The sequence below is a fragment of the Phocoena phocoena genome, chromosome 17 (assembly GCF_963924675.1).
Source record: "Phocoena phocoena chromosome 17, mPhoPho1.1, whole genome shotgun sequence".
Classification (NCBI taxonomy): domain Eukaryota; kingdom Metazoa; phylum Chordata; class Mammalia; order Artiodactyla; family Phocoenidae; genus Phocoena; species Phocoena phocoena.
In genome coordinates this window covers 3,178,793-3,322,971 of record NC_089235.1, presented here as the reverse complement: position 1 = coordinate 3,322,971, position 144,179 = coordinate 3,178,793, and the positions used below count along the sequence as shown (strand labels likewise).

The 144,179-nt window shown below is 42.4% G+C and overlaps 1 protein-coding gene across 2 annotated transcripts; it reads left to right on the top strand.

Annotated features, from left to right (window-relative positions):
- The first annotated feature begins 73,940 nt into the window (after positions 1 to 73,940).
- Positions 73,941 to 114,124, top strand: RB1CC1 (RB1 inducible coiled-coil 1). 2 transcript variants are annotated; one of them, XM_065895102.1, is made up of 22 exons: positions 73,941 to 74,011; positions 74,999 to 75,125; positions 75,294 to 75,464; positions 80,046 to 80,248; positions 81,896 to 82,322; positions 86,072 to 86,242; positions 88,827 to 89,011; positions 89,176 to 89,362; positions 89,447 to 89,528; positions 89,651 to 89,712; positions 90,978 to 91,081; positions 91,814 to 91,940; positions 92,028 to 93,928; positions 101,952 to 102,117; positions 104,460 to 104,568; positions 104,652 to 104,880; positions 106,000 to 106,054; positions 107,070 to 107,117; positions 109,140 to 109,198; positions 110,826 to 110,953; positions 113,234 to 113,304; positions 114,047 to 114,124. In XM_065895102.1, exons 1-22 carry the CDS (start codon positions 73,941 to 73,943, stop codon positions 114,122 to 114,124), a joined length of 4,761 nt encoding a protein of 1,586 aa, XP_065751174.1. The 2 variants fall into 2 exon arrangements, with proteins under 2 accessions (XP_065751174.1, XP_065751173.1); XM_065895101.1 differs by having other exon boundaries at positions 110,826 to 110,962.
- The last annotated feature ends 30,055 nt before the right edge of the window (positions 114,125 to 144,179 follow it).

The window sequence follows — 144,179 nt, the reverse complement described above, 5'->3', positions numbered from 1 at the left end:
TAGAGCTGCTCTGTAAGACCTTATAATCCATGAGAGAAGATGAGAAATATGTGCATGTCCCCATAAAAATGCAGAGAGCAGTCAGAGAAACACAGCCTCCCTGTACTAGATAACAGAGAGATTCCCTCAAGAAACACGCCCTGGGCACCTGGTGTGAAGCATCTCCTGGTGCTTGGTGACAAGAAGAGTAGGCAGCAGCCCATACATCTGAGGAAATCACAGACTGACGTGGGGTTCAGAAGTTTTCATAGGGAGGAAGCATTTGAGATGGACAGAATTTCCAGAAAGGAGAGTGAGGAAAGGGTGAGCAGTGTGGGCGTCAACAACTGGTGAGTGGTCCGTGGCAGGGGCAGACCAGGCTGGGGTTGCTGCAGGGATTAATTTCCCTGGAAGGGGAAAGGATAGCCAGAGAATTGATGTCTTAAACAAGTAACCAATCTTTTAGGAGAAGGTGTAACCTCAAATTGACTATATTTGTTTGATTCTGTTTGCATTTAAGTTTTCTGAGTCACGAGGGGATAGTCACTATTAATTAAGAGTGTGTGTCCAGGCAACAGCTAGGGATGTCAACTTACCGTGAATCATTCAATAATTTACTAGTTCAATCTGAGTTTCAAAACATTCTTTTTTTCTTCTCTCTGTGTGCCAAGCATGGATTTAATACACAATTACTGATGGATTTATTTTAGTTCTAGTATATAGATCATACGCTTTCTGAGTCATGTAGTTTCATCCTTTTTTAAAATTTTTTTTTTGCGGCACGCGGGCCTCTCACTGCTGTGGCCTCTCCCATTGCGGAGCACAGGCTCCGGACGCGCAGGCTCAGCGGCCATGGCTCACGGGCCCAGCCGCTCCGCGGCGTGTGGGATCTTCCCGGACTGGGGCACGAACCCGTGTCCCCTGCATCGGCAGGCGGACTCTCAACCACTGTGCCACCAGGGAAGCCCATCCTTCTTTTCTTTAATCTTTAAATTTGATTTGTTTAAAAGTTAAAGAGGGGTGGAGTCAAGATGGCGGTGTGGGAAGATGCGGAGTTAGCTTCTCCCCACAGTTAGGGTGCCCGCTGGCCGCTGGGGGGAGACTCTGACCCCCAAGGAGTCGGGAGGAACCCCAAAGTGAACCAGTAGGGTATAAGGGGGACTGAGGGGGGAGGAGGAGTGGAGGCCAGGCAAGATCCGCGTCCCTGAGGTGGGGGAGGTCAGGAGAGGCAGGCGGGAGGGGCCATCCAAGAGGAGCAGGAGAGGGGTATAGCCCCGCCCAGTCAGGCCAGGGGGGCTGCTGAGCTCCCAGGCGGGTCCCCTGCCCTCCAAGCCCCGCCGCCCACCGCATTGGTCCTGGGGGCATAAGAGGGAAGCCAGGGAGATCAGGAGAGGCAGGTGGGAGGGGCCCTCCCAGACCGGAGGAGCAGAAGCGGAGAGGAGGGTATCTGCCTCGAGCACTGGAGACCAGGAAGCCTGCTGGGCTCGCAGGTGAGTCCCCCGCCCTCTGAGACCAGGGTTGGGGGCACCCTGAGCCCCTTCTGCTCCTTGGGCCTAAGCCCCACTGCCCGCAGGCCCCAGGGCCTTTTCCAGCTCTGTGGGTCCTGAGCATTGGCCCCACCCACCCCCCAAACCTCGCCATTGCTTAGGCCCCGCCCTCCACAGCCAAGACCTTCCCCCCACCTTTTTTTTCTTTTCCCTCCTCTTTTTTTTTTTTTACTATTGTGGTACTGATGTACCTTTTGGTGGTTGATTGATTGGTTGGTTGATTCATCTATATTTTTATTTTCACATTCTTACTTACATATCTGTTAGTTTCCTAGTCTAATTTTATTTTTTACTTTGTTATTCTTTTTTTTTTTTTTTTTTTTTGCCACCCCACACAGCTTGTGGGATCTTGGTTCACCACCCAGGTGTCTGGCTGAAGCTCCTGCAGTGGGAGCTCCAAGTCGAAACCACTGGACTAACAGAGAAACTCAGACTCCAGGGAATATTCATCGGAGTGAGATATCACAGAGGTCCTCATCTCAGCACCAAGACCCAGCTCCACCCAACAGCCTACAAACTCCAGTGTTGGAAGCCTCAGGCCAAACAACGAGTAAGACAGGAACACAATACCACACATTAAAAAGAAAAATGAGATGGCAAAAAAATGTCACAGATGAAGGAGCACGGTAAAAACCTACAAGACCAAATAAATGCAGAGGAAATAGGCAGTCTACCTGAAAAACAATTCAGAGTAATGATAGTAAAGGTGATCCAGAATCTCGGAAATAGAATGGAAACACATATTGAGAAAATACAAGAAATGTTTAACAAAGATCTACAAGAACTAAAGAACAAACAAACAGAGATGAACGACACAATAAATGAAATGAAAAATACACTACACGGAATCAATAACAGAATAACTGAGGCAGAGGAACGAATAAGTGAGCTGAAAGACAAAATGGTGGAAATAACTGCCAAGGAACAGAATAAAGAAAAAATAATGAAAAGAATTGAAGGCAATCTCGGAGACCTATGGGAAAACACTAAATGCACCAACATTTGAATTATAGGGGTCTCAGAAGAAGAAGAGTAAAAGAAAGGGTCTGAGAAAAAGTTTGAAGAGATTATAGTTGAAAACTTCCCTAACATCAGAAAGGAAATAGTCACCCAAGTTCAGGAAGCACAGAGAGTCCCATACAGGATAAACCCTAGGAAAAACACACTAAGACACATATTAATCAAACTAACAAAAATTAAATACAAAGAAAAAATATTAAAAGCAGCAAGGGAAAAATAAAAAATAACATACAAAGGAATCCCCATAAGGTTATCAGCTGATTTTTCAGCAGAAACTCTGCAGGCCAGAAGGGAGTGACAGGACATATTGAAAGTGATGAAAGGGGAAAACCTACAACCAAGATTACTCTATCCAGCAAGGATCTCATTCAAATTCGACAGAGAAATTAAAACCTTTATAGAAAAGCAAAAGTTAAGAGAACTCAGCACCACTATACCAGCTTTACAACAAATGCTAAAGGAACTTCTCTGGCAGGAAATACAAAAGAAGGAAAAGACCTACAAAAACAACCCCAAACAATTAAGAAAATGGTAATAGGAACATACATATCAATAATTATCTTAAATGTAAATGTATTAAATGCTACAACCAAAAAACATAGACTGGCTGAATGGATACAAAAACAAGACCCATATACATGCTGTCTACAAGAGACACACTTCAGACCTAGGGACACATACAGACTGAAAGTGAGAGGATGGAAAAAGATATTCCATGCAAGTGGAAATCAAAAGAAAGCTGGAGTAGCAATTCTCATTTCAGAAAAAATAGACTAAAATAAAGACTATTAGAAGAGACAAAGAAGGACACTACATAACAATCAAGGGATCAATCCAAGAAGAAGATATAACAATTGTAAATATTTATGCACCCAACATAGAAGCACCTCAATAAAAGTGGCAAATGCTAACAGCCATAAAAGGAGAAATCAACAGTAACACAATAATAGTAGGGGTCTTTAACACCCCACTTTCACCAATGGATAGATCATCTAAAACGAAAATAAATAAGGAAACAACATTTAAATGACACACTAAACAAAATGGACTTAATTGATATATATAGGACATTCCATCCAAAATCAACAGAATACACATTTTTTTTTACTTTTATGGTAAATTTATTTTTTATTTTTGAATTTTATTTTATTAATTTTTTTATACTGCATGTCCTTATTAGTGATCAATTTTATACACATCAGTGTATACATATCAATCCCAATCGCCCAATTCATCACACCACCACCAGCACCCCCCCCACTTCTTTCCCCCCTTGGTGTCCATACATTTATTCTGTACATCTGTGTCTCAATTTCTGCCCTCCAAACCGGTTCATCTGTACCATTTTTCTAGGTTCCACATATATGTGCTAACATACGATATTTGCTTTTCTCTTTCTGACTTACTTCACTCTGTATGACAGTCTCTAGATCCATCCACGTCTCTACAAATGACCCAATTTTGTTCCGTTTTATGGCTGAGTAATATTCCATTGTATATATGTACCACGTCTTCTTTATCCATTCGTCTGTCAATGGGCATGTAGGTTGCTTCCATGACCTGGCTATTGTAAATAGTGCTGCAGTGCACATTGGGGTGCATGTGACTTTTTGAATTATGGTTTTCTCTGGGTATATGCCCAGTAGTGGGATTGCTGGATCATATGGTAATTCAATTTTTAGTTTTACATGGAACCTCCATACTGTTCTCCATAGTGGCTGTGTCAATCAACATTCCCACCAACAGTGCAAGAGGGTTCCCTTTACTCCACACCACCTCCACCATTTGTTGTTTGTAGATTTTCTGATGATGCCCATTCTAACTGGTGTGAGGTGATACCTCATTGTAGTTTTGATTTGCATTTCTCTAATAATTAGTGATCTTGAGCAGCTTTTCATGTGCTTCTTGGCCATCTGTATGTCTTCTTTGGAGAAATGTCTATTTAGGTCTTCTGCCCATTTTTGGATTGGGTTGTTTGTTTCTTTAATATTGAGCTGCATGGGCTGTTTATATATTTTGGAGATTAATCCTCTGTCCATTGATTCATTTGCAAATATTTTCTCCCATTCTGAGGGTTGTCTTTTCGTCTTGCTTTGCTGTGCAAAAGCTGTTAAGTTTCATTAGGTCCCATATGTTTATTTTCGATTTTATTTCCATTTCCCTAGGAGGTGGGTCAAAAAGGATCTTGCTGTGATTTATGTCAAAGAGTGTTCTTCCTATGTTTTCCTCTAAGAGTTTTGTAGTGTCTGGTCTTACATTTAGGTCTCTAATCCATTTTGGGTTTATTTTTGTGTATGGTGTTAGGGAGTGTTCTAATTTCATTCTTTTACACGTAGCTGTCCAGTTTTCCCAGCACCACTTATTGAAGAGGCTGTCTCTTCTCCATTCCATATCCTTCCCTCCTTTGTCATAGATTAGTTGACCATAGGTACGTGGGTTTATCTCTGAGCTTTCTATCTTGTTCCATTGATCTGTTTCTTTTTTTGTGCCAGTACAATATTGTCTTGATTACTGTAGCTTTGTAATATAGTCTGAGGTAGGGGAACCTGATTCCTCCAGCTCCGTTTTTTTCCCTCAAGACTGCTTTGGCTATTCAGGGTCTTTTGTGTCTCCAAACAAATTTTAAGATTTTTTGTTCTAGTTCCATAAAAAATGCCACTGGTAATTTGATAGGGATTGCATTGGATCTGTAGATTGCTTTGGGTAATATAGTCATTTTCACAATATTGATTCTTCCAATCCAAAAACATGGTATATCTCTCCATCTGTTGGTATCATTTTTAATTATTTCATCAGTGTCTTATAGTTTTCTGCATACATGTCTTTTGTCTCCTTAGGTAGGTTTATTCCTAGGTATTGTATTCTTTTTGTTGCAGTGGTAAATGGGAGTGTTTCCTCAATTTCTCTTTCAGATTTTTCATCATTAGTGTATAGGAATGCAAGAGATTTCTGTGCATTAATTTTGTATCCTGCTACTTTACCGCATTCACTGATTAGCTGTAGTAGTTTTCTGGTGGCATCTTTAGGATTCTCTATGTATAGTATCATGTCATCTGCAAACAGTGACAGTTTTACTTCTTCTTTCCAATTTGTACAGAATACACTTTCTTCTCAAGTGTTCAAGGAACATTATCCAGGATAGATCATACCTTTGGTCACAAATCAAGCCTTGGTAAATGTAAGAAAATTGAAATCATACCAAGTATCTTTTCCGACCACAATGCTATGAGACTAAATATCAATTACAGGGAAAAAACTGTAAAAAATACAAATACATGGCGGCTAAACAATACACTACTAAATAACCAAGAGATCACTGAAGAAATCAAAGAGGAAATAAAAAAATACCTAGAAACAAATGACATAGAAAATACACTGACCCAAAAACTATGGGATGCAGCAAAAGCAGTTCTAAGAGGGAAGTTAATAGCAATACAATCCTACCTCAAGAAACAACAAAAATCTCAAATAAACAACCTAAACTTACACCTAAAGCAATTAGAGGAAGAAAAATAAAAGGAACCCCAAAGTTAGCAGAAGGAAAGAAATCACAAAGATCAGATCAGAAATAAATGAGAAAGAAATGAAGGAAATGATAGTAAAGATCAATAAAGCTAAAAGCTGGTGCTTTGAGAAGATAAACAAAATTGATAAATCATTAGCCAGACTCATCAAGAAAAAAAGGGGGCAGACTCAAATCAACAGAATTAGAAATGAAAACAGAGAAGTAACAACTGACACTGCAGAAATACAAAGGATCATGAGAGACTACTACAAGCAACTACATGCCAATAAAATGGACAACCTGGAAGAAATGGACAAATTCTTAGAAAAACACAATGTTGCGAGACTGAACCAGGAAGAAATAGAAAATATAAAGAGAAAAATCGCAAGCACTGAATTTGAAACTGTGATCAAAAATCTTCCAACAAACAAAAGCCCAGGACCAGATGGCTTCACAGGCGAATTCTATTCAAACATTTAGAGAAGAGCTAACACCCATCCTTCTCAAACTCTTCCAAAATATAGCAGAGGGAGGAACACTCCCAAACTCATTCTGTGAGGCCACCATCACCCTGATACCAAAACAGGACAAGGATGTCACAAAAAAAGAAAACTACAGGCTAATATCACTGGTGAACATAGATGCAAAAATCCTCAACAAATTACTAGCAAACAGAATCCAAGAGCACATTAAAAGGATCATACACTATGAGCAAGTGGGGTTTATCCCAGGAATGCAAGGATTCTTCAATATATGCAAATCAATCAGTGATACACCATATTAACAAACTGAAGGAGAAAATCACAGCAAGATCCTTTTTGACCCACCTCCTAGAGAAATGGAAATAAAAACAAAAAGAAACAAATGGGACCTAATGAACTTCAAAGCTTTTGCACAAGAAAGGAAACCATAAACAAGATGAAAAGACAACCCTTAAGGATTTCCCTGGTGGTGCAGTGGTTAAGAATCTGCCTGTGGATGCAGGGGACATGGGTTCGAGACCTGGCCTGGGAAGATCCCACATGCTGTGCAGCAACTCAGCCCACGTGCCACAACTACTGAAGCCCAAGAGCCTAGAGCCTGTGCTCCGCAACAAGAGAAGCCACTACAATGAGAAGCCCACGCACCACATCGAAGAGTAGCCCTCACTCGCCGCAACCAGAGAAAGCCCACTTGCAGCAATGAAGACCCAACGCAGCCGAAAATAAATAAATAAAACAAATAAATTTTAAAGAGATCTACAAACAATAAATGCTGACGAGGGTGTGGAGAAAAGGGAACCCTCTTGCACTGTTGGTGGGAATGTAAATTGATACAGCCACTATGGAGAGCAGTATGGAGGTTCCTTAAAACACTAAATATAGAACTACCATATGACCCAGCAATCCCACTACTGGGCATATACCCTGAGAAAACCGTAATTCAAAAAGAGTCATGTACCAAAATGTTCATTGCAGCTCTATTTACAATAGCCAGGACATGGAAGCAACCTAAGTGTCCATCAACAGATGAATGGATAAAGAAGATGTGGCACATATATACAATGGAATATTACTCAGCCATAAAAAGAAAGAAAATTGAGTTATTTGTAGTGAGGTGGATGGACCTAGAGTCTGTCGTACAGAGCAAAGTAAGTCAGAAAGAGAGAAACAAATACTGTATACTAACACATACATATGGAATTTTAAAAGAAAATGGTTCTGACGAACCTATGGGCAGGACAGGAATAAAGACGCAGATGTAGAGAATGGACTTGAGGACACGGGGAGGGGAATGGGTAAGCTGGGACGAAGTGAGAGAGTGGCATGGACATATATACACTTCCAAATGTAAGATAGATAGCTAGTGGGAAGCATCTGCATAGCACAGGGAGATCAGCTCGGTGCTTTGTGACCACCTAGAGGGATGGGATAGGGAGGGTGGGAGGGAGACGCAAGAGGGAGGGGGTATGGGGATATATGTATACGTATAGCTGATTCACTTTGTTATAGAGCAGAAACTAACACACCATTGTAAAGCAATTATACTCCAATAAAGATGTTTAAAAAAATAATATGTGGCCTTGATGGACAATAAAGAAAAAAATATATGAACAAAAAGGCAAATATAAAAAGCACCCCTAATACTATTCTTCAGAACAAACTGCTCCTAACTTTTTGGTGTATATTATTTCAATCTTCCTGAACTTCTAATGACTAAAAAGTCAACATTAGTTCCTGGTAAGAACACTATTCACTCCATTAACAGGGCAAAGAAAATGGTCAAATAACCAGAACTCCAATTTTGCACCTTCAGAAGGTATTGGTGGCCATGTTTCCCCAATTCTCATGAGGAACAGGTACCCCTGCTGGTGCTGACAGTAACCCAGAGAAGAAGGAAGGCTGCAGGCCACTCCTGCACGTCTGCCTGGACACACATGGGTACCCAGCTCAGGAAGAGACATGGATGAAGAGAAGGGAGAATCCTTTCTCAAAGGCAGTCAGGAAACACGTGTTCCAGGTCACAGGGGAGCAGACAAAAGTATGACTCTATTAATGAATCCTTCCCACTGAATCCCGCTGAGCTCCTGGCTGCACAATTGTCTTAACTATGAACTTTAGGAACCTGAGAATTAAATTCACTGGAAATTCCAGTGTGCAGAGAACTAAGAAACAGGAACAGGGTCTTGGTGGCGCAGTGGATAGGACTCAGCGCTCCCAATGCAGGAGGCCTGGGTTCGATCCCTGGTCGGGGAACTAGATCCCACGTGCATTCCTCAACTAAGAGTTCACATGCCACAACTAAGGAGCAAGCCTGCTGCAACCAGGACCTGGTGCAACCAAATAAATTAATTTTAAAAATAAATAAAAGGCTCCTATACCTTTTAAAAAAAGAAAAGAAACAGGAACTGAAAAGTCTAAGCCAAATTAGTTTGCATTTCCTGTTTGTGGACTGATTTCTAAAAATATGGAGAATGGTGTGGTGAGAGGTGATGACAGTATAAACAAGAGGGGCTGAGCACAAATGTGGAAGGACAAACCGATGTGAGAGGCATCAGGAGGGAGAGCTGACGAGAGGGAGGAGATGAACAGGCAGCCTGAAGACCAAGAGAAGAATAAACACAATCAACCACAGAGTTTCAAATGCAGTAAAGGCTCAGACGTCAATGTTATGTATCTTCTTTGAAGCATTATATTTTTTATACCTAAGAAGGCAACCTTGACTTATGGGACTTTTCAAGTTAATAGATTTTGGTTAATCCTGGCCAGGTGTCTGTTCCTGATACCATTTGGATTCTGGGCAAACTGACTTAATCTCATTATAATTTAGAGCTTGTTGCTAGGTAACTACGTCCGAGGTTCTTTCTGATCCCTAGATCAAGATATCCTTGCCCAAAAGTCAGTAAGCTAATCTGTTTAGATGTATGCACATGTCATTTATGAAACTAACTCTGCAGTCAGATATTTTCCCGCAGAAGCTGAGCGTTCACCCGCTGGTAACCTTAGTCATCTTTTTAAAAACACGAGGATGCCAAAAAAAAAAAAAAAGATTCCAAATGTAGAAGAAAACATAGCACAAGGAACAGAAAGAAATTCCTCACAGTATGGCATTAGATGGTTTTTGAAGTTATTGTAAATTGTGTATTTTTTGTATTTTTCATTTTATAATTGCTTCTTGCTCCTATGTAACAGTACAGGGTTAAGCGTTAAAAAACTGTTTCTTGGCCTTAAAACAAACCGAACAAAAAACCTGAGGAAATAGAATAGGCCCCTCCCACTGAATGGCCAACAACCCTCTGTCCTTGGCTTCAGGGTTACAAAAGTGTGACGCAGCATCCTGTGAACTGAAAATACAAAATCCTCGCCTGCACCTTCTCGTGGAGGACATAGGAGGTCAGAGAGAGAGGATACAGGGGAGCAGTCTGGCGCCCAGGGGGTGAGCAGCCCAGGAGGGTTAACGTGGAGATGGGCTCTGGACGATGGAGTTGAGCACAGGGACTCTGGTCTATAGGACACAGGAAGGGATGGGGTAACTGAGGGAGAAACACAGCACCTAAAGGACACTTGAAAGACAGCCTATTCATACCATTAGTTGTCAGCCTCGTTCTAGGTCTTGTGTGGGTGATTACTGTCCAGCACCGTGAATGAACTCACGTACTGTGCACGTATTGCTCCAAAGATATCACACAGTGACCACATATGATGCTGTGAATTTATTTGACCAGTAAATAAATAAACGTCACAAAACTGTGGTGTGTCTATAAAGACTATAGAGAAAGGTGTTAAGTGCCGGTGATTCTACTGAACCCATCAAACAGGAACGCTTTGGGGACTTCCCTGGTGGTCCAGTGGTTAAGACTCCGCACTCCCAAAGCAGGCGACCCGGGTTCAATTCCTGGTCAGGGAACTAGATCCCACTTGCTGCAACTAAATAGCCCACACGCAGCAACGAAGATCCCGCGTGCCGCAACTAAGACCCAGAGCAGCCAAATAAATAAAAAAAAAAAAAAAAAAAAAAAAAAGGAACGCTTTGGAAGAAGTCACCCTGCATTGAAACAGACTTCAGTGACTTCCCTGGTGGTGCAGTGGTTAAGAATCCGCCTGCCAGTGTAGGGGACACGGGGTTCTATCGCTGGTCCGGGAAGATCCCACATGCCGCGGAGCAGCTAAGCCCGTGCACACACCTACTGAGCCTGCGCTCTAGAGCCCACGTGCCACAACTACTGAGCCCGCGTGCCACAGTTACTGAAGCCCGCGCACCTAGAGCCCTTGCTCCGCAACAAGAGAAGCCACCGCAGTGAGAAGCCCGTGCACCGCAAGGAAGAGCAGCCCCCGCTCGCCGCAACTAGAGAAAGCCCGCGCGCAGCAACAAAGACCCAATGCAGCCAAAAAAATTTTAATTAAAAAAAAACAGACTTCATAAACCATATCTGAACAAAATGTACTTGAGATGTGGCACATTTGGGGCAATAAACAAAATGAAATGAGAACACGGAAATGTTTCCCATACAATTCTGGTGGTGCATTCAGTCACTCCCTTTCTTCCAATGATATTTTTCTCGTTAAAATCCGATCTATGGCACATTTCAAGTTCTCTCCCATCCAACAGTAACACACGGGAAGCAATAAGCCGCATGTACCCTGTGGGACACCAAGTGAAGACTCTCAGGGTTCCAAGCTCCATGTGACACTGCAGTCAACAAGACTTGTCAGCCGCTGATTGCACAAATCTGACACACTGCCAGGTGGGGCTGGGTGAAATATGTGGATAATACATATAAGAGTGTTGGAACTGAGTCATACAATTTTTGCCTGTTTTATGGGGAAAAAATAAAAACAATTCAAAAATTGGGCTTGAGGGGAACTCACTTCTTCCCTGGATATCTGAAAGCCTGGGTGGCAGCTCAAACTATTCTAATTGTTCAGCTAAACCTGGTTTGCTCCCAGTGAGACAAAGGCTTTTAAATTCAACAATGTTCTTGCCTGAAAGCTCAAAAACTAATCATCTTTTTCATGCTGTTGCCAATAGCTTTAGTGTTTTGTCAGAAGTGCATCCTTCTTCCAACAGAAATCTGCCAACGAACACACACACAACCCTAAATGATTGAAGAGCTTCATTTCATCCTTATTTAAGTACCACAGGAAAAAAGTCTTCAATTTTTAAAATATACTTATGAGAAACTCATCTATCATATGAGTGAAATTAACTTTCTTCCCCTGAAAATTCTTGTCGAAAGTTAGTTAATTCTGGGCTCAGTACTGAACTTTTTGGGGAATTTCCCACGCTTCTCCCTGGCTGTGTTGTCCTTGTGTAGCACTTGCTCGCCTGGGGCAGGAATGGAGAAAGAAGACAGCTGGGGCGCTGGGGCCTCGGCCTTTAGAGGAGCAGAGGGGACTAAAGGGCCCCTGTCGTCTGGAGGGCTCCCTCACCCGTGCCGTGCTCCCAAAACTCAGATCCCGAAACCAGAACCTGCCATGCCTTTCTTCAGTTTGCACGCACACATGTGCACACACACACACACACACGCACACTTTCGCAAATACAAGCACATCCCTTGACTACTCACTAGGTCTACTTAGGTAGCAATGAATGTTGACATTTCTTCCTGTTTCGCAGTTACATGTGCCTATAGCCAAAAAGCCAGTGTGACAATGAAGTAGAGCAGTCTTTCTAAGGTGTATTCTGAGTTCATAATTAATCATTATTTCTATCCCTGGCATTTCCCAGCATCTCTCCCTCTGTTCACTCCCTTCTCAGATATCTTCACCAAAATACCCCTTATAAAGGGCTTAACTTGAACACGATTGTATTTTTTAGAAAATCATCTCTGTAAACTCATCCCAGTTCACAGGTTTTCACCAGTTGAATGATTTTTGACTATTAACAAAACAAAAACAAAGCACAAACAAAACAAAACAAAGCACCTTTAACCACATCAGTAGAAACCCACAGGAATTAAGTCTTACTACACCATGAATCAAAAGCAGATTGGGGGCTTCCCTGGTGGCGCAGTGGTTGAGAGTCCGCCTGCCGATGCAGGGGCCACGGGTTCGTGCCCCGGTCCGGGAAGATCCCACGTGCCGCGGAGCGGCTGGGCCCGCGAGCCATGGCCGCTGAGCCTGCGCGTCTGGAGCCTGTGCTCCGCAACGGGAGAGGCCACAACAGTGAGAGGCCCGCGTACCGCAAAAAAAAAAAAAGCAGATTGGTACAAGCTGATTTGCTCCAAAAAACAAGAGCGTGTGATGCTCTTGAATTATTTCCGTGCACCAATCACCCAGATTCAGTTTCATACCAAATAAACTTTTCTACTACCGCAATATTTATCTAAACATGTTCTAATCCAAACTCTTCTTGTGTTAACAAAAATTCAGCTGAGTAAATTGAAGATTCTAATGGGCTTTATTAAACAATTCATGAATCAGGCAGCATTCCATCCAGCAAGTAGAGAGGAGCTCCAAGGAGCTGCACAAGATGAAAGTCTTTTATAGGCAGAAGGCGGCAAAGAGCGGACTGTTTCAGGCTTAGGGAACCTACCTACAGGGGATAAAAGGGGACTATGAGGCAGATACCTCACTGGTGCTGACCTGAAAATTCAAGACTGACCAGTTGAGACTACAGTCCTGGGGGAGGTTGTAACTGCGGTTAGGTTAGGTGTTAAGTCTTGGTTTGCTGATGTGACACTGAGCACAGGTCACTCTGCTTAGGGCCTGTCATGTCTTTTTTAACAATTATCTTTCATTAAAACAGCTTCCCACCCACTTCTGGTAACCATATTGCTGTTATTCTATTCAACTAAGATAAAAATATTGTAAATATCTTACTTTTCCTTCATATTCAATTTTTTGTCCTAATTTTTTTTGAAAATGCCTTATTTACCTCTATCTTTGTTTCAATCCCTTTTCTCTGTAAGATTATATTACTGTAATAGCTCTCCAGTGGGCTACCCTGATCCCAGATTGCATCCAGTGTGCCAAAAAAAAAAAAAAAAAACTACAACTCTGTGTTCTGTTTTTAATAATTTCATTTATTTATTTATTTATTTTTGGTTGCATTGAGTCTTCGTTACTGCACATGGGGTTTCTCTAGTTGCGGTGAGCAGGGGCTAATCTTCGTTGTGATGCGTGGGCTTCTCATTGCAGTGGCTTCTCTTGTGGTGGAGTGCAGGCTCTAGGCACAAGGGCTTCAGTAGTTGCAGTACACGGTCTCAGTAGGTGCGGCACACGGGCTTAGTTTCTCTGCACCATGTGGGATCTTCCCGGACCAGGGATCGAACCCGTGTCCCCTGCATTGGCAGGTGGATTCTTAACCACTGTGCCACCAGGGAAGTCCCAACTCTATGTTCTGAATGTCACATCTCTAACCCCAAAATGAGTCCCATTATTTATTGGATTAAATCCAAAATACTCAGCTTGACCTTTGGGGAGCTTTCATAATACCCTCCCCCTTCCTTTCTGTCCATTGTTCACACTGGTCTTTAGATTTCATCTGACCTGACAAGAAATGCCAATCAGGGAATTCCCTGACAATCCAGTGGTTAGGACTCTGTGCTTTCACTGCTGAGGGTGTGGGTTCAATCCCTGGTCAGGGAACTAAGAACCCACAAGCCACGCGGTGTGGCCAAAAAAAAAAAAAAAAAAGAGATGCCAGTCATCCTTTTAAGCATATGTCATACTCAATGTCATCTCTGTGCCAACATTCACTGTAACCTATTGTTTAGAGAGTTGCCTCTCCTTAAAGGGCCACGTAGCTCCACCAGTAACTGCGATAAGCTTTCTTGAACCTTTTCGAGCTCTGAAAGTAATTTGTGGAGCAGATCACACAACTGCACCTCTAATTATTCTTACATTCTTACTTAAATATTGACTTCTCCTTGCATTAAATTTGTGAGTTCTTTGGGACAGGTCTGTTTCTTAATGAGAAGTAAGATAAACATGCAAAGAAAACATTAACTTTCCTATATAACAGCCATAACCTACTATAAAATGTAATAGGAAAAGAATCCCATTTATTTAGCAAAACAGGAGTATACCTAGGAATGTAACTAAAAGTAAGCATGCAGGCCATTATAAAGAAAGCTTGATTGAAGTACAGCAAAGAAAACCAGGAAAAATAGCGAGAGACAGGCCATTATTATTGCAGGAGGTTCAATACTCTAAAAAGTCAATGCTTTTTTTTTTTTTTTTTTAGTTGCGCAGCTTGTGAGATTTTAGTTCCCCGACCAGGGATCAAACCTGGGCCCATCAGCAGTGAGAGTGTGGAGTCCTAACCACTGGACCGCCAGGGAATTCCCAAAAAGTCAATGCTTCCAACAAATTAATCTCTCAGCCTAAAGACTCCCAAAAGTCTCCATATTTTGACATGCTGTTTCTAGCTCATTAAGAAAATAAAGCAAATGGCAAGAACAACCTGAATACTTTTTGGGGAAAAAAATCATAATATAAATGAACTTGCTATAGCAGATAAATATTTAATAATTATTCAATAATTAAAACAGCATTGTCTTGGAATAGCTATAGGAAAACAAGAAAAATGAGTCAAGAAGCAGAATTAGGCATAATATTATAAAATATAATAAAGTAGCATTTCAAATTGATAAAGAAAAGATGGGCTGTTTAATGTATGGCTGAGTAAACAACTTATACTAAATATAAAAATAAATATCAGATAGATTAAAATCTAAACATTAAAAAACAAAACTAACACTTCAACCTTCTGAAATTATGGTAGTGACAAAAACAAATTTGAAAAGGACTGCACGTTTGTCATGAAAGAAACAGTTTATAAAGTATAGTGTAACAGTATGCCACAGCCTTCACCACCAGAAGGAGTAAGGTACGTTTATTTGTACTGACATTTAAAGTTTCCAAGAAACTAAAAAGAATAAGGTAGACTTATTTGTACTGACATTTAAAGTTTCTAAGACATACAGCTGCATGGAAAAAGCCAGTGAAATGAACAGACATGAACCTCAATCTCATTTATGATTCTATAATGAGACACAGGGATTGTTTAAATGCACAATTTAATGAGTGAATGTGAATAAGCGAGGATGTTAGGATGCTAGGCAGTAATAGTGAACACTGGTTGCCCAGGGAGGGGAGGAGGGGTGGGTGTGTAGCCAGGAGATGGAAAAGTAGAGGAGACCTTCATGTTTCACTGCAAGTTCCTCTGCAGAGTTTAAAACTATGACATGATAAAGAGGAGAAATATGTGTAATTAATTCATACCAAAGAAATACAGGAAAAGCACCATTGTCTTTTAGTAGAGATGGCATTCCTAAAAACATGCAAACCTTTAAGAGGAAAACACGTTGGATAACCAACAAGGTCCTACTGTATAGCACAGGGAATTATAATTAATATCCTGGGGTAAACCATAATGGAAAAGCCTACAAAAATGAATGTATATATACGTATAACTGAATCACTTTGCTGTACAGCAGAAATTAACACAACATTGGTAATCAACTATACTTCAATTAAAAAAAAAACAAACGAGGGACTTCCCTGGTGGTCCACTGTTAAAGACTCCACGCTTCCACTGCAGGGGGTACAGGTTCAATCCCTGGTTGGGGAACTATTATCCTACATGCCTCATGGTGCGGCCAAAAACTGTAAATAAATAAAAATAAAGGAAAATGCTGTCAGATTTGATCACATAGAAATGTAAAGTCTTTCTAGGTCAAAAAAAAAAACCCACAAAAACAAAGTTAAAACACAAGTTGTACCTGACAGAAGTATTTTAAAATGTATAACAGATGAAGGATAAATAGTCATAATATATGAAGAATTATTATGAACAAGAAAAAGACAAACTATCCCATAGAGAAATGGGCATCTGATAGAAAAGACAATTAACAAGACACAATCACAAAATTACAGGTGGAACATACAAAATGATGTTCAACCTGTCTAGTTATAAGAGAAATGCATGTGTTTTTGTTTGTTTGTTTGTTTGTTTGTTTTGCAGTACGCGGGCCTCTCACTGTTGTGGCCTCTCCCGTTGCGGAGCACAGGCTCCGGACGCGCAGGCTCAGCGGCCATGGCTCACGGGCCCAGCCGCTCCGCGGCATGCGGGATCCTCCCGGACCGGGGCACGAACCCCTGTCCCCTGCATTGGCAGGCGGGCTCTCACTGTGCCATCAGGGAAGCCCGAGAAATGCATATTAAAATGGTAAGTTTGCCTATCAAATATATAAGAATTTTAAAAAATATTGATAATATTCAAACTCAGTGAGAGCTGAGGTTAGCAATCACTCTCAAAAGTGCTTCTTGTGAGTATAAATTAATATTATCGTGTATATGCTGGCAAGTACTTGGAGGCAACCTAAATGTTCACTGGCAATGTGATGGTTAAACAAGTAACTAGGAGATGGTGCAGTCAGTGAAAAGGACAACTATAGGCATTGAAAGATCTTCATGTTACATTGCTAAGTGAAGAACAAATCACAGGAAGATGTGTGTGCTGTACTCCTACCTATGTTGGGAAAAGACACTCAATCTACACAGAGTGTTATGGGCTGAATTGTGTCCCCCAGACTCATATGTTGAAGCGCTACCCCAGAAACATCAGAATGAGACTGTATTTGGAGACAGGGCCTTTAAAGAGGTGATTAAGTTAAAACAAGGCTGCTGGTGTGGGCCCCAATCCAATCTGACCAGTGTCCTTATAAGAAGAGGTAATTTGGACACACAGAGAGATACAGGGGAGAAAAGACCATGTGAGGACATGGCAAGAAGATGGCCGTCTGCAGGCCAAGGAGAGAGGCCTCAAGAGGAACCAAACTTGCTGACACCTTGATTTTGGACGTCCAGCCTCCAGAACTGTGAGAAAATTCAGGTCTGTCGTTTAAGCCCCCCAGTCTGTGGTGGTGTGTTATGGCAGGTGTTGCAGGGTAATACTGATAGTAAAGATTTTAGGCAGGTACATACCCAATGGGAAGTAGAGGTTGCTTCTGAAGCTCTGGAATAAGAAGGGGGAAAGGAGAAAGATTAAAAAGTATATATATATATATATAGAGAGAGAGAGAGAGAGAGAGCGAGAGAGAGAGAGAGAGTTTACATATGCTTTCATGTTGCTAGAAATGTTTAGAGCAGTTATTCCTTTTGTAGTTTTTTTTAAATTGAAGTATAGTTGATTTACCATGTTGTGTTCATTTCTGCTGTACAGCAAAGAGACTCAGTTATACACATACAGACATTCCTTTCCCTTATGGTTTATCACAGGATATTGAACATAGTTCCCCGTGCTCTACAGTAGGACCTTGTTGTTTATCCATTCTATATATAAAAGCTTACATCTACTAACCCCAAGCTCTCACTCTATCCCTCCCGTCTTTCATAATTAAAAAAGAAAAAGAAAAAAAAAGGATCACTCTGGCGAGTTGGGGAACATTTGTTGATGACACACAAAGCAATACTTTAACCCATTACACAATGTTCTAAACAGAATAGATGCAGACAGTATGTTTTGAGTTTAGTTATACAGGAATGTCATAAAGTTTATATATGGAGTATGTATTTTTGAAAAGACTTAAATTATCAGTTCTATTTTCAGAAGGTACATTTTCAGAAAAAGAGACCTCACAGCCAGTGTAATTTTAAGTCCAAAGACTGTTCATTTTCCTCGCGGCATCTCCATTACCGCAACAAGCCACCACCACATTTTGCTAAATCTAAGTTATTCCAAATTAAATAAACAACACACAAACAAAGTCAGAAACATTTCCACCCCAGAGAGGGCAGCAGAATCCACAGCAAAGCTCTCTGGCTCGACCCTCCACGGCCACGGATACTACCTGCCGGACGCAGATTCTGACAGGTTGTCTTACCCAACAGCTGGCTTCAAGAACTTGCTTTACACTCAGGTCACTAAAGGACAAATTCAAGAAAAAGAAGCAAAGGGATGAGGAAGTCACCCCGTCTCCCAATTCTGAAACTTAAAATCGTCGGCTAGAAGCGTAAAAACTCTACCACCGAAGTGCTCACTAGCTGGACCGTGTTTTAACCCGGCTCCACTGTCCACGCTCTGCCATCCGCATCCCGCCCATCCCTGGGATTAGGGTTTGGATCCATATTGTGACATATTTGTTAACCTGAATCTTATTGTGTGATTTTTGCCAGAGAAGAGTCTGCCCTGAGAGGAATGATGTTGGAGGCTCCAAGCAGAGGAACTACGTACCTAGAATTGAGCTGAAAAATGACACTGGTTGCTGTGTTGATGACAGACAAAGGAGGTGGGGGGCAAGCAGGCAGAAGAGTTAAGCATCTATTAAAATAGTCTAATGAAGGAGACGGTGGTGACAGCCCAGAGCATAGGAGGGGAGAGGTGAGAAGCAGTCAGATTCTGGATCTTTTGAAGGTAGAGCCAAGAGAATTTCCTGATGATTGGATTTGAGGGGTGAGAGTAAAAGAAAAGAATCAAGGGTAAGTTGGAGTTTGGTCAAAGACAAATGGAAGATTAAGTTGTTGGATGCAGGGGTCTTGGAGAATCAAGAGTATGTCTGGGGGACTTCCCTGGAGGTCCAGTGGTTAAGACTCTGCTCTTACACTGCAGGGGGCACAGGTTAGATCCCTGGTCTGGGAACTAAGATCCTGCAAGCCACACAGTGTGGCCAAAAAAAAGAAGAGTGTGTTTGGGCATAGTTTGGAGATTTCACATAGAACACTGGATATACGATTAGAGTTTAGAACCAAGGTCTGAGCTGGACGTACAGATTTGGGAGTGGAGGCTGTAGAGTCTGTGTCTGATGCCAATGAGTTGGGTGTGACAGAGGTGAGGTCCAAGGTCAGAGAGACGAGGAGGGACAGCAGGAGAGATGAGAGGAGGGAGAGCGTGACACCCTAGAAACCCAGATGAGGAAGAGGCTTTGAAGAAGGGAGGTGACCAAGCAGCCTTGTCCGCTGTTAGAGCAGGACGGGACAGGGAAGGGCCATTGGTTTCCCGTACTGCAGTCACTGGGCACCGTGATAAGTGCAGTCTCCAGGCCGTGGTGGTGCAAAGCACTTTTGTAGGATGACGAAGCAGATTGCAAAGCGCTATCTGCTATGTTTTTTGTTTACATCACAGGAGGAAGCACATTAATTGATAATACTATCTGGAATCAGATTACTACCAGATTTCTGGTAACATATTGATACGAATCTATGTCGGTGTGATAAAGAAGAGATGCATATACATTGAAATATTTTTAATTAACTTGAGAGGAAACCATGGAGCCGTAGATAAAAATCACAGAATCTTGCCAAAAGTTTATTTTTATCTTAGGAAAAAACCTCCTTCCTATTAAACCTTTACCAAAGCCGCTAAAGAGCGCAAAATCGACTGGCTGATAACCCACCTCTCAGCGATATTAGGTACAATTAGCAAATGCTCTGAAATAGATGCGGGACCTAGGAGGAGAAGCAATGGCCCTGAATAATCTCCAAACTGAATACTCAGCAAGCATTACAAAGCATCTGTAGTCCAGAGAAAGGTGGCCTGTATTTCTGCATCACCTTTGCCACGAGCAAGCTGCCTGAACTCTGACAGGCTACTGGCCCTTCTGGGCCTCCAATTCTTCACGTATAAAATGAGTGGGTCAGAACAGAACCTCCAATTCTAAAACGCCATAAGTCTGTACCAGCATAAAAACAGTGGTGTCTTTCAGAGCAATCTTTGAGGGTATATAGGAGTGAACTCCATTCTTCTCTACGTATTTTTAAACTCAGAAGATCATTCTCGGATTCAAACTTGACACTACTGATAGCTTTCTTTCCCAGTACCCTATTCTCTATGCAAATGGACTGACTCAAGGACGCATTGAACTGCGATGATGCTGTTGAGTTGCAACGTGCAGGGAAGACACAAATATTTACACCTTTCTCTTCCTCCCCAGAACCAGTCAATTCAGAAGGTTTAGTAATAATGAAGGATTACTGCACCCAACAGTCGTGAGCATGGAAATGGTGACGCTGTCCCCGTGGGGCCTTCAGGGGCTATACCACCAAATGAAATGTTTAGTTTGCTTTTCCAGCAAAGAGATCCTGAACATAATATTTCAAGCTTTGCCTATTGATGTAGCAGAACTGAAAGAAAAATCAAATCAAAATGAAACAAAAAACTCATTATGGTGAAAGGCAAGGGTTAGACGAAGGTATCTTTGCCTTCCAGAAGTAAGTTACAAAATGCAGATGCATGGTTTATAAACATTTACTTTTCTCATGACATAGAATCAAGAAAATCATACATAACAGAAATGCAAATCAGCACTCTAGGACAATAAAAATCTGAAGAAAGAACACTGTTGGCTTTCAAGTCTCATTAGATGTCAGAAGATATTTATTAGCAAAAATAACAAACCAGGGCTTCCCTGATGGCACAGTGGTTGAGAGTCCGCCTGCCGACGCAGGGGACACAGGTTTGTGCCCCGGTCCGGGAGGATCCCACATGCCACGGAGCGGCTGGGCCCGCGAGCCATGGCCGCTGAGCCTGCGCGTCCGGAGCCTGTGCTCCGCAGCGGGAGAGGCCACGGCAGTGACAGGCCCGCGTACCGCAAAAAAAAAAGAAAAAAGAAAACCACTACTTTGCCTAGCATTTTAAAAATATAGCTTAACGAGACTGAAAGGCAGGTCACCTTGCCCACTCCCTGCTGGGCACCCATAAAGTGTTCAGATTCCATGGTGAACAAAATAGGAAGGGGTGGGTGTGCTTCAATCGGGATAGGACATGACTATCATCAACAACACACGTATCCTCTGGTTACAGATGACTAGTTAAAACTCCTAACATTTCCGCGCCCTTTTTTAAAACAATTTATTTTTGGCTGCGTTGGGCGTCCTTTGCTGCATGTGGACTTTCTCTAGTTGCGGCGAGCGGGGTCTACACTTGGTTGCAGTGCACGGGCTTCTCATTGCAGTGGCTTCTCTTGTTGCAGAGCACAGGCTCTGGGCATGCACGCTTCAGTAGTTGTGGCATGCAGGCTCAGTAGTTGTGGTGCATGGGCTTAGCTGCTCTGCGGCATGTGGGATCTTCCCAGACCAGGGCTCGAACCTGTGTCCCCTGCGTTGGCAGGCGGATTTTTAACCCCTGAGCCCCCAGGGAAGCCCTCTGTGCCATTTTTAATTAGAGTAAACTTCATAGACTTACCTTGCTTAAACATTCATGCACAGCAACCACGTTTGTTGAGAGTTTGCTGTGTTCTAGCCCCTCATAAGGCACTGGTGTGTATATATACAGTGGAATATTACTCAGCCGTAAAAAAGAAATTCTGCCGTTTGTGACAACATGGATGGACCCAGAGAGCATCACGCTAAATGAAATAAGTCAGACAGAGAAGACAAACACCATATGATCTCACTTATATGTGGAACGTAAGACAACGACAACAATAAAATGAACTCACAGATACAGAAAACAGATTGCTGGTTGCCAGAGGCGGGGTGGGGAGCTGAAATGGGCGAGGGTGGTCAAGAGGTACAACGTTTCAGTTATAAAATAGATAAGGCCTGGGAATGTAATGTACAGCTTGGCGACGATAGTTAGCAATACTATATTGTATATTTGAAAGTTGCTAAGGGAATAGACCTTGAAAGTCCTCATCACAAGAGAAAAAAATTGTACCTGTGTAGTGTTGGATGTTAACTAGAAATACTGTGGTGATAATTCATAATATATACAAATATTTTATCACTACGTCATTTACCTGAAACTCATATGTTATATATCAACTGGATATCAATTTAAAAATTAAAAAGACAGTTTAAAAGAAAAAAAAAAGATTGGAAGGAAAATCAGAGAAGGGGATGAGAGCTGGCAGTCTCGGGGGAAGGAATGAACTCCCACCTGTACTGATTCCTAGACTAGTGGGATGGTCCAGAGGGAGTTTGCAAGGTAAATTATAAATGATACAGCAAGTGTGGGAGAGTGTAAATATTTTATTCTCTACTAGCACAACCCTGAAAAACAAATTTTCTCTAGATTTGATTACAGAAACTTTTCTTCGCTCAAAAATCGCTATATACAAATAACCAGAGGGAATGGAAAGAAACTAATTTTTTAAGAGCAATCAATCATTCGTTGTATTACTTCTTTCATTCATAACCACACAATGAGCACTGAGCACAGCTCTATTCTCTGTGCTCGGATGCTAAAGTGGATAAACACGAATTCTACAGTCCAGTGGAAACGAGGGGTGTGAATCACTCAGGGCAGGAGGGCAGTGGCCTGAGACGGGCATGCACCTTCCTGGGGTGCAGGTCACCTGGAGGACTAGAAGAGGGCCCAGGGGGTCGAGCCCAGGACCTCGGGGCAGAGACTGCGGCTGGAGAGACCCTGCACTTAGGGCGGGGTGCCGCCCAGCAGAAGGCACAGCATCCACCCGGGCTGGACTTAGGGAAATCAAGCTGACACAAGCGTCAGGAGGACAGAGGAAGACCGGCACAAATACACTGTGGTGGTTCAAGCTGCGAACCTCAGGAAGACAGAGCCCCTGCCCACCTCCAGAGGGGTCTGAGCTGACACAGAGGAAGCTCCGAGCTGGATCTCACTGAGCCCAGCGGAGAAGCACCTGCTGTCCAGACACAGCGGCGAAGGCTTATAGCTCTTATATTTGGTGTTCTCCAGACACTAGTGAATTTATATATTTGTGTATAAAGAAATACATATATCTTTTTATCCTTTTTTTCTACAAAACTTGAACCATTCTCTGCATACCATATTTTTAAAATTAATTAATTCATTTACTTTTGGCTGTGTTGGGTATTCGCTGCTGTGCACGGGCTTTTCTCTATTTGCGGCGGGTGGGGGCTACTCTTCATTGCAGTGCGCGGGTTTCTCACTGCAGTGGCTTCTCTTGTTGCTGAACATGGACTCTAGGCGTGTGAGGTTCAGTAGCTGTGGCATGTGGGCTCAGTAGTTGTGGCTCGCGGGTTCTAGAGTGCAGGCTCAGTAGTTGTGGCACACAGGCTTAGTTGCTCCATGGCATGTGGGATCTTCCTGGACCAGGGCTCTAACCTGTGTCCCCTGCATTGGCAGACAGATCCTTAACCACTGCACCACCAGGGAAGTCCCTGCATACCATCCTATAATTTTGGTTTTTTTTTAACTTAACGTGTCTTAAAATTTTTTCCATCTCAAAAATATAAATTTATGCCATAATATAACAGCTGTATAATATTACATGATATACCTGGATCAAAATTTTCCTGATTATTCATCTATTGTGAGGAATATGAGTTGTCGTTTTCTATTTTCACTCTCATAAACAAAGACATGATGGAAAACCTTGCAGTTTTCCCATTATTTCCTAGGATTAAATTCCTAGGATTGAATTTACCCTGGAACAAAGGATGGTTACTTTTGAAATTTTGATACATGTTCATATTGCTCCCTGGAAAGGTCGATCCAATCTTCACTCTCACCAATAGCATGAGATTTCCCATAAAACCATCTTGGATGCTTAATGAAACACTCCCACCTTGAGATACTAACACCTGCTATGTCACACATACACAAGTGTATCAGTTTTCTTCTCAGATCATTCATTTATCATTTTTTTGATATGGTCTAAACATATACATAACGTTTTGATTAAAAGCAATTTTCCAGTGTAAAAATCTATACACAGACCAGAGGGCAGACAGCAGAAGCAAGAAATACAATTCTGCAGCCTGTGGAAGGAAAACCACATTCACAGAAAGATAGACAAAATGAAAAGGCAGAGGACTTTGTACCAGATGAAGAAACAAGAAAAAACCCCAGAAAAACAACTAAATGAAGTGGAGATAGGCAACCTTCCAGAAAAAGAATTCGGAATAATGATAGTGTAGATGATCCAGGACCTCGGAAAAAGAATGGAGGCAAAGATCGAGCAGATGCAAGAAATGTTTAACAAAGACCTAGAGGAATTAAAGCACAAACAAACAGAGATGAACAATACAATAACTGAAATGAAAACTACACTAGAAGGAATCAATAGCAGAATAACTGAGGCAGAAGAACGGATAAGTGACCTGGAAGACAGAATGGTGGAATTCACTGCTGCGGAACAGAATAAAGAATAAAGAAAAAAGAATGAAAATAAATGAAGACAGCCTAAGAGACCCCTGGGACTACGTTAAACGCACCAACATTCGCATTATAGGGGTCCCAGAAGGAGGAGAGAGAGAAGGGACCCGAGAAAATATTTGAAGAGATTATAGTTGAAAACTTCCCTAACATGGGAAAGGAAATAGCCACCGAAGTCCAGGAAATGCAGAGAGTCCCAGGCAGGATAAACCCAAGGAGAAACATGCCGAGACACATAGTAATCAAATTGACAAAAAACTAAAGACAAAGAGAAATTATTGAAAGCAACAAGGGAAAACTGACAAATAACACACAAGGGAATCCCCATAAGGTTAACAGCTGATTCCTCAGCAGAAACTCTACAAGCCAGAAGGGAGTGGCATGATATACTTAAAGTGATGAAAGGGAAGAACCTACAACCAAGATTACTCTAACTGGCAAGGATCCCATTCAGTTTTGATGGAGAAATCCAAAGCTTTATAGACAAGCAGAAGCTAAGAGAATTCAGCACTACCAAACCAGCTCTACAACAAATGCTAAAAAGCTTCTAAGTGGGAAGCACAAGAGAAGAAAAGGACCTACAAAAGCAAACCCATAACAATTCAGAAAATGGTCATAGGAACATACATATCAATAATTACCTTAAACATGAATGGACTAAATGCTCCAACTAAAAGACACAGGCTCACTGAATGGATACAAAAACAAGACCCATATATATGCTGTCCACAAGAGACCCACTTCAGACCTAGGGACACATACACACTGAAAGTGAGGGGATGGAAAGAGATATTCCATGCAAATAGAAATCAAAAGAAAGCTGGAGTAGCAATACTCGTATCAGATAAAATAGACTTTAAAATAAAGACTATTACAAGAGACAAGGAAGGACCCTACATAATGATCAAGGGATCAATCCAAGAAGAAGACATAACAATTATAAATATATATGCACCCAACATAGGAGCACCTCAATACATAAGGCAACTGCTAACAGCTACAAAAGAGGAAATCAACAGTAACACAATAATAGTGGGGGACATTAACACCTCACTTACACCAATGGACAGGTCATCCAGACAGAAAATTAATAAGGAAACACAAGCTTTGAATGACACAATAGAGCAAATAGATTTAACTGATGTTTACAGGACATTCCATCCAGAAACAGCAGATTACACATTCTTCTCAAGTACACACGGAACGTTTCCGAATTTTTAAGAATTCCTCTTTAGGAAAGCTTATTATATCAAAGTAGTGCACAGTATTAAGCGAATTACTACAGTGATAAAATATCCCATTGCAAAAATTCTATTCTTTAAACCCTCTGTGTTAGTTCAATCTGGGGAATCATATCCGGATGCATGAAGGTGCTGGTGGGCCCCTGAGGCTGTAGGCAGGCCTCCCTTCGCATGGTTGGGCTGTAAAAATGACTGTGCCCACTGAAACCATGCTCAGTCCCATAACATCAAAGGGGAAAGTATGATTGTTCTGTGGCTTTTTAAAGTTTTTGTCAAAATATTTAAAACTCTTGGATTTCCCTGGTGGTGCGGTGGTTAAGAATCCGCCTGCCAATGCAGGGGACACGGGTTCAAGCCCGGGTCTGGGAAGATCCCACATGCCGCGGAGCAACTAAGCCTGTGCACCACAACTACTGAGCCTGCGCGCCACAAGTACTGAGCCCGTGAGCCACAACTACTGAGCCCGTGAGCCACAACTACTGAAGCCCACGCACCTAGAGCCCATGCTCCGCAACCAGAGAAGCCACCGCAGTGAGAAGCCCGTGCACTACTTCGAAGAGTAGCCCCTGCTTGCCACAACTAGAGAAAGCCAGGGTGCAGCAACAAAGACCCAACACAGCCAAAAATAAATAATAAAAATAAATTTATTTTTAAAAATAAATAAATAAAGCTGTTACTGTTATAAAGGAAAATGAAAAAAATTTAAACATTGTTAATGCTAACATTCAAATATGAATTTATATTAATTATACTAATATTCATTTAAATCCTAATTTTAAATATTAGGAACACTGAGAATAGAAATATTTTATTTCTCGAAAAACTTAAGAGCAGCTTGCACACTGTATAACTTACAGAACAAAGGGAGCATATTTTCCTTGCTTTGGTCAATTATACTCCTTTCTAAATGGATCAGCTTCCGATATTTTCTAGTTTGTGCCTTTGATGTCATGAAATATCGTCAAGAATTCCCTTAACGTGAAGCTTTCTGCCAGCGCCACGGTCTCTGAGACATTGTCGTCCTTTTCTCACAACCATGGTCCTCGTTTACGTTGATAAGCTCCTCTAGCCTGCACGACTAGGAGCTCTTGGGGCAGCGGGGTCAGCATTGCCGTGGCCCGGTCTCACTTCCAGAACTCCACTGATGTCTCATTCAGATTTCACTTCCAGCAGGTCAGTGTTTGCTTCCTCGCTGCACTGTTGTCGTCGGCGGCCAGTTTCCTTTTCTGTGTCTATTTTCCGGAAATGTCACAGGGGTTTACAAGTGGGAGACGAGGAGGCAACAGAGCTACATGCTTTGCTGCCTGTGTGTGACCGCTCAGGGACTCCTCACCAAAGGACTTTGAAAGATGTGATGACACACACCTGCTGTTTATGTAATGACTTACACGCTGAAGACCTAGCAGTTAAGTTTGTACTTTATCCACTTACAGTTCATGTATGGTGGACACTGACATTTCAACTGAGTTGTTGGGGGACTGCGTTATTGAGCGGAACGGGGGGTAAATGAAAATTCATGCATATCGGGACCAAAACCAACACAGGGGCTGCCTGTATTGTTCTTCCTTGCACATGCCAATAACTTGGAGGAAACTTAGGGAGAGAACAGGACCTAAGACCCGCCTCCTATTCCCTACATTATTTCTATGCAAGATCTTTCCTTTACCTATTTGCTACAGTAGCTAAAATCCCACTGATGGTCAGCCACCCTTTGGTGTTAATACCCTGCCCTCCTTTGATAAATATTTACTGAGTACGTCCTGTTCCACACACAAGGAACGTAGTGGGAGACGAGCAGAGAGGGATCTAAACGGAGCTTCCATTCCAAAGGGGAGAGTCAGAAAACAAAATGAGCAAATAAACCTGAAGCATGACTTCTGCCTGTGAAACTTGCTTTGGAGAAAGCAGGGAGGGCGATGTGATAGAGCTGAAGCCAGAGTGTGTGGGAGGAGGCTGTGTACGCGTGAAGGAGAGCAAAGGCCCGCTGAGATTTCAGATGAGCTGCGCCCTGCTGATGGGAAGAAGCCAGGTTTCAGAAAATGAAAATGCATTTGGAGTGTTTGGAAAAAAAGCGAGGAGTGCGGCTGGGGCCCCCGAGTGAGGTGGGGGGAGAAAGGGGACGTGGGATGGCAGAGCTGGGCCAGATCTCGGAAGGCCTGCAGGGCCCCAGAACGGAATGGGGTTTTATTCCACTTACAATGGGAAAAGGTTGGAAAGTGTTAGGCAAAGGACTGGCGTGATAAGAGCTTTGTTAAGATGGAAATATGTCTGGGAAGGGTGACAAGCTGCCGCCAGTTGGAAATAGAAATGGTAATTCTGTAGCTGAGCCGAGAGGAATAATTTGGGATGAGGGGTGCCGGCCACACCGAGTAAGATGAACTGGAACTCCTCCGTGCAGGGATGTGGATGCTCCAGGGCACCCAGGACCATCAGGAGGACAATGGGCACCCCTGGGCAGGAGGCCGACCCACGCTGCCAGGTGCTCTCCGGGCCCGGTGATCCGGCCTACAGCAGCCAGTGTGCTAGAGGTATAGACGCTGCCTGCTAAAAACGGCAATTTTCTACCCGGAAGTTTGTCATTGCCCGGCGTCCTTTTTCATTTCTTCTCTATTGTCGCTAACCCAGATCCCCTAAACCCCGCAGAGAGAAGTAGCTAAGAAAGAAAGAAGATGCATCGTGAGAGGCAGGAGGAATTGTTACTTCGCTGTGTTTCCAAGATCTCGGAAGGCAGTTGAATCTTTCCTCAACGCCTGGGGTCCTGGAAGTAAACCTGGAGTTCTGAAAACTGAAAGAAATCAGATTAAGAGCCCTTCCTATGATATTGTGAAATAAGGATCTTTTGTTAACAGAGCCTCTTTGGGTTGGGGGATGGAATAGACAGGCTTTAAAGTCAAACGGGCTTAGATTTAAATTCCAGGGGTAAATCGTTTTACGTCTGAACCTCAGTTTCCTATTTGTATGGAAAACGGGTTTTATAATCATACTGACCCACCATGCTCCTGGGCAGGTGAGATGAGGCAAATATATAATATGTCAAAATCCCTGGCCCACAATGAGTGTGAAATAAATGTCTGGTATGTGAAATACGGAATCCATGGAAGTTCCCGGCTCCGATACGAGCTCAGATAGATTAGTCATCTTCCTCCCACTCCGGCCGTTCCCCTCCCCGCCTCCCTCCCTTGAATGGGATGCATGGCAGGCCCAGACCATCTGAATTTTCTTCAGTATTAAAATATTATTATAAGGTGCCAGGATAGGAAAAAGAGGAAAAGGAAAACAGTCAGTCAACAGGAACATGCAGCGCGGAGCCGTTCTGGGGGAGCCGGAGGGCAGATCCGGGCGGCGCCGTCTTCCAGCGCTGGTTGGTGCCGCTGAGCCGGAGCCGTTTGCTAAAATGATGGGATCGCACCCCACCCCGGCCCTGAAGCATCAGCCATCAGTTCCCTGTGCACAGCACACTCGGGCGCAGCTGTTCCATGAACGGGGAAGAGGGTCCTCCAGGCAGGCTCGCAAACAGTCTTAACTTTTTAAAACATCAAGTGACTGTGAAATGGTATTGAATGCTAAACAGAACATATATCTGTATAATATATAAAATATATATATTATATGTCCTTAGTATAATATTTTTATATTATATTATATTATATATAATATATGTCCTTAATACCAGAACATATATCTGGTATTAAGGATAAGCAAAGACTCCTTACAACTTAGTAATAAAAACAAATAACCCAATGAAAAAATGGACACAAGATTTGAACAGATACTTCACAAAGAAGATATACAATTGGTCAGTAATCTCATTAAAAGCTACCCAGTGTCATTATTCATTAACGATATGCAAATTAAAATTGCGTAAGATGTCACTGCATACCCGCAGTAGCAAGTGCTAGCAAGCATATGAGGAGTAACTGAAGCCTCAGACTTTACTGGTGGGAATGTGAAAATGGAACAACTACTTTGTAAAATGACCCCGCGCTTTCTTCAAAAGGGAACCATACACCTACCCTAGCAATTCTCCTCCTGCATATACGCCAAGTATCCATCAATAGGAGAATGGAAAAACATACTGTGGTGTATACATAAAATGGAACACTAATTAACAATAAAAAAAGGAACAAGCTCTGAATACACACAATTACTGGAGGGGAACCTCAAAAGCATTATGCTGAATGGAAGCCTAACAGAAAAGAGTACAAAGCGTATGATTCCATTTACATGAAGCTCTGGAACAGGAGGAACTAACCTGGAATGTAGGAATAAACATAGCGACTGCCTCTGGGTGGGCAGGGACAAAGATTGGCTGGAGATGAGAAGGGGGGGCGAGTGTCTCAGGTGAAGAAGCTCTAAATCTTGATAGGGGTTTGGAATGCATAGATGTATGCATTCATCAAAACTCACAGAATAGTAGACAAGATTTGTCTATTTCATTGTGTTTAAGTTTTACCTTAAAAAAAAAAAAAGAAATGTAAACAATATAGAGTTTAGGGGAATTCCCTGGTTGTCCAGTGGTTAGGACTCTGCACTTCCATTGCCGAGGGCATGGGTTCAGTCCCTGGTCAGGGAACTAAGACCCCACAAGCCATGCGGTGTGGCCATGTGTGTGTGTGTGTGTGTGTGTATATACATATATATATATCTTAGGGAAAGTGTACTGATTTCTGCAACTTACTTTGAAATGCATCAGAAAATAAGATGGGTTGATGGATAACAGAGGGATGGACAGATTGATAATAGGCAATAAAGCAAATAAAATAAAATGTTAATGGTAAAATCTAGGTTGTGGGTAAACAGGTTTATAGTGTAAAATTCTTTCAACTTTTATGTGTATTTAAAACTTTTCATAAGTAAATGATGAAAGAAATGCACTTGAAAGCTTTTCTTATACTTCTTGTAAGTTTAGAGTTAATTCGGCACTATATTATTAACGTCCATCTGGAACTGTCTGCGTCTTCCAGATCTGGGCCATATTTGGCATTGCCAATCGTGTTCTCACCCAGGCACCCCTCTTTCTATTTGCACGGTTCATCGTGCCCCCGCAAGCCCCCGTGCTCTACACCCTATTCAAGTCTGTCAAGAGGCATCATAGTGATTATCCATCACGCCTCCATCTTTGTGGTCATTTTGAAACGATATACCTGTCGATCCTCTACCCCCAAACCAGGGCTGTGGTTTTCCAGGGCTTTTTACTCCATCTGATCTCTGTGCAGAGGGTGGGAGAATAGCAGTCTCCTGGGCTGGTCACTAGGCAGCATGTTTGCCCAGGTGCCTAATTTCAAGAGTCGTCATATTGAGATTATTTTTAGCCACATAAATTTTTCAGCCAGCCACCTTACACACCAGATGGCTCCCTGCTCCTTCTTTTCTCAATAGGACCTTCTAATGAGACTATGATATAGTGTGCTTAGGGTACCACAATTAGAGGTAAAATGAAGAGAGAAATCCAGGCTTTCTGATTTCACAAAGGTCCTTCCAGTGAATCCCCACCGACCTCAGTTCTGTTAAGCTCATTTTAGAAAGAGAAAGAGTAGAGATAAGGGAAAAGTTCTCCTTATTTGTGGAAATGTTTTATAGGAATACATTTACTCTTATAAAGCACAGTAGGATTTCTGTGTGCTTAGAAGGCTGGGTGTCTGCTGGCCCACGAAAGCTATCATTAGAAGGAATTAAATGGTCTGAATGCCAACAGCCAGGTGCCATCAGGATTGTCAGATAAACAGATATGGATGAGGGAGAAGATCAGATAGGAGAGGAGGAGGGAGCAGGATAATGAAAATGAAGGTTAAATCTTGATTGTAAACTTTTCAATTCTGTAAGGCCATTTTCTAAAATTCTGTCATGTTGAAATGTTACCTAATTAATGACCATGAGCACGTCTCAAAAGATTCCAAACTTCTCCGTACTCTGGTCTTTCAAAGATATTTTTTAATGCAGATCCAGACATTCTCTGTGATACTGGAGAGAGCCCTCTTGGGCAGCAGGACCCACGACCATTACCAATGCCCCAGGGAACCTCCAGTTGGGCTGCAGCAACTGGAATAATAACACCGAGCGTTCTGATCTAGCCTGCATCCTCCCTTTGGAGCCTATGGACCACCTGCCCACCTGTTCCTGTGCTTTCTATCAAGGCTACTTTCTACAGTAAGTGCACTTACCTCCACCTTTGGTCTCTTTCCTCTTGACTCGTCACCTTAGTGTAAACATGATTTTCAACAACAGGTTAATTCTTTGTATTATACCTTACTTGTCAATTTTTGACCTTAGACCACTGTTTCCCTGTGATATTCCCATGACTTTACCTATTCATATTCACACATCTACCAATGTAGATGTTCTTGTCTACGAGATTGGATCTCATAGACAAGAACACACCTTGATAGAGGGATTCAATATAGGGATTCAAGGTATAAGGGAAATAACATAGAATCTGAAATCAGGAGACGAGTTCATCTCTCAACTCAGAATCTTACTAGATGGGTGGCTTTGAAAAGTGCACAACCTCTGTTTCCTTTTCAAAAGTGAAATAATATTATTCTACCATCCTCTAAAGGTTAAGCCGATGTGGCCAAATGACAAAGTGTTTGTAAATTAGTTTGGGTCCCCCTCCCCCGTCCCATGCAGATGAGACAAGGATTTAAATGCAAAGAGTGTATTTGGAAGGTTCTGGAAACACTGGTAGAGAAGGGAAGAAGTGACACCGGGAGGAGAGAAGTGACACAGGAGAAGAAGTGACACCAGGAAGAGAAGAAGTGACACCAGGAGGAGAAGAAGTGACACCAGGCAAGAAAATTCTGGGGAAAAGTACAAAACGCAAGTCTCAGAGTCATCCAACCCAAGACGCAAGGAAGCTGAATTGTTGGGTATGGAATGTTTCTGAGGGACTTATCCTCCAGCAATATAAAAACAATTGTTTCTATCCCACCTGAGAGTTCCTTTGTAGATGACCAATAAATGGAAATCAAAGCCACACTGAGCAGCAGTGGTTTTTAATCAACTGTAAGAACTGTTTACATTAAGCACTGGTTTAGAGGATTTACTCTGGGTCTTTCAGGGTAAACACTATAACATTCTTTCAGTACATGTGCCACTAACCATGTACTAAAAAAGTTCTGCCCTGGGATAAGTGAGGGTTAGACAGGTAGATGTGTAATTTATTGTAATTTTCTGTCTGAACTGGTACACTTTTGAGAGTGAGAGGGGGTGATATTAATGGGTTATTTGTTTTATTAAGTCCATCTGTTGATGGACACTGGGTTGTTTCTAGTTTTTGGTTGTTGTGAGTAAAGCTTCTTTAAAGATCTGCTATACTAGTATTTGTGTGGACATAGGGATTTATTTCTCTTGGCTAAATACAAGAGTGGGACTACTGAATTGTATGGTAAGCATTTAATATTTAAAAAAATTTTTTTAATGTATTTATGGCTATGTTGGGTCTTCGCTTTTGAGCGCGGGCTTTGTCTAGTTGTGGCGCGCAGGGATTACTCCTCGTTGCAGTGCGTGGGCTTCTCATTGCGGTGGCTTCTCTTGTTGCAGAGCATGGGCTCTAGGCACATGGGCTTCAGTAGTTGTGGCGCACGGGCTTAGCTGCTCCGCGGCATGTGGGATCTTCCCGGAATAGGGCTGGAACCCATGTCCCCTGCATTGGCAGGCGGATTCTTAACCACTGCACCACCAGGGAAGTCCTAAGCATTTAATTTGTAAAGACTTAAACTTTTCCCAAAGTTGCTCTACCAATTTACATTCCCACCAGAAATGTATGAGAGTCACATTTGCTTTGTGTCTTTGCCAACATTTGGTATTGGAAGCCTTTTTAAATTTTGCATTCAGTAGGTATGGAGTGGCTTCTCATTTTGATTTTATTTTCCTAATAACCATGAGCAGATTTTCATGTACTAATTTGCCATTTACTTCTCAGTGAGATGTACTTTGTTATGTTTAATCTTTCTGTTTCTTTTACTTGGGCTTTGACCTGTTCGTTTTATGGTTTTCATCATATGACAAATATTCAGCCATTATCTCTTCAAACATTTTTTGTCTGAACCCCTTCTCCCTCCTTTCTAAGACTGATTATATGTATGATGTATATTAAGCTGTATTATGTTGCTCTATTCATTTTTGTAAAATCTTTTCGCTCTGAGTTTCATTTCGGTTATTTTCAACTGCTTTGTCTTCAATTTCACAAGCCTTTTTTTCAGCGTCTTATGGTGTCTTACATGCTGTTAATCTCATCCATTGTTTTTTTTCATCTCAGATGTGATATTTTTCACATCTGGAAATTTAACTTGGATCTTTTTACAATGTGCATTTCTTTTCTCTAATCCCCTTGAGCATAAGAAGTATATTTTTAATAGCTGTTTTAATATCTTGTCTGCTGACTATATTAGTTACATCATTTCTGTATCTGCATCCTGGTTTTTTCCTCTTGGTGTTGGGACATGTTTTACTGCTTAATTGTATGTCTGGAAATACATGATTAGATGCCAATGCTGTCAATTATATGCTATTGGATGTTGGGTTTAAAAAACCATTCCTTTAAATATGTTAGGGTTTCAGTTCTAAAATGCAGTTAAATTACTTGAAATCCATGTGATCCTTTTGAGGCTTATTTGTCTAGCTCTATTAATGCACACTATGAATGTATGATACCTAGCTAAATAGTCTGTTTAATCTGATTTCAATTATAACCAAATAGCTGGGGGGGCGGGGAAAGGTGGTCCTGAGAGCTAATCCAATTCCCTTTATTCCATCATGGCCAGAAGTAGAAATCTATCCAGAATCTTTTTTGATAGCAGTTCCATGAGAATATTTAAGTTCTCTTATCAACCTTCAAGTACATACTACAGTACTGTTAACTGTAGTCACCATGCTATGTACTAGGTTTCCAGAAATTATTCATCTTATAACTAGAAGTTTGTACCCTCTGAACAACCTCTCCCCATTTCCCCCACTTACTGCTACTGCTACCACCACTGTTTCTGTGAGTTCAGCTTTTTTAGATCCCACATATAGGTGAGATCATCCAGTATTTGTCTTTCTCTGATTTACTTTGCTTAGCATAATGTCTTCAGGGTTCATCCACGTGACCATAAATGTCAGGCTTTCCTTTTTTATGGCTGGGCTATATTTCGCTGTGTATTATTACCACATCATCTTTATCCGTTCATCCATCAGCGGACACTAAGGTTGTTTGCATATATTGCCTCTTATGAATAAGGCTGCTATGAACATGGGAGTGCTGATATCTCTCAGAGATTCCGTCTTCATTTCCTTCGGATATATAGCCAGAGGTTGAATTGATGAATTATGTGATGGGTTTTAGTCACTTGTATTTCTTTAGTTACCTGTTAGTGTCATTTTGTCTTATTTCCTCCTTTTGAGTTCTTCATGCTTTTCTTAGAGATTTGTATGAGCTGTTTAGCTAATAAGCATCCAATCATTTTTTATGAATATTATTTCCTACTTTATGCTCTCATTTTATTCACAGTCAATTCACAACCATTGTGATGTGTAGACATTTAGATCTTTTATAGTCAGATCTCCCTACCCTTTCCTTTCAGAGGCCTGCCATCCCTTTGATGCTTAGAAAGACTTATTTACCTACCTCAGTGAATGGCTCAACAGCCAAACCAGAAACCTGAAACATACGTTATGATGTAAAGGCCCCCTCGTTTGTTAAAAATTATTATAAGTTTATCGTTAATGCCTGAACTAGTAGTAGGCGCGGTTGGCACCAGGACACCACGGAGACAAAAGGAAAGAACATCCAGCCAGTCGTCCTGCCTCTCCCAGTGTTTCCCTCTTCACTCCCACGTCCACCATCCTAGTTCCCATCTGCACCTCCTGCCTCCGTTCATCTATGCGTTGCTCCCTGATTGCCAGAGTGATTTTCCAAAAAGCCAAAACCGTTTCTGCCACTCCTGTGTTTAAACCCCTTCAATACCTCCTTGAGGATGACGTCTCAGCAGGGTAGCTTGACTTTATTCATAGCTCATCTCTCCCCTTTGATTTAGTCACGCCCTAAATCCCACCGATTTTGCACACAAATTATTCCCTGTGGTGTTGGGAAAGTTTTAAATATCTTTTCTATTTAAACAATTTTTCTTCATTTAATACTACTGTCCTCTCTAATACACTCTACCCTTTTATGGTCATAGCCGCAAACCTCCTTGGTTCCCCAAACAAGTGGAAATCTAACAAGTCCTTTCCACATTCTGATTTGCTTTCCCTTGAAGGAAGGGTGGATGTGCAAAGGCAGTAATAAATGTATTCCCTGTCTACGTTATAATGAAATACACAAGCGTCTACAGTGCCTTTTTTTTTTTGCCGCATGACTTGCGGGATCTTAGTTCCCCCACCAGGGGTCGAACCCACGACCCCTGCCGTGGAAGCGTGGAGTCCTAACCCCTGGACTGCCAGGGAAGTCCCCACAGTGTCTTTTTAAATTTGCCTTCTCAGGGGTGAGGAAATATGCATGATGGCAACCACATAGCAAGTCAAATGAAGTAGTCGCATTCTTAAGACGAACTTCACGGTAATGATTATTTGTGACTGAAAACTGCACGCATTTTCGTTCATAATTTTTTGTGCCCTAACTTATAGCCTCTGGAGGGGCAATTCAGAAATAATCCAAAGGATGAGGGCAAGCATTCAGCCTCAGTGTCACTGGCTCTTCTGGGTGAAGGTACTGATTCATGTATAGGTTAGGCTGCTAAGAAGCAGGATTGCACTTATCATGCCTGGCCAGTGGCTTCTGTGGGGCAAGTTTGCTGGGTGCTGAATTACCCCAGCACAGATCTAACTGTAGCTAAAAGCAAACCTACAACACAGCCCATCCTTGCTTATCCTTTACAAATAAGAGAAATCAGACTGAAATTCCTGTGGTAGAGTTTCTCAACCTAAGATCCTTGCTTCTTTATTGGTAAACCCGGAATTTTGTGCATCTTTCTGGGTCAGAATGTCTGTAGCTATAAGCAAATTCCAGAAGGGGTTAATGATCCCCTAAAATGCTAAAATCTATAGTTTGGTAACCGGAACTCTATTTCCTGTATAAACCCTATCCCACCTGACCCCCAAATTGAAAAGTATTCTATCTAATCTTCAACCTGAATTTACTCTTCCTGTTGTCCTTATCCTTCATTTGCCTGTTTATTTTGAATAATAAATACTGAATTTATTTTGTTGTGGCTTAATATTCAAATAAAAATCATGTGATTGACATGAACTCAACATTTTAAAACATTTGAAGGTTTCTAGCTAATAGTGACCTCTGGTGTTACTTTGAAAAATATGCAGTATGCTATTCATATCTTTAAGATCATCCTTAAGATCTTTAAGATCATCTACTGATGGTCTACTGGCCGGAGTGGGCAAACTGTATAGAAAGCTCCTCCGTCCTGGTGACCCATGGGGTAAATAGCAAATTTATCCACGTGAAATTAGATTCTGTGCACTAAACATACAAAAGAGCAACATTGTATTAGGTAATACCTGCACATGCTATTTTAAAATTTTACAATAAAACCATTTGGGAAATAAATTCATTTTATCAACTCAAAACTATTAAAGCAATAGGAAAAATAAAAAAGTGATTATAGGAATTCAGACTTATCTAATCTAGTGGAAGGCAATATCTAAAAGGAGAAACATAGATATTTTTCAAGTGCCTTAAAATCCACAATTATGCAGAATTAGGTGTTCCCCCAAGAAGAGCAAATTTAAGAAATCAGTTGTCTATGTAATAATATGAGATAAATCTAAGTAACTCATACTGAACACTAGAACATTTATCTCTGGATATGCTATTGTAATGAAAACAAAATGTTCACCTCAAATCCTTCATGGATGTATAAACATAATTTGTTTAACTTGTCTTCTATTAATGAACAGTCCATATTTTACTACTACAAATAATATTTCAATAATTATTCTTGTTCATGTGTTCTTGTTCAGTTCCCATACGTGCAGTTATGTCTATAGAATAAATTAGAATTGACACTTTTATGGTAATATTAATCACAATGGATTGTCAAATTGCCCTCCTTTGAGGTTGTAATACACTTACACTCCCAGAAATAAATATGTGCCCACTTTCTCACCTCCGTTCCAACACTATTTTTTCCTTAAATACTACATTTTGGAGATATATATAGCTCTAGTTCATGCATTGAATAGTATTCAATCGTATAACTTAAACATACTGCTATTTATTTATCCACATCTCCACTAGTGGACAATGATGTTTTTCCCACGTCACTTTATCCTTGTCAGAGTGCCTCGTCCATGATAAATGTTTGTTGAGTGAGTGAATAAACTAATGAATCAATGAGTAACAAAGAAACTGATTGCAAAGTATGCTAGACATCTGGTATGGACTGTAGTTGAGAATCCCTACTACAAATTGCAGTGTCAAAGGGATGCCCAAGAAACTCCAAGCCCAGCTACCTGCTGTCTTTTCAAGACCTTAGAGGTGGATGGGTAGGGTTGGGGAAGAGAATAGCCTTTCATTGCTTTTAAGCTCTGTATAATTTTTCAGTTTTCATAATTGGCATTAATATCCTCAATTATCACTTAATCAAAGTGTATATTAAGGATAATTTTTCTACTTTTAAATGTAAACAGTACATTATTAGTGATCTTTTGAATTGTAGGGACACACCCAGCTAGCTACAGGCCACCACAACCTGAGTGTGGCTTAGGTTGCTTTTTGTTAAAACGAGACCAGTTATTTGAAGCTCAAGTTCGAGTTCATATATTCTGATTCACCAGCTGGTTTTTATATCATGACAAAGGGACAGCTTCCACATAAGAACTTTACAACACTGACCATCCAGTGATGGCAAGTTTTGGCATAGGACATTATTTAATATGTGGGAACGATGCATTTTGTGCTGGGGCAAAGGAACACTGAAATGTGGTCGACTGAGGCCAAGCTTAGAAATTTCTGATTCCATGGCAAAATGCCACACATCTTTCTTGCTGGTATCTAGCTTTCTACTATGGGAATAGAATTCACTCCAAAAGTTTTACAATTGTAGGTAGGAGAGAACATTTTAGGAGCATGTTAAAAGACACTAGTTTTGTTTCTCTCCTGTCCTGTATTTTAGAATTGTACTTTATCTTAATGATTCTACATCCTCTTATTATTTACCTGTCTTTCAAAATAAAATTGTGCACCAAGACTTTCCTGAAATAGCCATTTCCGGACAATTTTTCTTTGAGCTGAGTTCGTGTTGACTAGGCAAGCTACAAACTTAATACATTATTCATTTGGCAAGGGTTAATTAAATGCAAGACTAAGCATCTAGGACTTCCCTTGTGGCGCCGTGGTTAAGAATCCGCCTGCCAGTGCAGGGGACACGGATTCGAGCCCTGGTCCAGGAAGATCCCACATGCCAAGGAACAACTAAGCCCGTGCGCCACAGTTACTGAGCCTGCGCTCTAGAGCCTGCGAGCCACGACTACTGAACCCGCGTGCCACAACTACTGAAGCCCACGCGCCTAGAGCCTGTGCTCCGCAACGAGAGAAGCCACCGCAACGAGAAGCCCATGCACCGCAACGAAGACCCAACGCAGCCAAAAATAAATAAATAAAGTATGTTATATTATTAAAAATAAATAAATAAAATAAAATACATGTATGTACTAATATTTCCATAATCTTGAGACAGTTGTCTTGCCATGAAGTATACTAATGTCCTGGAAAGGTGTCCTTATTAAGAACTAAGAAAGTGCAGAAGTTTAAAAGTTACTAATTATATAAATAGTGTGCTACTATATTGTTTGGTTTTGAGAGAGCAATAATCAGCCCAAGACTGAGATAGCAACAAATCTGCCAATACAAATTATTCATGCTATTTAGAATTTTAAATAGAATTTGAGGAAAAACGGCCACTTAAGTCAGCCTGAGCTTGTATATAAAGCACCTACAATGATACCTCACACATGGTCATTCCATTTTATTAGTTCCCTCTCCTTCTCTGAAATCAGTGGTGTACCCATTAAAAAAATTTTTTTTATTGAAGTATAATGGATGTACAATATAAGTTACAGGTGTACAATATTGTAATTCACAATATACTTCATGCATAGTTATTATAAAATATATGCTATATTCCTTGTGTTGTACAATATACCCTTGTAGCTTTTTTTTTTTTTGAGGTACGCGGGCCTCTCACTGTTGTGGCCTCTCCTGTTGTGGAGCACAGGATCCGGATGCGAAGGCTCAGTGGCCATGGCTCACTGGCCCAGCCGCTCCGTGGCATGTGGGATCTTCCCGGACCGGGGCACGAACCCGTGTCCCCTGCATCGGCAGGCGGACTCTCAACCACTGCGCCACCAGGTAAGCCCCTTGTAGCTTATTTTATATGTAATAGTTTGTACATCTTAATCCCCTACCCCTGTATGACCCCTCCCCCTTCCGTCTCCCCAGTGGTGACCACTAGTTTGTTCTCTATATCTGTGAGTCTGCTTCTGTTTTGTTATATTCACTGGTTTGTTGTGTTTTAGATTCCACATATAAGTGAGATCATACAGTATTTGTCTTTCTTTGACTTATTTCACTTAGCATAATACCCTCCAAGTCCATCCATGTCACTGCAAATGGCAAAATTTCATTCTTCTTAATGGCTTGGTAGTATTCCACTGTACATATACCACATCTTCTTTATCCATTCATCTGTTGATGGACATTTAGATTGTTTCCATAACTTGACAATTGTAAATAATAGTGCTATGAACATGGGGGTGCATGTATCTTTTCAAATTAGTGTTTTGTTTTTTGGGAGTATATACTCAGGAGTGGAATTGCTGGGTCATATAATGATTCTATTTTTAGTTCCTCCATACTGTTTTCCATAGCGGCTGCACCAATTTACATTCCTACCAACAGTGTACATCCTCACCAGCATTTGTTATTTGTACACTTTTTGATGGTAGCCATTCTGACAGGTGTGCAGTGATATCTCATTGTGGTTTTGATTTGCGTTTCCTTGATGATGAACGACGTTGAGCATCTTTTCATGTGCCTGTTGGCCCTCTGCATTTCCTCTTTGGAAAAATGTTTATTCAGGTCTTCTGCCCATTTTTTAAAAGTGGGTTTTTTTTTTGATGTTGAGTTGTATGAGCTGTTTATATATTTTGTATATTAACCCCTTATTGGTCATATCATTTGCAAGTAATTCCCTTATTCAGTAGGTTGTCTTTTTATTTTATGGTTTCCTTCGCAGTGCAAAAGCTTTTATGTCTAATGAGGTCCCATTTATTTATTTTTGCTTTTATTTCCCTTGCTTTAGGAGACAGGTTAAAAAAATATTGCTATGATTTATGTCAAAGAGTATTCTGCCTATATTTTCCTCTAGTAGTTTTATGGTTTCCACTCTTATGTTTAGGTTTTTTAGCCTCCTACAGTAAAGAATTATCTGGCCAAAAATAACAACAGATTGAGAAAACCTGACTTGGATTAACAAAAGGTTTTTTGGGGGAGAAGTGTTTTATTGGAGGATTGTTTAAGATTGATGGCACATAGTGATAATAAAAGCAGACTGATTATATTTATTATTGTTAAATAATTAACATCGACAGTGCTCTACCTTATTGCCTGCACCCAGGGCCAGTCATTAGATTTCCATTAGATTTCTCCTTCTAAAGGACTGCCACTTCAAGTGAGGGCTAAATCATATTTCTGCTTTCAAAGTACTTTTAAAGCACTTCAGTGATAGTTAAGTGAACTAGAGCTTAGCAACAGGTGATTCACGTGGCTATGTTTTTCTGTTTACTACTTATCTCATTTGACTTTTAAAAATATAATTTTAAAATGTTGTGAACTTTTTATTGAAATATAATTCACATACCAAAAATTCACCATTTTGGAACTTCCCTGGTGGCCCAGTGAGTAAGATTCCACACTCCCAATGCAGGGGGCCCGGGTTCGATCCCTGGTCAGGGAACTAGATCCCGCATGCCAAAACTAAGGCCTGGTGCGGCCAAAGTAAATAAATATTTTTAAAAAACAAAGCAAAAAGTCACCATTTTGAAGTGTAATTCAGTGGTTTTTAGTATAGTCATAAAGTTTTGTAACAATCACCACTATTTAGCTTCAGAATATTTTCATCATTCCCCAAAGAAACACGCACATAATCTTTTTTAAAAAATATTTATTTATTTATTTGGCTGTGCCAGGTCTTAGTTGTGGCACACGGGATCTGTTTTATTTGTGCCACGTGGGATCTAGGGATTGAACCCAGGCCCCCTGCATCTGGAGCGTGGAGTCTCAGCCACTGGACCACCAGGGAAGTCCCAAAACATGCACATAAGTATTCATATCTCATTCTTCCCTTTCCCTAGCCCCTAGCAACCACTAATCTACTCTCTGTCTAGGAAAGTGCCTATTTGGCACATTTTATATAAATGGAATTATAGAGTATGTGACTTTTTCTGAGTAGCTTCTTTCACTTAGTATGTTTCCATGGTTCATCCACGTTGTAGCAAGTATCAGTACATTCCTCTTTATTGCCAGATAATATTCCATTGTATGAATAAGCCACATGTGGTATATCCATTCATCAGTTGATATTTGGGTTGCTTTCACTTTGTGGCTACTAAGGATCCTATGAACATTTGTGTCCCCATCTTTGTGTGGACATAGGTTTTTAATTACCTTGGGTATATACCTAGGAGTGGAATTTCTGGGTCACGTGAGGAACTGAATTTCTTGCATCACATGTATTCTACTGTGTGGATGTGCCACATTTTGTTTATCCATTGATCGGCTGGTGGATGTTAGGATTGTTTCCACTTTTTAACTGTTACGAATAATGTGGTACGAACATTTGTGTACAAGTTTTTGGTGGAGACGTGCTTTTGTTTCTCTAAGAATGGAATTGTGGGGCTATATGATAACTCTATGTTTAACCTTTTGAGGAACTGCCGATCTGTTTTCCGAAGTGGCTGCACCATTTTACAATCCCACCAGCAACATATAGAGTTCCAGTTTCTCCACAGCCTTGTTATCGCCTGTCTTTGATTTTAGGCACCCTAGCTGATATGAAGTGGTATCTTCTTGTAATTTTGATTTGCATTTCCCTAATAACTAACAAAACTGAGGATGTCTTCATGTGCTTATTGGCTATCTGTATATCTTTGTTGAAATGTACATTCAAATCTTCAGCCCATTTGAAAAACTGGGTTGTCTTTTTATTATTGAGTTGTAAGAGTTCATTAGAGAGTCTGGGTACTTGTTCTTTATATGATATGTAATTTGAAAATATGTTCTCACCTTCTGTGTAGTCTTTTCACTTTTTTTTTTTTCTTTTTTTTTGCGGTATGTGGGCCTCTCACTGTTGTGCCCTCTCCCGTTGCGAGGCACAGGCTCCAGACGTGCAGGTTCAGCGGCCGTGGCTCACGGGCCCAGCCGCTCCGTGGCATGTGGGATCTTCCCAGACCGGGGCACGAACCCATGTCCCCTGCATCGGCAGGCGGACTCTCAACCACTGCACCACCAGGGAAGCCCTCTTTTCACTTTTTGATGGTATCCTCTGAAGTATAAGTTTTTAATTTTGATGAGGTCCAGTTTATCTAATTTGTGTGTGTATGTGTATTGCCTGCATTTTTGGTGTTATATCTAAGAAACCATTGCCTAATGCAAGGTCATAAAGATTTACTCCTACGCTTTCTCATAAGAGTTTTATAATTCTAGCTATTACGTTTAAGTCTTTGATCCAGTTTGAGTTAATTTTTGTAAGTGGTATGAGGTAGGAGCCCCACTTCATCTTTTGCATATAGATATCCAGTTGTTCCAACACCGTTTATTAAGAAGCCTATTCTTCCTCCATTGAAATGTCCTGGTGCTCTTTTTGAAAATCAATTAACTTTAACAGTTCATTTCTGGACTCTCAATTCTTTTCCTTTAATCTGTCTAACCTTATGGCAGTACCACACTGTCTTGATTATCATAGCCTTGTCGTAAGTTTTCAAACTGGGAAGTATGAATGTTCCACATTTGTTCTTTTTCAAGATTCTTTTGGCTATTCTGGTCCCTTGCACTTCCATCTGAATTTTATGGAGAGCTTTTGCCAGTTTCTGCAAAAAAACCTACCTGGGATCTTGGTAGGGCCTATGTTGAATCTCTAGATCAATGTGGAAAGCATTGCCATCTTAGTAAGTCTTCTAATTCATGCACAGGGGATGTCTTTAATTTCTTTCAACATCTTGTAATTTTCAGTGTACAAGTCCTACATTTCTTTGGTTAAACTTATTCCTATTATATGCTTTTAAAATGGAATTGATTTCTCTATTTCCTTTTTTAAATTTATTGCTACATTACAGAAATCTAATAAAAATGTTTTTAAGTAAACAGTACCACTGAGGCAGACACATGAAATAGGAAAAGGATGTTTCTTAATCACTTAGTGTGGACTTTTGCTTTTTTTGAATGTGTACTATCTGCTCTGTTGAAGACATCCATTCCATAACTTCTTTAAAAAGGCTGGGTGAACTTTCAGGAAACCTGTGATTCTCAGCTTATTTCTTGGTGTTGTTGGACATTTTTCAAAATGATAATCTTTTTTTTTTTGACAGGTAAGAAGTGATTTAGAGAGAAACACACTCCACAGAGTGTGGGCCACCTCAGAAGGTGACAGCGGCAACAAAACAATAATCCTCTTGAAACAGGAGTAAAAAGTATTCTCGGGAGCCTTGTATAGAAAGGAAAAGACAAGCATTTCACACAAAGATCTCTCTTGGGTCAGCTTCTAGGAATTTAGAGGTATAAAGGAAGGAAGGGAAAAAGGGGAAGAGGTAAAAAGCCTATAATATGAATGTGACATGATGTAAAATAAAGAAATTTGGGAAATTCTTTTACGTTTTAAATGTACCTAGATGTGTGTACTGACAAACACTTTATTAATTTCAAGAACTGATGGAGTTGCATTTTTCAAAATGTATCGAGTGGCCATTATATAATTATCGTTCTGGGCCAACACAAAATGTCTTGAGTTACGGTATATTTTACATGCCCTTTTTTTTTTTTTTTGGTTCACTGCATGGCTTGTGGGATCTTAATTGCTCTGACCAGGGATTGAACTGGGGCTCTCAGCAGTGAAAATGTGGATTCCTAGCCACTGGACTGCTAGGGAATTCCCTACATGATATTTTTTTTTATTTTAACCTAGAGAGTTAATGTGGTGTAGCTACAATAGGTATTGCCAACACCATTTTAACAGGAGGAACTTCAGATCATAGATTTTCCAAATCCAAATGAGACCTCAGGTTTTCCACCTCCTAAATGCCAACAACTTTATGAACTAGTTATGTAGAAATATACACATATTTAAAAAAATTAGGGCAGGGACACATGCTTTCAGAGGGCAGGAGCTCTCTGTGCTCCCCTTTGCCTGGCAAAACAATGAAGCTATTCTTGACCAGGGGGCAGACAGAAGAAGCTAGATGAACTACAATTCTGCAGCCTGTGGAAGGAAAACCACATTCACAGAAAGACAGACAAAATGAAAAGGCAGAGGACTCTGTACCAGATGAAGGAACAAGATAAAACCTCATAAAAACAACTAAATGAAGTGGAGATGATAGGCAACCTTCCAGAAAAGAATTCAGAATAATGATAGTGAAGGTGATCCAGGACCTCAGAAAAAGAATGGAGGCAAAGATCGAGAAGATGCAAGACGTGTTTAACAAAGACCTAGAAGAATTAAAGCACAAACAAACAGAGATGAAGAATACAATAACTGAAAGGAAAAATACACTAGAAGGAACCAATAGCAGAATAACAAGGCAGAAGAACTGATAAGTGACCTGGAAGACAGAATGGTGGAATTCACTGCCGCAGAACAGAATAAAGAAACAAGAATGAAAAGAAATGAAGACAGCCTAAGAGACCTCTGGGACAACATTAAACGCAACAACATTTGCATTATAGGGGTCCCAGAAGGAGAAGAGAGAGAGAAAGGACTTGAGAAAATATTTGAAGAGATTATAATCGAAAACTTCCCTAACATGGGAAAGGAAATAGCCACCCAACTCCAGGAAGCGCAGAGAGTCTCATACAGGAAAAACCCAAGAAGAAACACACCCAGACACATAGTAATCAAATTGGCAAAAATTAAAGACAAAGAAAAATTATTGAAAGCAACAAGGAAAAATTGACAAATAACATACGAGGAAACTCCCATAAGGTTAACAGCTGATTTCTCAGCAGAAACTCTACAAGGCAGAAGGGAGTGGCACGATATATTTAAAGTGATGAAAGGGAAGAAACTGCAACCAAGATTACTCTACCCAGCAAGGATCTCATTCAGATTCAACAGAGAAATCCAAAGCTTTACAGACAAGCAAAAGCTAAGAGAATTCGGCACTACCAAACCAGCTCTACAACAAATGCTGAAGAACTTCTTTAAGTGGGAAACACAAGAGAAGAAAAGGACCTACAAAAACAAACCCATAACAATTCAGAAAACGGTAATAGGAACATACATATCTATAATTACCTTAAACATGAATGGACAACCAAAAGACACAGGCTCGCTGAATAGATACAAAAACAAGACCCATATATATGCTGTCTACAGGAGACACACTTCAGAACTAGGGACACATACACACTGAAAGTGAGGGGATGGAAAAGGATATTCCATGCAAATGGAAATCAAGACAGCTGGAGTAGCAATACTCATATCAGATAAAATAGACTTTAAAATAAAGACTGTTATAAGAGACAAGGAAGGACACTACATAATGATCAAGGGATCAAAACAAGAAGAAGATATAACAATTATAAACATATATACACCCAACATAGGAGCACCTCAATACATAAGGCAACTGCTAACAGCTATAAAGGAGGAAATCAACAGTAACACAGTAACAGTGGGGGACTTTAACACCTCACTTACACCAATGGACAGATCATCCAGTCAGAAAATTAATAAGGAAACACAAGCTTTAAATGACACAACAGACCAGATAGATTTAATTGATATTTATAGGACATTCCATCCAAAAACAGCAGATTACACTTTCTTTTCAAGTGCACATGGAACGTTCTCCAGGATACATCACATCTTCGGTCACAAATCAAGCCTTGGTAAATTTAAGAAAATTGAAATCATATCAAGCATCTTTTCTTACCACAACGCTATGAGATTAGAAATCAATCACAGGGAGGAAAAACATAAAAAACACAAACACTTGGAGGCTAAACAATACATTACTAAATAACCAAGAGATCACTGAAGAAATCAAAGAGGAAATCAAAAAATACCTAGAGACAAATGACAACAAAAACATGATGATCCAAAACCTATGGGATGCAGCAAAAGCAGTTCTAAGAGGGAAGTTTATAGCTATACAAGCCTACCTCAAGAAACAAGAAACATCTCAAATAAACAATCTAACCTTACACCTAAAGGAACAAGAGAAAGAAGAACAAACAAAACCTGAAGTTAGTAGAAGGAAAGAAATCATAAAGATCAGAGCAGAAATAAATGAAATAGAAACAAAGAAAACAATAGCAAAGATCAATAAAACTAAAAGCTGGTTCTTTGAGAAGATAAACAAAATGGATAAACCTTTAGGCAGACTCATCAAGAAAAAGAGGGAGAGAACTCAAATCAATGAAATTAGAAATGAAAAAGGAGAAGTTACAATGGACACTGCAGAAATACTAGGCATCATAAGAGACTACTACAAGCAACTCTATGCCAATAAAATAGACAACCTGGAAGGAATGGACAAATTCTTAGAAAGGTATAAACTTCCAAGACTGAACCAGGAAGAAATAGAAAATATGAACAGATCAATCACAAGTAATGAAATTGAAACTGTGATTAAAAATCTTTCAACAAACAAAAGTCCAGGACCAGATGGCTTCAAAGGTGGATTCTATCAAACATTTAGAGAAGAGCTAACACCCACCCTTCTCAAACTCTTCCAAAAAATTGCAGAGGAAGGAACACTCCGAAACTCATTCTATGAGGCCACCATCACCCTGATACCAAAACCAGACAAAGATACTACAAAAAAAGAAAATTACAGACCAATGTCACTGATGAATATAGATGCAAACATCCTCAACAATATCCTAGCAAACAGAATCCAACAGCACATTAAAAGGATCATACACCATGATCAAATGGGATTTATCTCAGGGATGCAGGGATTCTTCAATATACGCAAATCAATCAATGTGATACATCATATTAACAAACTGAAGAATAAAAACCATATGATCATCTCAGTAGATGCAGAAAAAGCTTTTGACAAAATGCAACACCCATTTATGATAAAAAATATCTCCAGGCATAGTGGGAACCTACCTCAACATAATAAAGGCTTAGATGAAAAACCCACAGTAAATATCATTCTCAATGGTGAAAAGCTGAAAGCATTTCCTCTAAGATCAGGAACAAGACAAGGTTGTCCACTCTTGCCACTATTATTCAACATAGTTTTGGAAGTCCTAGCCACGGCAATCAGAGAAGAAAAAGAAATAAAAGGAATACAAATCGGAAAAGAAGAAGTAAAACTGTCACTGTTTGCAGATGACATGATACTATACATAGAGAATCCTCAAGGTGCCACCAGAAAAACACTAGAGCTAATCAATGAATTTGGTAAAGTTGCAGGATACAGAATTAATGCATAGAAATCTGCTGCATTCCTATACACTAATAACGAAAGATCAGAAAGAGAAATTAAGGCAATAATCCCATTCACCATTGCAACAAAAAGAATAAAATACTTAGGAATAATCCTACCTAAGGAGACAAAAGACCTGTATGCAGAAAACTATGACACTGATGAAAGAAATCAAAGATGACACAAACAGATGGAGAGATATACCATGTTGTTGGACTGGAAGAATCAATATTGTGAAAATGACTATACTACCCAAAGCAATCTACAAATTCAATGCAATCCCTATCAAATTACCAGTGGCATTTTTTACAGAACTAGAACAAAAAAATCGTAAAATCTCTATGGAGACACAAAAGACCGTGAATAGCCACAGGAGTCTTGAGGGAAAGAAATGGAGCTGGAGGAATCAGACTCCCTGACTTAAGACTATACTACAAAGCTACAGTAATCAAGACAATATGATACTGGCACAAAAACAGAAATATAGATCAATGGAACAGGACAGAAAGCCCAGAGGTAAACCCACGCACCTATGGTCAACTAATCTATGACAAAGGAGGCAAGGATATACAATGGAGAAAAGAAAGTCTCTTCAATAGTGGTGCTGGGAAAACTGGACAGCTACATGTAGAAGAATGAAACTAGAATACTCCCTAACACCATGCACAAAAATAAACTCAAAATGAATTAAAGACCTAAATGTAATACCAGACAATGGGCATCATCAGAAAATCTACAAATGACAAATACTGCAGAGGGTGTGGAGAAAAGGGAACCCTCTTGCATTGTTGGTGGGAATGTAAATTGATACAGCCACTATGGAGAACAGTAGGGAGGTTCCTTAAAAAACTAAAAGTAGAGTTACCATATGAGCCAGCAATCCCACTACTGGGCATATACCCAGAGAAAACCATAATTCAAAAAGACACATGCACCCTAATGTTCATTGCAGCACTATTTACAATAGCCAGGACATGGAATCCACCTAAATGCCCACTGACAGAGAAATGGATAAAGAGATGTGGTACATATATACAATGGATTACTCGGCCATAAAAAGGAACAAAATTGGGTCATTTGTAGAGATGTGGATGGATCCAGAGACTGTCATACAGAGTAAAGTAAGTCAGAAAGAGCAAAACAAATATCGTATATTAATTCATATATGTGGAACCTAGAAAAATGGTACAGATGAACCGGTTTGCAGGGTAGAAATAGACACAGATGTAGAGAACAAACGTATGGACACCAAGGGGGGAAAGTGGTGCGGTGGTGGTGGTGGTGTGATGAATAGGGAGATTGGGATTGACATATGTACACCAATATGTATAAAATGGATAACTAATAAGAACCTACTGTATAAAAAATAAATAAAGTAAAATTCAAAAAACAATTAGGGCACATTTGAAAATGACAAGTGATTTCAAATGAATCCCTTCAACAGCACAGAGATACAGAAAGTTGTGAATGAATTAGTATTTATCTGATGAATTCATTTTGAGAGAGAGGGTAGCACTATGGATTAAAAGGAGACGGAATATTTTGTAGTACTGCAAGGGGCTGTAGAGATTTAGTCCTTTGTTTCTCAAGGCCATCATCTGCATTAGAATTCCCTTTAGACAATGTTAAAAAAGTCTTGGACCCTGTCACTGGTATATATCTAGTGTATTAAAGAGTGGATAAATTTCTAATACTCCATTTTTCCATATAATGAAATTAATTTAAGTAACAATCATGAAATAATAATAATGGCCAAAAAAGAAAGAAACATTGAAAAATTTTTTTAAGACTGAAAGTTTTTATTGAAAATTCATATAATCAAAGCAGTCAAAACTAAAGTTAGAAAATAAATATTACAGAAACAAAAAGGAAAACAATTTTTCTATAGTTTTTATATCTGCCTAAGAGTTTTTTTCTTTTTTTGCATTATGCGGGCCTGTCACTGTTGTGGCCTCTCCCGTTGCAGAGCACAGGCTCCAGACGCGCAGGCCCAGCGGCCATGGCTCACGGGCCCAGCCGCTCTGTGGCACGTGGGATCTTCCCGGACCGGGGCACGAACCCATGTCCCCTACATCGGCAGGCGGACTCTCAACCACTGCGCCACCAGGGAAGCCCAGCCTAAGAGTTTTAACATTAATCTTTTGTTAAGAGATCAACATGACATTTCGTGTAAATAACTGTCTAGCAAGTAATAAGTGAATTTTAATAAAACTGAGAGATCAAAAGATATCTTACGTAACTACTAAATCATACTGCTGATGTAATGCTTTCTTACTTGATTTTCGTTTTAAGTGGGACAACAGGCAATTAAGGACGAATTCCAATTTCAGAAGATGTTACTTCAATTCTGTAAAACATTTGCCATGTACACGAAATTTGGCACTTACCAAGGGGTCCCATGGAATGACTGAATGAGATGGTGGGATGGAGTCCAGAGCTCACCACTCCCTTCAGTAGAAGGGACAGAAGAGTGACTGTAGGGGGTACCAACAGTAGGCATCGATAGGTTTGCAGATTACTTGGCAGGAGAGCGGAGTTCTTTCTCACAGCTTCCACTTCTTCGTGATGTAGGAGGTGAGATTACTGACCAAGAGAGAGAAATTGCAAAGGAGTGGGGATTAGGGCTTTAAGAGCAGTGCAGTTTGATGGCGAGCAGAGTTCAATACTAGGGAAACAAACATAGCACAGATGGCTGAGGCAGGAATGGACACCAGGTTTCCAGACATCCAGTTTAGTGCTCTCTTTAATAAACCATATTAAAAAGGATGCCTACTGGGAAGAGTTTTACATGTATGGGCAGCAGGTAGGGTTCACTAAAACAAATGGATGATTTGAGGAAGCAGTAGTTTCTGCTTTTTTTTTTTTTTAATAGATCTAAGACAACCCAGTTCTACTTTTTGACATTTTAAGTTCTTTGTCAAAATAATGAAAGACAGGAACTCGATGTGAAAAAATGACTGTTTTGTCTCAATCTATTGGTTTAAATCTGTTGGAAAATGAAGGATGCTGTATTTTCTTGTGGGTGTCGCATTAGAAACAGCTCACAAAGCTCCTCACTAGCTTTGAAGATCCTCACTTGTAAATTAACTATCATCATCATTAATAACATGTGAGTACCAGCAGAGCAGCTGACTAGGGCAGCTTTAAGGTCTGTAAATAGCACTGGACAGATTAACTTAATAATGCCAGAAGCCTCCAAGTATTGTACGTGACCATATCTTACACACCAAATAGCTATGGTCTTCAAAACAAAGTCCGAGACTTTTTAAAGGGGCTAACTTTTGAAAATGGAAAATTATGATTCATACTTTAAGTCATGTCTGTCGTGGTTACTGCTGTTTGAACATAATCTAAAAAATCAGCCTAATGACACGAAATTGTCTGAGAAAAATCTGACACAAATGGAGAATGAAATCCCTGATCAGGCAGAGTGAACAAAATTAAGCTGTGTACCGTGATCTTCCCAATATCCTGATGTATTTTTGGTTAAAAGATTAATGTCATAAACTTGCCACTACAATGATTTTTGAATGATGCCCTGAGTTTTTGAGATACTTGAGGGCAGAAATTTTCCACAGTACCTTACCTACTCAACCTTCAACTTGAACATCTGCATAATTTATTACATTCAATATTTTATTAATTGCTAAGTGCCCAGCTCTCTATAAAGTTCTAGGAACTTAAAAATGAGTAATTCATAGTTCCTTGTCTTAAAGGTTTCAGATTTAGATGGGGAGCCAACAATTTACAGTTGTGTGATACGAAGCAGAGGTGGTAGAAGGGGGAGTGATCGCTATGTTGTCTAGAAGCTGGCAGCTGGCTGAGGTCCAAGCTCTGTTTTAAAGGATGCCTCTGAAAGATGAACAAGAGTGGAAGAACATCCCTGGATGATGAAACTCATACCAGGCATGTGTAAACGTGACAAGTGCCAGGAGATACCCTAGAGGTGGGTTGGGACCTCAGAGGTTCTTATGCTAAGAAGCTTAAATTGTATGTAAAACACGAAACAGAATCAGTGAAGGCTGCAGGTGGTTAGACAGGATGAGGTTGCTCTTAGATTGAGTAAATAACGAAAGATGAGTTGGGTGGTGAGCTGAGCTATCAACTAAAAAAAACTGTAGGGCACTGTCAACAAATGTGTGAGTGCTCACCACTGTACAGCATGCATTTGGGGAAACAGCTCCATTAAAGGACTTACATTTCAGCAGGTCAGATAGATGCTGAAAGGTACAAGGATCTAGGGGAACTATGGGCATGTCAGGGAAGACTCCCTGAGAAAGTGACAGTGAAGTTGAGACTTAGAGGAAAAAGCGGTGTTAAAGACTGGATCTGATGTGAAGTATTTAGGGTGTTTAATAGACTTTTCCTACTCCTCTTACAGACTCAGAAAGAGAACCACTGTCTTTTGCCCTCATGGGAAATCTATCAAAGGACCTAAAATGTTTATCAAATTAACGAAGTAGTGTGATGAGAACAAGAGCAAGTCTCTTATCTCTGCGCCCACAGCACCTTATATTTTCATCATTTGCATCCGTATTATAATTACTTGAGAATTTGGAAGAGGTCCAAGTAAAAGAACAGATTTAAGAGCCAAGTGGGAGACACTACAAAGGGAAGGGGGAGAAAAAAAGATTTAAAAATGTAACAGGGCAAATGGTTTAGAAGGTTCAAATTAAGTCTCAGCGTCGCCCATTTAATACAATAATTTGGGGGTCCTTATTAACCTGCAATTTCAGCAAGAAAAGTACAGTTGGCAGAAATGAGACTGTGGATCGAGGACTTCCTATCAAGAAGCTTGGGTGAGAAGGAATGCTGCATGAGGATCGTTTGTTCTTGTTTTCATTTATTAAGGGAGAGTGCAGAGGGTTTTCAATATCCTTGGTTTGAAGGAAAATGTGACTTACTGAGAACTATTATGGACACACACAGCATCAGGAAACTGTAACAGTGTTTTCTCCAGATAGCTAGATATATGTCAAAAAACGAATGTTGATACATTTTCACTTATCGCTAGGAAAGGACATGAGGCATATCAACTCTTACTATTTACACTCTGGAGAAGAGGAAGATGAGGATTGAATTAGGTTTTGTTTTGTTTTTTCCCCCAAATAAAGAAGTCGGGCAAGTAACATTTAAAACATTTTATTTAATAGATTATCATTGGCATATTCCAGTCATGATTTGACACTCTACGGTGTATTTAAGTTGTACTGCCGGACGTCACTGATAACTAAGAGGAAAGTCAAACACCAATATATTCTTTAGAGGCCTAATCCTGTGCTCCGCTTGCCAATTTTCTGGCTGAATCCCTTCTGACCACTTACTTTCTTTATGCTGGTTACGATGCTGTACCTGATAAAATCAGCTCCTTTCTTCATCTTGCCAGTTCACACCTTCCCCCAAGGCATAACAACGGTTTAGCCTCTTAATTTTCGGTTTCCTGCAGTAGTACCTTGTTGGGGTGGTGTAATGAAACTCCATCCTTAAAAAAAAAAAAAAAAAAAAAAAAAAAAGTAAAAATCACTCGCCAAAAACAAGACCTCTCCAGGATCGGCAGGAGTGTAAACTTAAGAATCAAGTGGTAACACGTCTTAGCCCGTCTCAGCCATAACTTTCAGATACCGGGTCAGCGCGATGGAAACTGAAAATCCGTAATGCTTACCAGCTGTCCGACGTTTTCTTTCAGTTCCTACCATTACAAACGACGGAGCGCAGATTTCGCTTGCCCATAGCGTGAGTTCTGCTTGGGCGCCCTCGAAAAGGGTGCTGACACGCCTCTTTACGCAATCGCAACTCAAAAGCCCTCTAGTGACTCAGCGGTAGCACCTCCAAGCTGTTACTCATACCAGAGATTCCTGGACCCAACAGGAAGCCTAGAAGTCTTACGTATTTACTCTACCTGCAACTCCCGCTCCTCAGACTTGAATACTTGCGCGCTGCGGCTCCATTGCCCGTGACTCACCGTCCTCACAGCATCAGGACCCCCGACACTGCTTTCCTTAGGGGGCTCGTGCTAACCTACTAGAGAGCTCAGGCTCGAGCTGAAAAATGCGGTGGTCGCGGCGCTTTCGACCTCCTCCCCACCGACCCAGCCTTAACTGCCTTCTTTCCCTTCCCTCATCTGAGCCTGTGCCGCCAGCGCCTTCAGGCTTGCCAGGCCCCTGGCCGGCGGCCTGCAGGCCCCCCGCCCCGGCGCCCCGTCCCCTCACGGGCCCTGGGCCGGTGGCGGGAGCCCAGGGCCCGCGACAGGCCGAGGGGGCCGAGCTCTTCCGCCCGGGTAACCCAGGATTCGTTGGGTCGGAGAGCGCAGGCCCACTCGCTGGAGCGAGAAGGTCAGGCTCACCTTGGGGCAGTCGCGCCCGGACAGCGGCCAGCACCGCCCCGAGCCGCCCAGCGGATTCTCCCGGGTCACGCGAGGACGCCAGGGCCCCGAGCCGGGAAGCACCAATACCAGCACCGGCACCAGGCGGAGCCCGGTCCAACCCTTCCCGGCGGCCCGCCGACTTCCGGACCTGCGCAGAGCTGCCCTGCGCCCGCCGCGCCGCCCCTCCCCCGCCCGCTTCCCGGCGTGCCCCGCGCAGGAAGGGCCGGAGTCGACAATAACAAACCCGCGGCGGCCGTGTCCGCGGCCCTGCTGAGCCCGGCGCTGCCTCGGCTCCCCGTCGCCCGGCCCCTCGGCTCTGACCGGCCGCGGCCCGCCCTACCCCGGCCCCCGACCCAGAGCCGAGGGGCCTGCCCGTCCCCGCCGCCCAGAGGCGGCGGCCCCGGCCGCGGCGGTTGTATCGGTTGGCGGCGCCGATGGATGGTTGGTAGCAGCCGCCGAAGACAAGGCGGCGGCGGAAGATGGTGCCGGGAGCCGCGGGCCCTGCTGCTGCCGCCGGCGGAGGAGGAGGCGCTTCCCGGTGAGTGCGGCGTCCTGCCCCTCGGGCGCGGCCCAGGGAGCGGGTCCCCGGGCGGGGGAGGCGGGGGCGGGCGGCTCCGCGGGGGCCTGTGCAGCCCCGGCCTCCCGGTGCCTCCCGCCGGCGTCGGGAGCGCCGGGGCCCAGGGACGCACCCTCGCCGCCGCCGCCGCCGGGCTGGTCCCCGAGGTGTCAGGCTCGGAGGCCGGACGGGGCGAGGGTCCCAGACGCGGCTCCGTCCCGCCGCGGAGCGCGAGGCTTCCCCGAGGGCACGATGCGGATAAAGTTACTCCCGGGAATGACTCAGCCTCCGCCGCCCCGCGGGCGGGTGCGGGTTTCACAGCTTCCGCGGCCGGAGCCGGACGGCCCTCGTGGGGAGTCATCGCCGCCGTGCCTCCCACCGCCTGCCGCGTGCGCTGCGTTCGTTGTAGATGGTTTCGTGCCCGCGTCCCCTCCGTCTGAAGTGTAGTCGCCCCGCGGGGCCCTGGGTAGGCGCAGGTGCCCGCTATTGATAAAGAGGCGCGTTGCTGCGAGACCCGAAGCCGGAGAAGAGCGTCCGCCAGGCAGGGAGCAATGATTTGGGCCGCAGGAGCAGGGCCTAACCGCCGTTTTGTATAGTTTCTAGGTTTTCGTGTGTGGGTGGTGCTTGTGTGGTTTCTCCCGAGGGTGGGAAGGTGAGCCGCTTAGAAGCAGGGTACTAAGCTTAAGCAGACAGACAGCCTGTTTGATGAAGAATCTCGCCGTTGTATGTCCGTATTTGATATAAGCAGCGCGCTTCCGATCCTGACGTTACTATGAGGGGTAGCCAGGGACCACTGAGGAAGGTGGCTGACTCGATCCGTAAGGAGACCCTTGCTGGCGAGGTGAAGATCTCTTTTTCCTTTCTGTTTTTAATGTTGCAACAATAGAATATGGTCTGGGTGAACACATTTTCTCAGCAACATTTTTGTGTTTAATATTGTGTTTAAAACCTAGAGTTTTAGAAAAGAGATGCTTCCTGTTGATAAACGTTTGTGTTGGCAAATGCCTGTTGATGGACCTCGGACATGGACTCAGACCACGGTTTTAAAAAGTAATTTTATTTCGTCTGTTTGGAACCTTTTATGTTAGTCACAGGATTAGTTTGGGGCCTGATTCTTATATGGTAATGTTGGATGACAGGGAAGGCGAGGAGGCGAAACTCGTCTCTGAGGACAGTGTTTTTCTGGCCCTTGCCAACAAGCACAAGGTCAGAACACATGGCAGATTTGACTCCTAGCAGATGAAATTCATTAAGTCAGAAGGGGCAGAGGGCCCAAGACCTTTGTTTTTGAAAAGCCACACTTTTGAACTTAAAATTTTTATTTTGTAAGCTTGAGGAGCTTTTATTTAGCCTCTGATTTTGAGACTATCTTTAATTGTCATGCATTCAAGCAAATGTTTGAACACCTGCCCTATGCTTTACTTTTCAGCTGTATATAACTCTTCAAAAAAAGTAGTGGGTAGTGAAATTTTCTCATTCAGGTAATGCTGTTCTGTAACCCCAGTTAAGCTTTCTGTGTTCAGAAAATACTGGTTCAGGCAACTCAGGTAAAAATCTAGCAGTCCCTTTCCACGCACACTCATTTAGATGGTTAGTATTTCCTTACCAAGGCAGACCGTTGAACCAGTTACTGCAAGGAATACAGGAATGTGTTCGATATTGTTTTTGCCTTTTATAACGAAAGAAAATTGAAGTCCTGTATACAGTTAATTACTATTTAAGCATTAATTGGAAATCTGAAGGAAAGACCCAAGAGAAGTGAGGAAGCTGACTGTGTGACTGTCTGGGGAAAGAAGGAATTGTAAATGCAAAGGCTCTGAGGACCTTGGCATATACAAGGGAAGGGGAGAAGGTTGCTGAGGTGGGCGGGGCGAGCGAGGGGAGCCCAGTGGGAGCGTGTGGTGGTAGCAGAGGCTCCACAGATACTCAGGTTTCGGGGCTCTGAGTAAGGAAGGTAGCGTACTCTAAGCCCCACGTGCAAAGGCACAGAGGTTTGTTCAGTAAACCTGGCAGAGCTGGGAAGCAGCTTGGGCTGAGAGTCATTCCTTTGCTCGTGAAATGTTAAACCCCAGCAGGACCCAGTTTTAGCTCCAGCAACACGAGCAGTGAACAAAAGGAACTTTATATGTAAGCTTTGTATACAAGGTTGTAGGAAATGGTGAAACACCGGAAGTTTTCAGGAAGATAAATTGCAAACGCAGACTGCTCCGAGATGCTGAAGCAGACACTGTGCTGGGGGAGCAGACTGTGGAGTACTTGCTGTCTCTATGTAGTGATGAAAAGGATGCATATTCTCATTATTACATGACTCTGATTCTTCCATATTGGGGACCTAGTAAAGCTAATTTGTCTGTAACCTGGACCCCTTGTGCAGGGCCCTGGGAGGGGGGGGCCTTTCTTCCATGGCTCGGTGAAGTTGCTGTTCGGTTAAATCTCTCTGCAGGTACGGGGCTGGAGCGCTGCAAGGGTCCCTTCCTCCGTCGGTTAGCGTCTGCTTTCACAGCCGTCCAGTGGGGACCCAGAGGGTTACGCAGTGTGTCCCCGCAACTGCCCCCCTCCCCCAATTTTGCTCTCTGTCGAAATCTCATATTTTATTGGCTTGTAATTACGCCAAGAGACGAAATAATGGTGACTCCCCCTCCTTTGGTTGCTGGTTCAGGACTACTTGCATCATGATTTCCTTCACGTGCCTCACGTAACTGGTTAGTAACCAGCAGAAATCGAAATGTTAGTCGCATCAGTACAGTACCTGTTCATGTTTCCATGGCTGTTTTAGCCGTTACACTGCAAATTCCAGATGTGCACATCCTTTTCTGATATTGCTGTATATTTACATACAGTCCTGGTTTAATAGAATGAAACTGATTCAACATTCGCTGTAAAAGATAGTTTTGGTTCCATTTTTTTACTCTTAGGATCTATTATAAATTGAAGCATAGAAGTGGAAAATTTTGCTGTAGATACTATTGTGTGAGACTTTAGAGTTAAAAAAACAATTCATATTTAAAGAAGGTGTCATAAGTCGATATTGATATTTCAAAATTGTACCACGCACAGCCCTGGATTTAGCATCATCACGATGACATTAATACTGAAAAAATGGTTGTGGCTTCCATGGTTGATATTTGGAGGCCGCAGAGCTATTTTGTAGCAGACTGACTTAAATTCATTTTAATGGTTATTCTGAGAATCTATCAAATGACACATGAAAATTTTTTAAATGTATTAAGGATGAAATCGAATGATACTCTCTTGGGACTAATTTTTTAGACTGTGTATTTAGTAATATTTCCAATCCCAAATTATCTTTAAGTCATGTGTTCTATGCAGTTTTTATGAGTGTCAGGACATCACGGTTGTAATACATTTATATGTACTGATACGGAAGGATTCCTGTGATTTATATTATTCAACTCAAACAAGTTGCACGTATGCACGATGTTATCTCATTTTTGAGAAACCAGACTGTCCACACATAGACATGTACTTCCTGCACACGTAGGAAAAACCCGACGCACCCACTCCACACTGCTGAGAGTATTCCTCTTGCCTCCATTCTTGTCTGTCGTGCTGCCCTTCAGTCAGGTGGCCCGTCTAGTTGCAGGCAAGGCATTCATTTAGGACGCCCTGGGCCTTTATGGAAAGGTTCTCTTTCGGGGAGTGTAAGGAAGATGGCTGACCTACTCTTCTTTCCTTCTTTTTCTCCTTTTCTTCTTGGCAGAGAAAGAGGAGGATCAGATGGGAATAAATCTGATCTGGAGAGGTTGAAGCCCGGTTTGCAGTCCCTGGGTAACCCGGACAACTCCATTTGTGGTGAACGTTACTAGTTTCATTGGTGTAGCACCCGTGGCCCTCACTGAGGTCCACCTGCTGAATTACAATTTGCAGAATTGCAAATCAGTTTTCCTAATCCTTGTTCTTTATGAAGCTTTTGGTCCACCTTGTCCAGCGTCATCCACATTTCCTGTGTTCTGCTAGACTTGAAAGCAACTTGAGGGTCTTTGTACTCCCAGCACCTGGCATAGTGTCTGGCTTATGTCGGGTGTTCAATAAAAGTAGGGTGAATAATGACTGGCTTTGTTCAGTTTGGGGGGGCAGAGTTGTTGTCTGGGGCTTTCCCCTTGGTCTCCCCAAGTAGGGAAGCTGATTCTGAGTTTTGAATGGATTAGACCGGTTGACAGTAAGCTGGAGTGACTGACCTGATCATGGTGGTGGTAATCTCTCAAACAGGAAATTACAAATTAATCTCCAATGATAAATGATAGACACTGTTTTTGTGAGTATGAGAGATGCTTTCTTGTTTTTATGGGCATGAAAGTACAATTGTAACACCTGTATGTCTGGGAATAAATGCAGCAGAATCAGTATTTTTAAAAATATGTCTCTCCTTTCCCCCTCATTTATAGCTGACTTTATCCCAGGAGGATCCAGAAGAAACAGATGTCCTTTCATGATGTGAGATTATCCCCCCCACCAATAAGATAATTCACACCACTTGATAGTGAAGAGCTCTGTTAGTTCAAGGCAGGGAAGGGAAGACTGTGGGCCACCTGTGACTAGGGAAGACTTCCCAGAAGGGCTTTTTTTAAAAAATTATTTATTTTATTTATTTTTGGCTGCCTCAGGTCTTAGTTGCAGTGCACGGACTTCTCTCTAGTTGCGGCCTGCAGATTTTCTCTCGCTGGTTGTGGCACGCGGGCTCAGTAGTTGTGACACAGTGGGCTTAGTTGCCCTGCGGCATGTGGGATCTTTGTTACCAAGGATCAAACCTGCGTCCTCTGCATTGCAAGGTGGATTTTTTTTTTTTTACCACGGGACCACCAGGGAAGTACCCAGAAGGGCTTTTGATCACAGTTGGATGAGTAAAGTTCAGATGAGACGAAATGGGGGCGAGTATTTTATCTGGTAAGACTATGTATAGATAAAGTGAGAGTGTGGGTTTCGTGTAGGAGAGTAGCTGGAGATACTTTTAAGAAAGACAGACTGGGGTTGATTATGAAGTCCTAGAATGTTGAAGATTACTTAAAATTACAATTGGCACCATTTTAGAAGCTTTTATTATATTCCTTACACCATAATCTGAAATGCATTATTGCTATCCCTCTCATACACTCTGCAGAAGGTATGATTTCAGTTCATAAACTGATGTGAAGAGGTGCACTGAGCGTGGGAGAGCTGGCACTCAGATACATGCATGTGGCTCTTGCTGTTTTCCTGCGAATCTAGCTTTAGGCCAGAGCTGTGGCTTCACACGTTTGACGGGGCAGGCAGAAGATGAAGTTCAGGGAGACTGTCTGTGTACACAACCGGGTCCTGCACCCAGGTCACAGACGGCGGGGCACGGTGGGCCGCTGGTGTGCCAGCTGCTCTGGCAACAGTGAGGCTCCGGGGTGGAGGGGCGAGGTGGCGTTGCCCGCAGTGTTGTAAGTGGAGGGCGTGTTCAGGAAGGGCTGGAGCCGGATGAGGAGAGCTTCCAGGCTCTGAAAGAAGGGTTATGTCGTTGGAGAATGAGGGGTTCGATTATAAAGGGGAAGAGGGATAGGATTTAGGCAGAAATAACTGAAGTCTTGGTAGCAGGAGAACCATCGTTTTGTTCGCAAAAGAACTTAGGGAATAGCTTTAAAGGAAAAGCACTGAGTTGAAATGTAGACGTGTTGAGTTTGAGGAACAGTGTGGTTTCTGACTGGAGACAGCAGCGGCCAGGCGCTGGTCCTGAGCTGAGGACAGAGGTCTGGGAGAGTTAACTGTCTTGCACTCGGTTTGCATAACCCTCCTGTGTATATTCTTCTCTGCATTCTCACAGCCTGTGAGTTGGGGAGTCTCCTTCCTTTTTGTATCAGAACAATTCAGGTTAGTTGAGGTCCATCTGCATCGCACAGTCGGTAGTGGGGGCGGGACTTGCATGTAGGTCTTCTGACTCGTGATCTCACGTTCTTTTCACAGTTCTTTTCACAGTTCTTTTCTCCCTCTTATGTGCACATCAAGACAGTGAATGAAACTTGAATGGCCATCTAGGGAAGTGTGCAAAGTAAGCGGGGTGGGTCCCCCTGGGGCCCCGATTGGGGGCCAGCCTGGGACCAGCAGGTGGGGAGGGTTGTCTTGTCTCTTAGCTGGACCAGCTCTTATAGGGCAGTATCTTCAGGTCCTTTATTTCTTTGGAACGTGTAGAGTGTTGTCTTTTTTTCTTTTTCGAAATGGAAGCAAGTATTTTTAACCTCAGATTATAAATGTGATTTTAAAGACACCAGAGAGCGTGAAAGTCCTGCATCCAGAGATAGCCTTTGTTAAAAACGTTGATGTTAAGTTGTTCCAAACTTTTTTAATGCTTGTGTCTGCGTATATATCCCTCAGTATTAGTTAATAAAATAAAAATAAAATCCACAAACAGAATCACATGATATATTCTGTAACTTGCCTTCTGTAACTAAATGATAAATATATCACTAATCGATGGGTCTAGATCTAATGAACATTTTAAAATGTCTGAGTAATATCACATTATATAGTTGAACTGTAGTTTATTTGACCGGCACCTATGATAGTCATTGTTCTGATGTTTCATTGTTAATAACGGTGTAATGGAAATCATTGAATATATACCTTTGTACACTTGCCTGGTTATCTGCTTCCGATACCTTTCAAGAAGTGGAATTTCTGGTTTGCACATTTTAAATTTTGGTGCATATCGCCAGATTAAATCTCCTTAAAAGGTATACCAATTTATATTCTTGTCAGAACTGTGCCAGTGTGCTCACTGTTACCTTGTCAGCAGTTTTATTCATTAATCATTAATAGTAATCTGAAGTGTAAAAATGGTATTTAAATAGACTTTGTTTTTCTGCATGCTGTGGATAGCCATTTAGTATAATACTTTGTTTGAACAGTTTTTACTTTCTCTCAGTTTGGATTTCTCCTATTGTGTATGTGTGTGTATGTGTTTAAAGATATGTTTGAATCTCTTCTGTTCCATGTGATATCTATTAATGGGCCAGAATCCTAGTTTTAATTGCCGTTATAGTATGTCTGATGTGTTTTGATCAATGTTCTTTCCTACAGTGTCTCAATATATGTACAGCAGGCTGGTAAGTTGTGTTCTCAACCGACAGAAACTAAAGACTGTTTATGCAAAGGGCCACATAATTTTAAGAAAATTTTGTGTCAGTGGTTGAGTTACTAACCATTTGATTTTTTTTTAAATCTAATATTGGCTTATTTTCTTTCTTTTTTTAAAAAATTTATTTTTATTTTTGGCTGCATTGGGTCTTCGTTGCTGCGTGCGGGGCTTTCTCTAGTTGAGGCGAGCGAGGGCTACTCTTCCTTGCGGTGTGCGGGCTTCTACTGCGGTGGCTTCTCGTTGCGGAGCACGGGCTGTAGGTGCGCGGGCTTCAGTAGTTGTGGCACGTGGGCTCAGTAGTTGTGGTACGTGGGTTCAGTAGTTGTGGCTCGCAGGCTATAGCCTGCAGGCTCAGTAGTTGTGGCGCACGGGCTTAGTTGCTCCGCGGCATGTGGGATCTTCCTGGAACAGGGATTGAACCCCTGTCCCCTGCATTGGCAGGCAGATTCTTAGCCACTGCGCCACCAGGGAAGCCCCTGACCCTTTGGTTTTAATTTAGAATTGTGTTGTGTTAACTTGTGTAATACTGAGTATGATTTCATCTTGTAGAAATTAAGAAAAAGTTTATATAAAAAGACATGGCAAATTTTAGAAAATCTTGACAGGTGGAAAGTAATGTTACATTATGAACTAAGCTTATATTTGATATGAGGCACATAAAGTTAGTTTGTAATTCCTTCAGCAGCAGTTGGCTTCTGTGCTGGTACTTTATAATTAATTGCATGTAAGAAGGATGTCTTTGACCTCTTTGCTTAAAAATGGAGGCAATGAAATGATAGGAGCCAGGGCACAAAAGGTGAAGCTCACCCCTCCCTGTTCAGGAGGTCACTCCTCCCTGTTCAGGAGGTCACTCCTCCCTGTTCAGGAGGTCACTCCTCCCTGTTCAGGAGGTCACCCCTCCCTGTTCAGGAGGTCACCCCTCCCTGTTCAGGAGGTCACTCCTCCCTGTTCAGGAGGTCACTCCTCCCTGTTCAGGAGGTCACCCCTCCCTGTTCAGGAGGTCACCCCTCCCTGTTCAGGAGGTCACTCCTCCCTGTTCAGGAGGTCACTCCTCCCTGTTCAGGAGGTCACCCCTCCCTGTTCAGGAGGTCACCCCTCCCTGTTCAGGAGGTCAGCGGGACGGTGTGCAGCCTTATGTAGCGAGCTGTAGAAAGGCGACGCTGGGATGTTAGGCCAAGGAGCTTAGATGATTGCGTAGATGTTATCAGGCGTTTTTAGTTTGGGGAGAAGTACAGTGACATTAAAATGAGACTAAGACTGCGTAGTTGGTGATGTCCTCCAGGATGGCTTTGACATGACTGCTGCGGGTAGAAGGAGCTGAGCTAGGCTGTTGGCCCAGGTGTGCAGTAGCAGTGCTAAGTTAGCTCGCTTCCTGGGAGTAAAATGGACAGAGGGGCGCACAGACTTGGGCTGTTAGGTCTGTGCCGGGGAGTACTTCTTCACATAAGACATGTTAAACCAAACTGATCACCACTGGTAAAAACAAAGAGGTGGGTAGGAGGGGTAGTTATAAAGAGAAGGATATCTTTAAGGTAGAGGTGATTATTACTGTTTTGTTTTTTTATTAAGGAACCTTGGAATATGTTGGCTGCTAAAGAAACTACCAAAAATTAGCTACTTGGATGTGATCTCTCTCAGTTACTATTTGAACTCTGCTTTGCTAGTAGTGGAGTTTTTGTTCGTGAGGACCTATTCATTCAACAGATAATCTTGAGTACTTTGTGTTATGTCACAAGATATTTCCTGTCCCTAGGCAGCATTTTGGAGTATTTACTGTGGAGTTGGCAGTGTGCTGAATATGCTCTTTTGTGGGCATTATTTTACTTGTTTCTACAAAAGCAGTATGAGGCAGGTATTGCTAATATCCCTGCTTTACAGGTTAGGAAATAGAAATTCAGATGGATGTGTACTGATGAGGATGTTGGGTTTTTTTTTGTTTTTAACTCTGTTTGCTTGACAGTGAAGCCATGTGGCTCATGGATTGGCTGGAGAAGATGTAACTCAGTAAAATTTTATAACTTTGATTTAGATTAAACAAAATTGGTCTTTATATAGGTCTTATGACATTTCTTTTAAAATAATTTAAAATATTAGCATGAGTAAATATATTTTGATCATTCTGTTACCCTTTTTAGAACATTTAATTTTATAACCCATACTTTTCAGTTAGAATCTGACCAGAGCTTTTATTTCGCTCCCATACAGATTCCTATTTCCATTCCCTTATTATTGTGTCCAGTCTGCAGATTATGAAAAAAATAAAATTAAATGTAGAAATAAAATCTTTCCTCTACCAAACAAACTTAGCTTGCTGTGAAGCCGTAACATGACCACCTAAAAATTAGTCATACGAGGTTGAAGTTACAGCTCAAGATAGAAATAGATTGTTTTAAAGGACTTTAGTCTTAGAGGAGCTAAGGTAAAGGAGAGAGAACTTGAGATCAGGCAGCTTTATGAGGAAATGCAAGTGGTGGAAAAGCAGGGGTCTCTGTGATACGCCTTGGCTTGGACTGGGACAGAGTGCTTGCCTGAGAGTCACGGCACATCTTTCTCGTTTACTGTTTATTTCACATCTGGCTCTTTGAATTGTTAGTTACATCTCACTTGTTACCCCTGCAAGATGGTACACCCTTCAGGACAGAGACTCAATTTTGTCTGTTTCCATGTACACAAAATTTACCTTATAGAACCTCCCTCTAGTAGGTCGGTACTGTGGGTGTCGTCCAGGGCGTCTTTCCTCTCAGGGCAGTGACAGGTTTGGGGAACTCTTAGCTCAGAAGTAATTTCATTTTTCCTGTCTGTAGTTTGAGAATAAGAAAGCCTGGACTGACCTTCATACTGTATATGGATCAGGTGTTGGTGCACAATGGAAGTTTGGTCTGTGTGTTTCTGTATATTTATGCTCACTTGTAGGAAGTTAGGATTTTCACTTCACTGGCAGTTGTTACTCTTCCTTTTAGGTAGTGAAGCATAATGTTTATGCCTTTCCATGGACACAGTGGCCACAGAGTCCCTCTGTACAGGCATTATTTGTATATTTTGCTCATTTTCATGGATTGGCTGGGAATATGATATGCTGAGAGCTGATAGGAGATGCTGGGTCCAGACTTACTTGAAAGTGGGATGAAGACTGCCTTGGAGAAATTATGGAAAAGAAAATTTCTTAGCTCTGTCTTACCACAGTGAAAGGCTGCTCCAAAAGTGTTTCAGTGACTTGTATCCATCAACATGAGGAAGGATGACCAAAAGGTGTGGGGGGAATTAAGTTTTTGTCCAGCATGAACGGTGGGAGATCAGGTTCATAATTTCTGGTGTGCGTGTAACCCTTGCACAGGCATATGTAAGTGTCATTTTGTTCAGTAGTTATCTCATGGCCAATCTTGCTTCATGTATGTTTCCCCCCCTCACTTCCCCTTGTCTCACTACTTTGATCTTGTAAATTTTGAAGAACAGATATGCCCCCGATAGCTCTGCAAGGAAGATATTATCTCTGTTTTTGAGATGAGAGAGATGTGTGTTTATTAAAGTTTTACTGACCTATCCCAGGAACACCGGTTGCTTTTCAGGAAGGTCATAATTATTTATAGTAGATTCCCACCTATAATATATGAATGCTGAATGTCTTGTGTGCTTTAATGATTACCAGTATTTTGCCAATCTTATCTATCCCCCTGTCTAGCTAAACTCTCCCCTCCCTCCCTCTCTTTCTTCCTTCTAAAATTTGCTTTTGCTAGACTATTTTAGAACATTTCAAATATCGTTTTACACATGAATTTTTTTAGAACTAATTATTTTTTACAACTATTATTTTATAACCAAAATGCTATTATCATCCAAAAAGAGGAATCATATTATGTAGATTTTTTTTTTAGTTAATTAATTAATGTATTTATTTTTTGTCTTCGCTGGGTCTTCGTTGCTGCCCGCCGGCTTTCTCTAGTCGCGGCGAGCGGGGGCTGCTCTTCCTTGCGGTGCGCGGGCTTCTCACTGCGGTGGCTTCTCTTGTTGCAGAGCACGGGCTCTAGGCGCATTGGCTTGAGTAGCTGTGGCGCATGTGTTTAGCTGCTCCGTGGCATGTGGGATCTTCCTGGACCAGGGCTGGAACCCGTGTCCCCTGCATTGGCAGGCGGATTCTTAACCACTGCACCACCAGGGAAGCCCTGTGCGGTGGTTTGGTCGAATCTGGACTTAGATGGAGGGGTCCTCACAAGACTGCTCTCACTTGGGATACCAGCCACAGGTTTGCTGGTGCCCAGGACCACCCTCACTTCGGACCAGCTGACTGCAAAGTCTGGTGTTCCCCAAGCTCACAGAATTCAGGAAAGTGCTGTGCTTATGATTACGGTTCTATTATAGTGAAAGGATACACATTAAGATGAAAAGCAGACAGAGGCAGATCCGCACGGAGGGGGGTCTGGAAGGGTTCCAGGAGCTGAGCTGTGGTGGTGCCCACCACAGGGTCGAGGGAGGCTCCGTGCTGCCCTTCCCTGCCGCAGCACAGAGTATGGCGCCCTGGGGCTTACCCGAGTCGTTGGGCAGAGTTGTAACTGAGGCTTCCTCACCTAGCGTCCCGTGGCTGGCCTGTAGTCTCTGGCTGCTCCTGGAGGCCAGACACACATCTTCATTCCCCATGTCCTCTGGGGACTGGGACTGATGCCGTGTTTCCCAGCTGTACACACAGTTGAAGGAATAAAACAGAAAAGAGCTAGCATAGATGTTGGAATTGCTTTTACTTAAAAATAATGTGCTTTTTCTTCTTCTTCTTTCGCTGTTCTTTCTGAAAGTAGATATCATGGAGTTTGTGTTTAGATATAAAATTTTCATGTTGCCCACTAAGATGTAAGCTTTATGAGAGAAGGCAATTTTATCATATTGTTTTCTCTTTATTCCCAAAGCCAAGAAAATGCCTAGGATGTACTAGAGTCTCAGGTGAATTTTTATTGAATGAATGTTATTCATTGACCTGGGTTCAAGGCCCTGGAACGTTTATTTACTACGTTTCTGCCTTCGGCAGGTTGAGGAAGCTCTGAGTCTTTTTGTTCACCTGCAGAGGGGGACAGTAATACTATAGGTATCCTGCGTGTTGTGTAAAGTGAGTGGAGTGATGCTGAGCCGGATGACCGCATATGGTGCACCCTGTAAGCACCAGCAATGATGATTTCAGGTGCCGTCTCCTCAGGACAGCAGGATAAATAGCATCTGTGGTCCTGGCAGCCAGCAGCCTGACATTTGCACGCAGACCCTCAGTGCTGTGGACCCCGGGAATGATGACTGGCCTCGCCAGCTGGGTTTTCTGCACACTGTTCAGGGGAGGCCCTTGGTGCGGGCTGACGGTGAGAGTGCGGAGTGAAGATTCAGAAGGGGGCTCTGGTTCACGCTGCTGGTTTGATGGCTGTAAACCATAGTCAGGGGATGAAAACATGGGACATCCTGTCGGGGTGGGTGGGCTTCGGAGCTGTTGAAATGAGCGGAACGCGCAGTGATGGGGTCAAGTGTGCCGATACAGTGGAGTGGAGTTCTGCTGAGTTCTAGAGCCACTGACATCAGAACTGTCCTTGAAATAGGTACCTTGTTCATCAGGTGTGCAGACAGACTCAGTCTCAGATAAGTTTTGTTCAGGTTTTTGTCAGTGTTGTGAATGACTGCGGGTCACAGGTTGAGCTGCGGCTTTGGGCGGGCGCCCAAAGAAGACTGGTGTTTGTTTGAAGGACACAGGAGCTGCTGCAGCTTCTCAGTTTCTCTCATTTGCTGCAGGTGTTGTGGAGGAGGGCGGCGACACTGAGGTCGGTCGCTAATCTCTGATGCTCCTGATTGACTGAGAGTGAGGTCGTGAAAAGGAAAAGGAAAGATGGAGTGTTCCAGATTGAAGGAGATTAAATAGAATTTACAGCTAAATGCCACACATGGTCCTGAGTTGGATCCTGTATTGGGAGAAAAAAACTTTAAAGAATATTATTGGGGCAGTAATTTGAATATTGACTGTGGATTAGATGAACAGTAGTGATCAGTGGATTTGATAAAGGTACTTTGATTATGTACAAGAAAATCCTTGCTGTTAGGAAATACACATTCTGAAATATTTATGGATAAAGAGACATTCTATTCTGTCTTCAGATTACTTTCATAGTTTAGAAAAAATATATCTAATATTTATATGTATCTAAAGAGAGAGAGGAAGAAAGAAAGAAAACCGTGCACGTAGCATGAACTGGTCCAAATGGTAAAGCAGTGGAGCACAGTGGGTGAATCTGGGCAAAGGGCAGAAGGGAGTTTTTTGTACTATTTTTGTTACCTTTTTTCTTATGTGTGAAACTATATCAAAACAAAAAAGGTAAATAATATTGAAAAGGAAACAAAAAAAGAAAACTTAGAATAATATAGTGATTATTATAAAGACTTTATGTTTAGTCTCAGAGAAATGCTGTGTCTTCCTGTAGTGCTTTCCCCACCTTCCCAGGACAGGCTTCCTCTCACCCCCTGCGACCCTGTCTAAATGGACCCACACAGAGGCCTGCTGCCATCACCCCAACCTAAAGTAGGTCCTCCTTCCTGCCTACTCTTCGTTCATTGTAATCATCACAACTTACATCATGTTTGCTTTCTTCTTGTTTGATGCCTTCTTCTCCCTCAAGACGGTGGACTCCATCAGGGCAAAGACCATATCTGTTCTGTTCACAAAATTCCCAGTCCTGGCGCCTAAGTTCATAGGCATTGGGTGGATTTGGATGAATGAATGAATGAATGAGTGAATGAATGAGTCATCTCCACCACCAGTGTTCTTATACTTCTGTTTTAGTCACATACTTCAGCTATATAATCTGTCGTGAAACAAGATGGCTCCTCTTCACCTGTAAGATAAAGTTTGTGCATTCACTGACATTTTTTAACTAATTCGCCCTTTTATCCCTGAAATCTTCATTGACTGCAGTCATGTGATCCCCTGCTTATCTCTAGTTTCCTCTCTTGATAACAGCTCAGGTCTGCATCCTTTTCCTAGGGATGCACCCTCTGGCTACTCTTTTCTTGTCAATCTGAGTACCTTTCCTGTTTCCCTATCACTCTCTACATACTTCTTAGATAGTGTTGAGATTATGGTCATTCTGCTTACTTTTCCTGGCGGCAGATGTTACTTTTTTTTTCATTGTTTCTGTATCTTCAATGCTCAGCCCTTGAATGTACAGAATCTACAGAATCTAATGTTGAGTACGTTTCTCGAGTGCTTGTCTTAGGCATTGCATTGGATGTTTATATATATATCGTGTTGCTTAATTTTTAAGCTCACTGGATAAGATGAGTTTCCATTTTTTCTGGTAATTGAGGTTCACAGAAGTTCTGGGACTGTGCTGGTCTTATTTACTGTTACATCCCACGTCTAACATAGTGCATGGTACGTAGTAGGCAACCTATGCGTGAATAAAGTCAGACTCACGAGTAATCAGAGACCGGGTTTACATGTAAACTAATGAAGTACGATCAGCAAGCACTTGAAAATAGGGTGATGGCAAGGTACAGCGACCTTGCTGACTGGGTGCATTGCCTGAGGAGTATAAATTGGTAAGAGAAGCAAGCCTAACAGCCTTGAAATCTTTGGATGCTTTGACCCAGCGGTTTTACTTCTAGGATCTACTTCATGGGAATGATCCTAAGCATAAGAACAAATGTGTACCTGTGAGATTAAAAAACAAACACCTGGAGATAGTAAGCAGACTGTGGTGAATTCACAGGTTGGAATGCTTTTTGGCCATCAATATTGATGTTTATGAAGTATTTGTAATGGTGTGGAAGGATGATTATTAAGGGATGGACAAGTAATTTAGATAAGTCAAGATAGTCTGCATAATGTTCTGGTATGAAATTCTCATTTAAACTTTCAGTGATTTTTCACATGTTTTTCTGTCACACTACAAGCCCCACAGGGGTGGGCAGGGGACCGTGCTTATTACCCAGAGACCCAGCTCTGCTGCTTGGGATGCCCTGATAATCAGCTCTTTATTTATCACTTCAGTCTGTTGGCTTCCTAGTCACTTTCCTTTATTCATTAAAAGATTTGGTTCTACTGTAGTGTAACGGGAGCATATCTCTTCGTGTAAGTTAGGTATCTGTTTAGTCGGGCTGAGCCACTGGGGTTGCATTTGTAGAGTAGTTGCATCACCCATAATCGGTAGTGGGGCGAGTGTGTTGGTGGTGGGTGAAATGCAGCCTTACTTATCCTCGGTGGAGATAAAGAACCTGTGGTCAGTGCCACGCATGTGACTTCTTAGCAGTCTCCATAATGAAATCCTTTACTGGTGTAAGATTAATCATTCATTTTATTGAGAAAGTATTTTAGAGCTAGTTCCCAGGAATACAGGGTCCTTGCTTTAAAGAAGCTTGCCGTTCAGTAGAGGTGAGAACTCTGTAAAGAAACATCACAATGTATGCAGCCTAGAAGCGCATGTGGAGTACATAGTCAGCACAGCTAATGGCAGGATTGTGTGATTAACTCTGTGAAAGACTGTGTGTGCGGCGGGGGGGGGGGGGGGGGGGGGGCAGGGGGAGGGTGATCACAGCAGACCAAGGAAGGAGGCTCTAGGCTGGGGAACAGACCTCACGAAGGCTCAGAGACTTGAAAGGGCTAGTTTTGTTCAGGAAGGTAGGCAGGGTGGTATCTGGGAGTGACAAGCTGGGGAGGGGTGGGAAGCGGTGGGGAGGCTGCGGGTGGAGAGGAAGAAGCCACGCAGCGTCTGCTGTTTTCCTGGGTGTTATCATTGTGGTTAAAGACCCGAGAAGACGGAATTGGACTGTCTGGGTTTGAGTCCTCACTTATTACCCTGTGACATTACTGAAGCCCGTAATTCTTAGTTTCCTTGTCTATAAAGTGAGGATGATGATAGTATCTGCTGTAAAGCATTCTTGTGAGGATCCAATGAAAACGTTTCATTTAGTAAAGCGTTTAGAGCAGTCGCCTGGGACATAGTAAATACTGGTAAACGGTGGCCGCTGCTGTTAAGGTCATCCTGACCCTGGTTGGTGTCCCGGAGCAGAAGCGCCTGACCACCCGGGTTGAGAACGGCCTCCCTGAGGGTGGTGGGAGGGTATATGCGGGGGTGGGGGTGGGGTCAAGGAGGTGGGGAGCCGGTTGAGAAAGTCCAGAGTCAGCGAGGGCTTGGGTACCCACAGGAACAGGGGTAGGTAGCGTAGATGTTGCGTCAGAACCAAACAGACGTGGATCATTACCGACGTTTATGGATCTGTGAGGAAGACGGAAGATCTAGGGCAGCACGTGAGAGTGGGTGAATGTCGGTTCCATCAACAAAGAGAAGCGAAAAATGAACAGTTTCAGGTGGCAGAGCGGATTCGAGAGGGGTTGTGTAGAGAACTTGGGGCCAGGGAGTGGTTCAGGCTGGGTTCGGTGGTCGGCAGTGGTGCCTCTGCAGCCCCGGGGGGGCGGTGAGGTCCCAGCCGAGCGCTAGGGAGGTGGCCTAGGAGGACGAGGGGCCCGGGCAGGCTGGCGGCGGCCCTGCCCAGCGCTGTCCTGTGGGCCTGTGGTGGGCTGCCGCGCTACCTGTCGCTGAGGAACAACTACCACGATCTTCGCTGTTTAAAACAGCACAGACGTATTATTCCACGTTTGTGGGCACGGCTCGGCGGGGTCCTCTGCTTCACGGTCTCTCACAAGACTCCAGTGAAGGTCTCAGCCCGGGCGGGGTCTTGTCTGAGGCTCAGCAGGAATGATCCGCTTCCGAGAGCTCGCTGTGGTTGTCAAGAACCGGTGGTTCCTCGCAGGCTGTCGGACTGATGCCCTTAGCTTCTTGCTGGCTGTTGGCTTCGGTTTCTTGCCACGTGGGCCTCTCCCTATGACAGTGCATTCCATGGAAGCTGGCAGGAGGGAAGTCATGGTCCTGAGTAGCCATCATGTAAGTGACACGCCATCACCTTGGCCGAGTCTCAGTGGTTAAAGCAGATCACAGGCTCCGCCCACATACAAGGGGACTTGGGGAAGCCAAGGGGCTGCCTCAGAGGCCCAGTGCTACGGGCACCATTTTATTCCTGTCTTACAAAAGAAGAAACTGAAACAGTTAAGCATGCAAGTAGTGGGGCCGTTATATTTTAAGGACTGAAAAATGGCTGTACGCTTTGACAGTGTTGGGGAGTTCTTTGGGGACTTTTGTTTGCTGTCTTTTTAATGCAGTGGTGTAGGTCAAGGTCATATGCTTGTGGTTCAGTGAATGTGCAGGTAGGAAGAGAAGCTGAGTAGAGATTACTCTTTCAGAAGGTAATGTTAAAAGGAAGAGCACTTAACCGTTTTTTGTAGTCACATTGAATTATTTCTCTCTATAATCAGAAATTTTTCTTTTCCAGTTCACTGAGTTTAACCAGTAATGCCATTCAGTTGCCAATATCAAGCAAAGCAAACATAAGCCACTTTTAATCTGCTTTTTAAGAAAGTGGTAATCCTTTTCACAGTGCCTGACGGTAAGTCACAGTTCCTGCCTTTATAACGGAGTTTTGATCTAATGCATTTAAAATAGCGATTTTGGAAACATTAATTTTAAAGCCTTATTTGCTTTTTTCTTCCCTCATCTGCTCTAAGTTCATGTGGAGAGAGCATAAAGATAGATAACTACTAGTTTCTGGAAATGTATTTGTCATCTTTCATCACTTACATTGCTATTGGGGATTTTTACCTCCAGTTGTTAAAAATAAAACGCTAGCTCTTGACATCTGTCCCTTTTATTTATAGATGAGGAAACTTTATTTTATATATGGGGTTTTGACTTGGACAACTAGGTGATGGCAGGGTTGTTATAAATATTCTGATTTCCAGACCTGTGCACTTTCTGCTGTTCCACTGTAAGGGCCAGAGTTTCTTACGTGAAGTGTTTCTAACTCAGCGTGGAGGTGGAACTCAGAGTAAGAGGCACCTGGTGGAAGGAATAGGGACTGACTCTTTCCCTCCTACTGCAAGTGGTGGCTCTTCTTGTTTGCTGTTAGTAAGTTTAACCTTAAGAGTTTTTCCTTGTTACAAGGTAGAAGCAGGGGAAGAACTTTTGGAGTTAGGATGATGTTGGACCACATTTTTAATTTTTGTTTTTCTTCTTAATGTAGGGTGGTCCATGAGAACAGTGTGAAATATACACCAAACTGTTCTAACTACTGTCTTCTTTCTTCCTCAGAACAAATTATTTTTCTTTATGATAGAAGTTACGCTTCTCATTAGCCTCATTACTGTTCATTTTTGTTTTTTAAGCAACAAGTTTACTGAATTGTCCAGTTAGCCGTTCTAGACATCAAAACCTATTCCGTATTTTGTTGCTTATGTAGTATAACTGTGCTCTGTCTTACGTGAGCATAATTGTCTTTGTACTTGCGTTTGTAAATTGACCACTTTTCTTGTCTGTTTCTTTCAGTAATCGTATCAGAGTGAGGTATAAGCTCACAGAATCCAGAGAAATCATCATGAAGTTGTACGTATTTCTGGTGAACACTGGAACCACCCTGACATTTGACACTGAACTTACGGTGCAAACGTGAGCTGGGTTTCATTGATTCTCATCAGTTTTGCATTTTGTCCATGTAAAAAGTTAAAGAAAGATTTGGTTTTGAGAATACTATTCCTTTATTAAGTAAGAGTAGCGGTATGGCGAGTCTTCACTCTTTTATCCTCAGCATATTACATATACAATTGTCATCTTCCTCTAAAGCGCTAATGATAAATTTGTTAAGTTGTGCTTTGTTCTGTTTGCGTGACTGTGTTTTTCAGAGTAAACATACTGATTTCAAACCAAAGCAGTCGAATAGAAGCGAGTTTTCATAGCTAGTTGCTCTTCTGAGTCGCACAGGGCGCTGCTGAGGGGGTTATTGCTATAGCTACGTAAACCAGCATGTACCAGCCCTGTGGTTTTTCGTCATTGTTTTTATGTGAATAAAGTCAATAGTGTTTGTTTTGTTTGCTAATGATAGAATAAAATTTCGAATTAATCTTATTTTTTAATGGAATTATGAAATTATTTTTTTGAAAGTTCTAGTTTTTATAAAATCTGATTTGACCTGTAAAGGAATGGTTTTTTGAAAGATTAGGAAAAGGAAGCGATTTCCATATGGTGTAGACTTCATGTGTTTTGTGTAATGTGATGTGGAGATTTTAACACACATTCTTTGTTCTGAGGATTTTAACAGACCTGCTGCTAATTTGAGCATGTTCCTTTGCTACGTTATATAAAGATCACAAAAATAAATGTTTCTACTGCCTGCATTTCACAAGCTCACTTTTAGGTGTGGGACACGGGTGATCGTTGACCTTCTAGTTATTTATGATTGGCTGGTTGATTATGGAATCCAGCTGCAGAAACAAGAAGCTTGTAGTTTTTACTACTGTTTTTGGGGAAATTTTTAGAGTGAAATTCATTTATCTGTCAGGTATTTTTACATAGTGCCACTTGGATAATGAAAAAAGTTGTCACTGGGCAAATGTAAATAGCTGATGTTTTGGCCCCCCGCCCCCCCCTCTTTTAAAGTGTGGCTGACCTGAAGCATGCCATCCACAGCAAGTACAAGATCGCTATTCAGCACCAGGTGTTGGTGGTCAACGGGGGAGAGTGCATGGCTGCAGACCGGAGAGTGTGCACCTACAGTGCCGGGACGGTAGGTGTCCAGGGCCTTTCCTTCCATGCAGACGCACTCCAGCTTCACGGAGGGGCTCGGGGCTCGTGGTTGCAAGGAATGTGTATCTGATTGGTGTATGGAGGGCAGTGTGCACGTTCGGTATTTGTAACATTTTACTTCTTTTTTTTTGAATTTTTACTTCTATAGGACACAAATCCAATTTTTCTTTTTAACAAAGAAATGATCTTATCTGAACGTCTACCTGCTATTCCTAAAACTACCTTTTCAACAGAAAATGACATGGAAATAAAAGTTGAAGAGTCCCTTATGATGCCTGCAGTTTTTCACACTGTTGCTTCAAGGACACAACTTGCAGTGGTAATTGTAATATTTATTTATACCTAGTACAGTTTAAAAGTAAAAATTGGCATTATTTAACAGAATAATGTCTTACTCACATGCTTGGTAATGTTTTTGTGGACTATTAGCTTACTAGGCATTGGCGAATGATCTAAAAAATTGATTGCTTCTAAAAGCATTCAAATCTTGGGCTTCCCTGGTGGTGCAATGGTTAAGAATCCGCCTGCCAACGCCAGGGACACAGGTTCGAGCCCTGGTCCAGGAAGATCCCACATGCCACGGAGCAACTAAGCCCATGCGCCACAACTACTGAGCCTGAGCTCTAGAACCCACGAGCCACAACTACCGAGCCCACGTGCCACAACTACTGAAGCCCACGTGCCTAGAGCCCGTGCTCCGCAACAAGAGAATCCACCGCAGTGAGAAGCCCGCGCACGCAACGAAAAGTAGCCCCTGCTCGCTGCAACTAGAGAAAGCCCGTGCACAGCAACAAAGACGCAATGCAGCCAAAAAATGAATAAATTTATTAAAAAATAAAAGCATTCAAATCTAAATAGCAGAGTAGTCTAAATTATAGAGGAAACATGCCAAAAACATGAAAAATAACAAACTTTGAAAAAATATTTTGTGATTACTTTGGTTTTTAAATTTCAGGCGTGTGCTTTGTTCGTCATCCTACGTTTGCAAACAGTTACAAAATCTTAGGGTGGAACAACTGTCTTAAACATGGTTTGTTTACTCTTTCCTAGATGATGGTGTGCAGTTAATGACTTCAGGACATTGCTTTGATCAGTGCAGTACCTATGTTTGAGTAGACAGACATAGGCACAGAGAGCTTAAAGAACTCTTAAGATTGTGACTTTTCTCTCACATCCATATTTAGGTCCTGGAGGAGCGCCCAGTCTCTTCCTAATACATACACCTCTGTGTTGCTGCTTGCAGCCCCCATGCATTGTCTCCCAGCCATTTGGTTTTTGTTTTTTTGTGTTTGTTTTTGACTTGCTGGTACTTTACTGTAATACTGGCTGTAAGCTATCAGTCGTGGGACACATTTTGCTTTCAGACATAAAAAAAAAATGTTATCTTTTAGAATCAACTGAGAAAGAGTATTTACCTTTTATAAAAATAAATTAATGAAATAAACTATTAAGTAGTAATATTTGCGTTTTTAAAAGAAATTTCAGAGCAGGTTGTTTTAATGTAGTACATACATTTGTGAAACTATACCATTTTTCACACAGGATATAACATAAAAATAGAATAACCTCATCTTTCTGGAATATGCTTAATAAACATTAAAGAGTCTGGAAATGATTTTTAGAAAGCAAAATTATTTTTAAAAAGACAAACTCTGTAAACTGAATTTATGTAATAGAGTCCTTGAGATTTGTTTTCTGATTATTGGTCTATAAATAAATTAATAAAACTAATAACACAGTTGCATGCCACTTAAAAAGCAATAGTTTTGATTTAATTGAAAAATATAGATACTACATGCTAATAGAAAAATGTAATATTAGATATAAAAATTATAGGCTAACCAAATAGGACGTATAATTGTTAAGTGATTAGAGTAAAAAATCAAAAGAACAAATAAAACTTGATAAAAAGATTTAAAAATCAAACAGATGAAATGAGAGAGAGGATTAGTGTAGCAGTAAACAATCTTTGCAGTATCTAGTGATGCCAGGTGACAAGTTAAAGAATTGTAAAGGTTTAATCCAGGCATGGATTAAGTCAAGTAGGAAAGAGAAGGGGGTATAATGAGTAGCAGAGAAGAGCTAGGAATGGATACTATCTTCATTAAACTAGCAAAAATCTAGATAGGATATAATAGAAATAATAAAGTGAATACTAAACATAAAAGAGTGAGATTAATACAGTCCAGTATTTGGTTATTAATTAGCCAACTTTTCTCTTATTAAAAGAAATTTTATGGTATGATCAAAACAGAAAACAACTATGCCATCACAAGAAATACTGCTAAAACAGGTTGCTAAAGTATGAGAAGAAAGATAGGCGCGGCGCTAGTAGATAGTGGTTGTTAAAAGCATTAAACAGAAAAAAGCGAAATTAATAATAAAAGATTTAATTTGTGAAAAAGCCAAGCCACATCTGTATTTGCCTATCAACACAGGCTAAAGATAACAATATTAATCCCAGGAGAACTTTTAATATAATGACGTACGTCAGTGTTCATAGCAGATGGTGGAAACAGCTCAAATGTCCAGCGGATGTATACACAAAATGCGGTATATTCATACAGTGGGATATCATTCAGCCTTCAACAGGAAGGAAATTTGTGATATAAGCTACAGCATGGAGAAACCTTGAAGACAGTATACTAAGTGAAATAAGCCAGACACGAAAGGACAAATAGCGTATCATTCCAATTATATGAGGTCCCTAGAATAGTCAAATTCATAGAGACGGACAGTAGAATAGATGTTACCAGGGACCGAGGAGTGAGGGGAATGTTGAGTTAATTGTTTAATGGATGCCGAGTTCCAGTTTGGGATGATGAAAGAATCCTGGAGATGGGTGGTGGTGATGGTTGCCCAGCAATGTGAATGAGTTCATGGTACTGAGCCATACACTTAAAGATGTGTTAAAACGGTAAAATTTATGTGTGTTTCACCACAAAAAATTTTTTAAGGGAGATTTTAATACATTTCTCTCATAATCAAAAGGATCTTGTGGACTAGATTGAATTCTCTGAATCCTAAAAATATAGAATATACTTTTTTCCTTACAGATAATAACCCAGAAGAGTATCAAAAGACTAATATATTAATAGCAAAAAGCAGATGTTATAGGGATACAAGGATGGTTCAATATTTGGATATGTATTAATATAATTAATTGTCTCAATCACTAATACTTTACAGGAGAAAACATAGAGCATCATATTAATGTTGTCTGGAAGAGGCATGTGTTAAAATTCAGCAGCTGTTCCTAATTAATTAAATAGCCCTAGAAGGGAGCAAAATAAATGTAACACAGACTTGACCAAATATAAAAAGATAATCAGCTTTCAAATAAGTGAAAAGCTAGAGTCACTTGCATAAATCAGAATAAACCTGTTCAGTATTCTTTTGGAACTTCTGGGAAATATACTGAAATAAAAAAAAAATCAAGTAAGTGGTGAAGTTAATGGAAAAGAAGCGAAAAACATCCATTTTAGATGATATGATCGCATATTTGGGAAATTTGAGAGAATTTAATAAAAGCCCACTGGAAGGAATTTTAAGGTTGATTGGGTGTTTGCTAAATATATAAACATCATTCCTCTTTCTCCATATTGGCACTGCTTTAGAATAGAAATGGGAAATAAATTGCATGCTCAATAGCAACAACAACAAAAGTCTATAAAGTTCCAGAACATAAAAACTTATTATTTTTTTAATCTTTAAAAAAAAATTTATTTTATAATGGAGCATAGTTTATTAACAATAAAACATAATCAAATGAAAAGATATATTCTTAATGTTCATGATCATATTCTAATTACTATCTGTTCACTCGCTTAATTAGTTACAGTTAATTGCTATGATGAAGCATTTTTGCTTTGAGGGGGGTGAGGGGAATTTGGTTGTTTTGTTTGTTTTACATTAAATGGATATTAAGTTTGCTTGGAAGGATCACTGTCCAGGAATAGCTAAGAAAGTGATGAGAAAGAAGAATGGGAAGTGGAGGGAAGAATGTACCTCTCAGTTTGTAACATTCACCCAGAGCTACTCTAACCAAGACAGAGACCCACAGTCAAACTGTCCATCATGTCAGCAATTAGAGGCTCGGTCTTTTTTTTTTTCTTGCTGCACCACTGGGTTTGTGGGATCTTAGTTCCCCCACCAGGGATCAAACCTGGGCCCCCAGCAGTGGGAGCGCAGAGTCCTAACCACTGGACGCCAGGGAAGTCCCCAGCCCTCTTGTCTTTTAACCATCCAGAGCGTGGTCTCCAGAGTCACATGTCCCAGTTACTTGTGTGACCTTGGACTGTTGTCTTTACTGCTAGTGAAATTAATAAGTAGAGTGTTGTTTATTGATAAACATATTTGAAAATGGACATATCACAATTACACATTCATAATTTTTAGTGCAGTTTCACAAAGTGAACGCAAATTTTAAAATACGGTGTCACCCCAAAAGCCCCACTTCATGCTTTCTCCCTTTCAGGACCCATTATTTCTTTCATGAAGTTAACCAATATCCTGACTCCTAAAACGGTTTGTTTTCTTTTGTGTCTGGCCTCTTGGACTCAGCATTACGTTCCTGAGACTCGTTCATGCAATCACGTGTATTAGTGGTTTGTATTCATTGCTGTGTAGTATTCCACCATAGAAAGTTCACAGTTTTACTTTTGATGGTTGTTGCTGCGTTGCCCTGTGTGGACCTCTAGCCGCATTTACTCCCAGGAGCAATGAGTTCCTCCTCATTATCACGGCAACAAGCAGGAACCAGAAACGGAAACTTTCCTGTAGCAGTGCTTCCTTTGAAATGAGTTCAGAGCACATTCATGCGTGTACGTAAGTACACATATGCAGACGTGCACACAAACATTACCTTCTTTTACCGATTATTTCTTCTTTTCCAATATAGGAAATGTATGAAGTTGCCAAGAAACTTTGCTCTTTCTGTGAAGGTCTGGTCCATGATGAACATCTTCAACACCAAGGCTGGGCTGCAATCATGGCCAATCTGGAGGATTGTTCAAATTCCTACCAAAAGCTACTTTTCAAATTTGAAAGTATTTATTCGAATTATCTGCAATCCGTAGAGGACATCAAGTTAAAACTTACTCAGTATGTATGCCATTAAAATGGATAATAAGATGTTTGTTTAAAATACCTTTGCAATTTATCAGTAGTTTTAGTAACAGTAATTTCGTTCCTAGTAGGCCATATATTTATTATAATTGAGGTTCATGTTTTTGAGACTTTTATGGACTGTACAATTTTTAAAATTATGGACAGTTTTATCCATATATTTTATGAATCTGCCATGTTTCTTTTTCTTGTATTTTCCTTATGTAAAAGACTCAAAATACTTTTGAAATCATTTAGAAACCAGGAACCTTTGTCTCTTGCCTTGCTACCAGTTTTACCATAAAGTAAAGCAAAATGCAGAAATAACAATCTAATGGGAGTGGAAAAGTTTTCAAACATTAGTCAGTCAAGGAAAATTATATTTTTCTTCTTAAATATTGCCATATGATGAAGGCTTGCTGAGATGGAAAAAAGCCTTTGTGTTCTGGTTCTCATTTAGATGTTTTTCTGGTTCTTTGCATATAAGCCCATCTGATACCCATTGGTTCTTTTTTAAAAGGGCTATAATGAATGTAAAACAATATGGCAGTAATTCCACACAAATGTAGCCCTTTGTTGTGTGTGTGTTTGTGCTTTCAGTGTTTTGTATTCATTTTTTTGGGTTCTTCTTAAACTTTTTATTTAACTAGAGTTGGAGGGAAGTATTTTCTTTTTCTTCTTTTAAGTGAACTTTATTAATTCAAGTTTCTCTATTTTGTGGCATGAATGTTTAGAACTTTTTGGCCTTAAGTGGACAATGGGGTGCATCTTGGGAAAGAAGGAATGATTAATGAAGACTGGAAGGAGCATTTACAATTTTTATAACCTGAGATTTCAAGTAACTGTGTTTTGGGGGGTGGGTAGTTCTCTCAGATGTTAATTTAATGTAGGATCCTGGATCATTTTACATAGTTTTTACAGAAGTCAAATCATCAAGATATCATCTTTTCCCCATGTTTGTTTTTGTTTTTGTTTTTGTTTTGTTTTGTTTTTGCAGTATGCGGGCCTCTCACTGTTGTGGCCTCTCCCGTTGCGGAGCACAGGCTCCGGACGCACAGGCTCAGCGGCCACAGCTCACGGGCCCAGCCGCTCCGCGGCATGTGGGATCTTCCCGAACCAGGGCACGAACCCATGTCCCCTGCATCGGCAGGCGGACTCTCAACCACTGCGCCACCAGGGAAGCCCCCCCATGTTTTTTTGACAGCATACATCTATCTACCTGTTTATTTTCAGGGAGTGATGAATGCAAGAGTTAACCTTAATCTCTAATAAGAGTGTTAATTTTATGCTTTGCTTTCAATATATCAAAAATGTTTTATCTTTAAGCTAGTCGAACATTAAACTTTCTATGGTAAATCTTTTTTATAAGTTCCAATTTTTTATACCTTAAGGTTTGTTAAAAACCAAGTGTCCACATGTCTAGTGTAAACTTGCTATCTTTAGAGGGTGTTTCAGCGTGTGAACGATATCCTCCTTCTCTGTCTTCTTTTAAAGAACACCTCATGGACTACTTAGATGCATGTAGTGTTAACAGAGAGGTGGTGAGATTTCTGTGTGTGATAATAACATATTATTTCTTTCAAAATGCTAACCTCTGACTAGAGCAGTCCCATTATTTTACTGACAGGTCTTTTGTACTTTAAGTTTAGGAACTGCGGTTTCAGTCATGGCCAAGATTCCACTGTTGGAGTGCCTAACCAGACATAGTTACAGGGAATGTTTGGGAAGACTGGATTCCTTGCCTGAATGTGAAGGCTCAGAAAAGGCCGATATGAAAACCTCCACTGAACTGGTGCTCTCTCCCGATATGCCTGCAACAATGAACAAACCCTCCTTGACCTCATTTCACAAGTCCGTGCAGCATGTAGCCCCAGACACCACAGATGCTGAAAGTGGAAAAGAAATGAGGGAACCTTGTCCAAGTCCTGTCCAGCAGGACGAAGCTGCAGTAGATGCTAAAGACAGTGACCTGCCTTTTTTTAATGTTTCTTTGTTAGACTGGATCAATGTGCAGGATAGGCCTAATGATGTGGAATCGCTGGTCAGGAAGTGCTTTGATTCCATGAGCAGGGTAAGAGTCATCTGATTTTTCTTGTCATTTAACCACTTGAAATTATGTTACCTGTACTAAATATTTTCTGTACAGTAATGGGAGAAGGGGCGGGGGTAGTACCATGTTATAGCGGAAATAATGAGCCTTGGAATAAAACTTTATAACCATATCTAAGACTTTGGACAAATCAAATCATTTAATGCATAACCTTATTTATGAACTGATAGTAAATTTGGGAAGATGATTAGAAGTAATATAGGTAAAATCTCTATGCAGTGCCGAGCCTTGAGGTGTCCACTCCAATGGGGATGGTCTTGGTGGTGGTGGTACTTTGAATTTTTTTCCCCTGATTCTGTAATATTGCTTGGACTTTTTCATATCTCCTATCCTCTAATTTGTCCCTACAGTTAGGCTCTTTGATCTGCTGGGTAAAACTTGGACAGTCTTGCTGGTTTTCATTATTGCGCCTTGAGTACTGAGCACTCTCTACAAGTAAATCTACAAGTAAATGGATAAAATGATAACATTGGGCCATCGCTGTTTCTTACATTAACTTAATAATGATTCATATGTTCACATTTACAGATGCCGTAGAACTTTCAAGCTTTTGGGGGGAAAATATTAATGATATAATTTCGTTTTTATCTATAACAGTTTTTTACGCTGAGAATGATTGACGTTCGATGAAATACACAAGTCTTGAGTGGTTAGTTCACGGGAGTAACCAACATCCAAAGGCAGATACATTGAACCTTTCCACCTCCCGGAAAACCCCCATGGGCCTCTTTTGCATCACTCCCCCGCACCCCACCCCCTCCCAGGGAACTCATCTCTGAGGTTTAAAAGAAGTAATTTTAGATACAGTATCTGCCTGAGATATTTTAAAATTCAAAACCTAGACATCGTGTTTTTAGTTTTAGTTTGTAACCATAGTGACTTGTGTTTTGGATTAAGTTCTCCCCCAAGTATACTTATAAAAACTTTTAAACCTGGGGAATAAATCTGGAATAAACCTCTTCAGATATGATCAGTAAGTGGATAGAGAATCTTTGAGGCCTGAGAGGAAGTTGTTGAGGCACATGCGTCAGTGATGCAGACCATATGAAACAATATTTTGAAGGCTGCTGTTGTCTAAGGGTGATGGGCAGAATACTTAAACTTTTCTCAAAGGTAAACTTTGACTTGGAAAAGAGGCTTATAAATCTTTGGTTGGTTATTGGGGGAAAGGCAGCACACTGTCTGGGATGCCCGGAAAATAGCAGCATGTTTTCTCGTTTAAGTTGTTGGACAGTAGAAATGGAATGCATTCCAGAGTTTATTCTTAATTCTCTCAGTACACCCATTTCCTTGATGACATCCTTTAGGCATTTCTTTCATTTTGACCATTTATTATTTGTTGTCAAAGAACGCTTCAATTAAGACATTTGCCAGGGCGGGGAAGCATGGAATATATTGTGCAAAGATTACTGCCAAAAATGAATGAAAACTAGTGTTCCTATTCAAACTGTTGACATTTTAGTAGCCTAAAAATTCCATCTGTGATTGTGGAAAATCAACCACATGATTGTGATAGGGTGATTGAAGCGTCATTTTTTATAATTCCGCATGAATCAGAGAACAGGGCTCTAGGCCACGGGAACCACTTTTTTAAAGGGCTTGCATTTGGCTTTGTGTTTGCATGTTTAAATGAAATCTAGCAAAGCCATAAGTTTTATTCACTTTATATGACAAGAGAGAAGAAACAGTGATCCTTTTCTGGCTTAATAACGAAAATTCACAATAATTTATACCTACAGAATTCAGTGAATCTTAAAATATTCTTCCATGCTTGTCTGTGTAGTTGTGTTGTACTCTGAGTGAATTATGAGATACAGAAGCATTAGAACCAGGAGCCATGGTTTGGAGTTTGTTTTTTCTTCCTTAAATCACTGCTGTGTTTTACGTATAGCTGTAATTTGGCCCAGGTTGAAATTTTGAATTATTTTAGTCATCTTTTTTAGCCTTTTATCACCCTCATAATTTATAACTAGTCAATACTTTGGATTGGAAATGTGTGCACATTGGACTCACCATGGAAATGAGGAAATGTTCACATATGCACAAGTTTTAGTTAATATTGTGTGAAGCAGGTGCTGCCCGTGTTAAATAATGGCTGTGTTAACTTTTTTGTGATGTTAGAAATGCAGCTTCTTATTGACTACACTGAATTCTTGAGAACAGTTCATTTTTAACTGCTTTCGTATGTTGTCTGTGAACCTAACACTGTACCTAAAATGAGTAATTTACAGTCCCTTTGTGGTGATCAGGGAAGACACGAAGGAGGTGGTATAGACTAGGCCCCTCACAGGGAGGCTGAGGTGGGCTTCAGCAGCTGGCAGGACAATCCGTGTGAACAAAAATCAAGCTAGAGAAATAGCATTTGTCTGCAGTTCAGTGTTCTGTGCTTTGGGGACACGTCTGGGGGCCGAGGGAGCCGTTTCGGGATTCCAGCAGAGGACAGCTTAGCAATCACGGCCGATGTCCCCGTGGAGGTGTGAGCGGGCAGGCAGAAACCCGGGCTGAACATTTGTGAGAAGGACGAAGGGTTGGACAGGCGCGGGGAGTTCACCTCCTTCGAAATCCTGTAAGAAACAGTAAGGATGGGCCATAGCACAGAGTCCTGCGGGATCTTGCCTGTTTATGGAGGAGACAGAAGAGGAGCCAGACCCAGCGGAGGGGACGCCCGAAGCTGCGAGGGGTGGTCTCCCTCCCACGGGTAGGTGGGCTACACTGTGAGCCCCACCGGAAGCCAGTGCACGGAAGACGCCAGTGTGCAGTGTTCTTCCGGGGGAAAGTGGAGCAGGGTGGAGAGAATTTTGGGGGTTCCTTGAATTACCTAAATCCCAGAAATCTTGGAGAATTAAAGCCCGGGAACAGGAGAGATTGCAGAGTAAGAGAGTGTAGTTGATCAAGCAGCTTCCTTGAGGAGCTGCAGGCTGAGAATAAAGGTCTCTCCAGGAGGGAGGGAGGTTTGAAGGTGTTGCTTTGTTTTAGGGGGAAGTTGATCGATCAGACAGGTAATGACCGAAGAATGTGTTTTCGTTATTAGTTCTGCTCTACTTCATAAGACCTTGAAAATAACATTTTTGGTGGGATATTGAGAATTGAATGAATTGTGGCTTGAATTGAAAGGTGTAATGCGGCTTCCCTGGTGGCGCGGTGGTTAAGAATCCGCCTGCCAGTGCAGGGGACACGGGTTTGAGCCCTGGTCCAGGAAGATCCCACATGCCTCGGAGCAACTCAACCTGTGCGCCACAACTACTGAGCCTGCGCTCTAGAGCCCGCGAGCCACGACTGCTGAGCCCATGTGCCACAACTACTGAAGCCCGCGCGCCTAAAGCCCGTGCTCCGCAGCAAGAGAAGCCACCGCAATGAGAAGCCCGCGCACCGCAGCAAAGAGTAGCGCCCGTGCGCAGCAGCGAAGACCCAACACAGCCAAAAATAAATTAATTAATTTTTTTAAAAAGTTTAAAAAAAAGTGTAATGCCTAGAACTAGATTCCTACTTATGTATCCCAATATAATCAGTAATAATTGTGTTTTACTAACACCATCGTTACCCTGTTCTTGACCTTCTTGTGGAAATATAACCTTGATTTCTCGTGCTTTTGCTTTTCTGTATTTTTCACTATTACTGTTTTTCATTAAAGCTGTGTATCAAAATAGTGTGAAATACTTTTTAAGCTATTTGCAGAAAATTTCATTCGCACGTGTTTCCTTGTCATTCAGCTTGATCCACGGATCATTCGGCCCTTTATAGCAGAATGCCGTCAGACTATTGCCAATCTGGATAATCAGAACATGAAGGCCATCAAGGGGCTGGAGGACCGGCTGTACGCCCTGGACCAGATGATCGCCAGCTGCGGCCGACTCGTCAACGAGCAGAAAGAACTCGCTCAGGTGCTTGTCGCAGACTTCTCTCAGGAAAAGGAATTCGCGGTTTTCTAGACCCGTCTTTTATGTCAGTTGCTGTGCACCGTGTTTTCACTTCACCCATGAATGCTGTTCACGGTATTACTGGTTCCACGTAGTAAAGGTGGAGGCCAGTTCTTCGCGTTCGGGTTTGAGAGCACCACGTGAGCTGAGGCTGCGGAGGGTGACGGGGAGGCGGCCCGGAGATGCTGTGAGCGGCAGGGGAGACCCGCGCACGCGACAGCCCCCTGCTCCCTCCTGAGGAAGCCGGGAACCTCAGAAAATTTAGGTCTCGTTTAATGCAGTGTTCTAGGAGCCCTGTTGCCAGGTTAGGTTGATGACCTGAAGAAGGTGGTGGACTCGAGGGGAGTTTTCCACGTGGTGACTGGCTGTGACTCCCGACTGCTCTGTGTGCCCCTCCCCTGGCGAGAGCACTCTGTGAGAACAGCCTGGAGCCAAAAGAGGCCACTTTTCTAACCTTGCCGCTCACACACGCTTTGCTGCTTCAACTTTCCCTGCCACCATTTTCCTCTAAATGTCTTCTTTCATTAGAACGTCAGAGTGGTCACTTTAATGGGTACGAATGTTGTACTTCACCTGCGTGGCCGAGGACGTGTAGTATCGGGGAGGTAGCTAAAGCGTGTAGATAGAGCCTTGCTGTGTTCTTTTTAAACATGTTTAAAATATTTATAGCATTTTTATAGTTTACTGACTGAATGCATCTTGTAATTACCAGATTCTCTTTTTCTGTCTCTTGATTTTGGATCCGGCCCCCGTACTGTGAACTGAATTTCTTTATCTTGTGTTTGCACCGAATGGAGCCCTCCCAGTGTAATGCTAAGATAGATGTGATACTGGGTGTCCTTGGTTAATTCCTGATCTGTAAAAATGATCGACATTTCACCATTACAGTGTTCGTAGTAGGTTTTTTTTCCTCCTTGTTTTAATAGAAACCCTTTATCAGATTAAGAAAGGTACGTTCTGCTTCGAATCTTGGACCATCCTTGGATTCTTGGAATAAGCTCAATGTGGTCATAGTATATTGTCTTTTTAACGTATTAGCTGTATTCCTTTTAAGGAATGCATACATCCTTGATGTATTAAAGTCTATCATACGTTAAAATATCCTTTAGTATTTCCTTCCAGGGGCAAATGCAGGTTTTGTCATTTGAAAATCCTTTGTTTCTGAAGGATATTTTCTCTTAATAGAGAATTCTAGGCTGTTACTGATTTACTTGTAGCACTTTGCCTTTGGTTTGGGTTTATGCAGTTGGACTGTGATATGGTGAGGTGTGGCTTTCTTTGTATTTCTCCTGCATTGGGCTTGTACGTCATGAATTGTGGATTGATGCCATATTTTTCTTGGATTCAGTAAAAAGCAATTGAAAACCTATTAAGATTTTATCAAAGGAGAATAAAGCAGTAAGTTACTTTTTAAAAATAGATTAAGTTACAGAAAAAGCACAGCCACGGTTAAGCATGCAGGATATTGAAAGAAAAGTAAGATGTAAAATAATTACTAAAATTATCTTACTTTCATATATTGAATCATCTCGACTTTTTTTTAACACACATCATTTAAACTTAAATATTTTCATGATATTTAGAAAAAACATGAAACAGAAAAGAGAGAGAGAACTACCAGAAAGTAAGAAGACACACTTGCTGTCCTTTGTTGGTTGTGTGGTTGAGCCCTACCAGGATAATTACCTATAGTAGCAAGTGCGACAGCGAGATGGGTGTGCAGATCCTAAAACTTCTGTAACATGGTAACTAGTGAGTAGAGTAGGGAAAAAACCTGTGAATACAGTGATCAGCAAGATGTCTCATCAAGATGTCTTTGGACATTTTTTTTTTAAGTGTTTGCTCTTGGCTTTGGCACATCTGTCTGAATTAATCTATAGCCTAAAAACAATCCCTGCCTAACAAAAAGATGCAAGGTTCACCTGTGAAAATAAATAAGGATAGCTAATAAAAAAGTGTGATAATTACTTTTCCTATGAAACAATAAAATACACTGTAGAAGTCCTTGTTCTAAAGATAATGAGCACAGATCAGTGGAACAAAGTATATAATAGCCCAGAAATACCAGAGGAAGGAATGACTTTTCAGGGAGTAGTGCAAAGTCGATTGATTGATTTTTATTGGGGGAAGTATATAATATGCTATTGAATATCATTGATTAGATTAAATCTGTTAGTTTTCACAGGGCTTCAAGTCAGTGCCCCTGTTTTTATTTACCTGTGCTCTGACTGAACTGTGGTGTAACAGGAGTTTGCAGTCATAGGTTCTAGTTCTGATTTGCCTGCTGTGTCCTTGGATATGTTGCTTTAGCTTCCTGGGTCTCATTTTTTTTTCTAGCACGAAAATGGAACAGAATTAGATGAGCATACATTTCTTAAGAACTCTGAATCTTTGCTATGGACACACCTACTACACTCAGAAAAGTAGGAGATTTTAAAATCTTATTTGAAAGTAGAACAGTTCATGTCTAACGTAAAGCTTTTCCTCTTAAATGAATGCTCATGGTTTTAATGAAAGTTAATATCCTTTAAAATATTTTCTCCCAAAGGGATTTTTAGCTAATCAGATGAGAGCTGAAAACTTGAAAGATGCGTCTGTGTTACCTGATTTGTGCCTGAGTCATGCAAATCAGTTGATGATTATGTTGCAAAATCATAGAAAACTGTTGGATATTAAACAGAAGTGCACCACTGCCAAACAAGAACTAGCAAATAACCTTCATGTCAGACTGAAGTAAGTGATTCTAGGGTATCTAATTTGGGTTGTTGAGAGTTGATTTTTTTTATTTCTCCCACGTGATGGCGTAGTCTTATCACCATGTTGACATACTCCACTGGTTGATTAGCGTGGGCTTGGATGATGCTTACGGAGCTGTGTGTCTCGATTTCATTCTGTAGGTGGTGTTGCTTTGTGATGCTTCATGCTGATCAGGATGGAGAGAAGTTGCAGGCTTTGCTCCGCCTCGTGATAGAGCTCCTAGAGAGAGTCAAGACCGTCGAAGCTCTGAGTACAGTCCCTCAGGTGTACTGCTTAGCTGCTGTTGAGGTTGTCAGGAGAAGAATGTTCGTAAAACACTACAGGGAGGTATGCAGGTTGGACTGTACTTTGATTGTGCCGGAGCCTCAGTGACTTGGTGTGTGACACTAACAGAGGCTTTCCTTTTCTTAGTGGACTGGTGCTTTAGTCAAAGACGGAAAGCGATTATATGAGGCTGAAAAGTCAAAAAGGGAATCCTTTGGGAAGTTATTTAGTAAGTGTTCTTTATTCATAACTTACACTTTTTAAGAAAAATGCTGTTTTTATTTCATAGATATAAATAGCATTATATAGCATGAGTTGTAAAATAACCATATTGTTCATTTCTTTACACAGGGAAGTCCTTTTTAAGAAATCGTCTGTTTAGGGGATTGGACTCCTGGCCCCCATCCTTTTGTGTACGTAATTTATTTTCTAATATGACTAAATCCTGTGTGTGTTCAGACCTTTATTTCAGAAGTAGAGATATTTATCAGAAACAAATTTTTTATCAAAATGGTTTTGGCTTTAAGATGAATTCATAGTTTTTGGTCAGGAGCCTTCACTGCATGGGACGATGGAGTCCTACTACACTGTCGAGCCTACGACAGTGTCGAGATGGGTGGGAACAGATTCTCCCCTTCACCTTATCTGTCTCCACCCCTCCTGTCCCTGCCGCCCTTTCCCTCCCCTCCCCTCCCCTATCATTCGTGTTGCACAAATCAGAATAGGGTGACCCATCAAGTCATCTTCATTGAAACAGTGAAAATTAAGGTTGCTGTATTTCTAAACCAGAGGGGTCTGGGGACCACTAATTTTATTACATGAAACATATGATTCCATGATCAAAGAAGTCTTGGAAATGCTGTAGGTTTGTTGTTTTCTCCTCAGACACACTGCTTAACTGTTAAACATGTGTTTGTACTGCAGGATTCCTTAGGGCTTTAAATGTATGTGCTTTTATGTATCTATGAATGAGTGTTGTAATAGGCAGGATTTCCCACACTCCTTTATCTAGGAACCCTGCTTAATGAAGGGTGTCTTGATGTCTCTAAATCTGCGTTAAGTGATGACTCAGACCATTGGAGTTATCCTAAAAGGTGCATTTCTTGGCAGTATTTATAAAGAAATGGTAGATAATTTTTTTATGAATCTGAAATCGGCTAAGACTTTGTATTCTGGAAAATGTAATGAAAAGGTGAAGAAAAGGGCAAGGAGGAAGTTTTGCGTAAGAAAAAACGATCTTTACTGCATTAAAACAACACAGCACGCTAGTAGGTGACAGGAGTAGATACAGAGGGCTGGGGCTGTCCTCACGACTGTGCTGTTGGTCAGGTAGAAACTTGGGAATAGCCTGTGTAATAGCGAGACAAGTGGGTTCCTTTAATGCTGGCGGGAATACCAGAATTCCCATGAAAAGACGCTGAGAACAGAGAAGTGGGGAGTGAGCACGGCAGTTGATCACCAACAGCTTGCACGTCCCTGTTATTTCAGACTCAGAAAAGTGGTCTCCGCATCCTCACTGAATAGTCCTTCATTTGCATTTTATTATTTTATTCAGTTTCTTAGGTGTGAGTAGATCATTTGAAGCATTTTTATTGGTTATTGAATTTGATTATACTAAGAAATCAGTTACAAAATTATACTGTATATTTTTTTGTAAATTACTATTTTTTTAATATAGACACAGAAGCCTCGAAAGTTTGACTGTGAACTTCCAGATATTTCATTAAAAGATTTACAGTTTCTGCAATCATTTTGTCCTTCCGAAGTCCAGCCGTTCCTCAGGTAAATACAGTTCATATTTTTAGCTTCAGTTACTGTCTTGGGATGATTTCGTTGCTCTGGAGCCGTGGGAAGGGCAGCAGCACCGCGAGGGGTGCCGGAGCAGAGGAGCACGTCGTGAGAGCTGGCTGCTCATGGCTGCTGGGAAGTTTCTGGGGAGTATAAAAGTGATCAGAAAAAAATGAAGAAGATAAACTAGGAGGGAATTAATGCCTTATATGAAGTTAATTCTTTTCTGGTAGTGATCTGACGTTGTTGCATACTGTGAGAGATTTCTGATTTATCACTTTTATTTACTATATTTATTTATTTATTTATTTAATTGGAGTATAATTGCTTTACAATGGTGTGTTAGTTTCTGTTGTACAGTGAAGTGAATCAGCCATATGTATACCTGTATTCCCTCCCTCTTGGACCTCCCACCCATCTAGGTCGTCACAGAGCACTGAGCTGAGCTCCCTGTGCTTTACAGCAGGTTCCCACTAGCTATTTATTTTACACACGGTAGTGTATATATGTCAATCCAGATCTCCCAATTCGTCCCACCCTCTCCTTCCCCCCCCCCCCCCCCCCCGCCGCCCCGTTTAATGATATGTCTTAGTCTGCTTAAACTATTCCTGGTATTGACTGAAAGACGATGGTGAGTTGCTTTTGACATAGATTTTAATATTTGGTTGCGGTTATCCATTTTTCATTGAGAAATTAGAAATCTAATTTGATTGTGCTCTGTTTCAGGGTGCCCTTACTTTGTGACTTTGACCCTCTACACCAGCATGTACTTGCTCTACATAATTTGGTAAAAGCAGCACAAAGTTTGGATGAAATGTCACAGACCATTACAGACCTACTGAGTGAACAAAAGGCAAATCCCGTTCTTTCCAGTGGTTCGCCCGTTAGCGTAAATGCCTGTGTTGCTGCAGCTCTGTAAGCCTGTCCCTCTCTTTTCCAGGCATCCGCGAGTCAGACGTCCCCACAGGCGGCTTCCTCACCCCGGATAGAAAGCACGACAGGAATCACAACTACTACCTCACCCAGAACACCCCCTCCACTCACTTTGCAGGGCCCCTTGTGTCCTGCAGTCTGTCCCTTAGAAGAATTGTCTCCGGATAGCATTGATGCACATACATTTGATTTTGAAACTATCCCCCATCCAAACATAGAACAGACTCTTCACCAGGCTTCGTTAGACTTGGATTCGTTAGCAGAAAGTCCTGAATCAGATTTCATGTCTGCAGTGAATGAGTTTGTAATAGAGGAAAACTTGTCATCTCCCAATCCTATCAGTGATCCACAGAGTCCAGAGATGATGGTGGAATCCCTTTACTCCTCAGTCATCAATGCCATCGACAGCAGGCGAATGCAGGACACGAGTGCCCGAGGTCAGGAGCAATCGGGCCACCACGCGTCTCTCGGCGTCCAGCTGGAGAAGTGCCGTGTCACTGCCCACGACTCGCACCTCAGTGTACAAACCATAAAGGAGGACCTTTGCCACTTCCGAACGTTTGTGCAGAAGGAACAGTGTGACTTCTCAAATTCTTTAAAGTGTACAGCAGTAGAAATAAAAAACATTATTGAAAAAGTAAAATGCTCTTTGGAAATAACACTAAATGAAAGACACCAAAAAGAACTACAGTCTTTAAAAAGTGAATATGAGGGCAAACTTGCTGCACTAGTAAAGGAGAGTGAAGAAAATGAAAACAAAATCACAAAGCTGAAAGGAGACTTGGTGTGCCTTGAGGAGGTTTTACAAAATAAAGATAACGAATTTGCTATGGTTAAACATGAGAAGGAAGCTGTCATCTGCCTGCAGAAGGAAAAGGATCAGAAGTTGTTAGAGATGGAAAGTGTAATGCGTACGCAACACTGCGAGATGGAAGAACTGAAGCAGTCACGGGAGACCGTGCTAGCAGACTTAAAGAGGCTCCGCGAGGAGAACGATGAGAAGCTCCAGCTGTTGAGGGCGGAGCTCCAGTGCCTGGAGCAGAGCCACCTGAAGGACTTAGAGGACACTCTGCAAGCCAGGCACAGTCAGGAGCTCAAGAAGGTCATGACCGGCCACGAGGTCTGTTTGGAGAAATTAGAAAAGGAAAATCAACAGAGAATCGAGCAGATGCAAGATTCTCATGCCACAGCCATCCAGGAAAAAGAACAGCAGCTCCAGGAATTAAAACTCAAGGTTTCTGATTTGTCGGACATGAGATGTAAGTTAGAGGTTGAACTTGCCCTGAAGGAAGCAGAAACGGATGAAATAAAAATTTTGCTGGAAGAAAGCAGAGCCCAGCAGAAGGAGACCTTAAAATCTCTCGTCGAACAAGAGACAGAACATTTGAGAACAGAGATAGGTAAACTAAACCAAAAGATTCAAGATGATAATGAAAATTATCAGGTGGGCTTGGCCGAACTAAGAACGTTAATGACAATTGAAAAAGATCAGTGCATTTCAGAGTTAATTAGTAGACAGGAAGAAGAATCTGATATGCTTAGGGCCGAGGTAAACAAAGTGACATCATTGCATCACCACGCATCTGAAGTAGAAAAAGGCCTGAAAGAAGAATTGGCTGAACTGCAGAGTAAACTGGACTCAGAACTGAGTGCTCTTGAGAAAGAAAAAGATGAGAAAATCACCCGGCAAGAAGAGAAGTACAGGGCTATTATCCAGAACCTTGAAAAAGACAAAGAGGAATGTGTCATGTGGCACGAACGGGACCGAGAACAGCTGATTCAGAGGCTTAATTGTGAAAAAGAGGCAGCTGTTGAGACTGCCCGTAAAGAAATGAGCTTGGAAAGGGAAGCTGTTGAGAAGGAGTTGTTAGAAAAAATTAAACATCTTGAGAGTCAAATAGCAAAAAGGTAAGGATGAACTTTAGTCTATAATCATAAAATTAAAGTCTCAGTGATGGAGATTTTAATTGTGAGTGTAATCACAGTACCTTGATTTACTCATTTACCTTAGGTAATACCTTAGGTAAAGGTAACAGTGGAGATACTTTATGAAGTAAAAACGTACTTCTGAAAGTAGTGTTTCTCACAGACATCTAAAAAAAATTAACAGGCTATGTGAATCCATTAGGAGGGCTTTTAAAAATGGATTCGTATTTTGGATTTTGAGAGGAATAATTTTTGAAAATTTCCTATGTGTTCGGGATCTTCTTATTCCTTTTTTAAGTTATAAATTTCCTTTTGGTTTGTTTGTAGTTCTTTCCCTAAACTCTTCATTTGAAAGTTACTTATTTTCATTCTTTTAAAATACTGTATGTATGTATGTATAAAGAGCAGCAGTTAGTAACTTCTGGGTTGGTGCTGTGTAGCTTTCTGGTGGTTATTTTCTTGATATTACAATTTCAGTTATTTCCTCTGTGATTCAAAAGATAGTGTTAAGTGCTGGGTTTATACAGTGGTGAGGGTTTTCGCGTTGTTATTGTTGCTGCCGGATGTTACTGCCTTGGCTGAGAGAAATTGGGCTTCCGCATTTCCACTCGTTAAAATTATTTGAAGGGGTTTGTGGCCTAATAAACAATTTCTAGAACGTTATCAGTTGGTGCTATCATTAATTTTTCCAAGGGAACATATGTATAGGTATATTTGCATTGGCTATTTTAACCTCTGGCCGGAGGTTAAAGGGACTTTCACACCGCCTCCTGGATCGACTGTCCGCTGTGTGGTGTTCATACCCTGGTGTGCCGTTTCACCCTCCGCGTCTGTTTTGAAGACAGAAAGCCTTTATGTGTTCTGGAAGGATGGCGGGCTCTTAGAGGAACTAGGCCATACTCGAACCTTCTCAGAGCTTGGGGGACGCCGAGGTCCCGGCAGTCACCGCAGAAGGCCGGGAGGGCACCGGTGACACAGCAGGAGGACAGACGCGGGCGCGCCCACCGCGGCTGGCGGCCGGCGGGGCCCCGGGGACGGCGCGGCGGCTCCGGGCGTCCCCGCGGGGCCCAGCGATGGGCTCGGGGTGCGGCTCGGCCCGGGACTGTGTTCCTGGATGACGGGGAGCAGGCCCAGCCGCCCTTCTCCTTCCGGACTCCACGCTCGTCCTCCTCGTTGGCGGATTTCCGGTTGCAGAGGGGGTTCCGGGAATAATCCGGCGCAGGTGAGGCTCTGGCACTGGGGTGGGCACAGCACGGCTGGCCGCCCGGCCCCGAGCACCCTGGCCTCCCGCGGCTCCCGCGTCTCTCTCACCCGCACTGACCTGCCGGAGCCAGGCTCCTGCGACGCGGCCTCTGTCCCCCGTCTCCCCTCCCTGGAGCGCGGCTCTTCGTTCACCTTTCCACACGGACGGCCTCTCTCCCATACTCTGTTGGCCGGTCCTCCCCCGGGGCGGGCGTCCTCGAGTTCACTGCTGATCATGGGCGCCCCTGCCCGCCGGGCTCTCGTCCTGCCCCTGGGCTCTGGAGCCCGGGCTCGCCGTGGCTGTGATGGAGGGAAGGGAAGCACCTCCTGTGCCCGCCTGGCGCCGCTGGGGCTCGTGTGGGCCCGCCTCGCGTCCACCACGTCGTCACCAGAGTGGGCGAGACAGTGTCCTCTTCCTGACAGGCGGCTCGGGTCACGCGGTAACTGGGGAGAGCACGGTCAGGCTCTCGGCCTCTACAGACCCAGGAGCGAGCCCTGAGCCATCTTACGGAAGGGAAACGCTCACCTGCTTCAGGCTCCTGAGGGCCTCAGCCGCGATTCTCCTGTAGGACTTGCCGAGGCTCCGTACACTGCCCGTTTCTGCCGCAGACACGTCTGGCACCCGCTGGGAGACGGGCCCCGCCGCACGGCAGCTGGCGCGGGTTGCAGGGGCTCCCACACAGCAGGAGGCTGGGCAGGTGTCCAGGAGGAGCTGAGCGTACTGGGTGCTGCCCGCAGCCCTCGGGGTCCTCACCCGCACCCTGGACGGGCGTCTCGCAGGCCTGGACCGCTGGGCACTCAGAAATCTCGCTGTGCTGACAGGCTTGTGGGCTTCCACGGCCCTCATTGCTCACCCCACCGGCACTCACGTGTCTTGCCCTGGTCGCTCAGGTAGTGGCTAACTCCTGTTTACCAGGCCTGAGGAGCATGTTGCCAGAAGTGGGTTGCATTAGTGTGATTTCTTGAGGGATAGCAGGAAGATCGGTAATGCCTGCCAACGAGACTTCAGCAGAGGACCGGAGAGTTGATCTAATCCTGGATAAGACAGAGTCGATTGCGGTCCCTATTGGTGAAATCACACTGCTTCCTGTGGTCTCTACCCGGGATTGATAGTCTGTGGCCTGTGGGAATCCAGCCCACAGCCTGGTTTTGTAAACACAGCTGTATTGGCTCACAGAGAGGCCATTTCTGCTTTGTGGCTGCTTTCAGCAGAGTTGAGTAGCTGTGACGGAGATTGTCTGAGTCACATTTATACTATTCAGTATTTGTCTTTACAGAGAAAAGTGTGTTTATCCCTGGTCTGTTCTAATAAGAATAAAGGGGGAAGAAATCACCGAATCAGTAGCTACATGTCAGGTAGTAGTGGTCTTGTTAATTTGCTCCAGTGAAGAGGTTATGTATGAAATAGCAGTTTTATTGGAGTCACTACCTGATTAAATTATGATAACCCGTTGCTTGTTTTTATATGTTTCCGACAGGACGCATACTTAAGTTGAGCGAGATTGTGGTAGAAATCTCCTCTGTGTTTCAGGGATTTTATGGCTCTTTCTGCCGTAATGGTCCTCGTTCCATCAGTAGGGGGACCAGCAGTGATTCGCCAACAGTTGCTTTTACATCTGTTGCATTTCAGATCCTGGATGGAAGGACGCGTCTCTCGTGTATGGTTGTCAGTGGTGTCCTGGGGGACCACAGCGGCATTAGAGTCACGTGAGAGCCAGTGCTCAGGATTCCCTCAAAAGTTGATTAGTTACCTTCCTTGAATACACGCTCAGCCTGGAAAATGGCCGTGGGTCTCTTTGAAGGTTAGAAAGAAAACTCTGTATAAAATTTTGGCATTGTAGTTGGTGACTGACTCAGGTCTTGGAATTGGGTGAAAGATGGCGATTCTCTGGAAGTTAGATCTCTGAACGCCAGCTACTGGGTTTTTTAAAAGTCAGTTTAAAAGCCTTTATCGGCCCATTCTGTTAGAGCCCTAGTGACAGCCACTGCCGGAGGTTCTTCTGGGTCAGACTTTCGGTTGCTCTGGCTCTGCTGCCTGTGAGGGCACCACGTCCCGCATCTGGTTAAGTGGTGCTGGTCGGCCTCTCCCCTCCAGAACCTGTCCTGCCTGTGAAGCTCGTTGAATTTTACTGGCTTGTCCCGCCACTCTCCCCGTCCTGCAGGCGCCCTGCAGAGCCTTTGGGGTGGTGTTTCTGAAAGCCTTGGTGAAGGGGCATTCTCTGGGCCCTACCAGGGGGCATATAATAAAGCCCAAGATTTTAGTTTCTTTTTAAAGTGTCACATGTTGTCAGTGGTAACAAATTATGTCACTTATTCATTGAAGTCATGTTGATCATTTTTGAGTAAACATCTATCAAAAACGCAAGTCTAAATAACCAAAGCTTGTCATTTTTCAAATAGAAGTAGCGCACCGTGAAAGAAGGTGCTCCTTCGGCGCACGCAGAACAGCTGTGCAGGTGCTTTGCCGTGAGACAGACGCACCTCGGGATGCAGAAGGGCTTCGTAGGTGCTTCTCGTTTTGTCACACAGAGGAGTAAAAGACGTAGGCTCAGTGGTCAGGATCCAGTAATATTAATAATGTTACTGCATCAAGGATATTCCAAAGTAAACCTGCCTTCACTTGGAGCGCCTTGAAGTGCAGGATACACTGATTGAGAGTATAGTGGGTGCTACTGTCTCTCCATTAAGGGGTCAGCAGTTTTATCATCTGTGCGATGCCAGCAGGGAGTAAAAGACAGCATCTTGGCGTCATCGTGTGCGTAGTTCTGACCTTAGTGATCCCTTGACAGTGTTTTAGTTACCTCCAGGTTCTGTGGATCACCCTTTGAGAGTCACTGGTACAGAGAACCAGTTGGCAGTTTCTGTGAAGGCTTCCTTTTCAGTATTTTAGGCTTTGTGGGCTAAGTGGTCTCTGAGCTGTTTAGCTTCGCTGTTGTATCAAGAGGAGTGAGAGAGGTGAACGAACAGGCGCGGCTGTGCTCCGGTGAAGCTCAACAGGCCACAGGCCGGATCTGGCCCGCAGGCCGTGGTTTACCCGTTAGGTCCACGTCTCAGGCAATCACCATAGCAAACAGATAATAGCTAATATTGAATCTAGAATCTCTGGTCTTTACATGCACGCAAATTTTGGCCTGATTCTTCCTGTTCTAACTCTCATTGGATCCATCCGTGTACGTACTTCCTGTGATTCTGCCAACATAAATGAAGAAAATCTTGCAATTGTATTTTCTCCTTGGTTAGATTTTTAGCTCCCCTGGGATCTGGGGATTTGAAAGCCGTGCTGGGTCTGGTAGTAGTGAAATGGTGGGAGAGGTTGTCGAGAAGGAAGGTCAGCTTAACTGAGAAGGGACCTCAGGAAGGTGATCCTGATCTCTCCAGGGAAGGGGGCAGGGGAGTTTGGTGGGCACTGGGGGCTCCGCTGGATGTCTCCAGACTCTCGCTCCCGGAAGACACAGCTGTCCGGTTCTGCAGTGGGGGCCTGTCTCCACTGGAGCGCCCATTGCCCTGGCGCCAAGGTGGTTGCTGCCTTCCGGTTGGAGCCGGTCAGAGAATCAGTTCCAGGTCCCTGTCTTGATGGTTTTCTCCCCTAGGGTCGTATTTGTATCTGTCTGGTATGAGCTTAGAAAAATAGAACCTCTTTTAAGTATTCCAAGAATAAAGGGTTTAATACTAGGTTTAGAACTTGTATGAATTTGGGGAGGGCTGGTGGAGCGAAGGGTAAAGCGTTGCTGCTGAAGGGCTGGGAACTGGTAGGTTCACAGTCACCTTAAGTACAAAGCTGGTGGCTCGTCAGGAAACCGTTACAGATTCTTTGGTGATTGCTGCCAGGTGTCTACTGCGACGTCGACCCAGGAAACCCCTTGTGACCCTCACTGCCCTCCTGTCTGGTCACAGCCCCCTCTGGAGTCATAGACTCTTTAGCACTCCTTCATGCAGGTAACTTTTTGTTGCCAAACTTGAAACCAGAGCTTCCTGGGAAGGGGATTCTGGATAGTGTCGTTCTCGGCTGCCGTCGCACAGAGGAAACCCTCGAAAAGGAGTGAGGAGACTTGAAGGGAGTGGTGCTGATGTGACGGCACCCGGGCCAGCTCCTCTCCCAGCCGTCCCCACTCGGCCGGTTGTCCATCTGCCAGCAGCAGCGTTGAGAGGCCACCTGCCTGGGAGAAACGTTGGCGAGATATAAATGGGAGTATTAATTATGTCTGTAATGTTAGAGAGGTCCCGCAGATCGGAGAGAAAAGGGCAAACAATCCATGAGAAAAATGGGCAGAGGATGTGAATCGACAGATAGAGAAGACGGGAGACACACAGCCAGGATGCGAATGGCTGCTCCGTCTCCTTGGGATTAAGGAGATGCAGAATTAAAAGTGGGTGCCTTTTCTCCATATCACTGGGAAAAATGAAGTCAGTAGTATGTATTATTTTGAGAGTTGAGGGCAAGGGCTTTCTCACACCCCGTGTACACGGAACACGCATGCAGGACACGTGTGTGTGGTTTGCACGTGTCGGGAAGCCTGCCTCCCGTGCCGCTCGTAGGCGTGTGTCCAGGAGCAGTTGCTGTGGGTCTGCCTGGGGACGGGAACACTGGAATAGGGTGTCGTTTCGAATCTCTTATTCTGTGATCTCAGAAGGGTTTTTAAAAACCCACGATCAACTACTCGGTTACTAGGCCCAAATCTAATACAGTCACTGATGGGGGAGAGGCCACTCTGGCGTGTGTTCAGTGCGGGTTTCCTAGTTACTAGGAGCACTGGGTGTAATAGCTTTGCTCGCACACACTGGTTCATGGACGTGGGGGAACCAGAGTTGCTCTGTTTCAAGTTCTGTGTGATGGGATGACGTTCCCAGCTGGTAACAGATATACCTTGCTTCCTTCAGTTTTAAGTTCAGGGCCTTTTTAAGGTTTTAAATTAATATATGGAAAGATAGGGTTGTGTAAGTTTCTCTTTTGGGGGGAGGGCAACCTTTATTGATAAATTTCTTAGATTTCCATGGTAGTACCGCTGGATCAGAAACAGCTTTAACTAAATTGTGAGATACTGGAACCCTTTTTTATGTCTTCTCCCCACACAACACAAACATGGCTCCTAATTCCCCAGAGGAAGCCAGCCAGTGATGCTGTTTAAAAAACTACTTAAACTATTCAGCTCTTACTTACCGCTCAGTTTGCTAGGGTTAATGCCCCCTGAGGTCAGAGCCGTTTGGGGCCTTAGAGTCGTGCAAACTGAAGCTGAATGATGGGGCTGGTGGTAATCTGGAGCGTTTTCTATGGGAGCCTCCGGCAATGTGACACAGTGTGTACTTTGGGTCAGACTAATAATAACAGTCCCTCGATGCCATGGGGATTGGTTCCAGGACCTCCCCCAAATACCAGAACCCGCTGAAGCCCAAGTCAGCTTGTATAGAGTGGTGCGGTGTTTGCATATAGCCTCCTGAGCACGTCAGAGCATCTCTAGATCACCTGTAATACCTAACAATGCAGGTGCTGGGTAAATAGTTGCCAGCCCTCAGGCAAATTCCAGGTTTGCTTCCTGGGACTCTCTGGGATATTTTCAACTCGTGGTTGGTTGAATCCGTGGATGCGGAACCCAAGGATAAGGAGGGCCGCCCATAAAGCCACGAGAAGCCCTGCCCCAGCACAGCATGGTTCTTGATCATTCTTTGTGTTAAAAGCTCCCTTTTTTTGTTGTTTTTTTTTTTGGCTGCGTTGGGTCTTCGTTGCTGCGCGCGGGCTTTCTCTAGTTGCGGCGAGCGGGGGCTGCTCTTCCTTGTGGTGCGTGGGCTTCTCATTGCGGTGGCTTCTCTTGTTGCGGAGCACAGGTTCTAGGCGCACGGGCTTCAGTAGTTGTGGCACTCAGGCTCAGTAGTTGTGGTGCACAGGCTTAGTTGCACCGCGGCATGTGGGATCTTCCTGGACCAGGAATCGACCCCGTGTCCCCTGCACTGGCAGGCAGATTCTTAGCCACTGCGCCACCAGGGAAGCCCCGTAAGCTCTCCTTTCTTTGTTTTTACTGCCAAAGTGTTCACCTTGTGGGTCAGCATATACCCTGTGCTGATGTCACGGGTGCTCATCCTGGGTGTTGGGGATGACCGTGTGTTTACAGAGTCAGTAGTGTCTGAACGTCCTTGTGCCTGAACTGTCCTTCCTGCCTCATCCTTGCATAGCACTGACCCTGAAATAGAAACAGCACTCCCCTCGGTGCACTGGGCAGCGCACAGGTGCAGGGCACCTAGGAAGGAAGGTCCTTCCCGCCTGTGCACGCACACGTGATGTGAGCGCACAATTGCACTCCTACAGGATTCTTATTACTTAGCGTCCTGTGTCAGCTGAAACCTCTCATGCAGACATGCCCCAGTGTTCTGACCAGGATCTTTACAACAAGTCTTTTAAAAATCTAAATTCACTATATGACATTCTTTCTAGACAAAATTCTTCAGTGACTTTACATTGTACTTAAAATACATTTGGTTACTTTTTTAAAAAAATTTTATGGTTGAGAGTCTGCCTGCCGATGCAGGGGACACAGGTTCGTGTCCCGGTCCGGGAAGATCCCGCATGCCGCAGAGCGGCTGGGCCCGTGAGCCATGGCCGCTGAGCCTGCGCATCCGGAGCCTGTGCTCCGCAACGGGAGAGGCCACAGCAGTGAGAGGCCCGCGTACCGCAAAAAAAAAAAAAAAATGTTATTGAAGTATAGTTGATTTACAATGTTGTGTTAGTTCTGTGTAATTTTGAAAAAATTAATGCTGTATTTAATTTTTAAAGTCATACCATTGAATCTACCAAAGAAGATTCTTCAAGCCTAGTCGCTGAACTTCAAGAAAAGCTCCAGGAAGAAAAAGCTAAGTTTCTAGAACAACTTGAAGAGCAGGAGAAAAGAAAAAACGAAGAAATGCAGAATGTGCGAACATCTTTGATTGCTGAGCAACAGGTTTGTAGGTCTCCCACCTTACTGCGTTCACTTTAGGTCTAGAGGAGATGAACATACATTGACGAGTAAAATTTCTTTGTGTAGCTGAGGTTTCTTGTATCTTAAATGTGATTTTCCTACATTGATCCTGACGGTATTTATTATTATATATCTTCTTCGTGATAGAAGCATTTTCTTTTTAACGGTCATTATGTCACATAGGTGCTTCAGAATGAAGCAGTGCTAGATTAGAAATGAGGAAGTGTAAATTCTGTTCCTTAGCTACCTATGCGATCTCATAAACATCATTTAACCTCTTCACATCAGTTTGTTTTTTTTGCAAACGAAAGTGTTTGTACTGCTGCATAGATGATATTTGAATTTTTTTTCTAAGCTCTAAAATTTTATTCTAAATTACATGCTGATAATTCTTATCCATGTGATAGGCTGGCGGTAGGTTATGGTGGAATACTGTTGAACTTTGGTGATTCCCTTATTAATATGGATCAGTGGTGAGAGCTGACGCTTGTGAGGTCAGCAGCGGCCAGTCCACTGAGGGTCAAGATGCCCTGCGAGGGAGCATTACATCAGCTAAGGTGCCGGGCGGCAGTGGGAGAGGAAATAAAGGAGCGACACGGTTGGATTTCTACGTAATCAGGATCGCTGGCTGGGGCGCGGGGCAGAGCGAGGGCTGCCAGACCAGACCGGTGTGAGAGCAGGTGTCAGTCAGGCCAGGGGCAGCACGACATCCTTTTTTGTCCCGAGGAATACGTTTCTGAGACTGGTAGGCGTGTTACAGTCAACGTGCACGTTTAATGTGGTGTGCTGCAGTTTTCCTTTTCTCACTGTCTTTTTAGAGTTAAAAAAAATGTCAACCACAGAACAGAAAGAAAATGTAGAAGTAAAGCTCCAAACACTTAGGAACCTTAAATGTTAAGGCCTGGGGAAAGACAGAGGAGCCTGGAAAAGGGGGGATGAGAACGAGTAACCAGAGACAGAGCGTGCTTCACGGCAACCAGGGAAATGAACTGCCCAGGGCTGGGAGGAGCCACCAGGTTTAAAGTGAAGAGGCCATTCAGCTCTGTTTTTAGAAGTCTGAAGTTGTGCATTCTTTCATGTCTCCTCCTCCGTGAGCTAGGTCTTTCTCTCCCGCTTTCTTGCTGCCTGTCTCTGTGCTCCTGTGAGCCTATGCAACTGCAGACTTCCAGCATTAAGGGGGGATGCAGTAAGATGGAGACCAGCGTGGAAAGCTGCCAGCCATCTGATCCAAATGTAGTTCTTCTTTTAATAGCTGTCAAACGAGAGGGCAGGTGACTCCTAAGGTACCTGCCAATTTTAAGTGGTGTTTGGATGTCAAGTGGTAGTTACTTGAGTTGATTTGTAAATGGCTTTATAAGGGCTCCTTGGGCCTAGTTGGCTCTTACATTAACTAGTCTTGTTTCTAATGTGTGTATTATAAATTGTGTTAACTTTTCTGAGAATCCATTTGATATTGCAGAAACAGCCAGCGGTTATGAAAACAAAGTAACTAATGTACTATTATAAACATTTGTTAATTTTCTACCATAAATGATACAGAGCAATGGTTTAATACAAAGGCATATCATAAATATTCTTTTTGAGGGGATCTTCCTGTCTGCTTTCTGGCTAGAAATGAGTTTAACTCAGTATTTAACAGATTCACTAATTTTGGCCCAAGAATGCCACGTTCTTGTTAAATGTCTCTGTTTCTAGCATCATTGGCATTAATGATTGATTGGAGGATCTTTGACTCTTAATTGTGGAAATTGGCTCATGGGATCTCTGCAGGCAGCTGGTATGTATGAGATCCGCAGTGAGAAGGCTTTCCTAGAAGTCGAGGAGTGGCAGGTCCAGCCATTATAAACCAGCAGATATCCAGATGAGAGGAGGAGATGGGATACGGTCATGTCCAAAATGTGACTGTGGAATCGAGATTTAGCTAAGGACAGAAGGAAGATTCCAGAGGCAGGGAGATCACTAAAAGGAACAGTTAAGTATATAACAGCACTGGTTAAAGTGTTGGTTATTTTATTTCTTTCCCCCACATTTAAGACATATTTACTGATGCTTTTCCTCTGACAATAAACATGTGGACAATAATGTGAGAATAGCATTCCTTTTCAAGATATTAAATTGGAACATATCTTAATACAGAACTAGGAAAATACAATCGAATGTGTTTACCACAGCGTGGCATTTTTATTTCAAAATAAACATCACTTGTGAATTAGCTTTTTCTTCTCCCCATAGAGACGCACCGTGCAAAAATAGACGTATTTTCTTTAGCTCTGGCTGCCCCGTGCATGCAGATAATTTAAGTAGTTATCGTTCTGTTGTTCCAGACCAATTTTAATACTGTTTTAACAAGAGAGAAAATGAGAAAAGAGAACATAATCAGTGATCTCAGTGACAAGCTGAAAAGCACGATGCAGCAGCAAGAGCGGGACAAAGGTCAGTGACGCTTCCTAATGCAGCGTTGTTAGTTCCGTGTCACACTCAATGATTGTAACGCTCACGTCCGCCCGGGGCTGCAGATTTGATCGAGTCCCTGTCCGAGGACCGCGCGCGCTTGCTGGAGGAGAAGAAGAGGCTGGAAGAGGAGGTCAGCCGGCTGCGGGGCGGCGGCCCTGTCCCCTTCCCGGGGGTGGCCGCCGCCCCCGAGCTGTATGGGGCCTGTGCGCCCGAGCCCCCGGCGGAGGCCCCGGATGCCCTCGGCGAAGGCAGGCCGGACTCAGCGCTGGAGACCAGCACGATGTCTGTCCGGTGAGTGCCCGTCCTACTCGCCGGGGGCCGCGGCCCGTGGACCTGAGAGCTGCACGTGTGAATTCTCCGTGCCACGGCCTGTGATAGCGCCACTGATGGTGTGTGGGAATCCACTTCGGCGCGTTTTCATACCGTGCCCAGGTGCCACCGCAGCGTGTAGGCGGCCGGGCGGGGATCCTGCAGTGGGGTCCAGGCCTTGAGGCCATGGCGTCAGGGGCGCAGGGCTTCCTTAGGGTCGCCAGTGCGTTCAGCGTGCTGAGGCCGTACTGTGGGGAGGGAGTCGTCACTTCTGTGTGGAAACTGAAGTAAAATCAGAAGTCAAACTCACGGAAGCAGAGAGAGCAGGAAAGTGGCTGCCAGGGGCTGGGGTGGAGCATGGGCGGTGTTCTCACCGAAGAGGCGGGTAAATGACGTGAGGTGATGGGTGTGTTAGTTAACTTGATGGAGGGACTCCTCCCACAGCGCGCATGTGTATCAGGCCATCACGCCGCGCACTTTAGATGTATTACGGTTTTACTTGTCGGTTCCGGCTCAGCTTAAAAGAATGAAATAAAAGCCTGCGTGCTCTTGCTTGTTTTCTTTTCTGGTTAGTTTCTGACTACCTCAGTGTGATGGGCAGATTCACACGTGACAGTGACTAGCGCTTTGTAGACATGTAGGAATACTTTTGTAGTCTTTATATAGATTTGGTTTGTTCTTTATGAACTGAAGCTTTGAGTTTTATAGCTCACTCAAGGACTTGTGGCATTTTGTTTGTTTCTAGTAATGGTGAAGCCGCCCAAGAATGGCCGTTTTATCTGTAACATGGATAAGAGGAATGGTCCATGGGAGAAAGCTTGAAATTTCAGACATTATCCCTAGAAAAATGCATGCACAAAGTTTTGCTCATAATTTCAAAAGGTTTATCAATCTAGGTTCAGGATCTGTGGTATAAATTTTATACCATCCTACACCATCAAAATGTGTCCTAATTTAAACAGGCTGCTTCTGAAAATTTAGTACAAACTCTTAAATCTGTAAAGTGCTCTGTATTAACAGTTACGTTTCCAGAACCTTATTGGAGACTGTGACGTCCAGAATTTTAAGACCTAAACTGAAATAAGCCCTCTTCTCTCTTAGAGAAAAAGCCCACACGCTCTCTGAAGAGAGGCGGAGGATAATGCTGTTGGAACGCGTAAGTGCATCGTTTCCTTGGAACACAGGGTTTAATAAATACGCTCACTCCGGGATGCAGTGAAGTAAACCTTACGCTGAAAGCAGACTTGATTTGTGTTTTTAGATTAGGGTTTTTTTTTTTCTTTTCTTTTCTTTTTTTAAATTAATTTTTTTGTCTGCACCGCGCGGCTTGTAGGATCTTAGTTCCCCAACCAGGGCTCAAACCGGGCCCTGGCAGTGAAAGTGCTGAGCCCTAACCACTGGACCGCCAGGGACTTCCCCAAATTAGATCTTTTTTAACGGTTATTTTTGTGGTTACTTTCGAGAAGTCCTGTCATCTCTGATCCGAGTGGCCAGGAACAGTTCAGGATTCAGCAATGCAATAGAAGTGTGAATTTCACATACTAATTTCAAAAAACAAAATATTAACTATTTTCCAAAATAGGGCACAAGTAGAATATGTGAATAATGAAGAAAAGTTCGGGTTTTTATAGTGATTAATTGGAGTGAAGAGAAAAAAATGGTAATAAGGGGTTTCTTCTCAGCTGCAGACTTTACACATCTTTGTTCAGAGACCACTTTTCACTGCTTAGGCTTTGAAGATTTTTAACACTTTAGCTCCCTACAAGATAACCGTCTGATAAGGACTCGGAGTCAGAATTGTACAGATTTGTGCTCTCGTGCTGCGCGTGTGCTCTTGTTAGTGAAGCATCTGCTGGCATGAGTAGTATAATTGCAGATTCCTCCTCTGGGGCCCGACCTCCTAACAGAGCCTCTGGGGATGCATCTCAGATAGCTACTGCGTATTTACAAGGTCACAAGTGGTTCTAATGCATATTAAACTTTGAGAATCCTTGGCTTAAGGAAATAAACCTAAAATTGTTCTTATTCTCTTTTAAGCCAGTAAATAAGACAGTTGGAAAGGATTCCTAGAAAAGAATGTCCCCACAAACCTTTTACAGTAGAACCAGACTTGAGCACGCAGACTATATTTTCGAGCATAAACCGGGGGTCTCTCTTTCCCACCCCTGCAGACACTACAGTTGAAAGAAGAAGAAAACAAGCGGTTGAATCAGAGACTGGTAAGGTCTTCTCGCCCAGTTGATCTTGACATTTAAACCGTTTGCATTGCATTTCGTTATAAAGATCAGGAGGCTGTGTGGCGTGGTTAGTTCTTTCCTGGTAGTTTTCGTCGAGCTGCGCTGGTCACTGATGACAGCTGACTCTTAAGCCTGACCACATGCACTGCCTCAGTCTTACGATGTTAAAAGCAGCCGGCAAAATCCAGATTGTCTTTTCCGATTATTAATAAGCTATAATCTCTTCGGATTGCATAATGTGTTTGTAAGGTCAGGTTGGGGCTCTTGGTTAAGTGCGCAGGTAGTCAGAACGGCTCCTCACGAGGCTCTCATCGGCGCGTCCGCCCGGAGGTGTGTGGAATCAGCACGTTCTGTCCGTCACGGATTTTTTTCTTTCTTTTTTTGACTCAGGGTGTTTGAACCTGACACCTTGCCTGAGACCCTGCGTGGCCCTCTGAATTGCCTCGGCGTCCCTCTAGCCTGTGACTCTAGCCGCGTGCTTGATGAGTCAGTCTCACAGTCAGTCTTACCTGCTGAATAAAGCAGTTGCTTCATTTTTCAGATTCTGATGATGACAGTTCACGAGGAAATAGGAACAGTTTAAGGCCTGTGTTCAGGACTTTTGAAACATTTTAAGGTACAGATTAGAATTGAGTTTTTTTTTTTAAATAAAGTGTCTTGTAGGGAGACATCTGTGCTTTCTTTCGTTTGCCTTTCTTAACTTGAACAGCAAAAATGACGTATTAATTCCATGGCTCTGCCAGACTGTCAGTCATGAATTTATCACCCAAACAGTTTTTTGAAGGCTATTTGCTGTTTCCGTGAGTGAAGCAAACCCTTTTCAAGGAGCCTTGGAGGAGTTGCCTGCAGCCACTGGGGACGCTGCACAGAACAGACAGGCTCCACGTGTGCTCCATGCAGCGTCCCCAGTGGGATGGACGCTGTGCTGGGCGAGGGTTTCGGCGCTTTGTTCACAGGTGTGCTCCTGGCACCCGGAATAGTAGGCGGTGCACAGCACACAGTAGATGCTGGGGAAAGGCTTACGAGGGAAAGGGTCTGGTCCTTCAGGTCTAGAGCGCACCCGCTCCCCCGCGAGCGGCACCTTTCCTATCGATTGCCGGCTGTGTTCAGCCAGGGCTCCCTCACGTCTAAGCCCTCGTTTGTAACAAATACGCGGAGAGCTCAAGCTTTTTTAAGAAAATCTAAACAGAGTTGAATACGGTCTGAAAAATGGATCATTAAACTTGTTCTCACTGGCAGCATGTAGACTATTTGGATGATTTTGAAGACAGGTTGGAATATACTTTTAGGTCTTTCTAGTCAGTATTTGTTGTTTTCTTTCTCTTTTGTTTTTAAACATTAATTGCGACCCTTCGTAGTGTTCAAAGGGAAATGGAAGAAATTCTGAGCGTCAGAATTAAACTTAAGAACGAAGAGAAATCCATTTTTTCTGTCCCTGATTTGTGTGGTTATAATTGGGTCCACGCTGCTTGGGAGGGATGCCTTGAGACCCGTGTCCCGTGTATCATGTGACATGGTGAGAAATGTGCTGAAGCCTGACTGAGGAGTGGAGAGTCCTGGCTGAGCTGAGGCAGCCACAGACCAGTTAGCCTGTCCCGTCCCGTCGTGTCCCCTGCGATGCTCACTGTGGGGGGGCAGCCCCTTCCTTGTGTCATGCTTGCTCGGAAGAGTGGGTTTTAAACTCTTCTCGAAAAACATGTCTCCTTCCTAGTGATATTTTTTAGGATTAAATATGTATTTATAAATGAAATTCTATATTCAGTCTTTAATCCAGCCAAACCTGATTAAGAAATAACATAAGTAAAAGTGTAGGTAAATTTGTCCGCTGAAAGTAATTGTTGAAGGAAAGGAATCACATTAATGGAGCAGAGAAGTTTGGACCCTGAAAGCTGGGACACAGACGTGAATGTGTGTCGCGTTGGAAGAAACGTTTGCAGTGTGGACCTAGTAAGTGCATCGAGAGAACGTTACTTGTGTAAGCTTTGTGAACTGTTCTCTTTCTAGATGTCTCAGAGCATGTCGTCCGTGTCCCCAAGGCATTCGGAAAAGATAGCTATTAGAGAGTAAGTATTTGATTTGTATTTTGTGCTTTTTTCTGTGAAAATAATGTACTGAACTGAGTAGTATTGAATTGTCAATGAAAATGTATTTCAATGGCTGTAATCTTTCAACTTCAGGTTCAGTCAGCTGAGTGTTTTGTACTCATTCGTAGTTAACATTTTTTTTTATTGAAAAGCAAGGTTTTTCTAAATTATTTTGGGAACATTAGGATTGTACTCGAAGTCCTTCCTATCATAGCTTTAATTATCACACATACATTCCTGAAGCCTCTTCAGCTGGTGCCACCTCTCTTAAATCCCATTTATCACCTTAGTCTTTTTCATTTTAGATTGGAGAATCTTGGTATTTGAAGTTGGAGTGTTTCTTCATTTTTATTTCTCAGACTTCATTTTATTGATATGCTACAAATCCATAATACGCTGTTAAAATTATCACTTGAATAACTTAATAGACAATATTCCAGGACCAAATTACCCCATAGTAATGTATTGGTTTTTGGCATGGGCTACTGGAAAGGAGGGTGTCTGATAAAGCATTGTTAGCAGCTCGTGAATACTGGTCATTTCTTCTCTACTTGTCAGGACTGACTTAAAAATAAATGAGACCCTCCGTTTTGTCCGTAATAGATCCATCGACCATATGTCCGGTTATCAGGCACTCCCAGTTACTGATCTCTAACTTCTCATTAGACTTTTATCTTTTCTCAGTGATTTGGAAGGGCTGGGTGTATCAGTCTTTAGCTGTACTGTCAAGTCAAATCAATATAAGGTTTTTCAAAGATTAGAGAGAGATGAGCTTAAAAAAAAAAAAACAACTGCCTCAGAGAGGCCCTATCTTCCTTTTTTAAGGTATTATCCTCCAAAACAGTGCCTGTCACATCTTTTTAGGCAGGCAGTTAAGTGTAGAATAAATAATCAGTGGATGATAGACTGTTAACTTTTTAAAGTTTCCCCAGTGATGTTAATGACTTATTAGGTGTAGGACCCACTAAGTTATCTTAGATCTAGGTTAACTTTGAACTGATATTCCAAACGACACTTCCGAAGGACCCTGGAGAGACAGACACCAGCTGAGACACCCTAGGCGGTCACACCTACTCTCTCCTTCTGCTGCCTCCTTGCTGGCTTCACCCCGAGTCGGGCTGTTGACTTGTTTGAGCCTGAGTACATGCAGCTGGTTCAGTTGGGTTTTCTTTCAGATTGAGGAGACTGCTGGGAGACCGGAGAAGTAGTATAAGGTAGTTCTTTCCTTCCCACTGTGACCAAGTTTGCTCCCCAATTTATGTTTTTATTGTCAAATGAAAGATGAGGATGAATGCCTTCTTTCTATAGCTAGATGCACTATAATGGGTATTCTTTGTCTCCCCCTCACCCAAGCCTGTTTTGGGCTGTGCTCTTCTAAACGGTAGATTTATTGGAAATTTTATGTTTAAAAATTTGGGGTCTTTGGCGGTTGCTCGCATTAGCCTTTGAGCGTCTGTGTGTCCAGCATTCCTATGAGGGCCTGGGTAGAGTAAAAAACAAATCATGTAAGTATGAAATTTCCTACTGCATTGTTAATTGAATGTTTCGTTGAACATTGCAGAATCAGGGTGACTCCTCAGATCAATGAAATCATTCCTTTGTTCAGTTTTCAGGTGGGAGATCTGGTCCTCATCATCCTGGACGAGCGCCATGACAATTACGTGCTCTTCACCGTGAGTCCCACCTTGTACTTCCTGCACTCAGAGTCGCTGCCTGCCCTGGACCTCAAACCAGGTGAGGGGGGTAAGTGTCACATCTGTAACCAAAACAATAAACCTAGAGTGGAGAGAATATATGAAAGATTTTTCTCCCACGTTGTCTAATGATGTCAGAATTAAATAGGTGAGCAGGAACTCTGCCTTATCAGGTTTTTGTTTGTTTGTTTTTCTAAAATCTTCATTATCCAGATGATTGTTCCTGGATTCTGCTGATGCAGTTGGGTCAAGTATCTCATACTCTAGCAATAGCAGAGTTACACTGTTAAAATTCTCATACCTATTTAAGCTTCAATATAACATGCTCATTTGTTTATAAGGGCATTACTTGTTTTGGCAAAAATAAATTCTTTTAAATTATAAGATGTCTTTTCTCTCCTATTTATCATCCTGTTTCTACCTTTTTCTTTCATTGAACTTGTCAGTAATTTTTTTTAAAGAGGCAATAAGCTTTTTTAAAGTACACTAAATTACAGTTAGTATATTACTATCATCTATTACATTAATCTTTAAAGAACTCAAAAAGAACAGAATAGGTACCCTGGGATACTCAGGCTAAATAGAATTATTCAGAAACAAGACTGTGTGTCCGCTTGGTTTGATGTTCCTGTTTGAAATGACTTGTGAACATGGTCATATGCCCGTTCTCTGAAGTAGGCCGCACGCGATCACGCCACCATGGCTGTTGGTGGTGGGTTATGTAGAATGTGACCATGAAAAATGAGAAGAGAAGCTTGCAATTTAATTTACTGGTTTTGTACCTTGAAGACAATGAACTTGATTTTTTTTCTTTAATTTTTTTGGTAGGTTTTTTGGTTTTCATTTATTTAGACTAATTTGAAAATGATTTTTAAATTTACCAAAAAAGTTGCATAAATAAGGACAGTATAAAAAAGCCCGATATCCCTTCGCCCAGAGTCACCTGCTGTTAACGTTCTGCCCCATGTGCATTACCTCTGCCTGTGCACGTCTAAATGTTCTGCTCCACAGCTGTACACAAGCAGGACATCCTGCGCCTTTAACTACTTCACTCTGCATTTCCTAAGAACAGGAAGAGTTCAGTGTTTACATCTAGTAACCGCTCACCGTCTACCACACGCATTTGCATTGTGAAGACTCTCACAAGTCCCACAGAAAAGAACTTATTTAATAGTCTTACTTTACCACAGAACTCAGGCCCCCTTTTTTCCTCTTCCTCCGTCCCTCCCTCCGTCCCTCCCTCCCTCCCTCCCTCCCTGCATACGTACATGCATACATACATGCATACATACGTCCGTGCATACATACAGAACAGGATGCCAGTTGGGGTAATGCTGCCTACCGACTCCTTGCCCTGGGGGTGTGTGGGTGACCAGGGCGTTGTTATGCCCATGACGGGGACTCATCACTCCTTGGATATGAGTGTTAGATGATTCTTTTCTGAAATCGTGAATTATCCTTGAGGGGCTCTGTTAGTCCTTAGAGTAGACTTGCCATATCCTGTGGTCCAGGAGCTTTTTTATCTTTGTATCACATGGTAGTATCTGTATGTTCATTTCAGATGGTTTATTCAGGATATCTTTTTTGTATATCGTGCCAAGTAAGGTTTATGGAATAAAAAATCAGTTTTAGCTTCTCAGAGGCTTTACCCTTAACAGATAATTTATTGGTCGAATACTTTTGGAATCAGCTCTTTTATGACAACTTCTCTTCCGATGAATTTTAAAAGAGAATGAGTATTTATCTCTTACATACTTTGCCGTGTGATAACTAGCTTTTTCGTCGTGTCTCCTTCCACATTTTTTTATCTCCCCTCCACACAAGTACTGCCCTTTAGACTTTCTTTCATCCTTAATCCTTATTTGTTATTTATTGTGCACTGACTGGGTTTGCATTGCGGTGCCAAAAAAAAGAGAGAAGACAATGCTTTGCTTTGAACCTAGAATATAAATTCTGTCTGTGTAACGGTCTGCTTTCAGTAGCAGAAAAGGTCATGTATTAGCACTTTCAGTAGGTGGCACTGCTGAGCTAATTTAGAGTTCCTAGATTTATTTGTTCATGATTTGTACTCAGATTGTGTTTTTGTTTCTTGAACTTCGTCAGTTCCGTGGTTTGACTTACCATCTGCACTTAATGAGTAAGTGAAGCCAAAATTAGTGGTTGAAAAGTAAGGCGAATTCCGTTTTGTTTTATAAATCGCTATGCATTTCTGTGATTTCACTCTCAGAACGTCATTAAACTGTTGTGACTCGGGCAGTTACGTTTTCATGAATAATTATCGTTGTACTTTCAAAAAGAATTTAATGGTTTGATTCCATAGCTTCAGGTGCATCTCGAAGACCATGGGTCCTTGGGAAAGTGATGGAGAAGGAGTACTGTCAGGCCAAAAAGGTAAGCCCATCGTGGGACATGGACCTAGGAGTTTAAGAAGATTCTCAGGATGCTTTATGCAGAACAGTGCTCTTCTTGGCCTTCTAATTCACTTGAACTAGGCCTGAATTTAATGAGTGTGAGTTTGCACCAGCAATTCTATGAATATTTATGTGATTTACCTTCCAGTAGTAGAGGTAGATGGCCAACAAGCTATCCACATATCCGGGAAAACTACAACAAGTTTCTGTTCTGAGTATTAAATTACTAGTGTTTTCATGTGCAAAAGAAGGAACACAACATAACTGGTGATTGATCTGTTTGTAGGTAGAGCTGATGTTTCCTTACTTTTATAATGCTACCCCCAGTGAAGAAAGGTAATGTGAGATATCGATGGCTCAGAATGCACCTGACTGATGTCGGCAGTGTCCGTGCTGTAGAGTCAGAGCAGTGAGCGGTCTTCCTAGCTCGTTTGTGGACCCTGTGCGCCAAAACAGCAATAGAACTTGACCTGTGTGTTGTTGAGGTTTCTTTGATGTTTAAAATAATAACATATGGCTCACTTTGTACTGTGTTATTTAGCGGTGCTTACCGAGCCTTCCGTCAGTATTAGCGGCTCTTCTGTTATATGCCCATCGGCTGAGGGGCGGATCTGCGTCCTTTGATAAAGACGCCGCTCTTCCCACAAGGATGGAGCATGGCATAGTGTGGTAGGATGGTACCTCTGTAGTTTGGTTTAATCACCCTTTTCTTTCTGTCTTAGGCACAAAACAGATTTAAAGTTCCTTTGGGGACAAAGTTTTACAGAGTGAAAGCTGTGTCATGGAATAAGAAAGTATAATTTTGGAAGAAATTGAGACATTGTGTGACGTTTTTCTGATTTGTCCCAACAGTGCTCATTCATCACTCCAAAAACAGCAGGCCATCTTTTTATATACAAGTCAACACGACAGCATACTTCTTTCGTGTATATCATTTACTTTCTACCTGGCTACATTTTAGGAACAATAAATTCATCAAAACCCTTGGCTGAGTTAAAATGGTTTTGTTTTTGTTTTTCTACCCAAGTAACTCTAGAAATGCGGACCAAACTAGTTCACTTTCTCAAAGGGCACACCCCGTGCACTGTGGTTTATGATCAGCCATATTCTTTGCCTGTTACATATACCTTAGCTTGAACTTAGATATTCAGTGTTAGTTGTTATTACCAGCATTTGTCCTTTTGTGAAATCAATATCAGAAAACTTGCACTCTTTAACACATTCTTTATAAAATGTATAAATTCTTCAAAACTATTTAAGGAGGAGTGTCACTGCATGCAGATAATCATAATTTCGAGTTTGCCTCTGTAGATTACTAAAACAAATCGTTTCATTTATTTTTTTAATGCCCTTTGATGTTTCCAAACAAGAAGGAACTCTAATTTGATTGACTGACTTTACGATCAGCCATAATCAGCAATCTTCAAAAGCACTTTGAACAGATTGGTCGCCTGGGTTCCACAGGGGGGAGTGTGCTAGTGATGGTTTCTCAAGCAGCACACAGACCTTCCCAACACTTTATTATTCTGTTTAGAATAATCATATTGATGAAGTCGTAATTCATGGTTCAGTTTCAGAAAAAACATATTCATTGTACATTAACCATTTAGAGGTCATTTAAATATAACAAAATGTTGTATTGTAAAAGACATGTAGAATTTTAAAACAATAAAGATTTGAACCTGTAAGTGTGTGTGCCTTTTAAAGAAGGATACATTTTTAATATATTTGAGTGATTGCTGGGAAGTGTGAAAAACTTGTTCTGTATCATATCAAAAGAGAAACGTGTTTATTACAAAAATGTTCTTTAACTATATGCTATGTAACAGGGTAAAACAGTGTTACGTAGAATAGAGTTGTGTGAAGCCGATCTTTAGCTAAGTGGCCATGGAGCGGGGTATTTAAATGAGTAGTTGAGTTGGTTGAGACTTGTTTCAGGTTTGTTGCTAGAGAACAATAATAAAGTGATTCTTTTTTTCAGAAAATATTTAATTTCTTCGTAAAAATAAGTTAAATATTTTTTTAAATATGTATGTCTAATAGTACAGAAAATGGAATAAACACCATAGTGTATAGAAAACTGAATTTGACAACATATCAATGAATAAATGAACAAATGATTTCACATGTTTCTATTCAATCCTTCCATTACATCTTCACGCAGAGAGTGTCAAAGCACTGAAGAACTTTACATGCAGAGCGGTCCTGCTGAGCAGATGCGGTTGGTCTGAATGAATCTGCCGGGGGCCTGTTTGACTTGAGATTTCACGTGGTCATTGTGCCGTGGGGCTGTGGGCTGGCGTGTGACATCTCAGGAGTGTCGCTCTTTAACGGTGGCTTCCGTCGCTTAGAGTTTTTCTTATATCCCATTTCACATCCGTGCTATCAGTGGTCACATAAACCTTCACAAAGCGAACAGAAAGAAAATGCAGTTTCTGTAGTTAAAAGGAAGAAAAATGAAGCCTGGTTGAGTCCTTACCATTGGGTCGTTGAGGTGAGCCTTGGCATCAGAATGTCCACGCTTCAGTCCCAGATCTAACTTTAATTTTGGCCAAGTTGCATAAACTCTGAACCTCAGTTTTCTCATGTATAAAATGGTGTAATAATAAGACCTACCTCGTAGGGTTATTTTGAAAATTAAGTGATGAAAATTATAAAGGGCTTTGAACAGTTTCAGATAAACAGGTCAAGTACTGAATAAACGTTAGCTATTATAAAGATTTCTTTATCAGAATCTGTAAATTCACTATTCAAACTCGAGTAGAAATGTAGCTCTCTTTATTATGAGAATGAAAGTTTAAGTCACATTTAACTGCAAGTAAACTTTAAGCGTACGTGAGTTACGTGGATAGTTTTATTTTTGCAAAAGTACTTGGATATCCTAAGAACAGAATGAGCAAAAATTATACAAACTTTCATTTTTATTTATTTAAAAAAATTATCATGGTATAAAACATGTACGTGCTTTTAAAAAAATTAATATGCCCTTAAACCCCTGTCCTATTTCGCAGTTTTGCCACGTGGAAATAATTTTGCTTGTTTGGCCTTTTTTTTTTTTTTATGTGCCAGACCATACGACTATACTGGTATTTCTCGATAAATCAATTTATATTATCAGTTTACTTTCTCATAGGATACGAAGATTTAGTTACATCACAAGAACCTTTCCTGAACTGTATATTACTTTCTAGTTGGTTCATTAGCATTTACATTATCATGACTTTTTTTTTAGTAGCCATCCTAAGTGGGTGTTTTATGTGCTTGTGGGGCATTTGTATATCTTTGTTGGAGAAGTACCAGTTCAAGCACTTTGCCCATTTTTTTCAGTTGTCTTTCTGTTGTTGAGTCGTAAGAGTTTTTTATATATTCTGGATACTAGGCTCATATGATTTACAAATATTTTCTCCCATTCTGTAAGTCATCTTGTCAGTTTCTTGATAATCTCCTTTGATGTGCAGAAGTTTATCATCTTGATAAAGTCCAATTGAATTTTTTTTTGCCTGTGCTTTTGATGTCATATCTAAGAGCTTTGCGGTATGAACTCATATTTAGACTGTTGATTCATTTTAAATTGACTTGTGTATTTGGTGTGATGTAGGCGTCCAACTTCATTCTTTTGTATGTGGATATCCAGTAATCCCAGTACCACCTGAAGAAACTTTTTTTACTCCAGTTGAATTGTCGAAAATCATTTGACCATTGACGTATGGGCTTATTGCTGGACTCTCAACTCTGACTAAGGTTATGGGGTGTGCGTGTGTGTCCTTAGTACTGCAGTCTTTACTGTATTGAGTTTTATAGTAAATTTTGTAATAAGTTTTAAAATCTGGAATTATGAGTCCTCCAACTTTGATCCTCTTTGAACATTGTTTGACTCTTTAGGGTACATTGAGTTTCCACATGATTTCTTTTTTTTTTTTTTTTGGCCACGCCGTGAGGCATGCAGAATCCTAGTTCCCTGACCAGGGATCGAACCTGTACCCCTTGCAGTAGAAGCATGGAATCCTAACCACTGGACAACCAGGGAATTCCCTCCATATGAATTTTTGAATTGGTTTCTCCATTTTGGAAGAATGACTTGGAATTTTGTTAAGGATTGCATCAAATCTGTAGGTTACTTTATGGCAGTACTGCCAATCATTTTTTTTTAATTAATTAATTTATTTATTTTTGGCTGTGTTGGGTCTTTGTTGCTGTACGCGGGCTTTCTCTAGTTGCGGCGAGCAGGGGCTACTCTTCGTTGCAACGTCCGGGCTTCTCATTGCGGAACACGGGCTCTAGGTGCGTGGACTTCAGTAGTTGTGGCATGTGGGCTCCATAGTTGTGGCTTGCGGGCTCTGGAGCGCAGGCTCAGTAGTTGTGGCACGCGGGCTCAGTAGCTGTGGCACACGGGCTTAGTTGCTCCGCAGCATGTGGGATCTTCCTGGACCAGGGCTTGAACCCACGTCCCCTGCATTGGCAGGCGGATTCTTAACCACTGCGCCACCAGGGAAGTCCCTGTATTGACAATCTTAGTATTGTCTTTCAGTTCATAAACACATGATGTCTTTCCATTTATTTATATCCTCTTTATTTTAGAAACATTTTGTAGCCTTTGGTGTACAGTCCTTTTTTAGTTAAATTTATTTTTAAGTATTTTATTCTTTTGGATTTTGTAAGTGGAAATGCTTCCTTAATTATCAGATTATCTGCAAATAGAAATTGTTCTACTTCTTCCCTTCCAATTTGGATGCCTTTTATTTCTTTTTCTTGCCCGATAGCTCTGGCTAGAACATCCAGTACTGTGTTGAAAAGAAGCAGTGAAAATGAGAATCTTTGTGTTCCTATTTTAGAGGGAAAGCTTTCAGTCTCTCACCATTATGTATGCTACTCACTGTGGTGGGTTTTTCACGTATTGCTTTCATGTTGCGGAAGTTCCCTTCAGTTTCTAGTTTGTTGAATGTTTTTAATCACAAAGCGGTGTTGAAGTTTGTCAAATGCTTATTCTGTATTAACTGAGATGGCCATGTGTTTTTCTTGTCCTTCCTTCTGTTAATGTTGTGTGTTACGTTGATTTTCATATGTTGAGTCATGCTTGCATTCTGGAGTAGACCTCCCCACCCCACCCGGTGGTCATTTTGTGTAATCCCTTTCATCTGTTGAATTCAGTTCCTAGAATTTTGTTGAGGATTTTTGCATCTTCAGTGGAGGGACACATTCTCTGGATACTAATCCACCATCTTTTGTGACGTCACTATTGGATTGATCCTTTTAAAGACAAGAAAACAGGTTTGGAGTGGTTAGTGACTTGGCCAATGTCTCAGAATTAGGAGCTCAGTGAGAATCACGTCATCACTCCTGACTTAGCATAATGTTCTTCCAGTTGAGGGAGAGAGAGGAAAACCCCAAAACCCCGGGTTTATGGCTCAGTTTATTCCGACGGTTGGAGTTGTTTACATGAATTCCATTTCTTTCAGGCATTGGCCTGAGAGAACACACACAGATGGAAAGAGATATATTTGCTAGAAATTAGGACTATACATTTATCATAAGTGCTCTGAAGTGGATCGTTTATATTCTCCTTCCTGCTTACTCAAAGTTGGGGGTCGGGAGGTCTTGTTTATTTTTAAAATGTCTTTGTGCATATATGTTTATCAAAGTACAACCCCCTTAAAAATGCCGTGGGTTTCCTATAAAACTGTTTGGAGTTCCCTAAATGTCCTTTAAAAGCTAAATCGTGATTCACACAGACGTCTCTGGAATAGTGAAGTGCTCTGGGGAAAATCTCTTAAGATGCTTAAGAACTCCTTTGTGGAGCTGACAGGATTTTCTAGGTGCTGGCGTAACCCTGAAGTCTTAATAATGGGCACAGCAGTTACAGTCTTGATTTGATCATATGATCCAGGAACCATTTCATACTTCGAGAATCTTCAGCTCTGGAGAGAGTGGACCCAACCTTACAGGTCCTGCGTATTCTATATTTTTGCTGAACTCTTCTTGCAAATGAAAAGTTTCTTCTCTCTTTCATGTGCCTCTTCCCATGCCTCATACAGAGCTGAAGGAAACCAGTGGACAACTTGAACATTTCTTAGCAAGTTTCTTAGCCAAAAACACACATTTGCTAGTTTTGCCAGTTGTTTTGCTACTTAGAGATGTAACTCACCATCTTTCCAGCTTCCAATAGCAGTTTTGCTTTTCCAACCTTCACGGACAGTTAGTTCCCTGTTCTCCCAGGCTTGTCAGGCAGTGCCAGGTGTTCTGGGTTTGGGGTACCAGTTTCTGTGTCAAATACATTGTAACTGCGCATTCAGTGAGCAGTGGCGTAAAGTATCGTTCATTGGCTTTACGTGGCGTGGCTGCAGTTGTCTGTCAATTCACTTCAGAATGGCTGACATCGCTCAGTTGGCTGGAACTGAGTTAGGGTCACCGGGGATGCCTTGGTTCCTTATGTGTCCTGTCAAAGTGCCCCAGTTTCTAAACAGCGGCTGCAGGGCTGCAGTATTCCTAAAAGAGGGGGCAACAAAGTCGGAGGCTTGGAAGTCAAATTATGTCACTTCTACCGCAGTCTTTTGATCATAGTGAGTGAGCCACAACTCAAAGTATAGGAGTAGCTATTGGCCTTTAATGTTAGGTATAAATGTCCTTGAAGATTTTTCTTTTTAAAGCATGTGATTTAATGATGCCTAAAGCCACAAAACTGAATACTGTTTCGTTTTTTAAGATTTTTTTGATGTGGACCATTTTTAAAGTCCTTACTGAATTTGTTTACAGTATCGCTTCTCTTTTGTGTTTTGGTTTTATGGCCGTGAGGCATGTGGGATCTTAGCTCCCCAACCAGGGATCGAACCTGCACCCCCTGCATTGGAAGGCAAAGTCTTAACCACTGGATCGCCAGGGAAGTCCCCAATACTGTTTGCTTTAAAATCTAATTTTCATAAATGTACCCTTTTACTTAAACACTTACTAGGGATGACTGGGAAGCAGTTTAAAATGTTATTAATGTCCATTAATTGATGGCTTTTATGTTAGTCATACTCTTAGAATATAAACAAGCCATCTTTGGCCAATTCTGAAAAACACTTTGTATAATTTATAATCTTTAAGGGTAAGATGGAAATTCAAACAATTCCTAACATAGTGGTAATGAGACATACTGTCAGCTGTAAGCTATTTGGTTTACATACTTCTTAGGTGTCTCAGACACCACTGAGGTTGAACCCCACCTGATTGTTTCCTTCTCACCTTAAGATAGATGAGGCTTAGTTAGCAGCATCACTTCCAGTGTTAGCGGAAACAAGCCTCCATATAACGAAATGGACTGTCAGTCCTCTACATACCCTTATGGTGAAAGCAGTACACGTGTGTGTGTGTGTGTGTGTGTGTGTGTGTGTGTAGGGACACTTCTGCCCGGGGGTCTCTGCCTCACTAAAATGCTGGGCTGTCAAACCACTTTAACAGATGTTACCCTTTTCCTTCAGAGCAGGGCACTAGGCAGGAATCCTCCGTCATCACTGTCACTAGAGTTTAATGGCAATTTAGGAAATTCCAACACTTTCAGTGGCTTTCAGGGACTATTTTTACAAACGTTATGTGTCGCTTCAGAAGGATCTCTCCAGTTTTGTGGACCCTAATAGCACAGATGCTTCTCTGACAGTCTAATTCTGAATTGATGCTGTAATACTTCTTAGACCGACTTAGGAATGCCACCAACTAATTCCCCCACTGGTCATAGTAGTAATGTTACTCAGTGAATAATTAACATAGGTGTCACTCGTAATCTCTTTGGAATTCTGTTTGGCCAGTGGGTGTCTGCTTAACCAGCTTAGGCTTTTAACATGAACTTGGTTTCTTAAAGAATGAGTTCTTAAATAATTCCTACAGAAGTGTAAGGCCTAACCTTACAAGCATATATGATGCCTGAATTCTTGGCAATTTCAGTCACAATCATACACAAGCTTATCTCTTCATCCTACCTGTTTGAGAAGTATGGTTTCTGGAGATGTCACTGTCTATATAGGTGGTGCTGCTTTTTTTTTTTTCCTTCTGCATTACACGGGCCTCTCACTGTTGTGGCCTCTCCCGTTGCAGAGCACAGGCTCCGGACGCGCAGGCTCAGCGGCCATGGCTCACGGGCCCAGCCGCTCCGCGGCAGGTGGGATCCTCCCGGACCGGGGCACGAACCCGTGTCCCCTGCATCGGCAGACGGACTCTCAAGCACTGCGCCACCAGGGAAGCCCCTAGGTGGTACTACTTTTAAAACAGGTTGTACGTGGTCTAGTCGAAATGCATACTTTTCCCTATGTTTTCATGCCACCATGTACTGAATTAGGTCCTTCTAAAAAAGTAACATTTTCATGAATGTTACTCAGATTTAGGCTGTAGCATTGAAGAATACAAGGGAGCATGAATGGCAACTTTTTCAACTATGACAATGGCCATTTACGCTCTGGAAATCTTCCCAGAGGGCTCTTCTTACCAATTAGCACTAAAATCAATTGTGCATAATTTAAAATATTTTGAGATGCCTTACAAATAATAGTATCATTATGTAATAAGTAAGAGCATTCAAAAATTATACACTCTACAAGAATTCTCTCATCACTCTGGTCCTGATTTTTCCGTGGCGATCCAGAGTGCTAGACAGAGGCCACCTTTCAGCCTAGGTGCCTGACACTTGCCAAGCATTTCTGTATTAACCAGTGATAATATGAACCATTGTGTACTCCTTAAGACACTGGAGAGGCTTTTCAAACCATGACGTTTTGATTTCTTGAAAAACTAACTGGCCATTTACTGTTATCAGTAATCATGGTATTCTCAGCTGAGGTAGCTGAAACCTCACAGCATGAACTAAATGATAATTCCTAGTGGGTAGAGGCTTCTGGATATAACTGGAACGTCAAAACAGTTTCTCCACTTTCGAAGCATAAACGCTGTCTTCTTATTCCCTTTGAATTACTTATCACTTTCCTTCTTTAAGCATGTCAGTGCTGCTGTCTTCTAAATACCTTTATGCAAAACTGTTTCCTAAATAGATATATGTATACACACACACATAGATATATATATTTAAGAATCAGTAGTACCAATTTTTCCATGATTATGTATAAAGGCAGACCATGTCACAGGGGTCGTGGTTCTGGTATAAAGCAAAACCATGCTGATTTGTGGTGAGTAATATAGTTGCCAAGGGAACATAGGATACACAATGGTCCAGCTTAACTTTTCGACTACCATGTGAAAGCGATATGCATTCAGTAGAAACCGTACTTCGACTTTTGGATTTTGATCTTCTGGGCAGCGAGATGCGGTGGATCCCCTCGTAAATGCTGGGCAGGGCAGCAGCAGCTCCTGTCACCAAGAGGTCTCCAGGGTGATCCACTGATGCACTGGCAACCCTTCTGTTTTTCGCTTTCAGTACAGTGTTCAGTAAACCGCATGAGATAGGCAGCGTTTTAGTATAAAACAAGCTCTGTGTGAGATGATTTTGCCCAGCTGTAGGCTAACGTGAGTGTTCTGAGCGCATCTGAGGGAGGTGAGGCTGAGCTACGGTGTCCAGTACGTTAAGTGTATTCAATGCCTTTTCCACTTGAAATACCTTCGACTTAATGCTGGGTTTATCAGGATGTAAACCCCATGTAAGTCAGGGAAGATCTGTACTAATAGATGAAGTCTTTCTCTTGTTGGAAGCCACACATCCACAGCCTCTAAGACTATTTTTCCAGATGACTAATGCATTTTTTCTCTAAACTTTTCTAATTTTACTCAAGTTCTAGGGATGCCTGCATGTGTTCTCTGCAGTGTCCATTAGAATAAGCAAACTCAAATTAGAAATACACAGATTATTCACAGAAATCTTGACAATTCCAACACTTCCGACATACCAAAATACCTGCTCAGTGCTCACTGCCATATTATTTCTATTTCGTTAAAAAATTACAGAGCTTGTCGCTAAAAGTTTATGATTAGAATGAAGTTCAGAAAGTTTCCATTAAATAAATGCCTGACATCAAAATGATTCTGCTCTTCAGGCAACAGCGAAATTCAAAGTTTGATTGGGGTTAGAAGGACCAAAGCCAAATGCCTTCTACTTCACGTGCAGCGTTACTTAGGGGGGTGCAGTTGCTAAATGGGAGATGACTGACATTTAGACTATCAATTTATTACAATTACTTAGCTCAATATTTTCTCGTATATTTTTTTCAGTGTTTGGGGAGCCTCTGTATTCAAGTTTCCCATAATAACAAAGTTGGATGTTACAGAAAGTGATGCGTGGTGGCTGTGATCCTTTCTGGGAGCAAGTTCTGTACGTTAATATAAGATCACAAGCAGACCGTGTAAGGATAACGTTTGTCCGACAAGAAGTGTGTTGACTATTTCCTGCTTCATAATCCTTGTGAACTGCTTTGCTACGGGGAGTCTTCCCGAGTGAATGCAGGGAGAGGAGGAAACAAGAAATCCATAATTTCACCATTAAAGTCACACATACTGCTGAACCTATGTTTATGGGAACCAGGTGCATTCTGAGATGGACTTAGACATTTTCACAAGGTATTAAGTATTCAGTGACCAGGTACTTGTAGAGAATTGAATTTGGTAAACTAGTCCCACTGGGTGCATCAGAGAAACTGTGATCAATACTTACATCAGGAGGTTTTTTTTTTAGTTATCGTATGAAGAATATGTGTAATTTTATTTCTTAAAAATATCACAGCCAAAATAGACACAAATATTTCTTCTTGTAGCTGTTGTTGCCATTCACGATCAAGAGCTAAAAATGTGCTTTTTTAATTAAAAGATAGTTTATAATTGGCAGTGCAAACACAGATAGCATGAATATCTATAATTATAATAAATGCCAAGATTAAAGACAAATGGATGTAATATTTTTTTTTACTCATAAAAGGAAAAGGAAAAGTTAAAATCCCAGGTTATAGCACTAGCTGTTATTTATTTCCCTGAGATCTCATTTGTAGAATATTTCTAGTAGGTATCCATATATACAACCAGGAATATAGAAAATGAATTATGAACAATGCAAAATAAAGGCTCCTTAGGCGTTCATGTAATTTCACTTTGTTTTCTGGATACTGGGTTAAGGGACATATTAAATTTTGTATTATTTTTTCTATTAGAAAAAGTAGATATAATAGAATTTATAGTAAAAAGTGTCTGGATCACCATGGCCATTACATGGCCTGCAGCTCTCTGCCGTCTTTGGCCTTATAAAGAGATGGAAAGTAAGTCAGGGAAAAGAATCAAAAGAACTCTACCAGAGCAAAAGCATTCATGTCTCCACCTAAAAATAGCATCTTGGGAAATGACTGTCTCCGGTCTCACAATCCAGTTACGGTTTCTGCTCACAGGGTAAAATGGAAAAGAAACAGAGTCCAGAAATAGACTCACATATATACAGTCACCTGATTTACTAGAAAGGCACCATTGCAATTCAGTGGGGAAAGGATGGTCTTCTTAATACAAGATACCAGATGCAAAATAAATGCACCTTGGCCTTGACTGCAGGTTATGCACAAAATGTATTTGAAACACACAAAAAATGTATTTTGAAATGGATCATAAAATTAAACATAAAAGGTAAAACAGTGAAGCTTTTAGGAGGAAAAAAATAGAAAAATATCCCTTTTTTTTTCCCTCTGGGGAAGAACCAAAGAAAACATTAAAAGAAAAGATTGAGACATTGGATTTCATTGAAACTAAGAACTACTAGCTATCAAAAGACCCCCTTAATTAGAGTAAAAAGACAAGTCACAGACCGGGAGAAGATATTTGCTCTACATGCGTCTGACAAGGGGCTAGTATCTAGAATATATAAAGAACTACAAATCGATAAAAAAAAAAAAAAGCTGATTTAAAAGTGAACAAAAGACTTGATGGGTTCTTCACAAAAGAGGATAACCAATGGCCAATAAGCTATTAACAAAGTGCTTATATCATTAATCATCAGGAAAATGCAAGTCAAAACCACGATGAGGTGCCACTACACACCCACTCGACTGACTTAAATTCAAAAGACTAACAATACCAAGTGTTGACAAAGAAGTGAGACAATTGGAACTCTCATACACTGCAGGGGGAAGAGATTTGAAAGCACGGCAGTATCTTTTGAAATTACACACTGCACTGACTTGGTAATCCCACTCTTAGGTATTTACCCAAGAATAATAAGTGCATATGTTTATCAAAAGATGCATACAATAATGTATAGAGATAAAACCTGGAAACACCCCAAATGCTTTTCAGTAAGAAATGGATAAAAATTGTGGTATATTCACACAGTGGTATATTATGTAGCAATTTATAAAAGAATGAGCTATTGGTACACATAAAAACATAAAGAAATATCACAGACGTAACAATGAATTAAAAGGACAGATACAGAGATTTCACGCTGAATGATTCCATTTATACGAAGTTCAAGAATGGGCAAATGAACCATGCTGACAGAAGTTAATTTTGTAGAAGGGCCCTGAGGGAGACTTCTTGGGTGCTAGAAATATATATTTTCATTGGGGTGGGGTTATGTGGGTGTATTCACAGACTTTACTAAATGTGTGTTTCACCTCAACTTTTTAAAATAACTGCAATGGTTGATTTATGTATTTCTTCTCACTATTTTGCCATATGTTCTGTGTATTTTTAGACTGTATTATTAGGTAGATCTGTTTTCATAATTGTTACATTTTCTTGATATATTTTCCCATTAACCTTTATACAACATTCTTCTTTGTTTAGTATGATGCTTTTAGTTTAAAAAAGTATATTTTGTCTTATTTAATAGCTACCCTTGCTTTCTTTCAATCCATATTTGCCTGACATCTTTTTTCGATCTCTTCATTTTTATCCTTTCCTGCATTTTGTTTTACATAAGTGTCTCTTGTAGAAAATATATTGATGGATTTTTAGAAAACATTTACTTTAAATATTGTTATTTTAGGACTTAATTCTCTTTCCTGATATTGGCAGAATTTTACTCTGCTTCCTTTTTATTTCTACTTATGTAAAAGTTATACACTTAAAAAAAATCTTTCTGGTGATTGTCTGTAATTTATTAAGACCCACCTATATGCTTCATTTTCCCATAAGTGTCTAAAGCTTTATTTATTTATATTTATTTCTATCTATGCTTTTCCCTAAATAAAACCTTTCCTCTATATAAAGTCTTAGCACGCTCATTAGTCCCTTTTGTTTCTCTTGACACTGCCTGTATTAGTGATGTTCAGAGGTTTTTCCCCAAGTTTTTAAAAAATTTATTTAATTTATCTTGGCTCTGTTGGGTATTCATTGCTGAGTGCAGGCTTTCTCTAGTTGCGGCGAGTGGGGGCTACTCTTCGTTGCGGTGCGCGGGCTTCTCATCATGGTGGCTTCTCTTGCTGCGGAGCACGGGCTCTAGGTGTGTGGGCTTCAGTAATTGTGGCACGTGGGCTTCAGTAGTTGTGGCTCACGGGATCTAGAGCGCAGGCTCGGTAGTTGTGGTGCACGGGCTTAGTTGCTCCGCGGCATGTGGGATCTTCCTGGACAGGGCTCGAACCCATGTCCCCTGCATTGGCAGGTGGCTTCCCAACCACTGCGCCACCAGGGAAGTCCCTTTCCAAATTTTTTGACAACATATTTCTTTCCTAGAAGTTCAAGGATTGAGCTGAATCAGAGAGCCAGGTTTACCACCTTTTCCAACCTCGAAATAAATCTCTTTCTCTGTTTTTACACATAAGGACAGTGATACTCACAGGGGTTAATGGAGTAGCTCAGGGTCAGGACCACAAATTCTGTCAATCACTCACCGGTTCAGCAGTTACAGAGAAATGGAAATACTCGCAATTACCTCCTTTTCCTGGCTTCCCATTTCCTACCGCAGGCAGCCTCACTCCGCCTTCTCCCTCTCACTCCCACTGGGAGGTCCATGTGTCCCTCAGACCCTTGCTCAGTACTTACTATACGCAAGTCATCATGAGGGTGACGGGGTATGCCGGGGAGAGTATGTGTCCCCGGTGGACACGACCTTCCCGTTGGTCCCCAAATTCAAACGTAGTAAGCATCCTATTGGACCACTGCTCTGAGGTGTTCAGTTCTCATGGAGGATGTCTTAGACTTTAAATTGTATTGTCTGCCCTTGTATGTCTTTGTCTCGCATTCATCACCCTGCAGGCTGTGAGCCCCAGAGAGGCAAGAACGGTGCCTGGCAGAGGTGCTCAGAGCAAGTTTGCTCCCTTCTCCTCGGCTTGGGGAAGTCCTTTACCTCAAGTCTAAATCCAGCCTGACGCAATTTTATTTTATTTTGTTTTATTGAAGTCGAGTTGATTTACAATGTTGTGTCAGTTTCTGGTGTATAGAAAAGTGATTCAGTCATACTTTTTTTTTTTCAGATCCTTTTCCATTATAGGTTATTGTAAGACATTGAATATAGTTCCCTGTGGTATACAGTAAATCCTTGTTGCGTATCTATTATATATATAGTAGTGTATATCTGCTAATCCCAGACTCCTTATGTATCCCTACCCAACCTCCTTGGTAACCATAAGTCTGTTTTCTGTGTCTGTGACTCTATTTCTGTTTCGTAAATAAGCTCATGTCATATTTTAGATTCCACATATAAGTGATATCATATTTGTCTTTGGCTTACTTCACTTACTATGATAATCTCTAGGTCCACCCATGTTGCTGCAAATGGCATTATTTCATTCTTTTTTATGGCTGAGTAATACTCCATTGTATATATGTACCACATATTCTGTATCCGTTCACCTGCCGATGGACACTTAGGTTGCTTCCATGTCTTTGCTATTGTAAATAGTGCTGCAGTGAACACTGGGGTGCATGTGTCTTTTTGAATTAGAATTTTCTCTGGATATATGCCCAGGAGTGGGATTGCAGGATCATATGGTAGTTCTATTTGTAGTTTTTTAAGGAACCTCCGTACTGTTCTCCATAGTGGCTGCACCGATTCACATTCCCACCAGCAGTGTAGGAGGGTTCCCTTTTCTCCACACCCTCGCCAGCATTTGTTGTTTGTAGACTGTTTGATGATGGCCATTCTGACTGGTACGGGGTGACCTCATTATAATTTTGATTTGGATTTCTCTGACTGGTACGGGGTGACCTCATTATAATTTTGATTTGGATTTCTCTAATGATTTGCAATGTTGAGCATCTTTGCATGTGCCTGTTGGCCATCTGTATGCAACCTCATGCAATTTTAGACTGCCGAACCCTTGGTCCATGTCTACTCACAGGAGGAACATGGTCAGAGAGGGGAGTTCAAAGGAAGACAATGGGGGAGGGCCGTGAGTTTCCTGTCGCCGGTACTTTATGGAGCATGCAGTGCTCCGTGGCTAGCGTGCCCGGGACACTCGGGGCTCAGGACAGATGATCTTGCCCGATTCTGAGATTCAAGTTAAATCAAATTCAGTGGTGTAGCGTGAGCCTGTAGGAGGTGTGTGCGTGAACAGGGAAGGGCAGATCCACATCCGATGATGGGAAAGGACAAGAGAGCAATGATTTATTTTGCATTTCTAAGCCCCTCCCCACATTGAGGGGCCTCCTTGGTCACTGCTGGGTGCCTGGTAGCACCGGGTGGAACCCCACAGAGTGACCCTCGCCAGCATCTTGCGTCTCAGTCCTTGAACAAGACCTCTAGCAGCTCTCTTTGCCCTCGGCTAAACCCATCACCCAAGGCTGAAACACACCACAAGGGAAGAGCTGAGTCCCACACCCCTTTATAAAGCAGCGGAGGAAAGAGGCCCATTTAGCCAAACCAGCACACTTTATAAATGTAGGCAGCTGGCTCGCTTGCAAAAAAAAAATGAACCTAGTTTCCTGCCCAAAATAACATCCAGAAGAACTGAAGATAGAAAATGTAGATGCCATTTAAAAAGCAGCCCAGGGATGGAGTTAAATACTTGTTACCACCCTGGAAGGGAGAAGACTTTCTAATCTTACGAAGAGAAGAAATCACAAAGGAAAGGAAAAAAGCTAAACTTGTCTGTGCTAATGGAAAAGTATCTTCGGTGAATGGAATAATGGCCAGCAGCTCACAAAGAAATATTATTTCTACAGTCACGATAAAGACTTATTATCTTATGTAACTATAAATAAATACAAATTAATAAGAAAGTTACAGTCCATGAATGGGTGCAGTTACTACAAAAGATGCCAAGAAATTTTCTAAACAAATTGGAACCTGTTTTACTTTTTACCTTTTAAAAAGAGTGTATTGAAAGAGAACGTTGAAACTAAAAACGGTCTCCGTGGCCTAAATCACACACTGTATACCAGCAGCTTCAATAGTTTAATCCCACCTACTTCTTGGTGGGTTTTAATTTCTCTTTCAGGAGAACTTCAACTTTTCAGACACATCAAAATTGTTCTATCAAAATGTTTAGTTTTATTTCTGTTTGTGACTGAAAAGCCTTGGATAATCGTGAGTTGTTATGTATGGATTCAAGCCTGCCCTTCGCCTGCCGTTTTCTTTCTTTCTTCCTCCTGATCTGTGTGTTTCCGCGTCGCGCTTGGCGTGCTTTTGAGCTCCCTGCCTAGTGAGCACTCTCGGTGCATCGGGTATGGATGCTTGTGGGAAATCTCAGAGCTCCCAGCCCGAATTTGGACAGCAAAAAGTATAAGTAGATGTCAGTAAATTCAGCATACGCGGCAATCTCGTGCAACTTGGGTTAATCTGTCCAGTACGAGTTGTTAAGTCATAACCCTTGAAGACGTTCGGGAAACTGCCTTTTTGCAAGAGGGTCGAATTCCCCAAACTTGAAGAGCCAGCAATTACAGGTCTCTCTACTGAGCTCCAATGACGGACCTTCCTGGGGGCCCGGGGCTGCATTAAGTGCACTGGGGGACGGTGCCCAGGCTGTCTCATTTGCTTGCTGTCTTTGGAAATTTCGTCCGAGGCCTCTTCTTTCACACTCGGCTCGTTTCACTGAATTCGCCAGCAGCCCCCTTGCTGACTAAAGAGGCGCGGAGAGCAGAGGCGGCTTGCAGCGCAGCTCTCGACGGCCACCGGCGGCGTCCCCGAAAGGGTGCGGGAGAGTCCGCGTCGCCCTCACGTTAAGGATCAGAGGCGCTGTGCTTATTCCTGCGTGGCTGAAGCGGGCTGCGCGTGCAGGGCTGACACTGAGCGTCTACGCGCCGTCTGTTTTCTACACGTCCCGTGTTGTTCATGAACGGTCTTTAGATTCGTATACTTAAGACTAAAATTCTTAAAAATTGCCTTCAATTAGGAAATCATGCCATAAATAGATGCTACCTCATTAGCAGCTTCGGGGCAGGAACAAGAGGACCATCGGAGGCCGTCCGGGGGGTTGCCGAGGTCCAGGCGAAGGGCTCCGTGTGCCCTGGTGGTGCCGGCCGTGCCCGGGGGACGTGGAGGAGGGCTGCTGCCAGCCGACGCTGCCTCCCAGAGGGCCGCCGTCCTTCCTTCGGCCACTGTCCACGGTGGCCCTTTCGGGGCTGCTGCATCCTCACAGACACCTCTCCGCGTGGGGAAGCGGGAGTGCGTTATCTCAGCAGTTACGTAGAATGCTTGCAGCCAAGCCAAGGACCTAATTGCTGATTTTGTAGAGACGCAGACGTGCTGCCTGGAGAGGGAAGCCAAGCTCAGAGCAAGCTCCGCGCACCTCCCCAGACAGGTCAGAGCCGGAGCCTCCTGACCGGCGAAGCTGGTGACGTCGGATTTGGTTCAGGTGATTCTGTTGGGTGGATGAATTCGTGTAGAAGGAAGAAACAGGAAGGCGATGGCGTCGGCTGGGCACAGAGAGCGTGAAGTCTGGAAGTTCAAGTCCTGACTCTGCCGATCACGAGCTCTGACCCTGGACCAGTGACCTTCTCCAGGATTCAGTCTCTCCATCTATACGATGCAGATGGGGCTGGTCGTAGTATTAACAGCTCATAGGTGGCCGTGAGGACTAAAGCCGTCATCAGATGTAAAGGGCTTGGAACGAAGCTGGCGCGGTCTACACAGTGGATGTGAGCTGTTGTCATTGCGTGGCCTCCGTCCTCCTCGCTAGCAGGTGTTTATCTTCCCTGTAGTGAGCACATTACCCCCGAAGTCAAACATACTAACAAGAGAGGGGATAAATTACGATATATTTCAGTAAAAGTACTTAATCCTCTTAGGGAGTTATTAGTACTTTTTACTGGTGAGTATTGATTATTTCAAGAGTATGATCTATTAGAAATTGTGACCCAGAACCAGTGGCAACAAGCCTTAGCAGCCTTAGCAACTCAGTTTTGTTTCATCAGACTTAATACTGACAACAGTTTGAATCAAACATGATCTAAGCAGCCATTTATTCTTTAAAATGACACCGTTTATGACCCTAAAGATGTTCTAAACCATGTTATAAGGCAGGATTTCTCAAGCTAGTGTTCACAGCCATATTCTCATGATTCCATTAAAGAATTCTTTGAATTTAGAGGTGATACTTAAAATGAAATTATTTTAGCAGTAATAATGACTAAACATCTAGTTGATAGGGCTACATCACAGTTGAAAGATATTTTCATACAAGAAGTTTACATTTAGTGCTTCTAAGACAGCTTTTCTTTTTTCTTTCTTTAATTCTAATTTCTTCTAAAAGGCTGAGGATCAATTTACAAAAAGGCCTTAAATGTACATTCCAAAGTATGTTAGCCTGGAGGTACAATAAAGGCCTCAACACCAATTGCTGACAGCATCAGGAAGAAAAAAGCTCATGTATTAGCAACTGAAACAATATCCTGTAACTTAGAGGTGCCCTCAGTGACGTGATTTCAAACCCTAACCCTAACCCAACCCTGAACCTAACCCTAACCCTAGCCAAGTAGTCTGAACTCCTCTAACAGTACAATAAGGACAAAGATAAGAGAAAGGGCATTTAGGGTTTGAGTGATACACCTAGGAAACACATATTATTACTCACCATCTGCTCCTCTAAAACATGCCTGGACATGATTCCTAGTGACAGAAGGTGAGACCAGGCAAAGTCTCTCAACTGTCGAGGATGGTCCCACTGAAAACAACAATCACCATCTTGCTAAAGTGACTGTGGTGTTTCAGCGACTGGTCAAGTTTATGATGCGCTATTTCCTCTCTTCCACTTGACATCGATGAGTACTGGTTATAAAGGTGGCAACTGCTTTAGTAATTAGGGCACCAAAAGAGCATGTGAAATTAACCGTGTTTCTTTGCAACTGCCTAGTATTTACATGCAGGGTGCAGCAAGGCCTCTATCATACAGCTACGCTCAAGTCTCTGAGCTGAGGAATAATGGATGAAAACATCTAATATAAACCTGGAATTTTTTCAACTATCCAGACCTCATTCATACAATAGGTATTTGATGGAGTCTTCCTGCAATTAATGACTTAAAATCTATTCTCTTCATTAGTTGGCAACTTCTTAGGAAAATCAAAATTTAATAGATGATTCCTTTGAATAGCATATGAGCTTTTCCACCGTGATTTGGATACAAAGCATGAATTCAGTTACCTTGGCTCCAGTATTCTAAAATTCAAACCTATTATAACTCATCGGTAGAGTTGTATAAAATCAGAAAATATCAATATCAGAGACTGCCAAGGCCATCATCACCAAAATCCGAAACGATGCTTCTTGTCTGTAGCATATATGAATTTCCTAGGGCTATCCAACTGAAGGTTGAATTGCTCCAGAGATGCAAAATTTACTACCACCCAGGACAGGGTTGAAAAAGTGTAAACCTTTACTGTAAAAGTAATGTCTGAGCAGATCAGAGGAATGAACGTCTCAAACTAAAGCGCAGGGCTCTCAGCCCTGAGGTTCTGGGCAGAGTGGGAGGTGTAGAAACACCTGTTCAGTGTGATAGAAGGCGGCAAGGCTACTTAGCAGTGACACGGCTCAAGGGACAGAATCATTGTCGTCGCTGCATAAATTTTTAATTTCCCCAAAGAGAACTGGAGCATAGAAGGAAGGTCTTCTCAGGTGAGATGTCCGTGGCATGACCTTGGGATCTAACTGTGAAGGAGGCAAGCCTGGGGCGAAGGCGTCATCTGTGGAGGACACACAGCTCAGGTTCCGGCCCCGGACTGGGAATGCAGGAGCATCCCACGGATGCCCCAGAACGCCGCTGAGCAGCTGGGAGGAAAAAGACCGGCTGTAAAGTAGAAAGTAACTAATACCGTCATAAAACTGTCAAAAACCCTCTTTGGACAGTGGGTTTTAGTAATCATATTAATCGCCCTCACGAGGTTTACAAGGTTACGAGCAGATAAATAAGGTCACTTGTTTCCTTAAAGGGTTTGGATTGGTTTTATAGTTAAGACTGTTTCAGAAGATAGAAGATGGAAATTGAAACAAACTTTACAGTAAGTTTAAGGAGCGCAGCATCCCTGGACAGCTGGAGATTTTCCCTCTCGCTGCCTTCTCAGCCCAACCTTCGACCTCACTCAGAAAACATTCATTGATTTGACTCGTGGCACCGAGCCCATTCATAAGAAATAAACCATCCTGTGAATGGTTTGTTTAAAGCCAATATTTCTATCTGTATACCTCAAATTACATTTTTCAATTTTTTAATAAATGAGCATTCTTTCTGCTGCTAGGAACAGCAAGTAAGTCAATAGTCCTTTGAGTCATAAAAAGCCATTTCCCTCATTCTCGTCATTTGTAAGCATTTTAATCGAAGTAGGAGGTACTACTTTCTTCAGAGGACTCAAGTAACCAGAGTGAATTTCCTTCATTGCTCAGGATGGCAATCAATTAGTTTGTTTATGGCTCGTAGTAACAGAGTATTTACATGAGTTATTGCAGTGGAAGGAAAAGATGCTCCCCGGCAGCCCGATCTCACGGAACCTCTTCCAGTCTTTGTGAAGTTGGCACAAGAGATAAGAGGGCTTCTGCTGACGAGGAGGTCAAGACTCAGCTCGTTAGCGATTTGCCCAAATTCACACGCTCGGAAGTGGAGAAGCTGCTTCTAAACCCTAGTGTGTGTTTTTGGTTTTGGTTTTGGTTTTGGTTTTTGCGGTACGCGGGCCTCTCACTGTCCCGGCCTCTCCCGTAGCGGAGCACAGGCTCCGGACGCACAGGCTCAGCGGCCATGGCTCACGGTCCCAGCCGCTCCGCGGCATGTGGGATCTTCCCGGACCCGGGCACAAACCCGTGTCCCCTGCATCGGCAGGCGGACCCTCAACCACTGCGCCACCAGGGAAGCCCTGTTTTTGTTGTTTTTTAACCAAAACTTCAAATCGACTCTCTTTCCTGACTTCCTGTGTCAGGTCCTTCTTTGGAATGAAGTCAAAGTTACACAAACATACATACCACTGCTGTTGGGTCTACTTAAACATACTAACTTTTTACAGCATCTTGAACTACAATAATGTGTTTTATCAGTTTTTCTACGATGGTTCCTTATACAGCAAGCCTCAGGACATCCAGAGCTCTCCAAAGACTAGGATTAAGAAACAAAAAAGAAAAACAAAACCCCTTTTCCAGTACTGCTAAGAAGTCCTGGTGTTACAATCTTGAATGAAAACCAGTGCTTCTTCGTCCCCCACAAATGCTTTCCTGCAGTGGGCAGAGAAGCTGATGGGTCCTGGGGGAGTGATGACCCTGAATGAAATAATTCCCCTGATGCTTCAGGGGGGAAACCCTTCTGAAGCAGTGAGACCACCTGTCGTGATTAGAACGGTGTCAAAGTGATTGACGGTGTCAAAGTGACTGAGAAGCCCTCGTGCCAGAGCAGCGGTTCCCAGGTGTGGTCCTTGCTCACCTGCATCTCAGTCATCGAGCGGCCACAGTGACAAACGCAGATTCCAGGCTGCTGTCCTGAGCCAGGTTCTCTGGAGCTGGTCTCTATGTGTGTTTCCTAAGCAATTCTATAGGAGCGCCTGGCGGATACCAGAAATTCAGTGATCACCTCAGCCTGATACAGCAGGCTTGGGGAAAATAAGGGATGCTAATCCATCTCACCTGGGTCTGATTAATAAACTAGAATGTTCTCAAGAGCAGGGACTATATCTGACTCACTTATGTGTCTCAGAGCTTAGAGATGGCCTAAGTGATCACAGAAGCTCAGTAACTTGGCTGAACACATGCTAGAACAGAGTTTCTCAAACGTAGACAAGGAATTGAATAAATATAAATAAGTATGGAAATAAATGGGAGAGAAAAAGCATCTAAAAAAAAGAGTGGATATATGTATATGTATAACTGATTCACTTTGCTCTACCGCAGAAACTAACACAACATTGTAAATCAACTATACTCCAAGAAGAATTTTCAAAAAAAAACAAAAACAAAAAGGAAAACCAAAACCAAAAATAAATAAATACATAAATGGGGGAAAAAGGCTGGTTCTACCTTAAATACACTGCCAACTAATAAATGCAGACTATTGATAAAAGTGGAAAATTACCATTAAGCAAACACACAGGAAAAATTGTTGCAATCAAGAATCAGCAATGGGACTTCCCTGGTGGCGCAGCGCTTGAGAGTCCACCTGCCAATGCAGGGGACATGGGTTCGTGCCCCTGTCCGGGAAGATCCCACATGCAGTGGAACGGCTGGGCCCGTGAGCCATGGCCGCTGAGCCTGCGCGTCTGGAGCCTGTGCTCCGCAACGGGAGAGGCCACAACAGTGAGAGGCCCGCGTACCGCAAAAAAAAAAAAAAAAAAAAGAATCAGCAATGGATGCTAAAATTAGATGTTTAAAGTATGATGAGAAACAAGATATTTGGTCAAGAAGTACCTCTCTGCAAGATACCTGTTCATTACAAAGGGAAAACTAGTACATTTACAGTGGGGATGTCTGTCAGACGAATGATCAAAGATGACAGCAGTAATGAGACATAGTCCCCAAAATATAATTTATTCATTGTGAAGTCCCCTGCTTTCATTTTCCTTGTTATTCTTGAAAGTTGCTAAGACAGTAGTATTAAATGTTCTCACCACACACACACACAAATGGTAATTAGGTGATGGCGGTGTTAACTAACCCTGTGGTGGTAGTCATTTTGTAATACATGTGCATCACATCACCACCTTTAAACTTACACAGTGTTATATGCCAACGTATCTCAATGACGCTGGAAAAAAATTATACACAATCTAGGTTTCTGTTTAAATAAACTGTTTAATTTAGAACGATTTTAGATTTACAGAAAAACTGTGAACATAGTACAGAGAGTCCCCGTATACCCCACACCCAGTTTCCCATATTATACCGCCTTGCATTAATATGGTACACGTGTGACAATTAATGAACCTGTATTAAACACTGTTATTCCTAAAACTCCATCCTTCATTCAGAGTTCCTTAGTTTTTAGCTGCTGTCTCTTTCCTGCTCAGGGTCCCATCCAGGAAACATTGTGTTTGGTAATTGTGTCTCCTTTGCCTCCTCTTGGCTGTGACAGTTTCTCAGACTTTCCTTGTGTTTGATGACCTTGGTGGTTTTGTTCAGAATTTTGTAGAATGTCCCTCAGTTGGGGTTTGTCCAAGGTTTGTCTCATGACTGGGTGATGGGTTTATAGGATGAGGACCACAGAGGTGAGGTATTAATACCGTTTGACGGCATCCCATTGGAGGTGGGATATGTACTCTCCTCGTGACATGTCTCTTTCTGTTGACCTCACTCAGCTGTCTGAGGTGGTTTGGTCAGTTTTCAGTAATTATAAATAAAGCCACTGTAAACATTTGCATGCAAATGTGTGGACATAATTTCCGGATCAGTTGGGTAAATACTCAGGAGTGTGATTGCTAGATTGTATCTTAAGACAATGTTCAGCTTTGCGGAAACTATCAAATTGTCTTCCACATGGCCGCACCCTTTTGTATTTCCATCAACAATGGATGAAAGTTCCTGTTGCTCCAGGCATTGATACTGTGTGGGGGGGGAGGGTTTTGTTTGTTTATTTGTTTGTTTTTTGATATTCTGATGTGTACCGATATAGCATTATTGTTGCAGTTTGCAATTCCCTAATTACAAATGATGTTGAGCACCTTTTCGTACGCTTCTTCGCCATCTGATTATTTTCTTTTGTGAGGGATCTGTTCAGATCTTTTGTCCATTTTAAAGTTAGGTTGTTTGTTTTCTCATTGTTGAGGTTCAGTTCTGTTTTCTATCAGTCCAGTTTTCTATCAGATACACGTTTTTTAAAATGTTTTCGCCTGGTCTGTGTCTTCTCTTTTCATTCTCTTACAGTGTCCTCTGCAGAAGTTTTAAATTTTAATAAGGTCCAACTTATCCTTTTTTTTTTTTTCATGGACCATACGTTTAGTGTTGTATCTAAAAGTCGTCTCCAAACCCATGTTCATCTGGATTTTTCTACGAGGCTATAGCTTTGCATTTTACATTTTAGGTCTATAATTCATTTTGCGTTAATATTTGGGAAAGGGGTAAGATCTGTGTCTGCTTTCATTTTTTTTTGCATATGGATGTCCAGTTTCTTCAGCACTAGCTTTTGAAAAGACTGCCTTTCTTCACTGAATGGCCTTTGCTCCTTGGTGATGGTATTGGCAAGAATTTCATAATCAAGAACAGTGATCATTTGTTCAACTTTTCAGCCGACCTTTTGCTCTCTCCCAAGAGCACATACATTTCCCTCCTTCCATCTGGAAGCTCACAGTATTTTGAAAGAGAGCACATGTCTCTCATCTGATCTTGAAAACCACCTAGCGGGGTAGGAAAGCCTTAAAGAAACAAAGTGCTGAGGGAATAGGGAACTGGGAGATCAATCCCAACAGAGCAGGCACCAGGGAGTGAGTGGGAATATAAGGATACATACAGGACACCTGTGCTTGAAGAACAATTGAGGAGACTAGTTTAGCCAGGTAATAAAATAAGAGTAAAAATTACAAAGGCCCCAGACAGTGACCATTTGAGAACCAGGACGATTGTTTGGACTTGGCACTGTCAGCCATGGGGAGCCCCTCCACGCTGAGCAGGGGCTGACGCGATCAAACCGGCTTTTATGAACATGATTTAGTAGAAATCCCAGAGAAGGCTTAAAGAGTTGAGACAGAGAAGTCTAGCTGAGGGAATTCCTACAACTGCAACTGTTCTGACCGCCATAGCTTAGGGCAGCGGCAGACAGAGCTGAGAGAGATGGGGAGGGCTTTGGGGCCCGGTAGAAAGCACAATGCAGGGATGGAAAATGAAATTGGGCACTTGGGGCAATTTACTGCCTTTCTGGTATAATCATCTGTCCAGAAATTAAGTCACCACTGCCATCTATTGGTGAATAAGCCGCCTGTTCTAACCGTTGTCCTGCACAGAAATATACCGACAAGAATCTTGTTGATTTCTCTCACTCCAGTCAGCCCACCCCAAAATACTATTGAGCTCTGTTCCAAGTACCGAGGGGAGTGAAAAATAAATGCCCTGTGTTCAGGCTGGGAGAGTTTAAGGTATGGTTTAAGAGATAATATATGCAAAACAGCTACCTACTCATCTGTTTAAGTGCAAGGTGAGGCCCCAGGGGAAGAATTGGACGGGAGTAATTTAGCTTGCTGTCGGCTGAAACGGCGGTGGAAGGTGGCCCATCCAAAAAGGACACACGCAGACGGAAGCTTTACATGTGGTCTGAAAGGGGAGTCCCCAGGTCCAATGCACCCTAGAGCAGGGGTCCTCAACCCCAGGGCCGCAGACTGGTAGCGGTCCGAGGCCTGTTGGGAACCAGTCCACACAGCAGAAGGTGAGCGGCGGGCAGGTGCCGCTCCCCACCGCTCCCCACCACTCCCCACCGCTCCCCATCGCTCCCCACCGCTCCCCACCGCTCCCCACCGCTCCCCATCGCTCCCCACCGCTCCCCACCGCTCCCCATCGCTCCCCACCGCTCCCCACCGCTCCCCATCGCTCCCCACCGCTCCCCATCGCTCCCCATCGCTCCCCACCGCTCCCCATCGCTCCCCACCGCTCCCCACCACTCCCCATCGCTCCCCACCACTCCCCACCGCTCCCCATCACTCGCATTACCGCCTGAGCCATCCCCCACCATCCACCTCCCACCCTCAGAGAAAAACCGTCTTCCACGAAACTGGTCCCTGGTGCCAAAAACGTTGGGGAGCACTGCCCTAGAGAACCGTCAGCCTCGGGCTCCAGTGGCATTTCTAACAAGCAGGTTTGAGAGTTAATTGTCCCAGGCTTTGAGCCAGCTGTATTTTTCCAAGATGTATGAGATGCTACGAGGAGAAGAACATCTCCTTTCTTTAAAGACACCATTTCCAGGCAAGAGCCCGCTGTGGCCACCTCCTCGAAAGGAGAAGACCCAGATGCATCCAAAGAAATGAAAACATTACTCACATCACTAGCAAAGGACTGAAAATTGTTCGTGCTAAACTAGAGGATCAAATGGCAGCTGGTCTCTGGCTGTCCCGGGATTTGTATTTACTTTAAAGGAGACTAAAATTAAGTCTAGCCTAGATGTGGCCATCACCAAAAGTGAGTGGGAGACAGAGGCTTGGAGAGAGTTAGGTACCCCTAAGGTCACACAGCTATGAAGTGCAGAGCTGGGATTTGCATCCAAGGAGGCTGATTTGGGACCCCTTTTTCTGGAAATGTCACGTTAGACCGTTTCCTCGACTTTTCCGAGTTAACTGCAGCTACTTGATATGGCATTATTAAATTGCTGGTACCATGAACTATGACTAATTTGTATTATTTTAAGCACAGTCTAACAAACACTATCTTGTTTTTCCATGAAGATCAGAGTAGTGTCTTATCATTTTTCTCCGTATCATATTTTACATATAAAACTTTATTACTTTCAAATTCCAGTCTTTTACTTCTTTGAATTATTCCCAATCACTTGGATGGTTTATGTCTACTTAGCCATGACATAAATGTTTTAAAAGTTTGTAATGATTCAAATATTTACCTAAGAACATTGCAATTTGTTTCTTTATCTTTCTGAATATCTCAACTCAAAAATATGAATAGAATGCACTATGATGCCCTTGCTAGAGAATTACGTCTACTATCTTTTCCTCCTACTGCATTTAAGTATGCTAGTTAGGTGATTCGGAATCATAAAAGTGACATAAAGGTAGCTCAGACTAAACATGTATGAGAGAAAGTACACAAATTAAGCTTTTTATAATTGTTGACATAATTTTTACCATCTTTAAAGACCCCCATGTGTTCAGAGTGACCACCTTGACAGCACTGTCACGTGTGTTTGCATGATGGACCCAGAGCCGCTTTCCTGTGTTGCCTTCTTTGGCAGAGACCATCAGTGTGGAATCAGGAAGCATAGGTCACCAAAGAGAAACGTGTAGTACAAATATACTGTATAATTCTCTTCTGGCGTTGACTTGATTAAAAGGGACATATGGGCAAGGAATCTTTTAAGAGTTGTGTGAGAGATTATAGTTAAAAAGAGAAAAAGGTAAGTGTGAAATGTAATACACCAAGTTCTAGAGAGAAATGAGCTTGAAAGATTTTATTACTATCAGAAAGGGCTTGATTCCACGAACTCCATGACACGCTTTGTCTTGGAAGTTCCCCCAGGTTTTTGTGTTACAGTCCTAACCTGTTCCCTGAATTCAAAACTGAATTGGGGTCCTGAATTTCTAACAGACAACCTTGAATCGATAATCGCAGCTGACATGAAATAGGACTTGTATTCACTTTGCTCAGGAAAAATAATCTTGTTACCCAAGAAGGTACAAAATACATATGGAGGGCACCTTCAAGATGACAGAGGAGTAAGACATGGAGATCGCCTTCCTCCCCACAAATACATCAGAAATACATCTACACGTGGAACAACTACAGAACACCTACTGAACGCTGGCAGAAGACCTCAGACTTCCCAAAAGGCAAGAAACTCCCCACGTACCTGGGAAGGGCAAAGGAAAAAATAAAAAACAGAGACAAAAGAATAGGGACGGGACCTGCCCCTCCAGGAAGGAGCTGTGAAGGAGGAAAAGTTTCCACACACTAGGAAGCCCCTTCACTGGAGGAGATGGGGGGTGGCCGGGGGGAAGCTTTGGAGCCACAGAGGAGAGCGCAGCCACAGGGGTGCAGAGGGCCAAGCGGAGAGATTCCCGCACAGAGGATCAGCGCCGACCGGCACTCACCAGCCCGAGATGCTTGTCTGCTCACCCGCCGGGGCGGGCAGGGCTGGGAGCTGAGGCTCAGGCTTCAGAGGTCAGACCCCAGGGAGAGGACTGGGGTTGGCAGCGTGAACACAGCCTGCAGGGGGCTAGTGCACCACGGCTAGGCGGGAGGGAGTCCGGGGAAAGTCTGGACCTGCTGATAGAGGCAAGAGATCATTGTTTCGGGGTGCGCGAGGAGAGAGGATTCAGAGCACTGCCTAAATGAGCCCCAGAGACAGGTGTGAGCTGCGGCTATCAGCGTGGACACCAGAGACGGGCATGAGACACTAAGGCTGCTGCTGCCGCCACCAAGAAGCCTGTGTGCAAGCACAGGTCACTATCCACACCTCTCTTCCTGGGAGCCTGTGCAGCCCTCCACTGCCAGGGTCCCACGATCCAGGGACAGCTTCCCCGGGACAGCGCACGGTGCACCTCTGGCTGGTGCAATGTCATGCTGGCCTCTGCCAACGCAGGCCTGCCCCACATCCGTACCCCTCCCTCCCCCCGGCCTGAGTGAGCCAGAGCCCCCGAATCAGCGGCTCCTTTAACCCCCTTCTGTCTGGGTGGGGGAACAGACGCCCTCAGGTGACCTGCATGTAGAGGAGAGGCCAAATCCAAAGCTGAGCCCTGGGAGCTGTGAGAACAAAGAAGAGAAAGGGAAATCTCCCCCAGCAGCCTCAGGAGCAGCGGATTAAATCTCCACAGTCAACTTGATGTACCTGCATTTCTGGAATACCTGAATAGACAACGTATCATCCCAAAATTGAGGAGGTGGACTTTGGGAGCAACTGTAGACTTGGGGTTTGCTTTCTGCTTCTAATTTGTTTCTGGTTTTATGTTTATCTTAGTTTAGTATTTAGAGCTTATTATCATTGGCAGACTTGTTTATTGATTTGGCTGCTCTCATCCTTTTTTAAATGTATATATATATATATATATATATATATATATATGTTTCTTTTTTCCTTTTTCTCTTTTTGTTACTGTGTATGTGTATGCTTTTTTGTGTGATTTTGTCTGTATAGCTTTGCTTCTGCCATTTGTCCTAGTGTTCTGACTGTCCGGTTTTTTTTTTGGGGGTTTTGTTTTTGTTTTTTTTTAGTATCGTTTTTAGTGCTTGTTATAATTGGTGGATTTGTTTTTTGGTTTGGTTGCTCTCTTCTTTCTTTCTCTTTTTTAAATTACTTTTTTATTTTTCAATTTTTTTTCTATTTTTATAACTTTATTTTATTTATTTATTTTGTTCTTTTTCTCCCTTTCTTCTAAGCCATGTGGCTGACAGGGTCTTGGTGCTCTGTCTGGGTGTCAGGCCTGAGCCTCTGAGGTGGGAGAGCTGAGTTCAGGACACTGGGCCACCAGAGACCTCCTGACCCCACGTAATATCAAATGGCAAAAGCTCTCCCAGAGATCTCCGTCTCAACACTAAGAACCAGCTCCACCAACCAACCAGCAAGCTACAGTGCTGGAAACCCCATGCCAAACAACTAGCAAGACAGGAGCACAACCCCACCCATTAGCAGAGAGGGTGCCTAAAATCATAATAAGGTCACAGACACCCCAAAACACACCACTGGACACGGCCCTGCCCACTGGAAAGACAAGATCCAGCCTCATCCAGCAGAACACAGTCACCAGTCCCCTCCACCAGGAAGCCTACACAACCCACTGAACCAACCTTACCCACTGGGGGCACACATCAAAAACAATGGGAACTATGAACCTGCAGCCTGTGAAAAGGAGACCCCAAACACAGCAAGTTAAGCAGAATGAGAAAACAGAGAAATACACAGCAGATGAAGGAGCAAGGTAAAAAACCACCAGGCCAAACAAATGAAGAGGAAATAGGTAGTCTACCTGAAAAATAATTCAGAGAAATGATAGTAAAGATGATCCAAAATGTTGGAAATAGAATGGAGAAAATACAACAAGGACCTAGAAAAACTAAGGAGCAAACAAACAATGATGAACAACACAATAAATGAAATTTAAAATTCTCTAGAAGGAATCAATAGCAGAATAACTGAGGCAGAAGAACAGATAAGTGACCTGGAAGATAAAATAGTGGAAATAACTACTGCAGGGCAGAATAAAGACAAAAGAATGAAAAGAATGGAGGACAGTCTCAGAGACCTCTGGGACAACATTAAACTCACCAACATTTGAATTATGTGGGTCCCAGAGGAAGAGGAGAAAGAAAAAGGGACTGAGAAAATATTTGAACAGTTTATACTTGAAAACTTCCCTAATATGGGTAAGGAGGTAGACAATCAAGTCCAGGAAGCACAGAGAGTCCCATACAGGATAAATCCAAGGAGAAACACACCAAGACATATATTAATCAAACTATCAAAAATTAATACAAAGCAAAAATATTAAAAACAGCAAGGGAAACACAGCAATTAACATACAAGGGAATCCCCATAAAGTTAAGAGCTGATCTTTCAGCAGAAACTCTGCAAGCCAGAAGGGAGTGGCAGGACATATTTAAAGTGATGAAAGGGAAAAACCTACAACCAAGATTACTCTACCGAGCAAGGATCTCATTCAGATTCGATGGAGAAATTAAAACCTTTACAGACAAGAAAAAGCTAAGAGAATTCAGCACCACCAAACCAGCTCTACAACAAATGCTAAAGGAACTTTTCTAGGCAGGAAACACAGAAGAAGGAAAAGACTTACAATAACAAACCCAAAACAATTAAGAAAATGGTAATAGGAACGTACATATTGATAACTACCGTAAATGTAAATGGATTAAATGCTCCAACCAAAAGACACAGACTGGCTGAATGGTTACAAAAACAA

What these genes read in the sequence shown, in the direction of transcription:
- RB1CC1 (XM_065895101.1), top strand. Translation starts at nt 73,941, where the DNA reads ATGAAGTTGTACGTATTTCTGGTGAACACTGGAACCACCCTGACATTT. An exon ending in ACCAGCACGATGTCTGTCCG is followed by an intron (nt 104,881 to 105,999) that starts GTGAGTGCCCGT and finishes CTTCTCTCTTAG; the next exon opens with AGAAAAAGCCCACACGCTCT. An exon ending in CCTCAAACCAGGTGAGGGGG is followed by an intron (nt 110,963 to 113,233) that starts GTAAGTGTCACA and finishes TTGATTCCATAG; the next exon opens with CTTCAGGTGCATCTCGAAGA.